At 38.8% G+C, this 118,953-nt stretch overlaps 3 protein-coding genes across 12 annotated transcripts; 2 read left to right on the top strand and 1 right to left on the bottom strand.

Moving 5' to 3' along the window:
• Positions 1-1,769: 1,769 nt before the first annotated feature.
• Positions 1,770-42,352, top strand: prss56 (serine protease 56). The gene is made up of 17 exons (XM_069899105.1): positions 1,770-1,860; positions 4,500-4,658; positions 7,515-7,715; positions 7,970-8,023; positions 8,719-8,905; positions 9,285-9,393; positions 16,450-16,609; positions 20,877-21,019; positions 23,613-23,772; positions 25,780-25,968; positions 28,839-28,994; positions 33,260-33,353; positions 34,820-34,997; positions 36,382-36,568; positions 37,449-37,538; positions 40,625-40,731; positions 42,088-42,352. The coding sequence occupies exons 1-17, from the start codon at positions 1,770-1,772 to the stop codon at positions 42,259-42,261; spliced, it is 2,439 nt and encodes an 812-aa protein (XP_069755206.1). The 3' UTR covers positions 42,262-42,352.
• An 8,632-nt stretch (positions 42,353-50,984) lies between these two features.
• On the top strand, positions 50,985-74,708 carry chrnd (cholinergic receptor, nicotinic, delta (muscle)). The gene is made up of 12 exons (XM_069897153.1): positions 50,985-51,196; positions 53,198-53,343; positions 55,360-55,404; positions 56,350-56,459; positions 58,389-58,544; positions 61,814-61,923; positions 64,058-64,258; positions 68,941-69,052; positions 69,703-69,817; positions 70,087-70,306; positions 71,341-71,462; positions 73,046-74,708. Exons 1-12 carry the CDS (start codon positions 51,145-51,147, stop codon positions 73,226-73,228), a joined length of 1,572 nt encoding a protein of 523 aa, XP_069753254.1. The 5' UTR covers positions 50,985-51,144; the 3' UTR covers positions 73,229-74,708.
• A 6,570-nt stretch (positions 74,709-81,278) lies between these two features.
• Positions 81,279-117,920, bottom strand: eif4e2 (eukaryotic translation initiation factor 4E family member 2). 10 transcript variants are annotated; one of them, XR_011344263.1, is made up of 10 exons: positions 117,699-117,910; positions 111,212-111,326; positions 105,243-105,377; positions 104,139-104,243; positions 99,524-99,676; positions 93,808-93,944; positions 91,088-91,127; positions 90,891-91,031; positions 84,576-84,770; positions 81,279-81,320 (listed from the first exon to the last, which is right to left on the bottom strand). XR_011344263.1 is itself a non-coding variant. In XM_069897154.1 (9 exons), the coding sequence occupies exons 1-8, from the start codon at positions 117,716-117,718 to the stop codon at positions 90,894-90,896; spliced, it is 843 nt and encodes a 280-aa protein (XP_069753255.1). In that variant the 5' UTR covers positions 117,719-117,910; the 3' UTR covers positions 81,279-81,320; positions 90,891-90,893. The 10 variants fall into 10 exon arrangements, 6 of the variants coding, with proteins under 6 accessions (XP_069753255.1, XP_069753258.1, XP_069753256.1 ...); XR_011344264.1 differs by having other exon boundaries at positions 84,576-84,703; XR_011344265.1 differs by lacking the exon at positions 91,088-91,127 and having other exon boundaries at positions 90,891-91,012; positions 117,699-117,906.
• Between the last annotated feature and the right edge of the window lie 1,033 nt (positions 117,921-118,953).

Here is a 118,953-nt window from a genome sequence, read left to right as displayed (position 1 = left end):
GGAGGTTCACCAGGTTGATTCCAGAGATGAGGGAATTCCAGCTTATGAGGAGAGGTTGAGGTATCTGTACCTGCTTGAATTCAGAAGAATGAGAGGGAATCTTTTCAAATTATGGAAGGGATAGACAAGATAGAGGCAGGAAAGTTGTTTCCACTGGCAGCTGATAATAGAACTAAGGGACAGAGCCTCAAGATTCAGGGGAGTAGATTTAGATGAGGAGGATGTGTCTTTCCCAGAGAGTGTGAATCTGTGGAATTCCCTACTCCAAGAAGCAGTAGAAGCTCCCACAGGAAATACAGTTAGATAGATTTTTGCATAGTCAGGGAATTAGGTTCATGGGGAAAAGGTGAGTAGGTGGAATTGAATGCAATACGCAAGCGTGCTGGAGAAACTCATCAGGTCATGCAGCATCCATAGAAAGTAATCATGTAGTTTAGTTCATGGCCAGATCAGCCACGATTTTATTGAATGGCAGAGCAGCTGGAGGGGAGTGATGGCCTACTCCTGCTGCTATTTCTTAGGCTCTTGTGTCTGCAGATTTTTACATTCACATAAGTGCAAATGTAGCAAATTGGCTTTGAGGAAATTTGGGACCAGTGCGAACATGTCTCATGACGATGGGAGAACAGCTGATCTACATAGACCTGTTTTTGTGATTGAAAATGACACAGAGCTTCACAAGGGATAGAGAGCATGTCAAGTCAGTGTAGAAATAATTATATTATCTCTTGACAGCAAACATACAAATCAGTGGACAACTGCTGTCAATAGTCTAATGCACTGTTTTTGTTGTGTACCTTTAGGGTTTAATCCACTCTCTAGTGAGCAATATAAAGCAACAGTGAGGCCCATAGAACTTGACACAACCAGTTTTCTTTGAAGATTTATTAACTTGCTTATGGAAACATTATTTACAATACTTAAAAATGTGAGCTTCTGTTTACATTCAATTAGCAAAAGAATTTTAAAGGGTTGAAATATTGCAAGGCAGTAAATCATTTTGTAGAATTTCATTCACTTTTAAAACACTAGCAAATATTTATGAATTGTATAAAGTTAAAAGCATGTTCCTTAAAGATGTTCTTTAAAGATGTTCAATGATTGAGATATATCTGTCATCCAAAAGTTAAAGTGGTAAAGAAATTAAACCACAACATTAATTCTTCAAATTATTTGATTACTTCCATGTAAATCATTCTATTTAATCTTGGTGGTTATGTATTTGTAAAATGTTTTTAGTGTTCATTTGAAATGCTTCTTTGAAGAAGTTGACCCCTTCTAGTAATTAATTATATATGTGTGTTTCGGATCAGGCTTGCATACTTAATGATTTTTTTTTCTGACACAATATTCCCTTGAACAAAAGTGATCCAAACTGACAATATTTTATTCTGAAAAACAAAAGCATGAAAATGATCAATGTGAGCGCCCAGGCTTTTGATCATTAGTTTAGCTTTGATGCTGCCGTTTGGGCCATGTTCAGAGTACAATGCAGCTATTCAGAGGCCGACAGACACCCCACAATCAGCCAGGTCGACAAACTGCAGTAATGAATTCAACTGTTTGTCTGTAATTCATGGGAAACTCCTGCTCCCCCTCAGCCTATATGTATAAAACTCTGCACTGCCCACTGTCATCTAAACCAGTCCAAAGGAAACATCAGCAACAAAAATAAGACTTTCTTCTGAGCAGAAAGGAGCCTGTTCCCCAAAAGCTTGCTATAAAAAGAAATCTAAAAGAGTTTTGAATCAAACTTGATACAGAGCAGGATGCTATTGTATTTCTTATTAGCTGTGGATATTAGCTTGGCTGTTCCACTGAGCAGAGATGTGTACCGATTGCCGTCCAGTGCTTTGGAAGGTGAGATCATCCTTCATTATTTAATGCTATGCCAGCACACTGACCTAAATTAACCCATGCATTTACAGTTTGTGTATATAAAATTGCACAATGATTATTTGTGCATGCAATGTTTTCCAGAAATTTATGAATATGTATATCATCAACTGCTTCCTGTCCTCATTTACAAATTGTGAGAGATTCAGTACATGTTAATTATTACTTTAAATGTCACAAAATAGCTAACATTTCAAAGCACTCACCCTTACTGTATGCAAATGCACATCCCACAGATATAAACATTGCATATCGATGTGTCAACTGCAGTATTTAGAAACACGTGTTTCCTCTCACAATAAATCACATCAGATATGCAGCCACCTGCAGCACATTGTAAAGACCCGCATTTCAAGTAGATACCCAAATGTAGAAGTTGACATGGGAGTTGAAAGGAAAAGTAAAACTCTTGACAGTTGAATAATCACCATCTAAAAGTATGTTATTTTTGACTATTTTGGGGTAAAGCTATTTAAAGTTCTGATTTAGTGCAGTGTATGTTAGCAATTTGACCATTAAGTTGATAAATATATTAGTAGTCCTTCGGTTCGAAGAAGACATGCTGTTGTGCAGTTCATTTGTGATCACGAATGAAACTCAGATGAAAATAAGGGAAGGAAAATAATAAACCTCTGGTTACCACTATCCAAGGTGAAAATAGTTTCTATTTGGTCCCAATTTGGTCACGAGCTTGAAATTCACCTCTTAGCCACTAGTGCTAAATGCCTTACCGTGATCACTCCACCTGATGTAGAACATTTTCAATGCAGTCAAATCTGTAGAAAGGCTAAAAGTACATGAGAAGGAGACCAAGAGTTAGCCATGAGATAAGTGATCCTGGAGGAAGAGTTGTGTTTCTTTCACCCCAGCAGAGGAAATCCTCTCAAGGTTTTCAAAATGATGAGGAAGTTATGGATTGTGTCGTCTAGAAATGAACGAAAAAATTCAGATGCTGGAAATCGGAAATAAAAATACAAAATGGTAGGGGTGGGCGCTCAACTGATCAGCAGAATTCATGGAAAAATAAACAAGGTAAATGTTTCAGGTTGATTTTTTTCTGTTTCACCCTCCATAGATGTGGCTTGACCTTATTGTTTTGTTTTTTTATTATGTCAGAGTTTAAAGCCAATTTCACCGAAGAGTTATAGGACGTGTGTTACCAAAAGAAGAAAGTGAGAATTGGGAGTCCTTCAGTAAAGGCAAATGCTTGGAAATGAATAGAGGTGGAAGCTGAATCCAGGGATAGATGTTTAAGATGGAAAGTGTGGGAAAGTCGACAGCACTCTCAGAATTTGTGCAAGACCCCTGATAACTGTTAACAAGGATTTTGTGTAGAGGATGCTTATCGGAGTAGAAATATTTCAGGACAGGGAATGGATCAACCTACTAAAATGGAAAGTTTTATGAAATACTGTACCCCCAAAAGTGGGGTCGTTGTTTATTAAACCTGGAGGATCTCAAGAATATGAAAGTTAAAACTCATGAAGATAAGGCTTATAATTTCTTTCATTGTTTATTAAACCTAGAGGATCTCAAGAATATGAAAGTTAAAACTCATGAAGATAAGGCTTATAATTTCTTTCATTGTTTATTAAACCTAGAGGATCTCAAGAACATGAAAGTTAAAACTCATGAAGATAAGGCTTATAATTGCTTACGTTTATTCTCTTTTATCATAGGAGGTCAGTAATGTTAGATACAATAAATCTTCCAGATTGTCCTAATGTTACAATTTATGTAATAAGGTAAATAGCAGCCATTTGTGCATGACAACAGCAAAGGTGGTACGATGACAAGTAGCATCTGCCTTGTCGTTCTTCGAATAAGGAAGGCAAAACTTTTGAAGCAGGTGAACATCCAGGTACTGTGTTAGAATAGATTATTGACCCCCTAAAAGAATGGAGATTTGATAAAGGGACTGAGAACCTATGGATCACAAATGAAGATGAATCAGTGCTACTTTATGCAGTTATTAGTGGACTGAAAATAAGAAGTGTCTTTCAAAATGCTGCACGTGGCCTTAATAAAATAACAAATAAAATTAAAGGGAATCATCCTACGTGGAATGGAAAATCAACCCAATTAAAATGTTGCACTTCTTTAAGCATTCTTTGAAATGATTAAAAACTTATTTTTTATGTTTCCATTATTTAAAAGAAGCACACCATGAAAACTAAACTCCAATCTCATGTGGAATAATACATATCTCCAATTCTCAAGTACTTTAGCAGGAAATACGAATGACAGGCCTTGAGGAATACAAATGAAAGGTCCAAGAATCTGGACCTTCAGGATCATATGGGCAATGATGGCTCTAATTACTGAAAATTAGAAGCTGTTTTGATTGATGGTGAAGAGGGATTTTCTAGGAGCATTAGGTTTCAGTTTTTTAAAAAATGTGGTGATTCTCCATAAAGAAAGACATGGACACTTATTTCTATTGTGTCCTTTACAACATCAGGATATCGCAAAACACTTTTTATTCTTGAAGTTGTCACATTATAACTAATTATGTCAATGTAGATTTGACATAGCCAGTCATAATTTTTTTTAAGTAATGGATGGAATTGATTGAGGTGAAATGTTTATTTTTCTACGTGCAGAGTTGTCAAAAAAGGGTACAATAATTTTGGAAGCAGCCTTGAAGAATGCATTATTCATGGTGGATGAAGTGCTCAAGAAACGTAATCTCCAATGGAAAGAATGCAATCACTGCCCAGTGTGTCTGTTCAAGAACTGTGACAACAAAACACCTGAGTGTGGTAGGTAATATCCCAGGCATTGTAAACTTGGCCTCTCTGGTAGGGCCAGGAGACACTATGATCCAGTCTCCTGGGAGTTTTATGAATGAAAGGAAATCAATTTTTATAAAGTCAGCTGAAGACATAAATTGCAAATGAGTACCCCAATCTTTACTGAACTGATCTCAACTGACTCCAGTAGCAACGCTCAGCAACTACAGTTTTATTTGTGCCCGATTTACACAGTCAAGTTGGATAGTGAAACTACTGATTGAAATATGTTGGAAATGATTGTACACTGACACTAGATAAAGGCACATTGGCTGTGATGCCTCCAAGGCTAAAGAAGCTTTCAAAGAGTCACTGAGCTCTCATGAACTGAAAATAGCTGAATCTCCAGCAGCAGTGTGGAATCAATTGCAAAGGATTCAGAGTGGTAGGGGAAGGAAGGTCACAATGTCAGAGGAGTTCTTGTCATGAGAGCAAGTTGCAGTTGTGAGTAAATGTGATGACAGTCTCAGGGAGATTCTTCCCAACTTACTATGTATGCTCTCAGGCACTCCATTAACATCTTGGGTAGCAGGCCTCACTTAAATAGAAAATGTGGTCTCAGTGTCACAGTTTAATTGATCACTCAGTCTCCTGATGCCAGCCACGCCTCACAACCTGTAGCTGACCCCTAAGCCTCCTGGATTACAGAGGACAGACCGCGGCTAGGTAGGTGTGAGATGCAATACGATACGTATACCTCACTCTTTGATGTGGCTGAGGCTTCCCAGACATTTGCAAACACTGAAGCATGCATGGATTTTGTTTCAGCCTAGGTATCCTGCCCACTACTCCACTCTCGCCTCCATCCCTGAACTGCACATGCATTCCAGTTGTAACCAGCTTAAAGACTCCAGTTCCCACAATCCCCAAGGTCAGATAGTACAGGTTTAAGACAACTATTTCCACAGCCTTAAATCATTCACATCTTTATGTAATGAATTTTCATTTACTGATTGACTCTGAAATCAACCCTGAGATACTAGACTCCTGGTAACTTGTCTACATTATTGGTGACTCCTATCACATATAACAATACAATGTCTGATGTAAACCAGGTTAGTACATGATTGACATAGCCAGTAAAAAAAATCATTCAGAGCAAGAGAGCTGACTATAGAATTGTCATCCAAAGTTTCCTTTCTGAGCAAAAATAGCCTTTAGCTTCACTCATTTTTAACTGAAAGTTTATGATGTGAGCAAATAATCTCTGGTGAGCAATTTCTCCATTGTGGACTCGCATCATATTTGAAAGTAGATATCTACATGATATTTATGATCAAATTATAATCTAGTGCACTGGAGATTTTTAGATTGTGTTCTAAATATTTGCCAACAGTGTTTTTATATCTGAACAAGTTCATCCAGTGAAAACACAATGCTGGAGAAAATCAGCAGGTCAAAGAGAATACCTTATATAGCCAAGATAAAGATCCATAACCAACATTTTGCGCTTGAGCCCTTCATCAAGGTATGAGCAAAATGTAGGCAGGCGCCTGAATCTAATGACAGGAAAGATATCAATTAGATTGAAAGATTGCAGAGAAGATTTACTAGGATGCTTCCAGGACTTCAGGAATTGAGTTACAGGGAGTGGTTAAACAGGTTAGGATTTTATTCCCTGGAGTGTGGAAGAATGAGGGGAGATTTGATATACAAAAAAAAATGAGGGATATAAATAGAGTGAATGCAAATAGGCTTTTTCCACTGAGGTTAGGTGAGATAAAAAACCAGAGGACATGGGTTAAGGGCGAAAGGATTAGGGAGACCATTTGGGGGGGGGGGGGAATTTTTACCAGAAAATAGTCGGAGTGTGGAATGAGCTGCCAGCTGAAGTAGTGAATGTGGGCTCAATTTTAACATTTAAGAGACAGATGGGAAGATTATGGAGGGCTATGGACTGGGTGCAGGTCAGTGGGTCTAGGCAGAATAGTACTTTAGCACAGACAAGAAGGGCCTTTTTTTTATGCAGTAATGTTCTATGGTTTTCATATAATACACTGTTTGACCTGCTGAGTTTCTCTAGCATTGTGTTTTTACTTCAACCATGGTGGCTGAAGACTTTCGTATTTTACTAAGTTTATATAGTGGATGGTTCAGCTTCATGATCGAGTAAAATCCAGGTAACAGCAGTTTAAACATTGTTAATTTCCTTGCCAGCTCATGTCACCATTACGATGGCTGTTACTATGCTTTCTTTTTTAAAAAAGTATTTTTATTGAGTTTAAGATATAAGCATAAATACAGAATTGACAATTACATGATAATTCATTTATATACAAGTAAGGATGCACAGTAAAACTCAATGAAAAAAAGTAGTAATGCCTCAAAAACAGTTAATTGAAATGATCCATGCAACCATGTTAAACTCATTTGTTGAAATAACTTTAACAAAATAAAGGAAAAAAAGAAAAAAACTAAAAACTAAAACGAAATCTAATCTACCTCTCCCTCTAATCAAGGTTACTTCATAAATTAATTTTTAAAAATCAATAATAGTGACCCCTGGAGAACAGGGCAATGAACCACCAGAACATATCATAATTGTTAATTCTTTCAATTATAAAATAAATTGTAAGAATGGGCCCCATAATTTCATAAATTGAAACTTTCTATCTCTAATATGGGCAAGGTTCCAAATTAATCTTAAGAATTGTTGATAAAGTTTGGAAACTATCTTTTAGAATCTCTCTAAATTTTGGCAATCCCAAAACATATGGATCAGAGAAGCGTCAAAAATTTTACATTTCTCACATAATGGATCAATATTTCAATATTGGCATAAAAATGATATTGTTTACTATGCTAATTGCTTTAGTTTTGTTTTAGCTTTGGGGGCTATGCCTACTTCTGAGCCAAGTTGTGATACCATTTTGAAAGCACAGCAGTTGGAACCAGAGTCCAAGCGATATTGGGAGCTAAGTAAGGCCTGTTGGTATTATCGAGCCTATTGTCTTGAAGAAAGGTCTCTGAAGGTGAACTGCCTAGAAAAGATGAAAGAGTACTGTCGAGCCAGAATACATCAGTGCAGTAAGTTTACCTGATCAATGTACTCTCACTAAGCGATTCTGGTCCAGGCACATGAAGGTGTTCATTGTATCTGTATATATGCAAGTCTCTGAATCAATACTTACCCTTGTGAATTAACTTAATAATGGATTGTTTGGACAACTACAAAGATGACAATACAAAATAGTTCAAATAAAATGTTCTTGAATTTGTGGTACAATATTGGAGTTCAATCTCAATAAGAGTTGTAATGGTGCTATTTTTCCTATTTACAGCTGAGCCAAACAACCTGAAAAATCAAAATACTCTGTTAATCCCAGAGATAAAATGTAAGTATGAAATTTAATCATTTCCAATAACATTACAGGAATTTGGCTCCAATACGGAAATGTTTGTTAAATGGAACCCTCATCATGTGATAAATTACAAACCTCCTTGTAACCTCCTCGAAATTGGGAAATCATTATCAGTCATGTACAGAACATAAATGATCATACAAAGCAATAAACAGCTAAATTAATCATAGATCTAAAATGAATTTAAGGTAGATGCCCTTTATAATAATTTGCTATGGTTTTTTTTTCACTTGCAAAGAATGCTGGATTACAGGAATAGGAGCAGATGATGGAACATTTTGCGCTTTCTGCAGCTTTCATTTAAATTATGGCTCACATCTTGGTTCGCTCCATCTTACTGCCTTGTTTGAGTAACTATTTACACCCAACTAAAAACATCCACCTCAGCTCCTAGCTTTTACCTCTGACATGATCGTGGTAAATCTACACTGTGAGATACAATACCTAAAATTCAAGGCCAATCTTGACATTGCGCAGTATTCCAAAGGGGGCTTAAGTAATCTTTATATTCATGCAATATGACTTCCAGCTGCTTTCAGATAAAGGTCAACATTCCATTAGTGTCTTTCAGCCACCTCTCTGTCCAATGTTTCATGGTTGTGGTTTCCTAATTTTGCTATGCAGGGCGACCAGTTGAATATATTTATGGAAGTGTCTTTCACTTTCAGCCTCTTGTGGTCAGAGAGGAGTAGTATCCAATCGCACTGCCGTCATGGGGAAGATTGTTGGTGGTAACATAGCAGCCCCTGGGAGCTGGCCTTGGCTGGTGCTGTTGATGTTGAATGGGAACGTGATGTGTGGTGGTGTCCTTGTGCAGGAATCGTGGGTTGTAACAGCAGCACATTGCTTCGCAGGGTAAGAATCTTACGGATACCGTTGACAACCATTGAAAGCAAAATCAACACAAATCAAAAGCTTAAATCAATCTAATTTATTTGCAGCCTTGTAAATATGTCAGGATTAATATTGTCAGCGAGTAAAATGATGAGGTTAAAAAGGCTAACTGAAGAGAGGCCTTACTGATAGAGGTGGAGGCTATTTTTAATCATGTCCAACCAAAGGAATGAGCCAGGTTACTGACATGGATCAGGCCATCCAAGTGGCCATCGATTCTACTCAGTATTGTGTTATCCAGGGCACATCACATCACCAGACTCAGCTGCAACTTCACTGGCTCTGGAAATCCTGACGTTTGAAAGAATCTGAAAAAGACTTTTTTTGCTCTTTGCCTTAGGAATCGAAATGAAAATTATTGGCAAGTGGCCATTGGCGAGTATGACTTGAGAAAACAAGACCCTGAAGAACAAATTTTCCAAATCAACCGGATAATAACCCACCCCAAGGTAAAAAGGATTAAATTAACTATTGTTTTCTCCACAAAATCTGCCTGGCCTGCTGAGTATTTCCAGCAGTAGTTGGTTTTACTTTACATTTCTGGTGGCTTGGAATTTTGTGTTTGTTCAAAAAAATGGCTGTGTTGCCTGAACTGCTGTAACAACAACAGTTCCTCAAATATAGACTCGAGAAAAGTGGAGAGAGGAGATACAGCCCCCACAGGGTCCAACCATCCAGTGATTCCCATCTGCTCCATACAGGCTTTAACAAGCCTGTTAAAGGTGGTTTCTTTTAAAATACTGAGACTGCGAGGTTTAGGCCCAAGATGGTGGTGCCAGTTCAGCAGTGGTCACGAAGGGTTGTAGACTCTGGGGAAGCAGATGACTGGGGCAGGGTACCAGAAAATGGGGAGAAGGAGAAGGAGAAGCAGAGGAGACAACCAGAAAATTAGGAGAAGCAGAGGAGACAACCTCTGCACAGCAGCAACAGACCAGTGACGAGCTCTAAGGCTGAAGAACACAAAGGCAATAGGCTGTTGGTGACTCAAGGAGAGGAATACACATGTAAGTTGTTAGCTACTGGCAATTGCAGTCAAGAGACTCACACCAGGCTACGGACGTCTAGAGATTGACTTGAGATTGGCTGAATGTGTACCAAATATCGGAATCGAGTTACAAGAGAGTGCTAAGGGTGCTGAGGGCTTCCTGATCATGTCAGAAGTATGGATCTAGACCTTGGGTTGCCAATGGTTTGACTGAAGGCTGTGTGACTGCAGGAGCACTGGAGGCAAATCCATGGACACTCAGTGACACTGGAGGGACTCTCTTTTGTTTCTCTTTCTCTGACTAAGGGGCGCCGGGCAATTTCTGCTGATGTCAAATCTTTGTCTACCTTGCGGTGGACTAAAGGATATTTCATGTAACATTACATTTTCTGTTATATTACATGACAATAAAATAATCTTGAATCTTAATCATAGAGAGTAAAAAATATGATGGCTCTGCTTTCTGTTTGAATTTGTCAAAAATATCTCTTCCAGGGACCTATCTAGAAGCACATATTATGTGCCAATAATGTAAAACATTATTAGGCTCAAGGCAATTCCCTGATTTAAAAAAAAGTGGTAGGGGTAAAGGTGGAAGTTATTACAGTGGGTTTGATCAGGGATGGTGGCAGATGAATGCTTAGCAGAAGGCTTAGAAAAGAATTTCAAAGTCTGGATCCCAGATCAATGAAGTAAATGCCATTGATAATAAAAAGAAGGGTGCAGGAGGAACAATTAAATTCCCAAATTAGAGAAACATGAAGCTCCAATCAAATTTTAGGGCTGGTGAGAGCTGAGACTTTGAGCAATTTTAAAGTGAATAATATCAAATCTGAAGAATTGGGAAGATGAGAAATCAAAGCAGATTAGTGAACAGGCATTACAGGACATGGGAGACAATAGGGTATTGGCAGAAGGATCAAAAATAATGAATTATTAATTGGCAAAACACATGCATGAATGTAAGAATATCATGTTTGAGTTTTAATAACTATGATACGGACTATCGAAAACTGTAACAGTCTATTGTGAGATTTAGTATCTAACTCTATTCTAATCAATTCAGCTAATGGTCCAATTACTAATACAAAAAAGGCAGGTGATAATGAACCACCCTGTCTTGTTGATCTTGTTTATTTAATATAATCGGGCATAAGATCATTTGTCACCACTCTTGCTCTTCGATCAATATATAATACCTTTATCCAATTTATAAACGTTTGTCCTAAGCCAAATTTAGCAAATGTCTTAAAAAGAAAGTCCCATTATCAAATGCCTTTTCTGCATCTAAAGCCACTGCTACAATTAAATTTTCTTTCTCTTGGGCTAAATGAATTAAACTAATCAATCTAGTTACATTATCTGCTGATTTTCTTTTTTTTAATAAATCCTATTTGGTCTTTGTTAATTGTTTTCGGTAAAAGATTTTCCAGTCTATTTGCCAATACTTTAGTCACTATCTTGTAATCCACATTCAATAATGATATTAGTCTGTAAGATGATGACATTAATGGATCTTTACCTTTTTTTTTTGGAATTACCATTGTAATTGCTGCCTTAAAAGGATCAGGTAAATTTCCAGTTTCTTCCAATTGTATTAAAACTTTCATAAATAGAGGAATCAGTACATCTTTAAATTCTTTATAAAATTCTGATGTAAATCCATCTTCACCAGGGGATTTATTATTTTGTAAAGAAGCTATAACTCTTGCAACCTCTCGAACTGTAAAAGAGTTCCTAATATTTTCAGTTCCATACTTTATTTAAACAAATTTACTTGAGTTAAAAATCAATCAATTTTGTCATCTTCCTGCATAGATCCTGATTTATATAATTTTGTATAAAATTGCTTAAAAACAATTATTTATATCCTGGGTTTATAAGATATGTGACCTGTCTCATCTTTAGTTGCAGTAATAACTTTTGATTCTTGTTCTCTTTTCAATTACCACCCTAACACTTTATGTGCTCGTTCCCCCAGTTCATATCTGTTTATTTCTCATAATTATTTTTTTCCATTCTATAAGATTGTAATGCGTTATATTGAAATTTTTTATTCAAAAGAATTCTTTTTTCTTCTGATGACTGTTTTTGTAATTCCTTTTCTAAGTCGATATTTCTGTCTCTAAATGATTAATTTGAGATATATAGTCCTTTCTAACATTAGAAGAAAAACTTATTATCTGTCCATGCCTTCATTGCATCCCAGAGAACAAATTTATTATCCACAGAATTAGCATTAATGTCCAAGAATTGCCTTATCTAATTTCTAATAAACTGACAAAAATCTTTTTCAACAACATACTATTAAACCTACATGTAAAACTTGTGTCCTGCTTATTCTAAATATAATGCGAAGAACAAAGGAGAATGATTTGATATAAGCCTTGACTCATATTGAACCTCTTGTACCCTACCTTGAAATCTTGCTGATAACAAAAACAGATCAATTCTAGAATATGAATCATGTCTGTTGGAATAAAATGAATCATCTCTTTCTCTAGGATATATCCTAGAGACCTGGGTATAGATATAAATTATAAAAATTGGACACAAATATGTTATGATAGTATAAAAATACAATAAATGTTAGATATAGAATAGTGCAATACCATTTCATATATCAGTTATATATTACACCACAAAAGCTTGATAGATTGAAGTCAGATATTTTCTACATGGACATGCCCCAAATTGAATTATTTTTGGTCTAATTTAATAGATTTTTTTCAACAGATAATAGGTGTTAAACTCCCAAGAAATCCTATGTTGTTTCTTTTGGGGGATATATCAAGGATTAGTCCAGATTTAAAATTGGATTTGTTTCAAAAATAATTTTTAAAGATCGCATTGGTGATTGCCAGGAAATGCATAGCCATTTCATAGAAATTGGATATGGATTTGGTATCAGATAGATGGCATGGTGAAATGGGACATTGTATACCTTTGGAACAGATTACATATAATTTAAAAAATATATATGATAATTTTTTGAAAATTTGGTTTCAATATATGCACAAGATTGGTGTTATAACTTTATAAGCAATTACATTACATCAATTGGTAGAATTTGGAACAAACCTTGTCATTTCCCGGCCTCACCTTAATGTATCTTATTTTATTATTTTATTAGATGTGTGTTTTTTTATATATACTTAGATTTTGATTAAGTATTATGTTTTATTTCACTTATATAGTTCATATTTAAAACATATAATAATAGTTGTAAGTGTTAGAATAATTAGATCATAATCTATCGATAAGGAAATATCCAGTATTGTTTTAGTCTATTTTTTGAAATTTATTTCTTCTTTTTCCTTTTCTTGCTTTCTTTGGGGTTTTTTCTGTGTGGGAGAGAGTGGATGGTGGGAGAGAGAGAGAGAAAATGATTTTTAAAAAGCATTTATTAATTTTGATATATAGAATTTTGGATCTGTATGCAATATTGTTACATGTTCCAATAAAATAAAATTTGAAAACAAAGAAAGTGAATATATTATCAGGATGTTTCATATCTGTTTTTAAAAATGTCATGACCAGAAACTTTGCACCATCTTTATCAGTGAAAAACAAATGGAAGAAAATTAAATCTTTGGTAATTAATCCAGTAAATTGTTATTCAGGGATGGGATCTCTTGATGGCAGTCAATTGACAGTGCCATATGAAATGTCTATGTATTATGCAAACTATTAGGTTCTTAACTCAGTTTCATTAGAGATTAAGAACACATGTTTAAGTATGGTGTATGCCAGAACTAGTTGGTTCAACTTCAGTCTGTGATTTATTAAAAGGCTCATTATTATGGTGTAATCACAACTGAACAGTAGTTATTAAGAAAATATTTCAGGCTCTGAGAAGATGAATAACTATGGTATTAGAGAACCCACTGATAAGTTAATGGTAGGTTAGAGTGGGGCAAGAATTACTCATTACATAGAAGGGCCCTGGACAGTGTTGTCAAACAGAGTGACTCAGGGAAACATATTTAGTTTCTTGAATGCAGTGACACATGAGGACATGCTAAAGGCAGTATTTGGCACACTTGCTTTCAACCGTCAGACACCGAGTACAGAAGTTGGGATGTCATGTTACAGCTGTACAAACAATGGTGTGACCACACTTGGAGTATTGTATGCAGTTCTGGTTACCCAGCTGTAGAAAGGATATCACTAAGATGGAAACTGTGCGGAGAAGAGTCATGGGAATGTTACTGGCAACGGTGACCTTGAGTTATGAGGAGAGGGCTGGATAAAAAGGGAATAATCTCTCTGAATACAAGCAAGAGGCTGAGAGATGAACTTACAGAGGTTTATAAATTCATGATTGGAATATACAAGATATATATTCATATTCTTTTTCCCCAGGAAGAGGGGGTCGAAAACTTGAAGCTTATATTTAAGGTGAGAGGGAAAAGATTTAAAAGGTACCGGAAGAGCAACTTTTTCACACAGAGGGTGAAAGGTGCCTGCAATGAGCTGCCAGGGGAAGTGAGTACAGTTACAAAATTTAAAAAAAAAATTAGATAGTGCAGTAAAATCCTCGTTATCTGGAATTCAAGCAACTGGTAGCCTCAAGCAACTGACAAAATAATTGTGGAAAATAAATAGGTAAAAAATACAAAAGTTTGAAATTGGCCTTCAGTTCACCCATCACATAACATACAACCTCAAGCAACTGGAAAATGCACTTATCCGGCATCTATCAATCCCCATAGGTATTGGATTCCAGGGGTTTTAGTGCACATTGATAGGAAAAGTTTAGAAGGATATGGGCCAAACACAAGCAGATGCATCCATCTTAGGTGTGCACCTTGGTCAGCATGGATACATTGGGATGAAGGGCCTGTTTCCGTACTATAGCATTTTATTTTAAAACACAGTAGAAGCACATTTCAGCAATTGAAACATGTGTGTCCAATTACACCCAATTTCCGCTCCAGCCTCCTTCAAGTTCTGAGGGAATCTCTTGTCAGACCTTGGGATTTATCCACCCTTATTTGCCTCAAGACCTCCTCCTCTGTAAACTATATTGGGTCCATGACTTTTTGCTGTTTTGTCTCACTGTTTCTGACTCCTGACTAAATATAGAAGCTAAGAAAATTTAATATCTCCCCTATCTATTTTGGCTCCATGTATAGATAACCATTCTGGTCTTCAATGTGATAATTTTTGTCTCTTCCTGTCCTTTTGCTCAATAAATCTATAGAAGCTCTTGGGACTATTCTTCACTTTGTCTACCAGAGCCACTTCATGCCTTCTTTTAGCTCTCCTAATTTCCTTCTTAAATGCTTTCTTGCATTTCTTATGCTCCTCAAGTAACTCATTTGTTCATTGTTGCTTGTTCCTGCTATGTGGACCCTTCTTCTGAACCAGGGCTAACCTTTACTTCTGACAGGAACATGCAAACTCTGTACTCTCAAAATTTCAACTTTGAAGGCACACCTTTGTCAGTAAAACAGCTTGTCCCAATTCACACTTGCTAGATTCTTTCCAATACCATCAAAATTGGCCATTCTCCAATTTAGAATCTCAAACCTATCCTTTTTCTGAATTATCTTGAAACTAATGGGATTATGATCAATTTCTTCCATGGCACTCACTTCCTTCATCTGCCCTCCCTCATTTCCTAATAGGAAATACAGCATTGCACTCTCTCCATTTGGGACCTTTATAACATTTTAGATATTAATAAAATCAAGGGATACACAGTTAATGCAGGAAAGTGGGGACTGAGATAGATTATGCGTATCCTTATTGAATGGCAGAGCAGCCATAAGGAGTTAAATGACAACATATCTTTCTGCCTCATATGTCCTTAGGTATTCATTTGATTCAAGCTATAGAGCAGTGAGACTGGGGGATACATACAGGAATTAAGACAGGGCATCTAGGCTAGTGTACCCACAATAACAATAACATTAATGAACCCACGGAGGTCTGTTGCCAAGATGGTGGCTCGCATGCTTGGCAGCCCCAGATTTTGAGGGTTGTGGGCTCTGGGGAGCAGAGGACCAGTGCAGAACACTAACTGACAAAGAAGTTTGAAAGAAGACCCTACAGAATAGGAGGCTACAGCAGTGGACCAGAGAGTGACTCAGTCCAAACCAAGGTGTGGGCTGTGGCGAGCTGCTGGAGACTGGCTCAGGACCAGGATTAGTGAGAGTGACAATGATGACGAGGGCTCCCGAAGGGCCTTGGGCTTTAACAGCTTTAATTTGGGACAGGGATTGAGGGGGTTGACTTGAATGTCTGGACCTTGGGTTCACTACTGGAACAGATGGGAAGCTGTATGGCTATGGAGATTAGGAACACAGTGAGGCAGTGGCATCAGAGGAGATGGTGGGATCCACAGACACTCTGAAGGAAATCTCTTTTGCTTCTTTTTCTCTTCTCAATAGGGGCACCAGACTAGTGGCATCTCTGTGTGCCTTTGTATTATGGACATGTCAAAAAAAATGTACCTTGAAATGTGTACATTTATATATATATATATACACGTATATATATCTGTTTGTTGCAGTTTAATCAAAGAACATTCAATAATGACATTGCCCTCCTGGAGCTGACAGCAACTATTGCTGTATCTGAGCATTTGAACTTTGCGTGTCTGCCAGAAAGTATTGAAGATCTTCCTGCTGGTACAATGTGTAACATTGCTGGTTGGGGTTCACTGTATCAAGGTGAGGGAGAAAATGACCATTATATTGCTCTTGAATTAATTGGAATGAAATCCAAATTCGAAATGTATTTCAATTTGGAAATTCACTTTTTTTTTAGCATAACATATTGTTCTGAGCACCAAGGACCTGTTCATCCTTTAACACTGAATCATGTGGGACATTATAAAACCACCACCTTTTGCTTTTGAACTAAAATATTCTGCTTTTGTGCACCCTTAATTTATCTTTCTGCTTCTGTGACAAGGCCTCAATGCACATCTGCTGAAACTCTCATTTATGCCTTTATAATAACAAAGGCATAACCACAACTAGTCAATGAACAGTGGTTCTTAGGAAAATTTTGTTTCAGACACTGAGAAGACAAGTGGCTATTACAGCATCCTAGTCTAGCTATTGAAAAAGGAGGTAGGCCTTATTAATTTTTTTTTGTGTGGTTATCTATTTTTACTTTTCCCATCTTTAATGAACTCATCCATACCCCTGTGTCTGACAGTGGCTCCATTTAAAGATCCTTATCCATGTTTCCAAATCTCCTTCCCTTGTCTTGGTCCTCCTTTTTATATCTTTCACCTCCTTCTGGCCCACATATCTGTCCAGGATATCTGTACATTGCGAATGTTGCTAATCCCAACTTTTAATCATTCTATTTCTGCTTTACTTACCCATGAAATTAGCATTGATACTACCTCTATAAAACTACTTATTTCCCCTCTTTACTTAAAACCTTAAAACCTTCTTCTTCGACCAATTTGTATTTCTCTAGCTTACTATTGTCTCGCAAGGCATAGAATTAAAATTAGTTCAGTAATTATTTAATTTGGATAATTTACAGATTTAAGATGTATTTATTGTCACATACAACCCTGAGATTTATTTTCTGCAGGTGAGAGAGAATTACCACTTCTTGGTAGTACAAGAAAAAACTGAACACAATGTACACCTGTAAACACAAAGAAATGTAAACAAATTGTGCAATACAGAGAGGAAAAAACAATAAAGTGCAAAAGTAAGAGTCCTTAAATAAGTTCCTGATTGAGTTTATTGTTAAGGAGTCTGATGGTGGAGGCACAGCAGCTGTTCCTGAACCTGATAGTGTGAGTCTTGTGGCACTGACACCTCTTTGCTCCATATCTTCATTGAAATGTAGAAAATATTCTTTCCTGGGCAGTTTTGGAAAATACCGCAGAATGTAATCCCAGTTCTTGTTCTAAGTGCAATTCTGGATCATAATGTCATTGCCTTTTGATTGAACAAGTTCCTATTGTTCCAAATTGTTTGGAATGAAATTGTCAATTGAAGGCAGAGTTGGCATTTTTTTGATGGCAGACAGTTTTGAGGGATTTTCTTTTTTAGGAAGTTTTAAGTTCATTCAAGGGTATTTATTGTAAATGAGTAGGCAATAATTGGAAAGCAAACTTAGACAACTGTTGAGATCACGTGGGGTAAAATCTTGGACATTACCATCCACTGGTTAAAACAAGTGCTGCAATGAAATTTACGAAGTGTCCAATTTAGCAATTAAATCACAAATAAAAGTACATTAAAAAAGCAGAAAAACTGAAACTTAAAATAAATTGGAATACAGAAGTAAAAGAAAATCAAAGTGAGATCAAGATAATCTGAAGTGGAAAATAAGGCATAAAAATGCTCATTTTTCAAAACTATCTGGGTCAATGGTTCTGGCGAGGTTAATACAAATATAATAATTAATGTGAAGTCAAAAAGTCTGGATGCCAGAAATCCAGACCACCTGAGAATCCAGACTTTTCAAAAACTCATACTTTTAAAAATGTGCAGGTTCTTGTGTAACTGCCACAGATGTACAGCAGCAAGAAGCCACCATGCCTGTTGACATTTTTTCTTTAAAACGGTTTGTTTTGATAAATGAAGCATGCTGTATTTGCTAATGAATAAACTATCAAAATTTATTTGTTCCACCTTAAATTTGAATTTTAAAAGTATTGCCCAAGAATCCGGAAAATCTGAAAATCTGGACCGACTCAATCCCTGAGCAGTCTGGGTTTTAGGACTGTGCATCGAACTTGACCAGTGCAGTAATTGTTTTCTAAATGGGATATAGAGCTAATTCCAGATAAATTAAAATGGGATATATGAAATCATTCCAGATAAATAAATTAATTTGACATTTATTGTGATGAGAAACATTTTGGAATCTTCATCTGAAGATGAAGGAATTAATTCTCCAGATGAAGAAAATATATCAGAAATGAAAACCTTGCTTGACAAATCTCAAATAATTCTTCAGCAAGCCTTTGACAAGGAACTACAAAGGTAAAGATGAAAATACAATTAGGGGAAAGATAGAAAATTAAACAAAGAATAAATGTTTTTTTTATTCAAAATTATTCACAACAATAAAACTAATTTTGGATTGTGATCACTTTTATAATGTAGGTATAAGGGCAGCCAATTTGGACTCAGTTTCCACAAACAACAGTGTGATAAAGTCAGATAATTAATAGAAATTACATTGGAGAAAAAAATATGTGATAGACCACTGAGTAAAGTCCTCTGTGCTTCTTCACAAAAAATGGATTGGATCTTATACATCTACTTGATGGGTGAGACACTATCAATAAGGGCTAAAGATGGGAGTTACTTTACAACAGGCTTTTATTACCATAAGACTGGACACATGCTCCTGTTCTTGGCCCAATTCCAGGAATCGTACTGAGGGAGGGACTCAGGCATAATTGCTTTTATTGGGGAATTCCAGGGGGAGGAGTTACAGGGAGGAGGCAGGCCAGCCATAAACAGGGATCTAGTACCAATGGCATACAGCATCACAGTGGTATCACCACAATGGGTAAACATGGTCTCAGTTCAACAGCTCATTGAAAAGACGATACTGCACAGACGACTGTGTGTTTTTTCCTCAGCACTGTGCTGGAGCATCAACCTAGATTTTTGTCCCTGTTTCTCTGGAGAGCAACGTAAATCTATTGAAGTGACAGATTAGAAGCTCAAAACGGAGAGGTGTTAGGAACAGTTTCTCAGGTTGCAGTTTTCTCCTTAAGTCAATGCAAAACATTTATGCCAAACTGTTAAGATTCCAGACCAAAATGAATGGCCTTAACAAAACAATTATTAAGTTAAAACTTAAAACTGATAATGTTAAAGATGATTTTGCCTTTAAATTATCTGGAAGCCAATTTCAATATGTGTAGAGAATTCTTAAAATGAGTTCTAACTTTGAAGATGTATTCACAGATTAGATTTTTTATGCATAAATTACTCAACAACAAATTATACATTTCAGGTGCCTCTTTTCAAGAAAAATAAAGTTTACATTTTCTGCAGTCTTTATATGTAACTTAGGCCTTTAAAGTTGGAGATCATGGATCAATTTTTGCCTCCAGAGTTTAAATATTTTCCTTGTATTAGGGTCACCAGAATGGAACACTCTGTTTAAGATGCACTCTGAACACAGTTTTCAATTCCTCCTATATGTGGTCTATTTGCTGTGCTCATTGCTGTTTCATGATAATTGAACATATTAAGCAATACTTCTAATAGTCAACATTGTTTTGAAAATCCTTCTAGGTTATTCCAATACCCTGGCATGTGTTTATAATTTTATTTTATTTTTTTTTAATTTAAGACATACTGCATGTTAGCAGGCCATTTCAGCCCATGAGTCTGAGCTGCCCAATTTACACATAATTAACCTACATCCCAGTATGTTTTGAACAGTGGAAGGAAACCAGAGCTCCAGGGGAAAACGCAGGCAGACATGGGGAGAATGTATAAACTCCTTACAGAGTTTGGGATTTGAACCCCAGTCCTGATCGCTGGTGCTGTAAAGGTGTTGCGCTATCGCTACGCCAAATGCGCTGTCTTGCTTATTTTTCATTCCTTGCACGGCCCTTCCCATTTTTCAGATTAAGCTTATCTATTGGTGCTTTACCCAGTGCCGCTTCTTACTGTGGAAGTGTGGGAAGTATTTATTCATTGTGCCGTGTTGCTTGACGAAGAGTATTAAACTAGACGCTGTTGATCTTTGTCACCTCTTGCATTTCCTTTACTCCTAGCTTGATGTAACTAGTCCAGCACTAAATTCACATTCTCCTCTTCATTCTCAGTGGCATTATTTTTAGTTTTTATGAGAAATCTTATGTAACGATGTCAAACTAGATAGCAACAGCTCTTGGAGACCATATGAAAAATGCCACGAACTGCAGGAAGAATGATGTATCTGTAATAGTTTAAATATTGACTGGTTATTATTTTTTATTCATATAAACAGATGGCCCATCTGCTGACGTACTGATAGAGGCAAATGTGCCTTTGATGGGACAGAGCATGTGTAAAACTGCACTCGGGAAGGAACTAGTCACCAATCAAATGTTCTGCGCTGGTTACCTAACTGGCAATGTTGATTCCTGTCAGGTAAAATTTCAGTTAGGCAAAGAATGATACAATTGCATTTGTAGCTATTCAGAAGTTTGGGAAAGAAAAGAACAAAATGTTAAAAGAAACGAAGCAAAATTAGGATATGTAACTTGCTTCTGAAAGTTCTAGCAATGGTTCAGGTATCTCATTTTGCAAGATTTCTCATAATCCACAAGGAAAGAGTTATCACTTTACTCCAGATTTAATGGTTCCTGTTTTCCTGTAACAGAGCATATCAAGTGAATGAAATTAGGCTAATACTGTGAAATAATATTCTTGGCTTTGATCACAGGGAGCACACATCAGTAAATCAAGGGTTTGGCATGGTTAGAGAATGAATGGAAAATAGTATTACAATTTAGAGCTACAAAACCCAAAAGAGATTCTTTTTCACTTTTAATGGCTTGGTCCCTCTACTTTCTTATCTGATTCAGATAAAACATACATTCCATGGGTACGCTCCACCAATTATTCCAATATCTTTTCCGCCAATAAGACTTTTCATTAGCTCACAAGTTTAGGCATAGTAAAAAAGGCCCACCTGGACTTGATACGCGAGCGCGTGTGCGTGCGTTTTCATCTGGATCAGGATCAAATATCAAAGATAGCCCATATGCTTATTTATATTTCTTGAGTTTCAGAGAAATCTATTCTTTGCCCTGGTTGAGTTGAAAAATATATTTCACATCCTGTCTCTGCCCATTTACTAGAACAGGAATAAGAAATCAGATATCTTCTCTGGTTGGTCAACTACAAACTACAACTCTACAGTTAAGGCTTGACAGCTGGCTGTTTAGTATCAGTTAATCTGTTTCATGTAATACTCAGGGCATTTTTCTATAATTAAAACTATAACTGTTAAAAGCTAAATATCTTTTTTTTATTTCATTGTGTTATTTTGTGAAATAAACTTGGCAGTTGGTATTCTAGAGCTCATTAAAAGATTTAGTTAAAATACCAATGTCATGGAGGACCATATAACTGATGTGAAATAAGCAATAAGCCAAGAGAGATAATGATGGTGGTTTTAAGGTTTGATCCTTGGTCTAACAGCATATTTCAGGATAACCCCCAAAATGTGGCCATCTAGCATTACATTTTATCCTGGTTCCATGTGTGGGTTTTATGAGAACATTTTATTAGAAGGTCAAGCAAGTTCACTCAGTTTATCTTAGGACTGGGTTGCTGGCACTTAGCAGGTAGTTTTGAAATGTGATAATGCTCAAAAGATCAGACAACATTATGTTTTAGGCTGGTGACCTATCAGAATTGGGGAAAGTTAGAAGTAAAACATGATAATTCACAGAGAAACTGGCAAGAGGCAGAGTGTCTGAAAGGGAAGGGCTGTGATAGGGAGAAGACTTGGAAAAATTGAATGATACAAGAGGTGGAGGTGCTAAATGAGGAAAATGTGAAGAGTGCAAGACTGAAATTCAACACATTAGAAGAGAAGAAAGCATGAAAGTATGAGACTCAAGGCTGATTATTTGACATTGTTAGATTTAATAGAACCCTGTAGGGTGTGAAGTGCCAATTAATTAGACGAGTTGCTTCGTTCAGAGCAGGAAGCCAGAGGGGTAAAAGCTCAGGGATATCCTTAAAGACAGACCAGTGTAGTTGTCACCCAAGCACCATTTGTTATCCCAATATAACAAGCAAAATCAACATTTCACATCCAATTACCTTTTTTTTCCTCTCTCTCTTTCTGGTATTTCAAATGTAATTCATCTCCTCCCATTTACAGTTTCTCCTATTCTGACAATTATTACCTTCTATTAACAATACCTTACCCTTGTTATTTCGTCTTTTCTGGTCTTTATCTTATTACAGACATTCCCTCTTGTTTCCTCCAGCTTTCCAAAATTTTCCCTTTTCTGATGGAAAATCATCGACCTGGAATGTTAATTCTCTTTCTCTCTCTTCAGATGCTACCTGACCTGCTTAGTATTTGCAGGGATCTCCAAGTTCAAATTTTCAGCTTTTCCTTTATTTTGCTTTTGCAATGGTAGTACCAAAATACTATCTTTAATTTTTTTAAACAGTGTTAAGTGGCCATAGTTTTGTTAAGTGGGCACTCTATATGCAGCTCAAAATTATTGTTTTTTTTAGTGTTCTTCTAAATTTCCCAGATGAATATTATTGTCACAATGAGAAATTGTAAAAAATTGTAAAAATTATGTTTGCTCTAGCATCTCAAGTAGCTGAGCTGATCAGAAAGTTCTTGTGTTTGATTCTCGTTCTCTGTTGAGTTAGCCCAATCACAGCCCATTGGTGATTGCACTGCCACAATCAACTTTAATACATCTGTTGCATGGCAGGAAGTAAATCCACCACGTTCCTTGTTGGTGCTCCACTCATTTAGCTGCAAGTGTGTAGGTGTGCAGGGATTAGTGAAAGCAAGATCCTCCTTCCAACAATACATTGAACATGCAAATAGCTTGTGCACTCTTGCTGTCAAGACAATATTATGTACACATCGTTGATGGAATTTGGAGATTTATACCTTCAAAGAGAGTGTAGATATTGGCAGAAGTAAGTATTTTACTTACCTCTAAGGTAATGATAGGTGTATTACTTTCTCCGGTTACAGGGAGATTCTGGAACACCACTGACCTGCATGGATCCTGTGTCGAAACAGTACTATCTGTACGGAATTACTTCCTGGGGGAATGGCTGTGGCCAGCGTGGCAAACCAGGGGTTTACACCAGGGTACCAAGTTTCATAAAATGGATTAACAATGAAATGAAAAGTAATTATTTTATAACCTTAATTCCCATTCCAAACTATAAATAAAATGTCTCTGGTAAACATTTTAGTGCAGAGACTTGGTCGGTTGATATGCAAAAGCCTATTTGTAATAAAAGGAAATATTTTCAGAACTATTGGTAAAAATGGAGGAATTACACTCATTGGATACACCTTTCATAGGTCAGCATAATAAATCAAATCATTTGGACAATTTTTTTTCACCCAGAAGTTAAGTAGACCAAAGGTCCTGTTTCTATATTATAATTCTCTGACATTGTGATTCTATGTCTACCTACAATGAAGTGTAAAGGGAATAAAGTGTAAGAGGGCATACAAACTTTGGGACAAATTAAAAGATGAAGGCACAACCGTATATTCCCAGAAAGATAAGTGAGCATATTCCTGAATTCTTGCACTAAATTAGCATATTCAATTTTAAATTACGTTTCTAAATAGATATTAGTTCACAATTAATTTATATTTAATCAAATAAGTTTTAGTTAAATTTATAACAGTCACTCCCCTCAACAATGTTATCTCAATAATCTGTTTCGCACTTCTAGACCTTCTGGCAGCAGTGTAGCCTGCTCCTGTCTCCAAGTAGTGCAACAGAAGGTTGCCGTTAGTCATAAAATTTATCTTTTAAATTTATGTTAAGAGCACACATATGCCATCCAAGAGAAGGAGACTGTGCTTATTAATCCCAGAGCAGGAACAGCAAGAAAGAATGCAACAGTGTCCTGTTTGCATCTCTCTGGTTGCTCCAGTGATCTCATTGAATCACTGTGGAATCTCCTATTTTTCCAAGACTGGTGGCATTCACAGAACTGTATGAGGCAACTCTGTAGGCTTCAACACACTAGCTATGTAAGCTGTTCTGTTGCCTTCTAAGTTCTTTTCACAATATCTTATCTAGAGGTGACCAAGCACTACTCTTTTATATGCTTTCTTTGCCTAGTCAGAGAAAATCATCAAATTTAAGTCAATTAAAGTAGAAGTTTGATTACACTGGACAACTATTTTTTTCAAAAGATTTGCTTCCTGAAAAAAATGGGAGATTATGATAGACAACTTCAAGCTGAACACAAATATAAGTTCAGGTTTGCTGTATCATGTAGGAATTTTGTGAAAAATTAAGATTTATTGAATTTAGCATTTTTAATTGCCTAATGATGCTGACACGTTGCGCATGTTCAGTTGACCTGTTTAACCACTGATTTTTGTATCTGCTCAGCATCTGATTCCTCTTGTGTCAGTGTCCAACAATAGTCGCCTGGCATTGATGGATTCCAGTTGCCCTGATACCGTTCTTCCATGGTCACAATGTCCTGGTGAAACCTTTCACTATGTTCATCACTAACTATACAGGGAAGACGTCCAAGTATGAGTGCAGAAAGTGAATTTTCAATGACATGTTGCATTTCATGATTTTGTATCCTTGATGCATCATAGAAACTATGAAAGGAAATCACAAAAATAAGTTATATCTAAAAAAAACGGTATGTGATAGTAAACTTTTAAGGTGATTTTCGTGATCAACAGCCCAAAATCCATAAAATACACCCAAATGTGTTCAGGAAGCAACATCTTCATTGCCCAATGTTAACAGAAAATCTTGAACCTTACATAGAAGCACAGTGGATAGAATTACTTCTATTCGTACTGTTGGCAGAGTTCTAGCTTGGACAATTTGCAGCTGGACTTAATGGAATTGTAGAAGTTGGGAAGAGGGGGTAATTTCTGCAGAGATTTATTGTAAGCTATAAAAATAACCATAACAGAATTTTGTTCTATGTTTTATTATGAAAAAAAACAGTTGAACTTTTCTAATTTAGCTTTTCAATTTTAGAGCAAAAATTATCTTGATATTGTTTAAAATACTGTCTAATATCAAATATTTTTCTTCTGAGGAACTAAGCATTGATATGAGGAAGATGTGATAGACTGAGTGTAATATACTTGGACATCACTGTTTCAGTAATCTTTGGTTTTAATGGTGTCTTTGCAGAATCACCTGGAAGTCGACAGCCAACTTGCTTTGACTTTCTTAAGCTCTCAGGGATGCAGGAAATACAGCGAAAGACTGAGGTTACTCGACTCTGTGCATACTATCGCAGGCTATGCCCACCGATGCTGGAAGCACCAGCCAGCAGTAAATGCATTGAGGAGAGATGCAAAATGCAAATGAAGAAATGTGGTAACCTTCCCTTTCTGACCTGTTATTTTCAAAATAGAATTAATTTGCAATAAAAGGAAGCTGAGAAAAATGAATTCAACAGATTATCAAAATGCTAATTAGGGCATAATTGGGTGGCGCAGGTCTAAATGGCCAGAATCTGTAAAATTTGCGATTCAAATGCTATGTGGTTAATGGTAGGCCTTGCTTAGACTTTGCAAAGAACATTGACCCAAGATGGGTGATTTTATTATCCAGCTGCAGTCAATGGATTCCACTCAACCAAAGACTGCAAAGAGTATTACAAATAAAAATCTGCCCTCAAAAGAATACAATGTGGAAGACAAAAAAATAGACATTTTTTTTTGTAAAACTCACTCTTTTGAGGCCTAATATGCTTTTTAAAAAAACAATCCATCCAAAACTTAAATTCTGCATCAGCAGTATCAAAGAGATTGCACCCTACATTTACGTTGTCGTATCCAACTTAATCACCTTAGAACCAAGGTTCTCTTTTCTTTTCTTTCTTTGGCTTGGCTTCGCAGATGAAGATTTATGGAGGGGTACGTCCACGTCTGCTGCGGGCTCGTTGGTGACTGACAAGTCCGATGCGGGACAGGCAGACACGGTTGCAGCGATTGCAAGGGAAAATTGGTTGGGTGGGGTTGGGTGTTGGGTTTTTCCTCCTTTGTCTTTTGTCAGTGAGGTGGACTCTGCGGTTTTCTTCAAAGGAGGGGAATCTTGCTTTATAATTCTTTTGAACCCAGAAGTTCAATCGATTTCCCCCCCCCCCCCAGCATTTATTGATCCCCTTTCCACCCCTTGGTATTTTTCAATCCCTTGAATAGTCCTGTCAATCCTTAGGGGGTCAATATTAACCACTTTGGAGACCCCTATTCTTATCTAATGCAAATCGCAGTGAGAGTGCAGGCTCAGGCCTTCCCGCCGAACTGTGAGGCACCAAGATGCACGGTTGGAGGCGATATCAGCCCACTGGCGGTGGTCAATGTGGCAGGCACCAAGAGATTTCTTTAAGCAGTCCTTGTACCTCTTCTTTGGTGCACCTCTGTCTCGGTGGCCAGTGGAGAGCTCGCCATATAACACGATCTTGGGAAGGCGCTGATGGAAGCGTTCTAGGAGGTGATGCCGGTAGAGGACCCATGATTCGGAACCGAACAGGAGCGTGGGTATGACAACGGCTCTGTACACGCTGATCTTTGTGTGTTTCTTCAGGTGGTTGTTTTTCCAGACTCTTTTGTGTAGTCTTCCAAAGGTGCTATTTGCCTTGGCGAGTCTGTTGTCTATCTCTTTGTCGATCCTTACATCAGATGAAATGGTGCAGCCGAGGTAGGTAAACTGGTCGACCATTTTGAGTTCAGTGTGCCCGATGGAGATGGTGGGGAGCTGGCTGATGGAAGACCTCAGTTTTCTTCAGGCTGACCTCCAGGCCAAACATTTTGGCAGTTTCCGCAAAACAGGACGTCATGCGCTAGAGAGCTGGCTCTGAATGGGCAACTAAAGCGGCATCGTCTGCAAAGAGTAGTTCTAATGCACAATGATAAGACCATAGCAAAAAGGACAAAAAAATCTGCTGAAAACCTAGACCATGTTCCTCCATCTGCCAATTCATTTCCTGCCTGTGGAAAGCAAGGAACTCAATGTTCCTTGTTTCCCATTTCCAAAGAAGTCTTCTGATCCATCCTTGAAAGTACTTAAAGACTGTAATACCTAGTTGAGATTATAATAGCACATACTGCATTATACAATACTGCAATCGAGATATTGATAAGATCTAAGATTTTGCACAGACTGTAAACCTGTAACCTAACAAATTTGCAAGATAGTCACTAGGGGCACAGGCAGGGTTTCTGGACAGGCCTATGCCTGCACTCTCACTGCCATTTGCATTAGATAAGAATAGGGGTCTCCAAAGTGGTTAATATTGACCCCCTAAGGATTGACAGGACTATCCAAGGGATTGAAAAATACCAAGGGGTGGAAAGGGGATCAATAAATGCTGGGGGGGGGGGGGGGGAAAATCGATTGAACTTCTGGGTTCAAAAGAATTATAAAGCAAGATTCCCCGCTTCTGCCGGGAGCCTGAGGTCCATGCTCCTGCCGGCACCCCGAGGACTACACTCCTGCCCAGCAGCCCAAGATTCCTGCACCTGTTATGAGCCCAAGTTCCCACTCCTGCCGTGAGCACGAGATTCCTGCTCCTGCCCGGGAGCCAGAGACAACTTCTTCCATGCAAACAGCTCCATACCAGATGTTGAGAATGGAGTTGCCATTGCCGATGCTGAAGACTTGGACCCAGTAACAAAGTTTGGGTTGTTCCTGGGAGCCCAGACAGCATGCTTATGCATGCAGTTTCCCTCACTAATGCATATGGAACCTGCACGTCTACTTAATTATTAATGTAGCTGCATTTATTTATTTATTTTTGTGCATGCCTGGGTGGTCTATAAGGGGTCAATGGTCTAAAAGGTTTGGAGACTGCTGGGTAAGAGACTGTATGGTGACTATGGCCATAATCAAATGAGGTGATATCCTAATGGCTTCTGGTAGTATTGGGATATATTGTAACTACCTGATGGGCATAATCCAAATCTCTGCTCCGATTACAATCCTTTCTGGTTTTGGTCACCTTACAAAAGAGCATCAGTTACCTTTGCCAGCATGTAAAAATAATAAATGACACATTGAATTAGAATACTGGTCTAAGAGTAGTAGCTTATATATATTTCAAGTAATATTAATTCCACTTGTCCAATACTAGTGGCTTCCAAGCACAGTGACAAATTTTGTGTTAGCATTTGAAATCATCAAATGTAAGTTAAGATCAATTTTAATCCTCTGTTCACTCAGTTTTTTTCCTTATTTTATTGCAGAAACCAGGACATTTATACAGAAGCTGCTGGATTTACTTCAGCGAATGGAAGAATTTATCCGCAGTAAAGTTGACTTTTCATTTTTCACACGGACTATCCCAAAATTCATGGAAGAAATGTTTCCTTCAAAACAGTATCTGTCAAAGCATGAGAAAGGTATACAATCAAATTATAGTATTTGATTTTTTTCGTTTTTAAAGTTAGCTTTAGGTGATAAAAACTTTGCATATTAAATTTGCATTTGAGCCATACTCTGTGTGATATTAATACTTTAATGAAATAATCATTGTCCATTGTTACATACCAGACCACAGTATTAGACACGCAAAATACCTGTTTTTCAGAGTTTTTGACCTAAATATTCTCCTTGAATTCACAGTCACTCCCTGTTCTTAACCATTTCCTATGTTCTCTATGAACCTAACTGCCCATAAATGCTTCATATCTAGGAAAAACATCAGAAAATCCAGGGATGACATGACAAAATCTGACTACTCTAATTCTGGTACAATCTATTGAATTACCCCTCAACAGCTAGAGGATTAAAGACTTGTTAGTCTCTGTCTTAAAGTAAATTATTTCATGCGAACTCATAGAGGTTCTTAGAGTTGCACAGTCGAGAAAACAGGCCCTTCGGCCCACGTCATACAAGTTGATCAAGATGCCTGTCTATGATAATCTCATTTGCTTGCTTTTGGCCAAAATCCCTCTGAACATTTGCTGTTCATCTGCCTGTCAAAATTTCTTTTAAATATATAATTGTACCTGCCTTTACCACCTCCGCTGGCAGCTCATTCAACACATCTGCCTGCTTCTGTGTTTGTTCCTCAGATGCCCTTTAATTTTTTTTCCCTCTCATCTAAAACCTATAATTATATTGCCCTTGTAAAGAGACTGTGACTGTCTGCTCATTTAACTCAATCCCCCCTGTCCCCCTACCAATCCAGGAAACCAGTTCTGTGAACCTTTTCTGCACCCTCAGTAGCCTAACCACATCCTTCCTGTCACACGACAATCAATATTCCAGTTGCAGCCTGCAGTGAACTGGAATTCACTGTCTGTGTATTGTTCAGATGACTGGCTCCTCCCTTGGTCCACCCTCCCTTACCCCAATATAAACCTTGGTTTTTCCTGCATTACCTCAGATTCACCTGAGATCTATTGTGCCTTCTGACCATTGATTGTAAGCGATTAAAAGAGAGTTTGTACTCCTCACTGGTCTCTGAGTGCAATCAGTCTCGTTACACAACCTAACCAGTGATTTGTACAACTGTGACATGAATTCCAACTTCTATACAGACATTTCATACAGATTTTTCACCGCTCTGTCAATCTGTGTTGTAACTTTCAGTGAATTATTTACTTGTATTATTCAATGACACTCCCGAGGGCCCTGCCATTCACTATGTATGTCTTGACCTGCTTTAACTTCCTATCACTGCCATGTTTGTCTACCAATGTTGTATGTTAATTTAAAATGTTCTTTTGTTCTCTGTATTCCAAATTGTTTACAGTCATTATCTGTTTACTGTTCTTTTATTTGTTTACACATTAATGCTGCGTACAGTTTATTTTTTGCACTACCAATTAGTGGAAATTCTGCCAATCCCATCAGGGTTGTATGTGATGTCATGTATGTACTCTGACAATAAACCTGAAATTTGAAATCTGAGAAAAGCTTTAACTAATCAGGAAAAGAGAGCACGTCCTCAGCATGCAAGTTGAATGTCGAAGGTGAACCGGTGCGGACTCGAAAGGCCAAGATGGCCTGTTTCCGCTCCGTAAATGGTTATATGGTTATATTGTAATGAGCTCAATCAAAGTAAGTCAGTCTTCAGCGAAGAGAGGATTTCTCAGAAGGGATGGCAAAAAGAAAAATGAAGATTCATACTTAGATTACATTTGTTTTTAACGGCAAAAACAATGAAAAACAGAATACCTTGAAAAGAAGGAGAATTAAGCCGTCAGTGCAAAAACATGAGCATTTTCCATGCAGTGGGTTGCTCTTCTCATGGACACCACTCAAAATACACAGACACTTTTTTGTTTATTTGCCTTATGGTCCACAGTTTTAAATTTATAATCGAACAATTCACATGTGATTAAAGTGTACATTCCAGATTTTATCAAGGTTATTTAAATATATTTTGGTTTGACCATGTAGAAATTACAGCAATTTTTATACATAGTCCCTTCATTTCAGGGCACCATAATGTTTGGGACATTTGGCTTTACAAGTGTTTATGAGCACTCAGGTATGTTTAATTGCTTCATTGGTGCAGGAATAAGAGAGCTAGGCTTGCTTCTAAGCTTTTGATCACCTTTGGAGTCTGTAGTTGCCATTTTTCAACATGAAGGTCAGAGTTATGCCAGTGAAAGTCAAATAAGCCATTATGAGGCTAAAGAAACAAGAATAAAACAGTAAGAGACATTGTCCAAACTTTAAGATTACTAAAATCGACAGCTTGGAACATCATTATGAAGAAAGAATGCAAAGGAACTTGTAGGTCAAGGAAGATCTCCACTACTGATGACAGAAGAATTCTCATCATAATGAAGAATAATCTCCAAATGTATGACCAACAGATCAGAAATACTCTTCAGGAGCAGGTGTGGATACGTCAATGACTACTATCTGTAGAAGACTTCATGAATAGAAATATAGAGGCTATACTGCAAGATGCAAACCACTAATTAGCCACAGAAACAGTTTGCCAAGAAGTATTTAAAAGAGCCTGAAAAATTCTGATAAAAGGTCCAATGGACAGATGAGACTAAGATTAACCTGTATCAAAGTGACGGCAAGAGCAAAGTGTAGAGGCGTAAAGGAACTGCCCAAGATCGGAAGCAAACCCCCTCATTTGTGAAACATGGTGGAGGGAGCGTTATTGACTGGGCATGTTTTGAATTGTTTAATTACAAATTTAAAACTGCAGAGCATGGGCATATAAAGGAAAAAAAGGGTCTGTAACATACTTTATGGAGGGCAGCGTAAATTGATGTAAACATGTCTAGTAGTATTGAAATCAATTTTCCATTGATGTGGTTTACCAGAAGTTAATTTCAGAAAATGTTCCTCATTTTCAGTCATTACTATTGAGCTTTTCATGGAACATTAACCACACACTTATTTCACCAGGCCATTCAGCATCAAGTGGTGTTGAGGGATCAGTGAGAATGAGTAAACATTATAAGGGAGCTCAAGTTTACTATTGCTAATAATAATACACACGTTGGCAATCATTTTTGTGAAATACAGATCAAAGCTACATTCCACAATAGATGATGCACCTACTGAGTTCCCAATGTGCTAAAAAAAACTCTGAATAGGAGTGAGCTTTTTAGTGTTGTGTCAACTTTTCATATGAGAACAGAATGGAAGTAACATTGAAACAAAACCATGATGCCTGCCATGTCTGAGTGATATTTTAAGTGACATGATGACAGGTCTTGTGGTTACACCACCCAATAAATCTGGCATTCAGTTATGAAATGTGGAGTTATAATGGAAATATGAGAAGCAACAAATTATGTTGTGAAAATAGCAGACAGAATTAGACATACCAGTACTCCAAGGAGCAATATACAGGAGAATATTGAAAGGTTATGCGATTGAGTAGGTTGCAGAAAAAAAAAACAAATTTACACCATATACAGTCAAGAAGTGGAATCTTTTTCAAAACAAGAATGGACACAACACCAATTTCAAAGATTTTTTGAGAACATGGAAGATTGCCGAGAGGTTAAATCTGAAAAAATTGGAAATAAGTGACATGCTCTATCCAGAAAAGGAAAAAGGAATGCAAATGTGTGATATTTGTCTAGCATACATTCTGTAGTGTAATACTGTTGGAGCAAAGGAAATAAATAAGATGCTCATGACTTAGCAGTGCTCTGTATTCCTGGTGTCAGCAAACATCAATAATTTAACCTAGATTATTTTAACTGGAAATAAATGATGCAAAATTTCTAACAACATCTTACCCACCATCTTAACCTTGGCTGCATTGGATGTAGAGATGGGGGATATGAATTTTACATTTCCAAAATGTGGTTGAAGATATCACAGAAAAGCAATTACAACAGATTCTGTAAATCTAAAAAAAAGCTGAATATGTTATAGATATTCAGGTGTTGGGAAATTTATCTGAGGATGGAGAAACAGATGTGTATAATCAGCCCATGATCTTTAATCCTTAATGATAACCCTCCAATGAAAGACCATCATTCTGACAATCAGCACCTGTTAACTGATCTGTTGAGTTTTTCCATTTGGAGAAGAAAAGGGTCCCAGTTTTCTCTTTGATTCAGTAAACTGTGGACAATCATTTTTATGGTGGTTATGAAGATTGCTTTAAAAGCACAATAAGGGCTTCCAATTTAATTGATTAATTAATTTATCCATATTATACAATTAAAAGAACAGATACAATCAGCTGCTCTGAAAGAAGGGAGACATGGACGGTCTCTGGACTCAGATTTAGGATTAAAAGCTCCACAGGATATCATCAACAGGTGAGCCAATCATGTTTCTCATACTCCCAAGTCACATTAGATTTACCTTTGTCAAGTGTGCTTATTGTTTATTGATTTACATTGATGTATGGAGGGATATGTGCTGTCTGTTTCCCAGTGCCTCTTTTCGTTGTGAACTTGTACTGTTCAAATCTATTCAACATGAAGTATCATTGTAGAGTCTGATGCTAAACATTAAAGGATTCAATTGATATGGGGATAGAGTGTGAAAATCTACCATAATATTTTGAATTTTACAACAGATTAAAGGGTTGTTTGCCCTCAACTACTCTTATTTTTCTATCTTATCTGTTGTCTGTACACATTCCCCATGTTGCAGGGTTTTGGGGAGCACAGAGCAAACCGTTGGATTTTTCCCCTTCCTTTCATGAGTCGCTATCAATTCCCTGTTGTATCCAGTGGAGATCAACTATGTTAATATTTTACTCAACCTGACCTTGTGGTTTGTTTCTCCCACATTCATCCAGATGAATCACCTTAAACACGGGTTGAAAGCATTCATTAGCCATTCAGACTCAGGAGAAGGTGAAGGGCAAACATCAATAGATGCTGGATTGTATGTCTGAGAACAAGTTAATTCAGTTGATTGGGGTGACACAGTGATTAGCGCAATGCCTTTACAGCAGCAGGGATTGGGACTGGGTTCGAATCTCACTCTGTCTCTGCATGGCTGCGTGAGTTTTCCCTGGGGGCTCTAGTTTCTTCCCATGTTCAAAATGTACCAGGGATGTAGGTTAATTGGGTGGCACGGACACGTGGGCCGAAATAGCCTGTTACCGTGCTGCATGTCTACATTTAAAATTTAAACCTGAGATCCGTACTTGGATGTCTGGTTTTTCTGGAACCTTGACACTTGGCTTTGACTTGTACCTTCATGACAGAAGAAAATATTTAAGCTTATTAATTGACTTAAAAGAAATATAAAGGTTGTTTTCTCAGTATAATAATGAGACTTTGCTTGTAACCACCTGATAACATAATGGTTGTTCTTGGATTTGTCTCATGAGGCAAGTCTAAAGCTCCAGATGGTACATTCAAGCCACATCAGGAAAACTTGGAAACTTAAATTAACACTGGAATAAAAAGGGTGACTATGAAATTTCCAATTATATTTAAAATAATCTGCTTCTCTACGATCTTTTGGGGAAAGAAATTTGCTATGTTCATCTAGTCTGCCAATTGGTTCTGACCAGTTTTCTAAAATGCTAGTGGTTAGGAATGAGTAAAAATGTTTTGTACTTTGGATGTTAAAAGTAATTTTTTTTTAAACTATTTTTAAAAAAAAAAACAAAACTTTGTAGCACACATCTTTTGTAAAACAGGTTTAGACACAATAATGTTTCCTATGCACAATTATTTCCCTGTGTCGCCTTTGTTTAGCAGTGATAATATTGAAAAATAACTATTACATATAACTCATTTGCATGAATTTCTCTCTTTTCAAGAGGTGTAGAAATGAGACCAATTGAGGCTGAAACCTTGTTCAAAGATATTGGTCCAGATTTGGACAGTTGGATCAATTATTTAAATGAGATCACTGTAAACACTCAACCTATAAATTTCAGTGCTGAAGAAAATGAAGAGAAAACCATGGTCCAAAAAGAAAGACAATTTTTGTTTCAGGTATAGTATGCAGGCATTTCACAATTGCAAGCTAGGGTGTCCTAAGGAGGACATGGTCATGGGTTACCATATATTACTGTCTATCAAAAATGTATCTAATATGTGGTAACCTATGACCATGTCCTTCTTGGGAATAGCCACCCTTAAAAAAAAAACAAGTAATGACTACAGAGTGCAGATACGGGCCTGGCAACAGCATTCAAACCAGGAATTATTGTACAGAACAAGGCCAAACAATCCAATGTGCAAATGTCAGACCAGACTTTTAACTGGAACTGTCCATTCTAACCCCTCTCCCTTTACCTTTCCCTGCATCATATTGCCTTATTTCAAAATATTTATTGAGCCCCCTTTCAAGTGATGTGTCATAGTTCTATGTATAATGTATAAGGCAATAAACTCATTGTTATATGGCTTATCAGCTATGATGTTGTAACAATGCACTTTTGAAATCACACTAATCAAGTCTATGAAATATTTCTCCAATGTAAACAATCTGATAAATTATAATTTGCATCCAGAGGTCTGGTCAAATCAAATCCTAATTTAGGAGTTGGAAAATTAAATCCAAGCCATCAAAATTACTTTGGAAAAAGATAGCATTAGTAATGGTGACCCTGATACTACTAGATTGTTGTAAAAACCCATTAAATTCAAGAAACCCATAAATGAAATGCTTACTATAAAGTTGACTCCAGACCCACCCATGAGCAAGCCAAAAGGTTCAAGAGCCAATTAAAAATGCGCAGTTAATGCCTTTACAGATGACTTCCACATCCTAACAACCTATAAGAAAAGGAATTAGCCAGTAACTCTTTATCCAGGACTGCAAACTATCCTCTTTCAAATTCCCTTTTAAAGGCATTGATTGATTCTGTTTGCACCAACTCCACAGGCAATGAATTTCAGCTCCTGACTACTCTATCTAAAAACTCTTCACAACATTTCTTGCATATTTTGCCCAAAATTTAAATCTTTGCCCTTTATCCTTTGACTATTAGCTAGTGAGAACATCCTGCTTTGGAATCACTTCAATTCGCTGTCATTTCTCTTCAAAACTGTTTGTAAATGCTCCATTTCAGCTCCATTTCAGCTAACTAATTGTTACTTATCAATTAGTATTCTTAATTAGTGTCACAAAAGTGCTTATTATTCTTAACCTTTTCATAGTGACCTTTATAATCTTGCAAAATTACATTTACAATTTTTAATTTCTATGTTAGAATATGAAAAAAGATGTTTCAGTCAGAATAAGGAATATCATATGCTCTTCAATATGAATTTACTATTTTGGGATAATTCAAGCAGGCATATTCATTAAGCACAGCAGTTGTTCATGTAAGTCAGAAACAATGTTAAGCATGTTCCAATGTTTTATTTTTAGAGTTCCAAAGATGAACTGGAATCACTGAAAACACAACTTCATGCTCTGGTAAGAGGCTTGAGGTCTGAGCCTGAAGTTGATCAGCTTCTTGACCATCTGCTGAAGATATCACATGAAGCAGAAAGATTGTCCTTGGCATCTTCAGAACACAATGGTACATTTAAAAATCTTTCACAAGTGTTTGCAAGTCAGTTTCTTATTTTCTATTCCATTCTATGAATACTGATGAATTGTAACATTTCCTCTATTTAGCAAACACAAAAAATTGGAAATATTTTGATCTGCTTTACTATTAGGCAAGAGAAAATATGTTTTAGGAGTAAGAAATGAATGACCAATGCCTTCCATTCCAGGTTAAACAGATTGTTATTGCAGAACAGTGATCCTGTATCCTGGTGGTAGACTGAATGGAATGCAATAAAATCAACATATCTGCTTAACTTAAATTGATTCTCATTTGACTGAGAATAAAAACTGCTTTCTCATTCTGCAGAAGATTTAGTTCAATGTCCTCATCCTCTCTAGCAACAGCACTGTGGGATGGTTTTCTTGGAAGTGAAACTTCTATCCACATTTTAAACAACTGCGCAACATACATCAAGTAGAATAATCATCACCTCTTTTGCCTCCAGATTGGAGAAGGAGAAAGAGTAGAGGAAAGTCTTTTTTTTAAATTAAACCTTTGGATTCCGTGTCCATGTTTTCAGGGGCTACCAACAAGCGCATTACTCCATATCTCTGTTTTCAGGGACTACCAACAAGCATATTTACTCTGTGTTCCTGTTTTCTGGGACTGACTTTATACCCAACCATAATACTGCTGTTCATACTGTAGTTTACCCATGGACCCAGTCCAGAGTAGATTATGAAAGGTTAAAAATGGCCAGAGTCCAAAGGGTTAAAATGGATTTGTTTGCTGAAATTATGGCTTGTGGGCTGGAAGGAGCTATTAACATGCTGTAACTCTCAATTAAATTTAAAAATTAAATCAAAATATTATTGCTTCTGAGTTGATATTGGAGAATGCTTATAAAATAATTCTCTTTTAAAACAATTATTTTTAATAGGATTAAACTCATCAAAGATTAATTTGAGAATGAAGAAAAGGGATGTTTCCAGTATTCTGCAAGAGTCTGGAAACTTTCTGAAAACAAATGGTGAGTTGTTAAGTCATATACAATTAAATAAATCTTAGTATATTTTGAAAGAGATTGTTGCTGAAGGAGGATTGGCATTCAAGATGAAAACAAAGCAGATGGATGCACCTCAAAGAAAGGGAATATATATAACTTGAGTAAGCCTCTACATTGAGGAATGATAATGTGATCAACATTTAAAATGTAGAAAGACTGAAATATTTTTGAAACTTGGTATTCTTGAAAATAATTCCCAAGCCAGTGCAGTTCTGCTGAACTATACTTGGGCCGCACCAACACTAGAAAGCGCAAAAAGCTGCACTCTCGTTCAGGTTGAATATCGTAATCTGTCCTCCTGGGTGGCTCTTTGTTCTGGTTAATAAAAGGAATACGATCACGACATTTAGCATCCTGAAATCAACACAGAAGCAAGCTCCAACTGCACCAGCCATATCAATGCCACACAACCTGAAGTAGATCAATGGTTTGGCTGAAGACCCGAGAACGCTGTTTCATTGGGTTGTATTTGTGCAATCAGATGACAATAAACTTGACTTGACCTGAAGTACTATTTTGTTCCTTTCCCATCATGTATCATTTTGTTAAGAATGACACCAGGTCATTTGAAAAACACTTTATCTTGTTTAGCGTTGAGATAATTACACATTTAGATGGTACTTGGGTAAACACAAAAGGAAAAAGAAGTTTTTAAAAAAAAAAACAAAACTTTAGACGAATCAGGATCAGAGAGTCTCATGAAGCATGGGTTGGGTAGAATAGGCAGTTGGGCCAGCTGGTAGGATGATCAGGCTGAGCTTAGAACCAAGGTAGGAGATGCACCAAGTGCTGTTCTTTGCTGAAGTTCTACCTTTCCCAGGTTTGGCAAAGGATGGGCCTAGTCTCATTGCCACACAAGGTCCCAGTCAATTGGACGTCGCCACATTGCCTATCCTTTGTGGAAAAGCTTTCCCAGACAAACACTTTTGTCGTGAATCAGGCAGTGGTCAGCACAGAGCATCCTGCAGATATTGAAGGACGAGGACTCGATGGTACCATGAATGGCTCCCTGATCAGACTGTCCAGGTCATCAGGTAGAATGCTTAATTGCTAGTGCTCTCTAACAAGCACCAAAACCTGGCCTGGCTGGTGGTAAGGGAAGCTTCTTCCTGTACAATCAGCATATAACCCCCAGTGCACATTGCCCTCAAGACAACTGCGAAGGGGAGGGGATAGTTGCTTACCTCGTTGCAGACTGTGGATTTGCTAAGTGTGTGGAGAAGGATGCATGGATCCTTGTTGCAGTTCATCCCCAGCAGGAATGTTACGGAGGACTCTATGATTATGGGCTGGTCCTGGGGACACGTGCAGAGGCAGGTATCAACTCCGTGAAAGACGCTCTTTGGTCTACCCAAATCTTGTAGGTCTTCCAGCAAAATGAGATGTGAGTGAGGGATTGCTGCTAATTAGCACATTCCAGGATTACGTGCCAAGCGAGGCCCTGAAACTTGGTGGAGCCAAGCAAGGGGTTTGTGGGGAAGAACCACAATCTAAGGTCCTTCTGTTACCAGGCTCTGAGGGGCTGTGACCAATGGAAAAACCCCCTCAAAGCAGGGAGTTATCCCAGGGAATCACTTTAGTGGCTCTGGTGCTATGTAGTAAAGCAAATGGGTAACACTACAATATTCCATAACAAAGGTATCTAATGTTATATATTGCACTGTTTTCCTTTGTACGGTAAAACCTCGTTACCTGCCACCTATGGGGATTAGTAGATGCTGAATAAGTGAATTTGCTGGTTATTTGAGATTGTGTGTTGCATGGTTTGTGAATTAACCACTTTTTAAATCCATGATATTTTTGCCAGTTGCTTGAGCCTGCTGATGGCTTGAATTCTGGATAATGAAGGTTTTACTGTATATAATTTTATTGGGAATAAAGTACATTTTTGGAATAAAAATACTGGTGTGTTTGAATACTTATTTACTGTAGTCCTTTGCAACCAGCTTGCTGACCACCAATACCTATCCTTTTATTAAAATAGTTCTCCGAGACTGGTATTAATATTCTCTATCCATCTTTTAAATCGATCATTTGTTTGGGAATTAATATTCAAGTCTGTAGCATCACAAATGCCAAATTCAAAGTAACAACGTGTAGGTGGATTGAGCAGCACCAGTGGGAGATAAAGAATTGCTTACATTTAGGTTAAGAGCCCTTCATCAAGACTGAGAGTGCAAAGGGGATTTAAATTTTAATTAAAAAAAAATATATATATATATATTTACAACACAGTAAAAGCCAATTCTGGCCATTTAAATCTAGGCTTCCCAATTAACCAACAACCCTGTATGTCTTTGAAGAGCAAAAGGAAACCAGAGCATCAGGAGGAAACCTATAATGACACAGAGAGAACGTACAAACTCCTTACAGACAGTGCCGAATTCAAACCCGGGTCACTGGTGGTATAATAGTTTTGCACTAATTGTTACGCTAACCAGGCCGCTAACCAGAATAGAGCAAATATAATGTGGACAGGATGGAAGGCATTGGACAGGGTAGGGGCGTAGACACAGAGGCAGATTGGCAGGTACCTGTCAGGGGGAAGAAGGGGCGAGAAAAAGGGGTAAGGGGCAAAATGAGTCAAACAGGGCCAGCAAATTGATAATTTAATTTAGAGATACAGGCCCTTTGTGTCCATGAACCCATGCTGCCCAAATGCATCCGCAAGACCAAGAAAGACCAAGGCTGCCAGAGCTAGAATCTGCTGAGAGGTGATGATAGTGGTATAATGAGGGGTGTTGAGGAAGAACTGCTTGAGAAGGACAAATGGGACCAGAACGACCTGGAGGGGAGGGAGTATGGGGAAAAATCTGGGGGAACTATGGATGGAAGCAGATGGAACCAGATAGGCAGGGAAGTGAGAATGATTGTGGGTATAGAAAGAGATAAAAATAGGGTGGAGGGAAAGGGGAAAGAATAGAAGTAGCTGGGAGAAGAGAGAAGAGAAACTGGAAAATCCAACATTCATTACTCTAGATTCCAGCATCTGCAGTCTCCTGGTGACTCCAGAAATAATCTCTTGCTGAAAACATTGTTTCTCTGTTTAGGTTGTCAGAATGTAAATGAATCATTGCTGAACATTACCTTGTTGATTAACGAATGTAAATGGATTCTGGATATACCAAAGGAGGAATTGTCCATGAACTTTAAAGAGGTATGTACCATTAAAATATCTTAATACAGGTAAATTTTAAAAAAACTCAGAAAATGTTTTCAAGACATCCATCTTTTGAAAATTAGAAACTGATAAATTTGTGATCTGTTCCTGTCAACCCTGATCAAGGCTTGCCACAGTTCTTTGGAATGGAGTATACTAATATTGGGGACAAGAAATGCAAATCCATTTGTAGTGGATCAAATGAATGCCGTACACATTTGGTCCAGAATTACTGGTGATCCAGTCAGAAGAAATTCCAGTGCTAGTTTTATTATTCTTGGGAAACAGAATTGGACAATCTGGGGCTAATAAAGAAATCTGCAGATGCTGGGGTCTTGTACAGAACAGAAAACTGCTGGAGTATCTCAGTAGGTCATGCAGCTTCCATGGAAAGCAAAAGGCAGTTGACATTTCAGACCTAAGTCCTTCTCAGGTGTGCAGACACTGAATAAGATGGTGGGGGTAAGGGGGAGGAGCACAGGCTAACCATCTGGTTGGACAAATTGGGCTTTGGTCAAATCAAGACCCTTTCTGAGAATGGGCATCCCTGGTGTGGAAACAGTGATCATCTCTCTTTCTGTTCTACACTGCAATCTGTAAAACATGTCCTGTATAGTGCCTTAGTTAATGTGCCCAGCAGAATAGTGTTGGATGGGAATGTTTGGCTTTGCTGTCTATTCATCCACAATGCCACCGAGGCACAGTTCATAAAATTCTTTGAATCAAAGGATTTGGGGTTTGGACTTGTTCCAGAGATATGATCACAAAAATCTACCCTGACATGCTTGTGAAGGGTAGAACAATGTGTGGCCCTGCTATTACCTTATAATCTGATGTCCAGTTAGTCTTTTCTCTGATGCAATACAGAGGTACATGATGTTATTTTTCAGAGGAGCATATATCATATGGTGTTTAAAGAAACTTTTGCTCTATTCCAATTCATAGCTACCTTTCCTTTAGTAAATTTATGACCACACTTCCAAAATATGTCATTGACTGTGAAGAATTTTGGGAAGTTAAAGAATATGAAGGCTGAAAAATAGATGCTTTTGTTTTTGTAACAATCATACAGTCTTTCCTCTGCTTTCTCAAGGAAATCCAATATTCTTAATATCTCCATCAGTGGTTTCCATCTTTTCTTTCTCTGCCAGTTTATGACTGAATGTTTATTGTGCAAATTGTTCTGCGCTTTTTGTGTTCAAAGAGCATTAACTTTGTGTATCATTTCTCCAATTCAAGCATAGATTTCAAATTACTATAGAGAAAATTATAGTTGTCCCGTATACTCTACTAGCTACTATGTGCATTTCTGTTGAATGGTACTTGATTTAATATGATTTTGCTTGTGTTCAGGTATTGGTGGACATGGCTTCCAAGAATGAGAAAGGACTATTTCAAGCACGTGTAAAAACTACAGTTGGAGGTCGGCCTGCAACCTTTAACAGTCTGGTTGGATTGGAGAATGACTCCTTTTATAGGAGTATGCCACAGATTATTGCTCTAGCTCTCGATACTTTAAAAACATAGGGTGGTACCCTGAGAGCGGTATTTGAAACATTTGTTCCTTTAGCTTTGGATGTCTTGCTAACAGACCAATCCTGTAAAAATGTAGGGAAAATCAATTGTAGGAACATCTATATAATTATTTCCACTTAGACTGAAAAAAATAAATCATCTGGCAAAACATTTTATATAACGAGTTAGCTATTGAAATGAGGTGAATCAAAGATCAGAAAACAACCTGAGAAATACTTTAGAAGTTGCTGGAGGTACTGACTAACTCCAGGAGGAAAATCAGTTATGTTCATGGTCAAATATGAAGATTGAAATGGGTCACTTCAAAAGCCAACCATCCCTGGCATAGAGTTGAGTGACCAGATGCTCTTCATGTCCAGCCCCCTCTCTTCCGTGCTCCATTGCTGGAATCGTGCTGTTACCTGACCTTGCTTATCCCTGACTTCCACTGTTCAATCCACAAGAGATGAAATCAGAAAAGAGCTGATCAGGAAACAGAAGAGAGCCAGCAGCTCTCAATGGAACCAAGAGCTAAACTAAATATTCTGACACCTATGGAGATTGGCAGTTGCCGAGTAAATGAATTTCCCGGTTGCTTGAGAGTGCATGTTGCATGAATGGGAAACTAATGGCAAAGTGTGCCAATTTTAAACTTCTGTATTTTCTACCCATTTATTTTCCGTGATTTTTTTTTTATTTTGCAGGTTGCTTGAGGCTGCCAGTTGCTTAAATTTCACATAACAGAGATTTTACTCTACAATGTGGTCCTTTATCTTCCAAATCTCATGTTAGTATAAATGTTGGAAATGATATCAGATCTCATTAAAAAGAGGCTAAGGTAAAATTGTCATCTCAAGATGCTTGGAATAAATTGTATTTGTCAGACACACCGGAAAGAATTGTTGAAAATGAACCAATTAATAAGCCACAAAACATGAATAGTATTTTTTTTTGCCTGAACTAGTCTTTATGTTTTCAGTTGTAGTTAAAGATTCCATCTCCTGGAGTTAAGAAACTCCCTGCCAGCATGCCAAGCAAATGTGTCCATGGGAAGATTTCCAGCATCTGTCTGTGAATTAAAGAAATATTTGAGAAAAAAAATATTTCTAAGAAGAACCTTGGTTTCCAGGGAAATAAGTTGTTGTGGTACATTTCCAAAATGATGACTCATTTCTACTCAGTAGAAAAACTTTAATTCCTGAGTAGAAATTCCAGCTGTTGACTCAAACTGGTGAAGAAATTCAAACATCATAAAATTGTAATATTTACTTTGGGTATGCATTCTAACATTATCGATCAGTCCACAAATATGTTGTAAATATCATGTAAAATATAGTAAAATTTTATTTTTTTAATGCATATAATATTTCCACTGCATAATGTTGCATTGATGAGGTTTAATGTTAATACCCAAAACATATTTTAGGACAGAATTTGTGTTGTATCACACATCTGTCTCAGGCAGAGTTCAGATAGAATAATACAAAATTCATTCAATGTAAAGGACGCTAATTGTCCTCTCTGTGATGGAAAGTGAAAGGTGATTTACTGACCATTAATACCTCGATAACAAGCATAAGATTCCTGTAACCATACACAGTCAGTCTCCTGGAGTAAGTCACAAAAATCTGTTGACACTGTGGATGAGGTAAAAACACAAAATGCTGGAGAAGCTCAGCAGGTCAAACAGGGTCCTTTATGTTGCAAATGCAAAGATACAGAACCGATGTTTTGGGCTTGAGCCCTTCATCAAGGTAGGAGAAAATGCCGGCAATCATCTGAACGAAAGAGTAAGGGGAGAACCCTCTCCCCATCAATTCTGTTGTCTCCTCTACCTATTATCTCCTGCCTTTGCCACTCCCTCCCCTTACTCCAGATGGCATTAATGTTGATTAAACCTCCCCCTCTATCCCTCTGTCACTTTCCCTCTAGCTCCCCAGCTATCAGAAAACTGCCCTCTTGCCCTATCACCTCAGCTTTTTTTCTCCTCTACCTGTATCTACCTCTTACCTGTTAGCTTATGCTCCCCCCACCCTTTCTCCTTTGTCTCCTCTCCTCCTACCTTTCCTACCTTTTCATTCAGGCACCTGCATTTTTTTTTTGCTTATACTGTAATTTGATGAAGGGCCCAGGCCCAAACGTTGGTTACCCTTTACTTTCTATGGATGCTGCACGACCTGCTAAGTTTCTCCAGCACATGCGCGTATTTCACTTGACTCCAGTATCTCCAGACTTTCTCGTAAAACTTCTGATGATGGAATCTGAAAAAAATACAGAAATGTTGTGCACTCGCTTCCAATGAAGGGTCTAAACCCCTAAGGTAAAATGACTTCTTGTTCCAGAGAAGATGCTTGACTGATTGGTTTCTTCCAGCATTTCTGTTTTTGCTTGGGTATCCATTATATTTCTTGTAAACTACAGGTTCTGATTTGGTTTGATCTAACCATGATTACTTCTAGTATCATACATCTATGATTCGCTCACTCATCAATGTCTGAGAGAGAGCTTGTAGAAGTACTTAAAAAAGATTTATGGAATTTTTAAGAGCAATTTTTTTAATGATATGTGTGTGAAAAAGTGTACGTGTGTATATATCGATATATATCGATATATATATCGATATATATCGATAGATATAGATATTATATATATTGTACATATTTGATATTTTAGTGAATTGAGTGCAAGGTGACATAATGCACTGCTGCTATGACTTAACACAGAAATGTTAACTTATTTATTATTTGTTCATTGTGTAACATGCAGTATCTTTTCATTTGTTGCTTAAAGATATAACTACTGAAAATAAAGCTGTTAGTTAACCACATTTATTTTTATTTGATAACTGCTGACATTATTATTCACCAAGATCAAATATCATTTTTCGTTAAAAATGGCACTAGTTCTTTCTCTGTGACGCAGCTGTCAACAAATTAGTTTTAAGATGCTACTGGAGGACTTGGTGAGTGTGCGCTGATTAAGAATTGGGGTTGAAAAAGACTTGCGAAAAAGTCATACAGCGCAGATACAGGTTCTTTGGTCCATCGAGTTCCTGCCAACCCTGTCAACTGTCCACACTAATAAAGGAAGTCAGGCTTTTGTGAAGAAAAGACACTGGATCATTCTGCACATAATCTTAGAAGAATTGGAGGATTTGTCTTGGGGGGGGGGAAGAATATTAATAGGTAGAGGTGAAGATGGAACTGGTATTAGACGAGACTAATTGTGGAATAAAATTTAAGATCAGAATGAATGCCAGAAGTGAGAGGCTGTGAGATGATGTGAAGAAGTCGGACAGAAATTAACTCTGACAGTGAAAAACAATATTGTGTATTTTATTTAAACAGAAAATCATGAATCCCTACTCATGTACATATTGCATGAAATATTTAAGATGTGGCCACACAGATTTGGAAGGGTTTATATTTTGGTGATAAGTGTCTTTAAGTGCTGGGTAAATATAGAGTGTGAGCCAAAAATAACTCGTGTATCAACTACTTTATATTTTTAAACACAAACATTCATAGACACAGGAGTGAGATACGAAGTTGAACTGCAGTTGCAGTAACACCTGATCAGTCATTATTTTTTCAAAATGGTGAAAGTTCAATCTGACAAAAATCAGAAACGACAAAAAAGGTTTAACTTGATGTACCCTTTATTTTACCTTTGATAGTCTTGCTGTAAAAGAACATTTTAAATAAGATCTGTCAATCCAGTATCTGCAATTCATTGCCATTGCATTCATGTTGCTAATCGTCTAGTTCTCGATTCCATAACAGAATGCACAAATATTGAAAAGGACTTGTCTTTTATAAGCATAGAACAATACAGCACAGTATAGGTCCTTCAGCCCCCGATGTTGTGCCGACTCATCTATTCCTTTCATTTAAAAAAAACCCCTCCCTACCCCATAACCCTCTGTTTTTCTTTCATCCATGTGTCTGTCTAAGAGTCTCTTAAATGCCTCCAATGTTTCTGCTTCCACCGTCATCCCCGGCAAGAAATTCCAGCCACCCACAACACTCTGTATTTTTAAAAAAATATCCTTGATGTCTCCCCTAAACTTCCCTCCCTTAACATTAAATTGCATCTTGTTTTTGTTTGTTTTAATATGCAATGCTCTGTTGCAACTTGCTGGCTATTCCTAGCTTTTTCAGATGCGAAATCACTAGCGTGCAGTGATTACAGTACTGTCTGGATCTCCTGTCTTCACACTGTCAAACACTGAAGGCCTAGACCTGTTGACACAAGTTCACGCTTGAAAACATTTAAGGACTGGATTCTTGCCCCGATCAGATGATTTAAAAAAAATTAATCCTTATATGTCTTAAATGTGTGATCTTTTATTCTCAAACCCACCTCTTTATTTTAAGTTAACCAAACTGGGAAAATTATCTTCTCAGCATTCATATTGACATTCCTCTCAATCATATATAATTCAAATAGGATTATCTTTTGTTGCTCTAAACTCCAATAGGTACAGGCCCCATGATCATTACCTCTTCACCTCAGGAGTGAACCTTCTCTGCTCTGTCTTAAACATGGAGATCAAAAATGCTTCAGTGGTCAACACTTCACAACTTTTATACTCTATGCCTCTTGCAATAAAGACCATTGAGGACTTTGCTTCCACAAACTACAGCAATGGAGCTTTGAGCACTGATTCTGGATGAGGTAAAAGTAGTGTAAGGAGGTGCAGGCAGTGTTTCCTCATGTGGGGACCAGGCCAGCAAGATCCAGCCTGGAATAAACTAGATATAGTTTCAATAAAGCTTAAAAGTGTCAAGACTGAAGAATTATGCTACTATTAATTTCAACATTTCATCCTGTGCAGCTGTTCCCACTTGAATTTTGGGTCAAATTACGTAGCCTGAGCAAAACTCCCTTTACATAAACCAGAGTCAGACATTAGTTAAATGTTATTCAAAAAAGAACCTTAACAATATTTTTGCTTTATCTAATTATGTTTAATATTTTTCATTGAAATTCAAATTTTTAAAATTATTTTCAATGGGTTTCAAAGTGATCATCTAACTCAATTGCTTAAATGATGTCATATAATGTACCAGTTATTGTAAGTCTCTTGAATATAAGCATCTAGTTGAACATCAGAAGGTGTGAGACTCCAACATATTGAAGTAATTAAGTGGATTCCTGATGTAGCAGCTAATTATAATTCACCTCTATGTGAGAAAAAAATCTTGATGAATACCTGAAGAAAATTGGAGTAAGTGGTCCATCAACAGGTTGAATGAATGGTTGGGAACCTCTTAATTCAAAGAATGACTGTTGATACAGCATTGTACAAAACTTTTTTTGACAGAGCTGAGCCTGATTTTCGTCATTAAAAAGTAGGATATTATTTTACATTTGGATGTTCACCAATATAAAACATTACTTTCATGGACAGAGCAATTGTTAACTTGTGTAAAATGACAGTGGCAAATATGTTGGATATCTAAACAGATTCAGTAGAAATATAGTTTAAAAAATCATTTAGCACTGAGCTGTGTGAGCATCACATTTTTAAATTGATATATGGAGATGGTTCCCTTATTAAATTTCACTTACGATTGCAGAAATACAATCCATCTTAGTGCCCAATGATAGGATCTTTTAATTCCAGGACAAAGGTAAAATAGAACATCATTCAGCCACAGAATTAATATAAATATTATGTTAAATAAGATAGCAGGCTAAATGTTCACAAAGCAGGTCATTTCCCCATTTAATTTATCCATTTAAAAATAATATCCTGACTCAATCACAATTGTCTCTTAAATTTCAGTCTTTCATCTGTTTGACATTGCAGAGTGCATACTATAAAATGATATTATTCACTACATAGGCTTGCCATGCAGTCTGTAATCCTGTAAAGGCTTTTTGAAATGGGAAACCATTCCAGTTCCTCTGCTATTTCCCTATTTTCCAACTTAAGATACCATACAATTTATTTTTGGAAGTTACAACTGGACCTGCTTTCAGGTAGTGAATCATAACTATTTGCTGTGTAAAAAGTAAAACAAAATCTTAGCCATATAACAGGTATGACCAATAGGTGACTAATAGCTTGGTCAAAGAGCTAGGATTTAAGAAAGGTAATCAGGAAAGCAGTTTCTGATCTTACAGCATAGGAAACTAATGATGTGATTGAAGAGAACTAAAAGTGCTTTGATCGTATCAAGGTGGATAAATCTCCAGGTCCAGATCAGGTGCATCCCAGGCATTGTGGGAAAGCAAGAAGAAAATTGTTGGGGCCTTGACAAGACGCTTTTAAGTTATTGTTGAGGATAGGAGTAGTTCCAGGGGATGGGAGCATGGCAAATGTGATGAGATCTCTGTGGTGGTACACCACTGGCCTACTGCAGGGAGCAACCTCTGTACCTTCAGGAGTGTAAGGGGACAGGACAACACCTAGCCGGCTGTCAATCAGTCGGCCTGAATGGATCAAGCCCCACCTGGTCGGGTGTCAATCACCCTCCGGGATATAAGCCTGCGCTGGCCTCCCGAGGCCTCACTCAGAGTTGCTGCAGCCACAGCCAGCCTGGCTCTGTGGAGGTCTTTGTGGATTAAAGCCTGTTGTACAGTCTTTATCTATGTGTATGTCTGATTCAGGCTAACAGTGCACTACAATCTCCCAGTTTGTGCCCTGTATCTCTGACATAGAGTAGACTACAAAGGGAGCACCAGAAGCAATAAATGTCTCCTGCAGATTAACGTGGTGTTGTTTCACTTGGAAGGACTGTTTGGGGAGCCTAAATTGTGGTGAGGAAGGAGGATTGTTTGGGGCCCCTGAATGGAGAAAACCTCTACATCAAATAGGCTGGACACAGACTGGGAGATCTCTTCATTGAGCACCTCAGTTCTGTCTGCTGCAAAAGTGGGGATCTCCCACTGGCCATCCATTTCAATTCCCACCCCATTCTCTTGCCAACATGTCTATCCATGGTCTCATGTGCTGCCAGACTAAGACCACCTGCACATTGGAGGTACAACAACTTGTATTCCATCTAGGCACCCTCCAATCAGTTGGCATGATCATCAACTTCTCCAGTTTCCATTAGCCCCCTTACCCCCATCTATCCCCATGTCTCCTCTCCTCTGATTTATCTCTCTCACTTTCCCATTCCCCTCTGTCTCCTTTCCCTCACTGCACTCACAGAGCCAATCTCCCCCTCCCCTCATCAATTCTCACCTCTCATCTCTACTCTCATCTCCATATCCAATTAATATCTTTTGTCTGTTTGTCTGGGCTCCTCTCCCTGCTCTTTCTTTATTTCTCCCCAGCCTTTTAATTCAGGCCTGAAATATCAGCTACCTCCTATGGATGCTGCGAGACCTGCTGAGTTCCTACAGCATTTCTGTGTTTTTAATACATTTGCAGACTTTCGTGTTTCACTTGCAATGGAATAAAGATCAGACTAGGAACTGAGCTGAGGAATGGCAGATGCAGTTTGAATTGGAGAAGTGTGACGTGCTACAATTGGGTAAATCTGTTAACAGTAGTGTCTATAAAAAAAGTGATATGGAATAGCGGGACCTTGGGGACAGGTCCATAGTAGTGAAGAGAGCTTTTGCGATGTTTGCCTTCATTGGTCAGGGTATTGAATACATGTGTTTGGACATTGTGCTGAAGTTATACAATATATTAGTGAGACCACACTTGGAACATTGTGGATAGTTTTGGTTGCCTAGCTACAGAAAGGATTTTTTTTAAGTTGGAAAGGGTGCAGAAGAGACTTACGTAGTTGTTGCTAGGATTAAGAAAGTTGAGTTATCATGAAAGACTGTAAAAACTAGTCCTGTTTTCCTGGGGAGAGGAGGGATCGGGGAGTGGGAGTGGGGATCTGGGGAGGGGAGAGTGAGGAAGCTGGGGAGCTGTAGAGGGCAGTTGGAAGCTGGAGTTGGGAGAGGGGAGAGGGAATTTTATTGAGCTTTATAAAGTCATGAGGGCATAGATAAAGTGAATAGTGAATGTCTGCTTCCTCGCCTCGGTGAATCTGAGACAAGGGAACATTAATATAAAGTGAGGTGGTGGGATTTGGGATATGAGGGGACAGTTCTTCATTCAGAGGGTTGGTGGGGGGTGGGGCATTTGGAAAGAGCTACCAGACAAAGTAGTGGAGGCAGTTACATTAGCTTCCTTTAGGATAAGGGTAGCACAGTTACCGTAGCAGTTAATCCAATGCTATTACAGCGCCAGTGATCCGTACTGGGGTTCAAATCCTGTGCTGTCTGTAAGAAGCAGTTTATGTGTTCTCACCATATCTGCATGGGTTTCCTTCCACCCTTTGAAACGCACCGGGGGGATTGTAGGTCAATTGGGTGTAATTGGGTGGCACGGGCTCATGGGCCGAAAGGGCCTTTACCAAGCAGTAGGTCTGATTTATTTTTAATTAAAAACAGAGAGTGTACATTTGAGGTGAAAGGGGGCTCTTTCTCACACCTTGGGGATATGGAACAAAGGGCCAGAGAAATTGATAGAGGCAGGGATAATTATGGTGTTTATAAGATATTGGGACTGGTTCATGGATAGGAAAGGTTTAAGATAAGTGGCCTATGCAATCAAATGTTATTAGCTGAGGAACACACCTTGGTTAGCATGGATGAGTTGGGATGAAGGGCCTGTTTCAGTGTTGTCTAACTCTGGCTTTATGACTCAGATTTGACTTTCAGGTGGAATGTGAATCACAGATTCCCCAACCGTGGGTTCTAGGTTCCAGAATCTTCACGTCGGAGACAGTTTATTTTATATCCATCTGCCTCAGCAGCTGTTTTTGTCAGTTTCCTCTCTGGATCAGGTTTCAGATTCTCACTGCCCTTCAAAGAATACCCAATAAGACATCAAATGCTATACTGCAACCAGTAAATTCGGACCTGAGCTCTTTCAAAATGGGGAACATTCATGTTGTTTATCTTCTCATTTCCTGCCTATATTATTCAGGTAAGTTGTATCTTATTATTACTGAAGGTTGTTTCTTTGTGATGAAAGATAACTGTTTAGATTTGAGCTACTAGTTTTCTGTGGTCCACTCTTGCCTGGAATTATTATGTTAAATATTTTGAAATGTAACATTTCCTTTCATCCTGCAGACAACTGAATTTCTATAGCTATTAAAAATATGTTTCCTTCTAAAATGATAGCCACAGAAGCTTGGGTACAAGTAACTTTGATGGGTTTATATTAACAATTAAAACTATGCAGAACTAAGGATATAAAAAGCTTAAGTTCTGTTGTTCACTTATAAATATAAAGACTTTCAACAGCTTTACATTTTAGGCTGTTGGAGGGTTAACCCTGCACTCCTTTGTGTGCTGACTGTCCTTGACAATATTTACATTCATATTTACTCATCACTGTTCATGGGTTAACAAAAACCAACATTGAATCAACACTTGCTCCTTGACTTTTCGTATCAATATTCTGCAATAGGGATCTCTGAGGAAAATTCAGGCAGGAAACTGAATGAAGCAGTTGGCTATCTACCCATTTTATGCATTAGTTCAGAGTTACATGGAACCAGCTTTCTGACAACAGAAAAATACCAACGACATACCAAAGATTGATGACTGAAGGACAGGTGGGAAAGTAAGTTGTGACATGGAAAAAAAAGGAATCTCAAAGTTAACTGAATGGCAGAAATATGATAGACATGCAACTCAGTGACTCAGCTGGTAAAGTTTAATCCTGACACCTGGTGCTGTCTGTGTGGAGTTTGCATATTCTTTCTGTGGCTGTATGGGTTTCTTTCAGTTGCTTTGGTTCCCTCTCACATCCCAAAAATGTGCAGGTTGGTGGGTTAATTGTAAGTTTCCCTGAATGCATTGAAAGTGTTTTGGGCAGCATTAAGCTGCTATGATATCTATTCAATGGGCACTTAAGTGAAGATAATGTTAGCAGCACTCCATTTGGAAATACATTGTTGGCCACTCAGGTAGGGTTGGAAACCTCAAGGCTGGAAACAAAGAGGAAGATCCCAGAGTCTTTAGAAATACTACATCACATATTGCCTCATGTATGATCAATGTATTCAAAGGGTCAGGCTTTCAAATTCTGTAAACCGAGATTTGTGTTAAATTCTACAAGATCGCGATTGAGTACTGCCTGCAGTTCTGATCACCAAACTATAGAAAAAATGTCATTAAGCTGGAAAGGATGCAGAGAAGGTGTTATCAGGAGTGGAGGACTTGAGTTATAAGGAGAGGTTGGCTTGGGGCGGCACAGTTGATGTAGTAGTTAGCATAACATCTTTACAGTGCCAGCAATTGGAACTGGGATTCAAATCCTGTGCTGTCTGTAATTCTCCCCGTGCCTGCATAGGTTTTCCCTGGGAGGTCTCTGGTTTCCTCCCACTTTTCGAAATGTACCGTGGGTGTGGGCTAATTGGGTGTAAATTGGGCGGCTTGGACTCGTGGGACGAAATGGTCTGTCACTGTGCTGTATGTCTAAAATAAAATAAGCAGGGAATTTTTTTTCTCTAGAACATAGGAGAGAGACGGGTGACAATAGAAGTTTATAAAATCATGGGGAACATATTTAAGATAAAAAGTCATAGTCTTTTTCCCCAGGGTAAGGAAGTACAAAATAGGGGACATAGATTTAAGGTCAGAGGGTGAGATTTAAAGCAAGACTCGAGGGACATTTTTTACACAGAGAGGATCATAAGTATGAGAAATGAACTGCCAGAGGAAGTTGTAGAAACATATACAACGACAACATTTAAAAGGCACTGCAATCACAGTGTCTGTAGATTTTGTGTAATCAACCTTTTGGGTTTTCATTAGCCCCAACCCTCTGCCCCCACCCCTTCCTTGGCTAACTTCTTTTTAAGCATAATTATCAATTTTTAAGTCAAAACTGGAGTCGACTAGTATTGATTTGAATTGATGAGGTAATTCTCTACACGTTTCCAATGACTGCATTCTTTTTCCTAATGTTCTATAGGATGTTCTGGTGAGAATGAAGAGGAGAGGCTGATTAATGACCTGTTTATAGTCAACAAATACAACAAACATGTACGCCCAGTCAAGCATAACAATGAAGTGGTGAATATTGCTCTGAGTTTAACACTCTCCAATCTTATCTCATTGGTGAGTCAATTAATTATTAATCGGTCAATAGAGCAAATGCAAATTGTCAACTGATCTGCATTAAATTATTAGTAATTTCTGCATGATGAAAGTATTAATTTCAAAGACAAATGGAATTAGATAACACTATCTCTCATCTAATATTTCTGTATATTATCCCCAGAATGCACAAAAAAGTACTCAAATGAAAGTACTAGCTAATAAGTCAGTACACTATAGGATCTGTGCATAAATAAATTTTAAGTGCTCTGAAGCACATGAAGGGGAATTTCATTTCTTTTCTTGCTGTTTTAGTGGGCTTGATATGTTGTGCTGCTATGATAGACATTGACCACCAAGCCACTAAGGTTTGAATCCCGCACTGTCTGTAAGGAGTTTGTACATTCTCCCTGTATCTGCATGTGTTTTCACCAGAGGCTCCAGTTTCCTCCCATCCTTCAAAACATACGCAGATTGTAGGTTTATTGGGTATAAATGGCTCATTACTGCGCTGTATGTCTAAATTTTTTTAAATAAAATTATTGCTTTGACAAGGTCATTCTCCTGCATTCATTATAAAGACCAGGAAATGCATTTTAAACAAATAATTAACTATCTAGCAATAAGATACAAGCAAAGTTTCTGATGATCAGAAACACTCTGTGAGCTAGCATTTATTAAATGGAATGTTTCTCATTGTTGCAGTCAGGGTGTAAATTGGATGAATAGTATGCAGACATTTTAACCAAAAACACCTTGCCCACCTACAAACTACAAATTGCTTGTAAATTAAAACCTGTAAGACCCCAAGCTGAAAGGTAAGCACGTAGGAAGGAGTGAGAAGCCATTGTAACTAATTAGCTACCTATACCAGAAATACATAGGGGCGTGAATACATCTGAGTGGAAACCCCTGCCAAAGGTGGTGGGCACAGCCCAGTACATCACAGGCAAAACTCACCCCACCATTGAGAAAATCTATATGCTGCCATTGGGGAACAAGTATTCACACCACCCAGGACAAGATGTGTTCTTGGCGCTGCCATCAGGAAAGAATTATAGGTGTCACAAGACTCGTAGCACCAGGTTCAGGACTATTTGCTACCCTCCACCATGAGACGACTAAACCACACTCAATCAGAGACTCATCTAAGGGCTCTTACTTTGCACATTACTTATTATTGAATATTTATTTTCTATATTGAACAATCAGTTTGTTTACATTTCTCTCTTTTGTTTACGTTTCTTGTCTTGAGTACAGTTTTTTGCACTTCCGATAAGTAGATAGGCTAACTGGCCCACAGGAAAAAGAATCCTAGGGTTGTGTGTACTCTGACAATCAATCTGAAACTTGAACCTTGTTTTTAAAAATTTTATGTAAAAAATTTTCCATAACCAAATGTAAAATACAATAGTAAAGAATTAATATCAAGTCCATTATACATGATGGTGTAAAACTCCATCTCCTCCCCCTTAACAAAACCCCAGGAAGGGAAAAAGAAAGAAAGAAGAAAAAGCATTAGGAAAAAGAGAGATAAGGAAAAGTATGAAAAACAAGAATAGAAACCTGGTTGCCAGAGGACGCCCCTCACCACACGGTTCTGACCATTTGTATCCTTTAATACTTCCAAGGAGGTTAACGAGGTTTCTGAACTTTGAACAGAGAAATTACATTTCCATTCAGCTGGATTGTGGAGGAAAATAGTGTGAGAGACCAATATTTTTTAAAAAATCTGCAGACAAATCTAAAAAAAGTGCGACAATCACATTTTACATTTGTTTATTCATTCATCTGGGTACTGTGACATTCATTGTCATTGTCAATTCATCATTCTAACCATGAATGAACACAAAATATGGATGCGAACTGGCAAAAATACCTTGCACCGACGAGATCTTCAAAGAAATGGTTGTCTATGATTCACTGAAGTGCATCAGATGTATAGCCCCTGGTGAGTAAGTGTAGGATCTTTGTACTTGTGCAATTGATTTGCAACTAAGTAATTTTACTGTACTTCTGTGCTTTCAATACTTCTAGAAAGAAAGTGATGAGACTCTTACTTCGAATGTATGGATTGATCATGTAAGTAAATGAAGCTGCCTTGTTTCATATCACTTTTGTAAACTCAGGCACCAATAAGCATAACTTTAACAAATTTAGTATCTCCTCCACAAAGCCTGACAATCGATTTTCTTTTGAAAGATACCAGTGGCATGGTGTTTCCAAAATTCTGTTTTACTCGAGTGAAATTTTCTAATACATCAGGATTATGATCACAGAACTGTCAGTTTAATTGGTTGATGGCAAATTGGAGAACAAAAAATAAATCAAATAAAGGGTTAAGTTAAATCTGTGAAATGGTGGTTGAAACCACTGCTGAAATAAAGGATTCTGGAAATAGCCGCAAAATCAGTTGTGTCTGCAGAGAGAATTAATATCAATGGAAGCACAGCTGGCCTGCTCTGAACACAAACAGAAAAGGCAATGACATAAAATAGTTGAATTTGACTTTCAATCCCAAAGGCTGAAACATGCCTGTTGGAAGATGAGGTACTGTTGCTCAAGCTTGTTCATTGGAACAGAGCAGGAGACCACAGATGGGTAGGTCAAAGTGAGGGTGGAAGGGAGAAATAAAGCGATGGCCATCTAGAAGTTTTTGGTGATTTTTGCGGTCTGAACATAAATTTTCTGCCAAATCGTCACTCAATTTGTGTTGGATTTATTTAGTGTAGAGGAGGCAATGCCCATGTCAGTTTGCTAGACTCATGAATATTTCCAGCATTTTCCTGCTTTATTTCTGATATTTACACAATGTAAATTATACACGAGCTTAGACGATGCTTGAAGAAATCAGTCGGGAAAAGAAACTGATTCAATAATGTAAAAAGTCAAACCCATCAAACATCATTGCATCAATGCAAAGAATGCAATGAATATTAATGTTTGCTCAAATGCTAGTTTAATAAACTGATCCTCTTTATCTGGTTCCTAATTCCACTGACGATATACTGTCTCTTTTTGTTGTAGGCATGGTATGATTATCGGCTGACCTGGAATGCATCAGAATACAGTGACATTTCCATCCTTCGACTTCCTCCTGACTTAGTGTGGATTCCAGACATTGTCCTAGAAAACAAGTAGGAAAGCTTATTTCTTCAAAGCTGCTTTATTGAACAGAGAAGGTTTTGTTCACCGCACTTTTATTCGCTTGGCAACATTTTTGACCTTCAAAGTAATGGTCATATTATTAAAAAACCAATTGAACATATTGAGAAAATGCTTCCTTGGACACAGAAATATGGAATGTTGAATGTTGTGGTATCACATATCACTTAGTTTCCCCATAGCTCCTTTTAGTGCTCCAGGTGAGAGCTCCTATTTCAAGGCAATGACATAACAATGAACCACTGACACTAACCTCACTTTGTCTTTTAATTTTACTTCCACTATTTTTTTCTAATTTGTAATGTGGTTTATAGAAATGTTTGAACTTCCCACTTATTCCTCAGATTTCTGGTACAAGAGATCTAGGAGAATGTTTGTAGAAGAAGAGCTGACCTATTTTCCCAATGTAGGGACAAAGGGGCAGCTTCTTTCCCATTGCCATCAAATTTCTGAATGATCAATGAACCAAAGACACTGCCTTACTTTTTGTGCACTATTAATTTTATTATATATTAGTGCTGTAAGATGGTTTATAATATGAACGTTTGCATTGTGATGCTGCCACAAAACACCAAATTTCATGACTTGTTCATGACAACAAATTCTGATTCTGATTCTGTCCCAACAACATCTAAAAACAAATGATCTTGTAATTTCTTCCATTGCTTTTTGTACAACTTCTGGGCTGCTTTTCAAACAGGTGAAATCTTAGAATGTCGCAATTGGTAAAAGTATGAAATATTATTAATCTACTGGACTGAAACTGGAAAAGCACAAAAGCAGTGTGAAGTTGTTTTTACGTGTTGAATGCAAACCATTTCAAGTCTTTTCTCATATACTGTGGCACCCGGATACACAGAGGATGGTTTTTTTTTTCCATTTGACCTTAGTTAGTTGCTCACAGATTAAATGGCTTCAAACAACAACCAATCCAGAGGTCAAAGCTCATCTGTTCAGACTGTTTTAGAATACAAATCCACAAAATAGAAGAACTTTTCTACATACAGTAAAATTCCCAGTATCCGGAATTCAAGTTACTGGCAACTTAAGCAACCAGCCAAAAGAAAATGGAGGAAATAAATAAATAATCATTAAAATAAATAAGAATAAAATAAAAAAATTAAATAAAAGTTCAAACGCAGGTTTTAAATTATACAAAATATTCTTTGATGTGACGCACAACTCCTTGGGAGCAAACCTTCAGCCAGTGGAGTGCCCTGGTCGTGCCCCACTTGCAGCGGCTGTTTGAATAAAGTTGTGTTTGAATAAAATGGCATCCCTTAGGATGAAGAGCCAGCCGATGCCTCTCACATCCCACCTGCAGCAACTAGTTGGATACCACATAAATGATTGATTATTTTTTTAATACTCTCATGGAGAAAATTTAATATCTTGTTTTAGATCTGAGAAATGTGAATATCATGCAAATCTAAGCTTTGAGTGATTTGAATTTTTTTAAATTAATCCTGACTTCTGAGAAAAAAATTGTCTTGTCCAAGATGTCTGAAATGTGTATGGACATTTCTAACTTTAGTGAGTACTCTCATAGCATAAACTTGATCATTTCACTCTGAAGCCAGAAGTCTGGGATGACAAATTGAATCTGTCATTCACTATTGCAGTAGGAGAGGTTTTTTTTTTCCTTTGGTTCGGTTTAAGAGGACTTTTTAGCCAAGGAAGATTGAGTTTTATTCAGTGTCTGATTACCTGACTCACAGCTTGGCACCAATAGCCTGATTTCAATTGCCCATCAGTAAAATCCATTGTATTGTGAGTAAAGGCAAGAAGGAAATAATGATAAGAGGCTGCAATATCATTAGTTGACTAGTTATGAAAGTTGTATTAAAGCAGTATAATTACTTGAACTGCATATCTCACCTCTCCTGTGCCTTATCCACCAGTAACGATGGGCAGTACTATGTGGCCTATTTTTGCAATGTGCTGGTCCGACCAAATGGATACGTTACATGGCTTCCTCCTGCAATATTTAGGAGTTCCTGTCCCATCAATGTCCTCTATTTTCCATTTGACTGGCAGAACTGTTCCTTGAAATTCACGTAAGTACAAACTCATTTCATGGAAATCCTGCTTCTTCTAAATTGGCATGTGGTGAAGGTGGAGATGTTGCCAGGATTATATGTTATACACCTGATAATTCTGAAAAGGAAATGCAATTAATTTTGATAGACATGCCTCGTGTGCATGCAGAAACTACCAGGGATAATTGCCATGCTAATCGTAAAAGTTAGTAGAACAGGAAGAAGATCCAAAGACGTCGATACAACAATGGTGACCACCTCTCCTCTCTCAGTGAAATTGCCTGAAATAATAAAAGTTCTGCACCTGCTCCCAGACTAAATATGTCTAGGACTGCATTTGTCTTGGTTGCACATGACTATAACTTAACTACGTTCATGTCCAGGCTAACTAGATCATCAGGTTAAAGGAATGCAACCCAGAACAGTATGTGCAGTAGTGGCTAATTAGATCTTGTGTCAGTTATTGACTCTGTCATGGTTCTCTGACACTTGCTTCAATTAAACATCAGGAATGAGAAGCTCCTGTAAGTTAAATGGGGATAACTGAGTGGGGGAGAATTCACGCAGGTTGTCCTTACTGGTAGGATCACCAGTAGGATCAACTGAGGCATTCAGCCCTGTGCTGATGACCAATCTCGTCATGATCCCCTATCTTTATATCTTTTGATTCTCCATTACGTCAAACTGAGCATAGGATCTGAATCACCAGCAATTTTAATGGGGATTGTAAAGGAGGCAAAGCGACGGGTAAGACACTTTTTGTCTTATTTCATTTAATCGTTTTATAATATTTATTTTTTCTCACATTTACTTCAATTTTAATAGTTTTTAAATCTCTGAATGGCAGAGATGTTGAACTTAATTGTAGGATTCCAATGATTTCAATAGGTGAAGCTTTGTCCAGGTTTATAACTTTTAAAAGCTGTCGTTGGGAGGTGAGGGTGACACCAGAGGGTGACCTGATAAGGAGAAACAATCCCTACATGGCTTTTACACCCAGTCAAAGTAATTGTAGGCACTGATTCCCATTGGGAGGTTGGGGGGGGGGGGGGCGAAGGGGTGGAATAGCTCTGACACATCAGATTAGAACACACTTGTGTGCTGCACCATGTTGAGATTAAGAAAGAGGAAGTGCTAGATCCTCTTAAAAACAATAGGATTGATAAGTCCCCTGGACCACACGTGATATACCCCAAGTTGCTCTAGGAAGGGAGTAGGAAGGGAGAGAAAAGATTAAGTCCCCTGGACCTAGTTGCTCTAGGAAGGGAGTAGGAAGGGAGAGAAAAGATTAAGTCCCCTGGACCTAGTTGCTCTAGGAAGGGAGTAGGAAGGGAGAGAAAAGATTAAGTCCCCTGGACCTAGTTGCTCTAGGAAGGGAGTAGGAAGGGAGAGAAAAGATTAAGTCCCCTGGACCTAGTTGCTCTAGGAAGGGAGTAGGAAGGGAGAGAAAAGATTAAGTCCCCTGGACCTAGTTGCTCTAGGAAGGGAGTAGGAAGGGAGAGAAAAGATTAAGTCCCCTGGACCTAGTTGCTCTAGGAAGGGAGTAGGAAGGGAGAGAAAAGATTAAGTCCCCTGGACCTAGTTGCTCTAGGAAGGGAGTAGGAAGGGAGAGAAAAGATTAAGACCCCTGGACCTAGTTGCTCTAGGAAGGGAGTAGGAAGGGAGAGAAAAGATTAAGTCCCCTGGACCTAGTTGCTCTAGGAAGGGAGTAGGAAGGGAGAGAAAAGATTAAGTCCCCTGGACCTAGTTGCTCTAGGAAGGGAGTAGGAAGGGAGAGAAAAGATTAAGTCCCCTGGACCTAGTTGCTCTAGGAAGGGAGAGAAAAGATTGCTGGGGCTCTGGCAATGATCTTTGCATCCTCCTTGGCCACAAGGGAGGTGCCAGAGGATTAGAGAATGCCAAACCAGAGTCTTACAACAGTAGTGGGAAAACTATTGGAGAGGATTCTTAAGGACAGGATTTATGAGCATTTAGAGAAGTCCAGTCTTCTCAGGGAGAGTCAGCACAGTTTTGTGAGAGCAAGGTTGTGCCTCATGAGCCTAATTGAGTGTTTTGAGGAGGACACAAAAGAAATTAAGGAAGGTGGGATATATACAGTATGTAGTGTACATGGATTTTAGTGGCAAGAGACTTGTTCAGAAAGTTAAGAGGCATGGGATCCATGGAACCTTGGCTGTGTGGACTCAGAATTGGCTTGCTTGTAGAAAGCAGAGAGTAGTAGTGGACGGAATGTATTCTGCCTGGAGGTCAGTGGCTAGTGGAGTTCCGCAGGGCCCCTACTCTTTATAAAAGACCTGGATGAAGATGTAGAGGGATGGGTCAGTAAGTTTGAGGATGATACAAAGGTTGGAGAAGTTGTGGATAGCGTTGAAGATTGCCTTCGATTATATCAGGATACAGACTAGCAGCAGAGTTGGACAGAAAAGAAGCAGATAGAATCCAATCTAGATAAGTGTGAGATGATGCATTTTGGAAGGTCAAAGTTGAAGGCAAAATACATGGTTAATGTTAGTGGAAGAACAGAGGGAACTTGGGGTCCAAATCCAGAGATCTTTCAATGTTGCTGTGCAGGTTGATAGGATAGTTAAGAAGGCCTATAATATACTGGGCTTCATCATTAGGGGATTGAATTCAGCAGTCATGAGGTGGTGTTGCAGCTCTATAAATGTCTGGTGAGAACACACTGAGAATATGGTGTTCAATTCTGGTCTCCTCATTACAGGAAGGATGTGAAAGCTATGAAGAGGGTGCAGAGGACATTTACCAGGATGTTACCTGAACTGATACATATATTTTATGAGGGAAGGATACCAGAGCTGGAGTTTTTCTCTTTGGAGCAAAGATGATAGGTGACTCAATAATATTATGGGAGGCACAGATAAGGGAGACAGCTAGTTCCTTCTTTCCAGGACAGAAGTAGCAAACACTGGAGGTCATTTGTACAAAGTGAAGGGAGGAAGATTTAGGGGAGACATCGGGAGTGTTTTTTTTTTGCACAGAGAGTTGTGGGTGCCTAGAATGCATTTCCACAGGTGGTGGTGGAGGCTGGAACAACTGAGGCATTCAAGAGACTTTTAGACAGGCACATTGATGAAGAAAAATAGAGAGTTATGAGGTAGGGAGGATTTCTTTGGTAGATACCTGTATAGGGCGACACAACATCGTGGGCCAAAGGGCCTGTACTTTGCTGTAATGTTCTATATTCTTGCCTGTCACTGGTGTTAGTCATTGCATTAACAGAAATTCAGCATTTTAAATTTAGTGTCTTCTTTCTTTTTCTATCAAAGTGCTTTGAATTACAATGCAAATGAGATAAATATGGAGCTAATGACAGACACTATAGATGGCAAGGATTATCCCATTGAATGGATTATTATTGATCCTGAGGCTTTCACAGGTAAATTTTATTAATATCTTCAGTAGTTATCAGATCATTATTATGCAAAAATTCATTTATACAGTTATAAAATGTATTATATTTTATTGTGGTTGCAAATAATATGCTAAAATGATCTAAAAAAGATTAATTTATCCAAAGGATAAGTCAATGGAATTGTTTAAATGAAACAAAGTACATATTAGTCATAAAAATATTACAGCTCCAACACAAGTGGTTTCTTTTTTCAAGAACTGGTATTGTCCAACAAAATTGTTCCCAAGGCTCCATTTTAGCCACATGTATCAATTTAATGGAAAAGCTTTCAATGTGGTCAAATTCATGATGTGTGGTCAATGCTCCAGTGAAGAGTGATTCTTTACTTTCAATGCACCTGAGATCCATAAAGTTGGAAATATAGCTCTAACTCTGGGTTGAACTCCTGATTTAAAAATGGGAAATTTTATACATTGCATGTCCCTATACAAAATGAAATAGCCTGTCCCACAGTTTCATTCTTTTTGATATATCAATAAATAGTTGGAGGCCTTTCTGCTGTGCATTGCAGAACATCAAATTTAAACCAAAATTGTCAGATTTTCTTTGTGATTTTTAACTTCATGAATTCCTGTCTCTGGTTTCAATTTTATTAACTAAATTTAAATATTTTTAAATTTAGAAATACAGCCTTTTCCACCCACAAGCTAGTGCCACCCAATTGGCCTACACAGATGATACATTTTGAACGGTAGGAGGAAACTTGAGCCCCCGGGGAAAACCTACGTAGACACGGGGGAGAACGTACAAACTCCTCGTAGACAGTGTGGGATTCAAACACCTGTCCCAATCGCTAGCACTTTAACTGCTACGCTAACCATGCCGCACTATTATAACCTAAAATTAACTTTTCAATGAGCAACTGCAGCAACTTTTCCCCTGAGCACCGACGGTAGACTGGCATTTTTGTTTTGAAGTTTCCTTATCCCATTTGTAGCATAATCCACTTACCCTGGATCTTGTGGACAGCAGGGGATGTTATTTTTGTCCCAAAACCATGCAAGTAAACATGTTTACTTCAGTCACTCGGTTGCCTCATGTGTTTCCAAATAAATGACAAAAGATCTTCCTGACTGAAATCTTCACCTTGAAGATGATTCTGCACTGGTGTTGATGGCTTTGGTCATTTGGAAAAATAAAAGGATAGGAAAATTATGTTTACAGTTAGATTTTAGAATTACAGAAATCTGAGTGGTTCTTTCACGCAAGATCAGTTCTGAAAGAAGAAAAGTGTAAAACAGAAATGGACATGCAGTGTCGATTTGTAGACATTAATAAATTTAAGCCCTTGAACAAATGAGTCCAGATCCAAACCAATGTGTTTGACTCTTAACTGTGCTGTGAAATGGCAAATAGCTCAGTTCAAGAACAATTAGGGACAGGTATTAAATCCTGATAATGCCCACATCATATGAAAAAAAGTATCCTCAATTATAATCAGCCCGCTGCTGAGATATTTAAAATTGAAATTCTGGTTGTTGTTTATTTCAGGAATGAGAGAGAATGAATATGTAATTTAATCTGAGCTCAATGATTGTTGCTGACAAAGGTTTCTTTGACTTTTGACATAATGCATAAACTGTACGCAGTTTTAAGACTTCTTTTATCCCAATTCCATGAGATTTTTGTGAAGATAAATAGTGAGCAGAGCGTTTTGACCTTTCCATTCACCAAGATAATGATCAGAGGTGCAGTGCTGCCAGAGCTGACTGGAGCGCCCCTCCAGCACCTCATCACTCCAAGGCAGGGTGGGGGGCGGGGGAGGAGTGGTGATGACCCCTCCCCCCCCTCTCCCGATGAGCATTATACTGGACATAAAAAGTACCCTTCATCCTACTGTTTGCTCTCAATTATACAATGCCTACATGGTGACCACTAAGGCCAGGTCTCTCAAGACCTCCTTGTCACCACTTTTGATGAGCTCTGGCACCTAAAAAGTTTGCATTGCACCCCTGGTATTGATCACATGCACATAATAAAGGAACTTCTTTAAAGACAATTGCCTCAGGGATGATTCCCAACAGGAATATTTGCTCATTCTATTTCTTAGACCAATGTTTATGTTTTTTCTAACATCTTTATTTTCCATTTTGCACAGAGAATGGTGAATGGGAAATAGTTCACAAACCTGCAAAAAAAAACATCTATCACAATAAATTCCCTAATAGCACCAACTACCAAGATGTGACTTTCTACCTCATAATCAAACGCAAACCATTGTTTTATGTGATCAACTTCATAACTCCCTGCGTCCTCATTTCCTTCCTGGCGGCATTGGCTTTTTATCTTCCTGCAGAGAGTGAGTCTTCTACTTCAATGTATAATTCTCTACAAACTGGATTTGTGTTTTAAAGAAAATACATTACCCTGGCAACTAAACTTAATGCAAAGGAATGATAGATGAAGTATAAAGAAAAATGTTTTTGCAGTATTTTAAGTGTCTGTAGATTTACTGTAAGTTGCATGATTGGTAACTTCAGACCTACATTTTTCTATCGCTTATTTTCCTTGTGATTACAGTATTAGATGAATATTAATTGGTTGAAAGGTTGAACAATGTATTTAAGATTTCAACCTACTCTATGCAAATACACAATGCTGGAGAAACTCAGCAGGTCCATCAGTGTACTTTATATAGCAAATATAAAGATACAAAACCCAACGTTTCAGGCTTGAGCCCTTCATCAAGATATGTTCATCTTACCTTGATGAAGGGCTCAAGTCTAAAACATTGGTTATATATTGTAGAGTGCGTCGAAAGAACCAAAGACTTGTTGATCCAAACCAAGGCTTTTATTAACTAAAAGACTGGAGCATATCACATGTAGATCGACCAGTCTAGAATGACCTGGTCTGGCTAGGAGCAATCCTTTAAGACCTGCCAGTAGGTGTGGCTATGCTCTCAGCCAATCACAGTCATCCTACACTACAATCTGTATATATACACATGTGTGGCGACCCTGATTCTATCACCAATACCCCTTTACCCCAGTCGAGTGCGATCTGGTCGCCAATGAAATCCTCTGGGCAGTGGGGAGAATAGTCAGTCTGCAACAGTGGGCCAGGACTGGGCGGATAAAACTGTCAGTTGATCCCGAGTCAAATAAGCAATTGGTATAGTGTCCATGCACTTTTATCAGTTCCATTGCTTTTGTGAGGGGATGGGGGAAGTCCTGGTCTAAGGTTACTGATGCAGAGACTTGTAATGGGGACAGTGGAGTCCTGCGTGATGACGTCACACAAACAGTTGGGCCTGAAGAGACAGTGTCGAGTAGTTGGTGTTGCTGCCTGCAGCCTGCTGAAGGTGTTGGCCAGCCAATGTTAAGTGTTGGGGGTCGCTGATTGCTGTCGGCGGTGGGGCGGTCAGTAGAGTCAGGTCCCTGGTCGGCAGCGTCGGTGGGGACCAGGTCGGTCGCGGCGGCGTGTTCCCGGTCAGCAGCGTCGATGGGTACCGGGTTAGTAGTGTCGGTCGCAGCTGCAGGTACCTGGTCAGCTGTCTCGGTGGCGGCGGGTCCCCAGTTGGTAGTAGCGGCGGTGGCCATTGAGGTTGGGGCTGGGGCCTGGTTGGATGTTGCTTCGTGAGTGAGGGTGGGTTGTACCTTCCGCGCTCAGTGTCTGCCCCGTGACATCAGGCACTGTTGCGCGGTGGAGCCCTCGCTCTCATTGGACAAGAGCTGAGGAAGAAGTGTTTGAATGGGAGAGTGGCGACTGGGCTTCACACAAGGCACTGTGTTTGATGGTGGCCATTTTGGAGCGACAGACTACAGCAAAGTGGCCATTTTTAAGGCACTTCTGGCTCCTGGCTTTTCTCGCCGGGCACTGGAATCTGCTGTGCTTGTTCCTCCTGCAGAAATAACACTTTGGGGTTGCATTGGGCAGTGTAGCGGCAGCCGACTGGCCGTCGATGTGCCGGGGGGTTAGTAGGGTAGAGGGAGGGCATCCTACTCACATCAGAGTGTGGGGTCCAGCCCCGAGAGTACACATCCATACTTAAGACCGCAGCCTCCATTGTCTCTGCGATCTGGATCACGTCCTCTAGGTTTTCTCTGCCGTGCTCTAGCAGGTGCTGCCTCACCTCATTAGATCGGACCCCGGCCACATAGGCATCCCGAATGAGATCGTCTGTGGTCTCCGCAGCAGTTCTGTCTGTGCAGGCACAGTCCCTGCCCATTGCCCTTAGTGCCTGAATATAAGCTCTACAGGACTCACCGGGCTGTTGGCTCCTTGTTGCAAGCTTGTACCGAGCATAGACCCTGTTCACCGGTCGCTCGTAGAGCCTTTCCAGCACCTTCATGGCTGCGGCGCAAGTGGATACTTTGGTAGACTCTCGGAGACACCATTGTAGAGCTCGTCGAAAGAATCAAAGACTTGTTGATCCAAACCATGGCTTTTATTAGCAAAAGACAGGAGCTCTTCACAGGTGGCCGACCAGTCCGGAATGATCCGACCTGGCTAGGGACAGAACCCTTTAAGGCCCAGACAGTAGGTGTGGCTAAGCTCTCAGCCAATGGCTGTAAGCACAGCCATTACATACTCTAGATACTGTAACTATATACATTGGTGATAGGTCTGTAGTATCACAACCATAGTCATCAATATTACTAATCGATGGCTGTCCTCTCTCACGGCAGGGTCAGAGAGAGCTGTAAGTATTTTTCGAAGTATCTCACCCAGTGCTTAAAGTCATTTGAGGCTGTAGCTGACTATGGGTCGATGTTGAGGCATTCCAGCTGTAGCATACGCTCCATCCCTTCAAAACTTTATAGTTAATAAAATTGTAGAGTGCGTCGAAAGAACCAAAGACTTGTTGATCCAAACCAAGGCTTTTATTAACTAAAAGACTGGAGCATATCACATGTAGGTCGACCAGTCCAGAATGATCTGGTCTGGCTAGGAGCAATCCTTTAAGACCTGCCAGTAGGTGTGGCTATGCTCTCAGCCAATCACAGTCATCCTACACTACAATCTGTACATATAGACATTGGTGATAGAATCTGTACCATCACATGTATCTTTATCTTTGCTATATAAAGTACACTGTTTGACCAGATGGGTTTATCCAGCATTGGGTTTATACAGCATTGTGTCGGCAGACTTTCATGTTTTACTGTTAATTTAATGCCCTTTGTGTTGGAGTTCTTGCGGATGACCCTTCTATTTGTTGGGTTTATCCCCACATTGAGGCATACAATGAGTTGAGCGGGGTCAATTTACAAGATTAGAATCTGGGCATGGGAGTTCAAATCCCCACGGTGGCCATTGAAAAATTCAAATATAATTAACTGGATAAACTCAGTAACACATTTCCATTAACAACCATGGAATCTCCTACCACTAATAATCGACACTAATTAATCTGACCTGTCTTTGAGATGTGGGAGAAAACCAAAGAAACAAACAGGAAACATACAAAGAGAATGTGCAAATTCCACAGTTAGCAGAAATCTACACCAGAGGTTAGAATGAAACTAAGGTTTCCAGAGCTATGCATTTTCTATAGCATTACGATGTGGTCTGGATTCAGGAAACACACTGAAATGCTGGAGGAACTCAGCTGGTCTTTTCAGCATCTAAAGGAGCACAGATATATTGCCGATGTTTCGGGCCTGGGCCCTTCTTCGATAATCAGAAAAGGCAGGATTCAGCAATCTATTGAAAATATTTAAGGTCTCCCTCTAAGACATTTGCCTCTCTCAATGTTTCCTTGTGGACAATGAACTCCCTGGAGATTAATGTGCTCTTCCTGAATCTCGCTTTAATTGTTCTAATTATTTAACTCCATTTTGCTTCAGTTTGATTATTCAAGTATATATTGAAGGAATTTTTCAGTAAAGAATATGCAATGAAATACCTTCCACTTTCTTGGATGGGTGCAGTTCCAACAATATACAAGTTGCTCAACATTTTCTGGACAAAGCACCCTAGTTGGTTGACATCCAACCACCAACCTAGTTGTTCAGCTCCTTCAACACTCTCTAGACCTTGCTGTGTGCCATTTGCCACATGAACTCCAGCGTCTTGAAAAAAAATTTTGAATGCCATTTCCTACCTTAATGATGGAAAGATCAGTCACACACGGAAACACTACCACCTGCGGCATCCTCTCCAAGTAACATAGAACATTCTATCTTGCAAATCCTTCAGTTCTGCTGGGTCTAAATCCTGGAATTTCCTATAAACTGCACCCAAGGAATACCCTCATGTAACTGCAGTAGTCCAACGAAGGTGGCTTCCCATCTCCTTTTCAAGAACGTTTACTGTCCCATGATCAATGCTCAATTAACCATATAACTATATAACAATTACAGCATGGAAACAGGCCATTTTGGCCCTTCTAGTCTACACTGAACTAAGTACTCTCCTCTAGTCCCACCTACCTGCACCCTGCCCATAACCCTTCATTTCCCTCCCATCCATATACCTATCAAATTTTTCCTTAAATGACAAAATTGACCCTGTGCCACTACTTCTCCCAGAAGTTTATTCCACACAGCCACTACTCTCTGAGTAAAGAAGTTCCCCCTCATTTTACTTCTAAATTTTTGCCCCTTAACTCTTGATCTTTTGTTTCAATCTCTCCTACTTTCAATGGAAAAAGCTTATCCACATCAAATCGATCCATCCCTCTCCTAATTTTAAATATCTCTATCAAATCCCCTCTCAACTTTCTACACTCCAAAGAATAAAACCATAATTTCTCAATCTTTCTTTGTAATCTGGATGCTGAAACCCAGGTAACATTTTCGTAAGTGCTTAAATTATGACAGGTTGTGGGAAACTGAGTATAAATTGGGCAGATTGGAAAATAGATTCATGCACATTATCTTAAATTCTATTCATAACAGGTTAAGAGTAACATGTAAACTAATCTTAAATATTATCTCCAATAGACATTTCATTGTATTTTACATTCAGAAAAGCCAAATAAAAATCCAACAAACCAAGTTATGAACTTGTTCTGTTATCAATATTTTTCCTCAGGTGGTGAGAAAATGAGCACGGCTATTTCTGTCTTGCTTGCTCAGGCTGTTTTCCTGCTGCTAATTTCACAAAGATTACCAGAAACGGCTCTAGCTGTCCCATTAATTGGAAAGTAAGTGATCATAAACTTCTACAATGGACTGTGAAACATTTCTGAACTGATACCTTGTACAAACTGAGTTTCCATGACAGGTATTCCCCATGTGCAAACCTATACATATTATTGATTTGCTTTGCCTCTTCCAAAAGCTGGGACCATGTTAACACAGACAGCACTTAACAAGGATACAGATACTGTCAGATTACCTTAATTGGTTATCTTCATTGCAGCAAAGAGTTTTTCAAGGAGTTGTATGTATTGTATATTGGCACAATATCCCTGCCTGTAAAAGGACAAATTTGCCACATATACATGAGGGTTGCAACTGCACCCAACCTTCAAAAGGGTTTTCTGCAGCTCTAAGATGATATACCCCTGCTTTGAAATGGTGAAGGTTATCAACTCTTTCCTATGGGTTACATTTTGCAAAGTATTGTCCACAGAGCACAAGTGCACTACAATCAGATACTTCTTTTAATTATAGTCAAAAATTATAGTTTAAGAAAAAATAAACAATTAAGATTTGAATGGGCACTGATATCTCAATAAAACTGTGCATTTATCGCACATCGTCCTCAACATTTCATAGTTTTAAAAACTAGATTAGAGTATTTTGATTTTGATGAAAAGCATTGGGTAATTATGTCTATTTTGACTTCCAGGTACTTAATGTTCATCATGAGTTTGGTCACTGGTGTGGTCGTGAATTGCGGCATAGTGTTAAACTTTCACTTCCGAACTCCAAGCACGCACGTTCTCTCAACAAGGGTTAAACAGGTGCAGTAATTCTAGTCAAACCTTTGAGAAGAATGTAGAATGGCAATTCAATGTACTCCTTCTTAAAGGAGTAAAAACCAAATGATGTTCAATCCTTTGCACTATTTGGTCATTTGTATTATTTGGAAAAGTAAATATGGAAACTAAAAACATTGAAATGGTGTCTAAACAATACTATAATTCTCCAGAATGCCCTGGCTAAAATTAGAAATGTGGCAAAAGAATTAACTGCATCCATCCATAGAATTAATTATACTTTGATATTTCAGATCTTCTTGGAAAAGCTTCCACGGATCCTCCACATGGCCCGTGCTGATGACGAGAACGAGCAGCCAGATTGGCAGAACGATTTGAAGCTGCGACGTAGCAGTTCTGTTGGGTACATTTCCAAAGCACAAGAATATTTTAACATAAAATCCAGAAGTGAACTCATGTTTGAAAAACAATCTGAACGCCATGGATTGGTGCCACGAGTCACACCAAGAATTGGTGAGCATCCACTAGTTTCTCGCTGAACTTTTACATTTTGCTTCCAATATTCAACACAAGCCACTGCTGCCAAAACTTGATGCACCTCTTGGATGAACTGTGGGCTTGCCTTTCCTACTATACACATCAAAAATCTGTACTGCTGGAAATGCTGGTCTTTGCCACCTGATACCTCCCTTGAACTGCCAGGGGAAGAAAATATTAAAGCTATAGCGGCAGTGCAATGGAACAGCTAGTAGAGTCTCACAGCTCCAGCAGTCTGGGTTCAATTCTAATGTCATCTGTTTGGAGTTTACGCATTCTCATAGTGACCAGATGGGTTTCTCTTGGGGGTTCCAATTTCCTCTCATGTCCCAAGCACTTGCAGATTGGTGAGAAAAATGACCATTACAAATGGCTCCTAGTGTATAGGTGAGAGATGGAATCTGGGGGGTAGTTGATGGGAATGTGAGGAGAAGAATTTACAGGGAAAATGTGTTGAGAAGCTGGGATTTCTTTGTGTGCCATCCTAGACATAGTGGGTTGATATGGCCTCCACCTTTGTCATTAGGAAATAAAAATAATGTTATTGGATTGAATCACTGTTTGAAAAGAAGTGGCCAAACTTTGCATTGAACTAACCAGTGTAACCATAAAAATACATACTTTAATTTACTTTTATACTTCAAAAGCCCATTTTCAGAATACGAGTCTCTCTTCTGCATTAAATTATTTATAATTTTAGGGAATGAAAACAGATATCATGTCTGTGGAATTAGAGTGGATGAAGACATGCTAATAAGAATGATGTGGAGAATTATAGTAGATTAATATATGCTAATAAGAACAATACAGTTTTCTTCATTTCACCATCCATTCAGATTTAATAAAAGGTAAAGCTGAAATTTGCTCTGAGTTCTCCCAAATCTAAATATCAGGGCTGGAGAAACTGAATCGAATGTAAATTTTGTGCGAATTGGTCTGACTTAAAAACATGCATTTTGTTTAGAAACATCTTACAGCTCAAAAAAAATCTGCTTTTTTAAAAAAATCAGGTTTTGGAAACAACAACGAGAACATAGATACTTCAGATCAACTACATGAAGAGATAAAGTCAGGAATCGACAGCACAAATTACATTGTGAAACAAATCAAAGAAAAGAATGCCTATGATGAGGTAGGTCTGATCAACAAACAGGCATTGTAGTAATTGTAGTAGTACCCCTGATTTAATCTTCTAACAGCTAATTTTAACAGATAATATATTTATTTGCTCAGATACGTGTTTACCAGCAGGTGGGAAACTGTTGGCATTAAATGGAGCATTATAGGTACACAAAATTCAAATTTATAGTGGTTTGAGTATTTTTTTGGTTGAAGAAAGGGAAATAACATACAGGGTTATGCTTTATAGGTCAAATTCTCTTCCATGCTGTAATAATGCAATGAGTTTTTTTAAACTCAGCTCTGGGACCAATAAGGAAGTCACCAACACAGAACTGATATCTAGGCAATGTAATGGAATTCAAGAAAGCAAGTTGTTTTGCTTTATTATTTTTCACAGTAGCACTCATTGAAATAAATCACACACCAGGATTAGCAAAGTACAGCACAAATTACAGAGGTGAAGTGGATTGTTATTTTTCTGGACAGTCCATTTGTTTCCTTATCAGCATTCATTCAACATTCTGCAATCTAAATCCTAATTCAAACCAATTCAACTTCACCATCCATCATACATGTGCTTCTTAATCTGGCCACTGGTCCCCGATAGCTTTGATTTTTTTTAAATCATTTTCACCCATATTTGGAAATTCCTCTAAACTTTCTTTCAATCCTACATGACAAAGACTTTGTGCACCCAGAGATTCTATTACTCTGTGCTTAATGTGTATTAAAGGTACTGGGCCAAAGGTTTAGCATGTCCCTCTCCAAATATCTTCAGCTCACCATCTCACTCTGTATTTGTCTTCCTCATTTGTCTTCCTCAACATCCACCTCTTTGTCCTAGCCTTCACTCACTTGTACTAATATCTGCATCTTTATCTCATTGCTATTTCGTTAGACATTGCTTCTGAGAAGCATTTTGGAATGTTAGCAGGTTCTTGTTAAAAATGTTGTTCATGAAATTTGATCAATTTAGAAGTTAAAGATCATTACATGCACGTAGGGAAACTACATTTGAAATTTATTTTTATGAGAAAGGTTGCAACAAATACAGACCATTAGTTTAAAATAAATGTTCCCTTCTTACTGTAAAGCTGCCTCAGGATGTCACAATATCAAGATACACTGAACAAATATTTCAAAAGGTTTGCTTCCATCACATCCATGCTAATCTTTAAACTGTCACATTTGCCTGCATTAGGACTGTACATACTAAGGGACACAATAGACTGTAGAGATCCAAGGCTGGAGGAATTCAGCAGGTGAATCAGTGGGGAGAGAGGTTATTGCCAATGTTTCAGGTCAAATTCCTTCATCAAGACTGATATATCAAATAATTCCCATAACAAAGTACATGTTGGACAACAATGTTTTCTAACATTTCTTGACATTAATGTTCTATAAAATTAATCTGGTTTTGTGCTTCTATTATGTTACATATTAGCCTGAAAAGTTTTTTTTTGCTTATTTACTTTTAACTTTGCATTCTAAAAGCAAACTTTAAATAAACATTATTTGATTCACTACCAGTACAAGGAGAATTCTGTGTATTTTTTTTTAAAACATGCCCTGCTTTTTTCATTTTCATTTCAGGAAGTTGGGAACTGGAATCTAGTGAGCCAGACTATTGACAGACTGTCCATGTTCATCATAACTCCAGTGATGGTCTTCGGAACTATCTTCATATTTGTGATGGGAAATTTCAATCACCCTCCAGCAAAGCCATTTGAAGGTGATCCTTTTGACTATTCATCAGATCATCCACGATGTGCATAACTGAAGAACATTACAGTACTGTACAAGGCCTTCAGCTCATGATGTAGTGCTGACCTATGTAAATCCACTCCACAACAACCTAATTCTTCCCTATCTTATACTCATAATCCACTGGCTTCCGTGCATTCATGTGCCTATCTAAGAGTCTTTTGAATGTCCTATTGTACCAATCTCCACCACCCCACAATGCACTCCAGGCACCCTCTGTAAAAAAAAAAAACCTCTGATATCAAAGAAATTGCAAAAGACTGGTAGGAGGGGGGGAATCTATTGTAGAGTCTCTGTCTTTCTCACACATGCACACATGCAATATATCGATACATACAAAAATGACACATAGATATCACGATGAAATAAAAGTATGGAATGCATACATAAGCAAATTTAACAAGGAAAGGGGCCGTTTCCATCAATGGATACTATCTAACCTGCAAATCCCTCCAGCTTCTCATTGTTTGTTCAAGATTCCAGCAATTGCACTTTCTTGTCTCTCATCTGAAATTTAACAAAACCATTGGTCAAAAGTACAAACTACTAAGAATACATTGTAATTAAAAAGAACGTTAGAAGATACTGGCGAAACCCAACCTTAAAATTAGTTATGTCGTTTTAAATCAGCTGCACCATTTTGAACCGAACTCTACATAATGATGTACAGCTTGCAACAAAATTATGGCTCAAGTTGTAAAATACGGAAGAGAGATCAACATTTACCAAGCTCCACATTCAATTTGATGTCCTTTGCCTGCTCCACCAAGATTCCTGATCCACTCCAAGTAACTAATCATTGCCTTAATTACACATACAGTTATGGAGAGCTGTCACTAATGAGTACATCAGCAGGCAAATTATGGAAATAAAGTCACTGTTAATTAGAAATGGATTAGAAATTGTCACCATGACTTATGCTGTGAAGCATAACAAATAAGAAAATGTGCACCTATAAATCTTTACCCATTCCTTCAAGATAATCCATCAGAGAGAAACAAACTGCAAAATTACCTTCACAGCAACTTATAGACTGTGTATGCATCTACATTTGGAACCCTGTATTGTTATGAATGTGGGCACATAAACAGATGCAACATCCAAAAATACTGTTGTCCTATCCACTGCAGTCAAGGAACGAGTGAATGCTGCAAACCTTAGGTCCCGCTGGTCAACCCATATAACTCATATTGCCCTAAATTAATGTGCATTACATTTTAAATCTTTACACTGGCAATCATTATGAAAAGTATTCATTTATTTGTGCATTCAACTTTATATTGTATATGTTTGATTCTCTGCAAAATTTCATGCGGTACTTTGTCCGTGGAAGTAACTCATCAGGATAAAATAATAATCTTTAATTAATTAACTTTTATTTAAAGTATGCTTTAAGAACTTGAATTTTCCTCATTTTTATACACGGGTCGTTTTGGTGTTTTAAAAGCATTTTGTGTGGTTAAGTCTATAATAGATATGCTTGTAGATAATCTAATAAATATTTTTGCAAGTTTGATCGTATCAATATTAAACTAATTAAAGTTTTGATGTATACAAATCCTTTGGTGTATTTGAAATTTGTTTTTATGAGAAAGGTTGCAACAAATACAGACCATTAGTTTAAAATAAATGTTCCCTTCTTACTGTAAAGCTGCCTCAGGAAGTCACAATATCAAGATACACTGAACAAGTATTTCAAAAGGTTTGCTTCCATCCCATCCATGCTGATCTTTGTACCTGTCACATTTGCCTGTACATATTAAGGGACACAATAGATTGTAGGGATCCAAGGCAAAAAAAACAATCTGCTGGAGGAACTCAGCAGGTGAATCAGTGGGGAGAGAGGTTATTGCCAATGTTTCAGGTCAAATTCTTTCAAGACTGATATATATTCCATAACAAAAAATGTTGGACAACACGTATTGTTGTGTTTTGTTAGTTTTCATCAGACAAAACTTACGAGGTTTTTCTTGAATTATAGCAAATTTAACTCAGATTCCTCTAACCCTTGCATTCACATCACTGGTGAGTCAAGTCAAACCAGTGTGCAGGGAATCAGAATCAGAATTTATTGTCATAAACATGTCCCGAAATTTGTTAGTTTGTGGCAGCATCACATTGCAAACATTTATATAAACCACCTGACAAAATAAATAAAAATAGTGCAAGAAAAGTCAAGGTAAAGTCAGTATCTGTGATTTATTGTTCATTCAGGAATCTGATGGCAGAGGGGCTTCCTTTGCATTATAAAAGAAAATGTAAAAAGGACCATTCAAAATTACAAAATCTTTTTAGTAGATTCAAGAGAAGAAGTTTCCAGCTGCAAATAACACATATCTAGGATAATTAACAAATCCAGGGTAAGAGAATTAAATAAACACAACAGAATTCTTTCTGGACAATATTGCCTAAAATACTTACAAAAAACAGTTTTAATAATGACTTTGAAGAGGGAATTGGTTATATAATTGAAAATTAATTTGGAGCTTGGGGGATTTGGGCTGGAAAGGAAAGAACAGGAAGTAAAACTGATTAATTTTTCCTTCCAAGAGTTAGTGCACACACCCTGGATTTAAGACTATGGCTCAAATCCCTGATTTAAAGCAAACTGTTGTGTCAAATCCCACCACCTCCTCCATTTTCCTGGGTTTTTTTTTGCAATATAGACCAGTCTGCCCATCAATTCCAAGCAAGATATCCCTATTTGTCTATAATCTATTCCCCTTTAACTTGCCAATCAACTCCATCCTAATTCAGCTTCCACTTCTCCACACCAGGGATAATTTACAGTAATCATTTATCCTTCTAGCACATGTTTTGGATGTAGGCAGAAACTGGAGCACCTGGAAAAACCCCACATGGTCAAAGGAATGTGTGCAAAATCTACAGACTGCACCAAAGATTGGGAATGAATCCACGTCAACTCCAACAACAGAACCATTATGCTCCCTGGCCCAGTTGTCATTATATTTTAAAAGGACATTGAAACACCGGAGAGAGTGCAAAAAAGGTTTACGAAAATGACATAATTACTTCAAGTTTGTACCCGCAAGACAAAGAATCGTGAAGAGGCAGAGATTTTGTCTGAAAAGCTTTAAAGATACAGTTGCTAAACACATTTTCATTCATGAGGAAAAGAAAAACAAGATCCTCAGTATAAGAGGATCACAATGAAATCACAAAGGGAAGTCAAAAGGAAGCTCTTTTTTAAATCAAGGAAAATGCGGAATTTGCCTTAGATTGGTTGAAATAAATTGCATACAGGGCAGAGGTGACAAAAAGGAATAGCAATTATCCGAATGGGAATGTTTGAGAGTGGCTAGAGTGGAGTGGATGACAGAATGGGGTGCTTCTACGTTAGACATTCTATGCTATTCTTTATACACATTGAGGATCTTCCTACATTTGATTTGTATATACAGTACCAATCAATATGAATCCAAATTCAAAGGTGATTTTCCTTCCTTGAAATTTATAAATCTGATTCAATTTTAATTGTTAAAGACATTTAATTAATTAGAAGCAAATCCTTCCCACATATTAAATTATTGGGCGGCACAATTAGCGTAACACTGTTACAGGACCAATGATAAGGACCGGGATTCGAATCCCGTGCTGTCTATAAGAAGTTTATATGTTCTTCCCATGTCTGCGTGGGTTTTCCCTGAGGCTCCAGTTTCCTCCCACCATTCAAAAGTGTACAGGTGTTGTTGGTCAATTGAGTGTAATTGGGTGGCATGGGCTTGTGGGCCGAAAGGGTCTGTTATCTTAGTTTGTGTCTAAAATTTTTTTTAAATATCAGCATGACATGCTATTTACAAGGATCTGAACTTCAAAATCTCTCCTATTCCTCTAGAACATTCTCTGCCACAAACGGTAATGCTACTGTTAATATACTTTGTTTTTTAAAAAAAAACTGGATTACTGACCAGACATTGGAAACTAAAAATTTCTTCAAAAATTGTAATAGTTAATGAAAATGAGAGAATCCTTTCAGTCAGATGCAAAAATCAACCATAAAGGATTTTATTTTGATTTGAAATAAACAAATAAAATATACAGCAAAACCACTGGTAACTGGAATTCAAGCAACTGGCAAAAAATTGAGGAAAAAACATTTTAAAATTAAAATAAATATGAATAAAATAATAGGGAAAATATGCAACTTTAAAATTGTAAATATTTTCTAATGATGGAAGCAAATATTCAGTCAGCTGAGTTCCATGGTCGCACTTTGCTCATAGCAGCTGTTTGAATAAAATTGTGTGAAATACCAATGGCAGCACCCAGGATGATGAGCTTGCAGTTTCGATGACTCTCTCAAAGTGTCTCCTTATCCCTGCTTAGTAAGAGTCACCCCGGTCAGAGGCTCTATCTGTAAACTTGGAGGAGGAGGGGATTAACTATCTATAATATTATTGTACGTCTTTTGAGCAGCTCTGTGGAGGCTGTGGATGCAGCGACTGTTAAATGATTTCAAAGAATGTGATTGAAAATAAAGTAAAATGCTTTAAGGTTTATATATTCAAGAAAGTTCGACAGTAACACCATCTACAAATTTGCCAATGGTACCACAGTCGCGGGTTGTATAAAGGGAGATGAGTCAGCACACAGGAGGGAGATTGAAAACTTGGGTAATGATGTGCCAACAACAACCTGGCATTCAATGTCACCAAAACTAAGGAGCTAATTATTGACTTCAGGAAGGAAAAGCCAGAGGTGTACAATCCGGTGATCATTGGAGAATCAGAGGTGGAGAGGGTGAGGAAATTTAGGTTCTTGGGAATCACTATCTCAGAGGATTTTTCCTGGACCCAACACACCAATGGCATCGTGAAGAAAGCACATTAGCACCTCTACTTCCTCAGGAGTTTGCGGAGGCTTGGCATGACGTTTAGTATTTTTTGTCTTTTAAACTGTTTATTCTCAATGTAGGCATATTAGTTAGGCATTGTAAGAATAAGTCTCAAGCAACTAGAAAATACAATTATCCAACATCGACCAATCCCCAAAGGTACTGAATTCTGGAGCTTTTATAGTATTAGCATTATTGATTTAATGAATAATTTAGAAAAGAAATCTGAGAGAGAAGCCAGGTTCATTTTTTATAGTATGCATATTAGTACTAAGTAGTAGAGATAAAGCTTCTATAGATTTAGATAATGTGTCCAGAGAATTGGAAAAACTCAGTCATTTGGAAACAGAACAAAACTGTCTGGGAAATGTAAGCTGTAGTGATCGACATGATGGGTTTGTCAATTTGAAAAGGCTGTCAAAAAAACATAATAAAGAAATTAACAAATACTTTGCAATTCTCTTCTGTATGGACCAATGCAGAAAGGATGCGAACAACTGCGAGGCTGCAACATGATGAATAAAAGAAACAGTTTATATACATTAACTAAGAGAGAAAAAAACACGTCTATCACAGAATACATTCAAGCTTCATTAACATAAGAAATAGAAGCAACAGGAGGATTTTTATTCTTCATGCCTGCTCCACCATGCATCAAAATGACCAATGATCTTTTACCTCAGAGCCACTTTCCAATGTCCTTTGAATTCCTTAATATCTAAAAATCATGTGATAAATATGTATATTCAGTAACTGAGCCTCCATTGTCCTCGGGGTCAGACATTCAAGTGTGAGATAGATTTGTCACCAATGACTCTCAAAATCATCTACAGCTGTTCTTGGAGAGGATGCTGGCTGGTTACATCATTGCCTGGTCTGGAGGTGCCAATGCTCAAGACAAGGAAAAACTCCAGAGGGTTGTTAACTCGGCCTGCGACATCACGGACACCACACTTCATTGGGGATATTTACAAGAGGTGATCTCTTAAGAAAGCAGCCTCTATCCTCAAGGACCCCCACCGCCCAGACTTTGCTCTCTTCACTCTGCCATCATCTGGAAAAAGGTACAGGAGCCTGAAGATGAGCACTCGGCGGCACAAGGACAGCTTCTTCCCTGCTGCCATCAGATGAGTGAACCAAAGACATTGCCTTGACTTTTTATTCACTATTGTCATTTAAAGCAGTTTATTTGAATGTTTGCACTGCAATTCTGCCTCAAAATGACCTGTTTTGTGACTTGTTCATGACAATAAATTCTGATTCTGACAATCACTATCCAAAGTTCAAAAAGTCAGGTACATTTCTTACAGAATAAAGGATGGCAAGAATGATCCTAGGAAAGAAGGAAACAGAACTGTTAGCCAAACACTGAAGAAGGGAAAATGATGAAAAATGCAGTAACAGAATGCCTAGAAAGGAAAATCAAGTTGACTAATCTGCTGAAGCTCTTTGAGAATATGACAAATAAATGAGGAAGAACCAGTATGCGTTCTGTGGGTAGGTTTTAAGGATTCCACAAGGATGTAGAATAATAGTTTTCAAACTAACCCCCTAAACTCACATTCCACTTTAAGTAATCCCTCGGCCATAAGTGATTAGTAAGGGATTGCTTAAGGTGGGATATGAGTGGAAAGGGAAGGCTGAGAACCACTGCTCTAGACCCAATTCTTACTGAAATATTTTGCTTGAGAAAAATTGCCATTGGCCCGCCTCAACTGCAGCTTATATTTAATATGCTATTGCCAGTCTTGGTTCCTATATTTTGTTTGTGGATTGGGCCACACTATTCTCCGTTGGTTGCTCGCATTATTGCTTGTTTTTGTGATTATTGTAGTTTTAGTTTCTCTTTTACGCTCTTTTTGTACTCTTATGCTTGTTTAGTCTCGTGTCTGACAGCCTGTGACCAAGGGGTGGAATGTAATGGAAGATTCTAACTGTGTTTTTCACTTTTGCAGCCTTTGGTTTTGCAAGGCTGAGAACCTGCTTGTGTTTTAGAATCAGCAGACATAAGCTAAATTCCACCGAGGGGCCAGAGATGCAGTTATCTGACGAAAGGACACCTGTGTACCAAGAACATTTAATCTTCCTGCTTGTTTTGGTCACAGACTGTCAGAGGCCTAGACTTGATGCAAAATAAACCATTGTATTCAAAGTGATAAGCTGAAAATTATGTTATTCGATTGAAGCTGAGCATGCTAGCTTGCTCGCTTATCTTTCTTGCTGTGCTGGGAATAGGTGCTTGGGTAAGCAGTTTTTGGGTAATATAAGCCATGGTCCCGCTGCTGAAGTTTGAGACTCTCCGAGAGGTGGCAAAATCTCTCAGCAAGAAGAACTTCTAGAGTCCAGCCAACGTCCCGGTCGGGGGAGGTGGAGAAGCTGCTACTGGCGCCCTGACAACCTACTAAAAAGTGTGCAGTTGTTGCCTCACTTCGGCAGTTGGGACCAGTCCAGGCGTTGATAAGTATAGTTGGGAAGGGTTTGTATATTGTAGTTTGAAATCAGCTTTTAAATTTGTAATAAACATTTGTATAAACTGAACTGCTCTCGGTGTGTGTGTCTATTTTCTTTTGGTAGCTCAAACACTGTGACCAATCTAAAACGAACAAAATGAGAGGTATAAGTTTACCCAAGACAATTTGTTAATTCAAAACAAAGAGAAGGGTCAGATTTAATACACAACACAGATTTCAGTCATAAAGTGTTCTTTATTGGAAAATAGCACAAGACAGATAAATAATGCAATATTCTTTCTGATCTAAACATAAACTCCATGAAAAAAAAGTTGTAGTATTTTTTTCATTAAAATTAAAGTAAAAAGTGAAAATAAATGATAAAGATCAATGACAATGGAATGTCAGAAATTGGGCAAAACCATTTATTTATAGCCAACAGACTAAATGATTTTAAGTCTACCACAATATATTCACAAAACAACATTTACAATATTCACAATTATTAAAACTAAGGTAGCAGAAATGCATTGAAGCAGTATACATTACATAACAGTCCCATTCTGACTTTAAAAATATGCTATTTTTTTCTGAGAAAATAACCAAAAATAGAGTAATTCTTCCCTGAAATAACAATATCCCATTGTCAGGGATTAACACGAAACACTGTCCTATTTGTATTTTTTCAAAATTGTGTTAATTTCTTTAGAATAAAGCATGCCATACCTTCCAAATAAACAAATGAGTGCAATGCAGATCTCATAAAGTGATTTTTGTATTTCGAAAGCTTGAATTGTCTCTGCGAAGGAAGAATAAAGAACACATTATGCTACACTTTGCAATTATATCTCTGTATGAGATTTTTATTACACATATAAACTACTAAATTACAAATATTCAGGCATTAGTAAGGCATGGAATTAAATCTGTGAGATTTTAATTACAAGTATTAACAAGTATTTGAAATGCATGGAGTTTTTAAATGGTTAAAATATGAAATTTTCAAATATTTGACATCTATTATTTAGGTTGTTTAGAAATTACAGAACATTAATTAAATGTAATTGCTACTTGAAGATTTTCTTGATAACATAATTTCTTCCATTCGCAGTATTACAAGTTGACAAAATGATAATTTAACTATACTGTAAATTTTGAACAATAGTCATCTACAAATCAAAATCACACCTTATTCTAGAGTGTTACTATTAGAAGTTAGTAACATGCCATGCCAGACTATAAAACTGAATGAATCCTTCAGAATCAAGCTGATTATAAATAAAGTTTCAAATTTCCATGTAGAATTATCTAACCAATATTATATACAAAACTATTGCATGAAGATGTTAAAACTACCTATGTAGCAATAATAGAGCAAGACACTTGCATAATGGAATCCAGCTGCTGAGGTGCAATTTCATCATGACTTCAGGCTTTTGGATTACTGGTCTACCGCTGTCCCCTAACATTACTAATCTAGTGGTATTGGTCCTACTACCTTTTATCGGTTTAAGATTAAATTGCACATTAATTTTTAAATGTTCAGAGGACTGCTGTCGTCTTAGCTCTTTCATTTCATTTTTAAACCTAAGAAAATTTATTTTATGGAAACACAATTAGAGTTTATGTTGTGCATTTAATCTAACGTTTAATGACAGATTTAACAGTACAATTATGTTTTTAATTTGGCTTATTTAAATGTTGGATAATACAACTATTGAATAATAGCTTTTTCAACTTTCTGATGGTTTACTAAAATTGTGACAAATTTACCTCTTAATGTAGCTGGGCCAAAGTAATGATAAGTCTGCAAGGAACAATTGCCAATAAGTTGCAGAAATTAAAAAAAAATTCAACTTGAATTCTTAAGTATATTCATCAGTACTGCACGATATTGTTGCAAAGTACCTGTAGATTTCCTGAACTGTGATTATTGCTGTTCAAAAGTTTGATAAGTGTCAGCCTGGCAGAATTCTTGAAATGATGGCCTTCAGAAATCATTCCAGTTTATTGGCGTTAAGATGTGGAAAGGTTTCATTATTGTGATTTTTATGAAATCCTTTTTTTTAAATTTGTTTTCCAGAGCATGTTATTGCTATTTCTCTCCATTTTGGATTACTCTACAGGGAAATGTTCTGAAGTTCTTGAATGTGCAGATTTCGATCTTTGTTTATAGTTCACAATCATGTTTATGGTACTGATTTTAAATTGTATTTCCATGCACTTTCGCATTTCTTTCATTATAATCTTCAAATAATTATTGTTTAAGTGTAAATCCATAGTATGAATGTAATTAAGATCATTCTATTCTTGGGTACCTGGAAATATGTTTAAAAAATAATTTCAGATTTCATTTTATTCCTTAAATATCCATCCTTTTTCAAAGTCAAATAAGAATTGAATTGGGCAAAGAATGAGAAGCTGGAAATTGCTGTGAATTTGCAGCGTTGGCTTTGCGAATGATGCTCATATACCATGAATATACTATGAATGAAGTTTGAAAATTGTAGGAACCAAAACATAGAAGGTGAGTAGAAGTTTACAAGTAACAAGTTACCTTGCAATCTGCTGCCATGGAAACATGAGTCACTAAAAAGAAATGGGTAACACAAGGCTAACCCTTAAAGAACTCAGAATCAAATGTAATATTATTGACCCACAGTTCGCTCATACAAAATCTATTGCAAGCCAAATATTAAACTTAATTGTTTATTGTCAGCGTTCCAAGATATGGTGAAAAACACAGATAAAATTGCCACAAGCCAACAAAAGACTGCAATAATCATGTCATCTGATTGATTTGCAAATCAAATCACGAAGTCCAGTTTCATTTTTTTGGTCACCAATCAATCACAGCTGCCAGAAAACAGGAGAGAACAAATGGAAGATTAAGCCTCAATACTTTAGAAAGTGGAAGATTGCAATACTTAACAAAAGCATTGCAAAAATCTTCAGTGATTATGAATTTCTGCCCATAGAAGACAATAGAAGTGTTTACAGTAGATTAACAACATCTGCTCCATCTAAGATTTGATAAATTATGAAACTCTCAACATCAACAGCCACAGAAGTAAATATATTATACTTTTTGTGTTTGCCTTACTTTCACATTAACTAGACCACCTTGTCGCTTTGCCATATTTTCAAGGAAGCCAGAACTATGACACAATTCCTGTCCTCTATCAGCTACCCAATAGAAAATTCATTCCAATAAATGTACAGAAAATACAGTGAGGTTAGGCTGATGTTTCAGATCCATGACTACTTATTTCCAGTGATCTGTTCTTACTTCAGATTTTCAGCATTTCCAGTTTTATGTTCTGATTTCTTATTTTGAATTCATTGAGAACTTTGCTTTAAAAACAGGATACGGATTTACAGGAAAATCTTAATTATTCATATTTCAAATATCAACAAGTTAAATGATTTACACAAATTCAATTCATTATTGTAATGATTTTAAGTGAAATGCTACTGGCTGCTCTGAATTTACTTTCACTTGCAGTCACCAGAGTACTAAGTACATTAAAAAAAATCAAACTTGCTTTCTATGTCAACATCATCTTTGTAAATAGTGGCTAATGTTTCATTGCTAAATAGAAGAATTTATTTCAACTTTTGTTTTGCTTTGACCAATGAACCAATACCCTACAAATATACCAATTAACCTACAATACCCATATATTTTTGAAGGGTGGGAGGAATCCAGAGAACCTGGAGAAAACCCACACAGACACGAGAAGAACACACAGACTTCTTACAGGCAATGGCAGATTCAAATCCGGGTCGCTGGCGCTGTAATAGTTTTGCACTAACTGCTACACTAACCGTGCCACCTGCTTAAATAAATAGGAGCTCACCTGATGATCACTTATAATGATTAAGATGATTTAAATACCCATCATCCTGAATATTTTTGAAAAACTTTCAGAGCTAAATAAAGATATAAAAGTTGATGGTCACAAAAGACATTGGAAAACAAAACAAATCGCAATATTATAAAAAATCTGATGGATTTGCCATTATATTTCCTGACATATTTCATTCCACATACTTATCAGTTCATTACTTGTCCCACTTGAAAATATTTGACGAATGTTCCGTTCAGATGAAATTATATGATCCTGTACTTCATGAATTACAGTAGACCCAAGACACCATCTTCAGCTCAATTTTCTATTGCTGTTGGTATGAGTTCCATTGCTTTTTGCTTTGTTGTGAGTATCCCATCAAGTATCATACATAATCTCTACATTGCCAGAACAAACATCAAGTGGTAACAGCACAATGAAATCTTAGAGAGTGAAATGGAAAATTGCCTAATTTGTTTGGTAGATTTATTAAATATTTCACAACATATTACTTCAAATTATAACCTAGACTAGTGGCTCTCAACTTTTTTCTTTCCACTCACATACCACTTTAAGTAATCCCTATGCCATAAGTGCTCTGTGATTAGTAAGGGATTGCTTAAGGTGGTATAGGAGTGAGAAGGGAAGGTTGAGAATCACTGCTCTAGCCCCAATTGTTACTGAAATATTTTGCTTGAGAAAAATGGCTATTGGCCCATTTCCTTTGGAGTTATGAAACCATGCACATAATGAGTCCATTAGGTTAAAACAGTGGTTTTCAACCTTTTTCTTTTCACTCACATGCCACTTTAAGCAACCCCTTACTAATCAGAGTACTATGGCACAGGGAATACTTAAAGTGGTATGTGAGTGGAAAGAAAAAGGTTGAGAACCACAGATCTAGATTTAATAGGTTTAATATGAAGAAAAATCTGCAGAATAACAAAGGAAATATCAATTGTGAGATGAACTGTTCCGATGAATAGCATATTACCTCAAATTTGCTACTCATGGCTCTGGAGTTACCTGCTGCCTTTCGGTCTGACAAAAGGACAGCAATACCTCCTATAAGCTTTGAGAACCACTTCATCTGAAAAAAGAACATAAGAAATAGGAGCAGGAGTAGGCCATCTGGCCCATCAAACTTGCTCCACCATTCAATGAGATCATGGCTGATCTGATGACAGGCTCATCTCCTCCTACCTGCCTTTTCCCTATTTCCCTACTATGTAAAAATCTATCCAATCTTGTCTTAAATATATTCTAAGGTCACCACCACTGCTTCAAAGGGCAGAGAATTCCATAGATTCAGCACTCTCTGGGAAATGTAGAATCTCCTCATCTCCATCCTAAATTTACTACCCTGAATATTGAGGCTATGTCCTCCTAGTTCTAGTCTCACCTACCAGTGGAAACCCTAACCTTAATCTCTATTTTACCTATACTTTTCATAACATTATATGTTTCTACAAGATCCCCTCTCATTCTTCTGAATTCCAACGAGTAAAGTCCCAGATGATTCAATCTCTCCTCAAAGGCTAACACCCTCAACTCTAGAATCAAACTGGTGAACTTCCTCTGCACTGCCTCCAAAACAAGTATATCGTTCCTCAAGCAAGGAGACCAGATGCTGCCTCACCAGTACCCTGTACAATTGCAGCATAATCTCCCTGCTTTTAAGTTCAATCCCTCCACCAATGAAGGACAACATTCCATGTGTCTTCTTGATAGTCTGCTGCACGTGCAAACCAACCTTTTGCGATTCATGTTCAAGCACTCCCAAGTCCTTACGAACAGCAGCATGTGGCAATTGCTACCATTTAAATAATGATCTGATCTTCTACTTTCCTATCCAAAGTGAAAACCTTACATTTATCAACACTGTACTCCATCTGCCAGAACCTTGCCACTCACTTAACTATCTCTATCTCCCTGAAGACTCTCCATACCCTCTGCAAAATTTGCTTTTCCTCTCAATGTAGTATCAGCGGCAAATTTACACTCTGTCCCCTCTTCCCCAGATCGTTAAACGCCAAATGTATGGGGTTGATAGGAGTAAAATACAAAACTTCTTGTACACCATTCCAGTTTCTTGAGTAAATATTGATGCAAAAAAAACTGTTTAAGATCTTCCCCATCTAGTTAAGCTCCACACATAGATGACCACTCTGATCTTCTAAGCGACCAAGTTTGTCCCTTGCTATCCTTTTACTCTTAACATACTTGTAGAAACCCTTCGGGTTTTCCTTCATTTTTTCTGCCAAAGTAGCCTCATGTCTTCTTTTTGCCTTCCTGATTTCCTTTTAAGTATTTTCTTACATTTTCTACACACTTCTAGAACCTCATTTGCTCCTTGTTGCCTATACCTGCTATACACCTCCCTCTTCCTCTTTACCAGATTGCTAATATCCCTTGAAAACCAAGGTTCCCTATGCCTGTTAACTTTGCCTTAAATCCTGACAGAAACAATGCAAACTCTGCACTTACAAAATTTTGCTTTTGAAGGCCTTCCACTTACTGAACACATACTTGCCAGAAAAACAACATCCCAATCCACGCTTCCTAGATCTGTTCTCATTTCCACAAAATTGGCCTTTCTCCAATTTAGAATCTCAACTCAATGACCGACTGTTCCATATCTATAATTAACTTGAAACTAATGACATTATGGTTACTGAACCCAAAATGTTCACCTACACATATTTCTGTCACCTGACCTTGTCTGGTTCCCTAATAGGAGATTAAGCATTGCATCCTTTCTCATTGGTACCTCTATATATTGATGACACTAAATTGAGTGGAAAAGCAAATTGTGCAGAGGATATGGAAAATCTGCAGAGAGATATACACAGGTTAAGTAAGTGGCAAGGTTCTGGCAGATGGAGTAGAACGTTGACAAATGTAAGGTTATCCACTTTGAAAGGAAGAATGGAAGATCACAATATTATTTAAATAGCATTCAATGGCAGCATACTGAGGGTCTTGGGAGTGTTTGTGCATGAATCGCAATAGGTTGGTTCATAGGGGCAGTAGGCTATCAAGAAGGCAAATGGAATGTTGGCCTTCATTGCTAGAGGTAGTGAATTTAGGAGCTGCAATTGTACAAGGTACTGGTGACACTGAATCTGGAGTACTGTGTGCAGTTCTGATCTCCATAATTGAAGAAGGATGTACTGGCTTTGGAGGCATTGTAGAGAAGGTTCACCAGGTTGATTCCAGGGATGAAGAGGTTGGCCTATGAGGAGAGATTGAGTGGTCTGGAACCGTACTCACTGGAATTTAGAAGAACGAGAGGCAATTTTATAGAAACATAAAATTATGAAAAGCATAGACAAGATTGAGTATGTTGTTTCCATTGGTAGGAGAGACCAGAACTAGGGGACAAAGCCTCAAGATAATAAATTTGGGATAGAGATGAGGTGAAACTGCTTTTCTCAGAGGGTGGTGAATCTGTGGAATTCGCTTCCCATTGACGCAGTGGAGAAAACTTCAGGAAATATATTGAAGATAAGGTTGGATAGATTTCTACATAGTAAGGGAATTAAAGGATATGGGGAAAGGCAGGTGGGTGGAGATGAGCCATTCAACAAATCAGCCATGATCACATTGAATGGTGGAGCAGGCTTGAGAGACTGGATGGCCTATCCTGGTCCTATTTCTTATGTTCTTAAGTCTGGGCTACTCAGTTCAGTAAAAAATAAAATCAAAGCTGTGTGTTCTCTTTACTCACTCAAGCACATACACCTCTGGTGAGGTGCTGGCTAAGCACTGGTAACACCAGTTGAATCTTTAAAACCATCCTATTCAGAAGAGAAGAAAAATATTTGAGTCCATGGCTTCCATCTTATAAAATGTCTCCATCAATACTCGTTGCTATCAAAGAATTTAAATTTAGACAGTCTTTCTGGCCCACAAGCCATACTCCCCAAATACACTAATTTACCTACAATCCCCATACATTTTAAAGGTGGGAGAAACACGTGAAGTAAACACATAGACACAGGGAGAATGTATCGACTCTTTACAGGTAGTGCTGGTTTCAAACCCTGGTCATTGGCACTGCAATAGCATTGCACTAACTGCTATACATCCAAATAAACCAAACTTTGTAATTGCAGCTGTAAATAGCTTTAATTTTTCATTGATAAAAGTAAACATTTTCATAGCTTCGCACTTCATAAAAATGATAAAGATACTCAAATATAAACAAATTAAAATGATAATAAATGATTAATAAATGAATAATAATAATGAATTCAAAGAAAGTTTATCTCCTTCCATGGTTATTCGAAGAATGATAACCATCTCCTCGTACACTTGGATATTACGACATATGACATCATAGTAACTCTACAAAACAACCATCTTTCTTAAAGGGGAAGTCATAAAATAACCACAAATCACAAAGACAAAGTTTTAACCTTTACAAATATTTCAACCTCAGTTGAAATATCTAGCTGAGCTACTGAGAAAGCCTTGGGTTAAAAATGAGGTTTAAAAAAAGCACTAATGAGATTAATTGGCCTTGCAAACTAAAATAACACTGCAAAGCTAGATTTCATTACAACAGTTTCAAGAACATAATGTGTATGGGGAAGATGCCGAAAGTGGAAGAATTAAGTTTATAAAGCAGTTGTAATAACGTCAGGCTATCCAAAGAAACTTTCTATCCAATAAAGTACCTTTGAAGTTTAGTCATTTTTGCAACTAAGGAAGTGTGAATTAAACCCCTTGTATCTGTTCCTCACAAGCAGATAATGGTTTAAGAGGCAGTGTTTTGCTATTTATGATGTGGCTGATTCCTTTCCTTATGTCAGGTGCCAGTTGTCATGGATCTCCAGCAGAACAAAGTGATGAAACAGGCTGAGCAGCCAGTCAGTCTGAAGATTTCTTACAGACAGCAAATAAGTTTAAAAAATGCCTTTAAACTATGACTTTATAAACCAGAAAATAAAGACTGGAACATGTATGAGAAAGTTAAAACTTTAAAAACAAGCATACATGGATTTTGAATCATTACTGATAGAATAGTAATCTGCCCACACACCAATTTACTTCTGAAAAGAAGCACAATTTTTAACCAGAAAAAATAATTTTATACCATTAAAAATATCTAAACCTATGGTAAAGTGTAATATTTCTAGTTTAAAAAGTCTGCAGACGTTGTGGTCAAGTGCAATGCATAAATGTGCTGGAGAAACTCAGCAGGTCAAGCAGGAAGCAAAGGGTAACCAACTTTTCGGGTCTGGCCCTTCATCAGGTAAAATCAAAACCAGGCAGGAACCTGAATAAAAAGATGTTTGGGGGTGGAGGAGGAGAGAAAGGGGTATGAGAAAGAGCATAGGGTAACAGACTAAATCCAACTAGGATCCAATTGTTCTTTTATTACAAAACCACTATGAAGGTGCGTGATCTATTGAGGCTATTTTTTCTTGGCAGATTAATATTTGTAACATAATGAAGTAGAATCATTCAGTTTCTGAAAGTACGCAGCCACAAAGCCTTTAAAAAGTTAGAATTTATCTGCATCTTCTCTCATCTCAGAAATTTGATTTGGATTACTTTCCATGGCAGAAAACATTTATCTTGATTGAAATGAACCCATCATCATTGAAAAGAGGCCAATGCTTTTTCTCAGAATCATCCTGATACTTGTGGGGTATTGATCTTGAAATGTAACAGCAAATTGAAGGTATTATTTACAGCTGCAATGCTTTTAGATGGAAAGTTTCAGAATTTTGGTTGACTGGCACACCTAAGGAATGTATTTTTTTTATAAAGTGCGGGTCATTGCAATGCCAGCTATTTGAATATTGGTGTGCAAATTCAGGAGCTGAAGAAAACTGCTGAAGAAAACCCTTGTAGATTAAAGTGTGGAGATTGAAGTGATGGGAGTTTATTACATATGAGGTATCAATGAACAAAACTGCTCAGAACCTGATACCACCTCAGCAACGAAGTTGTTCATCTCATGAATCACGAGGTAAATAACCAAAAGATACATGGTGACCATTTCTGTAGTAGGACAAGAAATAATTTCTATGGAGATGAGATCTAAAACTTGAAACTGTATGAGGCTTCTGAGGTAGTAGCACTCAGATGCTTTAAGGTAGCTACAAATATCTGCACAAAGGATGGGAAATGTTTGTAGGACATAGGTAAGAGATTGAATTTTTGCAGAGATTATAGTTGAAATTCTAATCAAGAGGAAAGCCTTCAAGATATCAATTTCTGAACGATTCCAGGGTCATGTCCTACTTCAAGACATGATAATAGGTTTGAGCTGAAGCTCAGCTATTAATGGCAAAATGGACTCAAATGGTTAAACCTATCAAATAACCAGCTACAAGGGATAAAAGCTTTACATTATTGTTAAAATCTTTGGTGAATGGCCCTTTTCAAAATGGGTTAGGGCTTCTATCCCAAATGTAAATAATACCATACAATACTCTATATGTAATGGTTACATGTAAAAAGAATGCGTTGATAATGCTTTTAAGAAAATACGTATTACTTACAGATCAGTGAAATGGATGTACCTGCTCCTCATTGGAGAGTCTGTTGTCAACTGGCAGCTGTGGTGAGGTATTTGTTGTATTCAATATGGAGACAAAGTTTTTCAGGCTTTCCAATTTTTCTCCTAGTTTCAAGTAACACACCTGTGTCAAGGCCAGTGTTAATGAAATGACTTGAGGCCTATGATTCGCATACTCACTTTGTTTCTCTTCCTTCCATCACGAAATCTGGGTTTGATCCTGGCACGAAGGGAGATTAAATGGTGGACATAAGGAAAGTGGTGGAGAGTTTTAAATCGGTCAGCTGCTCATTCTTGAAACAGAGCAAATAGGCCATATATTCTTTGACTTCCCTCCTGTGCATTCTACTCACATTAACCAATGTTCCTACTTGTACACCTGCCTTATATAAATACACACACACACACACACACACACACACACACACATATATTAGAAGGAAACAGGTACAGCCAGAAAAGTGCAGACACTCTAGCATCATATACAAAGTAGAGAGCAATCAAATATTTTAGCGGAATAAGTTGTGTATTAGATTTGCTAAAAAGGGTAGCATTTAACCAAGATAGCCCTGAAAAATTTGTCTTGACCCAGTTATCTAGTTTTAAAAACCACTGTTTCACTAATTCTGCCCATGTTACTTTACTGTATGTAAAATCAACAGAGAATCTGATGTGAAATCTTACAAGTAAATGTAAATAGCGAGGGACCAGGAAGCAATCAAGTACATGTATGATTCCCAAAACATCAAGTTTAAAAAATTGGCACAATAACAATTTGAAAAATTAATAAAACTTCACAATGTTTTTTGATTATCAATTGAAGTGTTTCTGACCAGCATTTGAAGGTTCCAAAATAATTAAAAATTGATTTATTCTGAGCATCTCAATAGCATTAGAACCTCAAAGAAAAGCAATCTTGAATCGGTATTCTCTAATTCCATGAAATGTTTAAAAAGTGGATGAAGTTCAGATATTCTTATTTTCGAACAATTATCTAGATGATACAATTGACAAAAAAATTTCTATACAAATGCCATTTTAAGCCAATTGTTTAAATAAACAAATTATTCAATATCATTTCACAACTGTGTGAAAGGGAAGTTATCAAAGATGCTTTCATGGCTCACCAAAAACACGGTAACAATGTTAAAAATCAGTCATCCTCAGGATCATCAAGGGTGATAGAATGGGAAAGCCATAAAAGCTTGTGGCTTAAAATTTGCATTGAAGCAATGGTGTTTCATGCTGACTTGAAACATTTCCCAACACAGATCTCGTGAACTCTGTGCTAAGAATTACTTCTTTTTATAAGGCGGCTGCCATTAGCGGCTGCATTGATATCGTTGGGTGAGCAGCTAAGCACAATGAAGAATCTTAGACAGGAAACATTTTTTTTAAACATTGAGAAGAGTGCAAGAAAGATTTGAATAAAATATCAAAAATAATAAACTAATTATTTAAGTCTCCTTCATTTTTAAAGATTGAAATAAAGAAAATACAATACACAAAGACAAAATTAGCTTCGTATAAGACCAGATTTTATGGCAAGCAACAATGATAGCTTATGGCCCTGCTCATAGCCCTCATGTAATTAAATACAAGATTTTCATGCTACATTCTAGTGAGAGAACTTTGCCAAGATCAAAAATTGACATTTGAACACTATTAAACTACATTCATCGCACATGGTATGGTGTACAGAATCATCGATACCAAATTTGGGATTTTCTTGTTAAATCACATGTGAATATCTTATTATTGTTATCAGTTTCATGAAGTAATGAAGACAAATAATGATAGGCTTGTTCTCATTATTTTTATCAATTTTGGCATAAATCCAATTCAAACATTTCATATATTATTAATCTTTGCCTATTATAGGAGCTAATTGGGTTGAACCAAGTACAGCCAGTGTTTTTGGGTGATATAGAGGGAAACTCTCAGAAAGGAAATAATAAAATATTACTTTCAAACTTAGGAGTGGGTATATGTATTTGTACTGTCCACGATCAACCAAGCTTTTTATCTCTTTCAGTTTTGGTTTCTTCTAACATTTAATATAAAGTACATGATTATTGGGTGATACAATGTCCATTTTGGGCTGTGAGCACCAGCAACATATTTGCTAATCATGCAAAAGCCACAATGTACAATCATTTTAGCTATGAAACAATAATATGCTTTAGCCCAGTTATAGGACATGGTTATCCTTTACTGACAACATTTTTCCATTTCCCCATAAATGGTTCCATGATTTCTAGAGTAAGAGAGCATTCGTACCAAGTTAGTTGCAGTTTTTTTTTAAATTGAGGCTGTTTTCCATCATGAAGCCAATTAGGATCATGAAATTCTCCTTCCAAATACTGCTTGTCCTTTCAGCTTTACTCAAGTTTTTTTCTGACATCATTTCACCGAATTTGTACCATCCAGAACTACATTCAAAACATCCTAACTACTATGTTCATAATATATTTAAGCTTCTATTCAATGATTCAAAATATATTTTTCGCTGGTAGTTTACTTACAAGAAGACCAGAAGACAGATTAAAAATGACATTCAAAGCAACACACGTGGTTATTTTTGCACCTCATATTCTTCAGGTTGGCAATTAGAAATGGATGACACACAAGAAAATGAAACCACTCCATCGGTTTGATTGAAGAAATGTGGAGTGAACAGAAGAATGAAAACATCAATGCGTGTCTGTTAAATCTGTTCATTTTACCATCTCAGTTTCAGACCCCACTGATATGAATGTGCAATACTGAGTTCCTTTTTGTTATTTGCTTTTTTCTTTCAGCAAATGATCCAATTTGAGTATTTTTGTGCAATTACATTTAAAATTTTGAAGTCAACATCCAATTAGCATCAAGCAATTTTGTTAACAGAGAATACTCACTTGATACTGTCAGTGTGAGTCTTGTATTCCATTATGGTATTAGGTGGTAAATTTAGAACACGTCGCAATGTGTCTCGTATGCGTGCTGTTGTAGCTTGGTCACTAGCAGTTTTATTCCATATTGAAATAATATCTTCCTAAACATAAAAGAGAATTCTGAGTGAGTTCTGGCAATCTCTCATTGGCAACAGTGTCAAGCTGCATATAACCATCTGAATCCAAACAAGCAGAAATTTACCTTTATAAAGCACCATTAATAAAATAAAGGATCGAAATTTTCATTGCAGGAGTGAACATCGAACCACAGCTGGGGTAGTCAGCGTGGCTTTGTGAACAGTAGGCCGTGCCTCACAAGCCTAATTGAGTTTTTTGAGGAGGTAATAAAAGAAAATGATGAAGGTAGAGTGGTAGATGTGGTCTATATGGATTTTAATAATGCATTGACAAGGTCCACCATGGTAGGCTCATCTAGAAAGTCGTGAGGTATGGGATCCATGGAACCTTGGCTACGTGTATTCAGAATTGGTTTGACAATTGGTCTGCAGAAAGCAGAGGGTAGTAGTGGTTGGAACATATTCCCCTGGAGGCCAGTGACAAGTGGAATTTTGTAGGGATTTGTTCTGCTCTTTGTGATTTTTATAAATGACCTGGATACATATGTAGAAGGATTCAGTAGTAAGTTTGGAGGTGTTGGGGATAATGTAGAAGTTGATCAAAGGTTACGTCAACTTTATCCACTTTGCTCCCAACTTCCACCCAGACTTCAAATTTGCTTGGTCCATCTCGAGCAATATTCTCCCTTTTCTTGATCTCTCTGCCTCCATCTTGAGGGACAAACTCTCGACAGACATCTTCTACAAACCCATCAACTCCCACAGCTACCTCAACTACACCTCTTCACACAGTGTCCCCAGTAAGGATTTCATTCCTTTCTCTAAATTCCTCCATCTTCATCACATCTGCTCCCAGGAAGAGGTCTTCCATGCCAGATCATTAGAGACATCCACCTCCTTCAAAGAAAATGGCTTCTCCTCTTCCACCATCAACTCGGGCCTCATTTGCATATCCTCCACTACCCATGCATCTGCCTTGGCTCCCTCTGTCCCCACATGAAATAAGAACAGGATTCCCCTTGCCCCTTCTATAGTCCAACATATCATCCTCCACCATTTCTTCCACCTACAATGTGACCCCACCACATTCTCCTCTCCTTCCCTCTCTGCCTTCCACAGGGATTGCTCCCTCTGCAACTCCCTCATCCACTCCTCCCTCCCTACTAATCACTCCCTTGGCACCTGCCTGCAGATGATGCTCCATTTGCATCCACACCTCCCTTCTAACCATCATTTGGGGTCCCAAACAGTCCTTCTAAGTGTGGCAACACTTTACTTGTGAATCTGCAGGCTCCTGTTGTGGTCTCCTCTGCATTGGAAAGACTGGATGCAGACTGGGAGATTGCTTCATTAAGCATCTCAACTCTGAATTCCACAGTAGCATGGATCTCCCAGTGGCCAGTGACTTCAATTACCTACTCCATTCCCTTGCTGACATGTCTGTCCATTGTCTCATGCACTATGAGATTGAGACCATTTGCAAATTGGAGAAACAACACCTCATATTCTGCCTAGGTACCCTCCAAATGGATGACATTGACGCTGACCTCTCCTGCTTAGGCCTCCCCTTCTTATTTTTATCTATGTCTCCTGTTCTCTAATTCTGTCACTCTCTTTCCTTTTCCTTTCACAGAGCCAAAAATCAATTCTCAACTTTCCACTCTCCTGTCCTCTTATCTATTTAACATCTTTAGTCGGTTGGTCTTCATTCCTTCCCCTCCCATTGTTCCCTTTTTCCTTAGCTTTTGAATTCAGATGCCTATCTCTCTTTTTTCACTCCTACCTTGAGGATGGACTCAGGCCCAAAACGTCAATAATATATCTTTAACTCCTATGGACTCTGTGAGACTGGCTGAGTTCTTCCAGGATTTCTGTATTTTTACTACAAAATCACAGCATTTGCAGACTTTATTGTTTCACAAGATATAGACAGGATGCAGAGTTGAGGGGAAAAGTGGCAGATGGAGTGTGAAGTGATGCATATTGGAAGGTTAAACTTGAAGGCAGAGTGCATGGCTAATGGCAGGATTCTTAACAGTGTGAAAGATTCTTAACCATGGGGTCCAAATCCATAGATCCCTCAAGGTTACTATGCAGATTGATAGGGTAGTTAAAAAGGCTTAAGTATGCTGGCCTTAATTAGTCAGGGGATGGAGTTCAAGAGTCAATAAAACACTGGTTAGTTCATACATGGAATATTGTGTTCAGTTCTGGTCACCTGATTACAGGAAGGATGTGGAAGCTATGGAGAGGGAACAGAGGAGAATTATGAGGACATTGCCTGATTTGGAGAATGTGTTCTATGCGGAAGGTTGGGGTAGGGATTTTCTCTGGACCAAAGATGGATGAGAAGTGACTTAATAAAGATTAAAACACATAATTGCTGGATGAACTCAATAGGTCTCACAGTGTCCGTAGGAACTAAAGATATATTACCAACATTTTGGGCTTGAGCCCTTCCTCAAGGTATGGGTGAAAAAAGACAGGCGTCTGAATTAAAGGCTGGGGAAAGAAAGGGAGAAGAAAGAAGAATGAGAGGGGGAGGAGTACAGACCAATAGACAAAAAGTGTTAATTGAATATGATAAGAGGAAAGATGAGAATTGATATTGGCTCTGTGAAAGGAGATAGAGGGAAAAGGGAAGAGAGATAGAGCATGTTACAGCAAAGAAGATGGGAAAAAGATGTCACATTGTTTGAAGAAGGACATGTCTAATGATCTGGCATGGAAGACCTCGTCCTGGGAGTGATGGAGGGCATATGAAGTATCCTGGGTATAAGTAGGGAGGGACTGGACCAGAGGGGACAAAACAGAGTTGAGGGAGTGGATATTAGTTCAGTGGGGCAGGAGCACACAGAAACGATTGGTCTGCTGTGACAATTAGTTTTGTACATCTTGGGTAGGAGGTTGAAATGGGAAATATAGGAACAATGAGGTATTGCAAGTGATGAATAATAGAGGTCTACAAGATTATGAGAGGCATAGATAGGTTGGACAGCCAGCACCTTTAGCCTGGGCCGAGAGTAGCAAAGTGAGGAGAGGAAAATTTAGGGGAGATGTTAGGGATAAATTTTTTTTTAAAAACACAGAGATTAGTGGGTGCCTGGAATGCATGGCAAGGGGTAGCCATGGAGGCTTTTACAATGGAGGCATTTAAAAGACTTAAGCAGGCACAAGGATGAAAGAAAAATAGAGGGTTATGAGATAGGGAAGGTTTCGGTTTTTTTTAAGTACAGATGCTCCTATACTTACGATGGTCCGTCTTATAATTTTTTTGAAGTTAGATTGGTTGTTATCATTATATTTTATGATTAAAAATAGTTTTTCAGTGTGGAATAAAAGATATTCAACAATTGATGATAAAATAGGCTTTGTTTTAGATCAATTTTCCAAGCTGTAAGGCTATGGCAAGTGATCTGAGCATGTTTAAGGTTCACTAGGCTAAGGTGTGGTACTGTATCTTTTTTGACATGATTTTTCTACTTACAATGGGCTTATCAGAACACAACCCCATCGTAAGTCAAGGAGCACCTGTATGTTTATATAGGTTGGCACAACATCATGGGCTGAAGGGCTGGTACTGTATTGTAATGTTCTATGTTCGAAAAGTATGAACAGGTAACATGCATTTAATGTAGCTTGCTGATCAAATCTGATCAGTCTGGAGATGATGACCTGAAATGGCCTCTGATGTTGGTATGTATAGACTACATAGAAGTTTTACAGAATTTAAGATTTATCCAGGGCTCTCTTGGTTGTCAACATCAGTGTTCCCCATGATCATTGGACTATGAACGGAGTGCTCAGTTGGAAGAATTGACCTTTAAATGTTTTCATTTCCTTGATTGGCTAAAAGCATCGGTGGTGTATTAGAGGCAGAGATTAAGTTTTGCTGTAGGTATGAGGTGGCTCCCTTTTAGAGAAAGTAAAAAGGGTGTGATTGGGAGGTTGGAGGAGTGCTGTGGAGAGATAGCAGTGGCGTGCAGGGAGGTAGAGTACCTTTGTTTTTCAGATGTCAATTTTCAAGCCCCACCCTTTTGCCAAAGAATCATTGGTGATTTTGAGTTCTGTTTCAAAACAAAAGTGCTGTCTGCATACCATAATTTGATGCCTGAAAATGTTTATTCACCATTACCTTGATGAAGGGCTCAGGTCTTAAACATTTGCTATGTGACTTGCTGAGTTTCTCCAGCACTTTTGCGTATGAGCCTGAAAACATTTTATTAGAACAAAAATCGTTTCCATAATGTTAAACTTTCCCACTTGCTTTGTTCATCCATCAACTTCAATACTGAAGAGAGGTTGTTGGAAGTGAAGTAATGCAACAAGGAAGATTCGTATTGTTTTCCTACTATTTCCTAAGCTTTTAGTCATGTCAGGCGAGGATAGATCAGTGTATTTCTCCTCCTGCGCAATGGGGGAACTCAGGGAGGCTGCCATCATATTAATTTTCTTGGAGCTCAACCCCCTCCAGTGCAATCACATCTTCCCTATAAGGTGGTGACAAAAATTGCACACAACATTCCAGCTTAAGATAGTTGTGCCATCAATTTATCGCCATATCTACTTGTACTATTGTCTTTATAAATTCTAGAACATATACATCAAGGCCCCTCTGTTTCTCAGAAATTCCTAGTGGTATTCACTGCTTGAATTCTGGACTTATTAATCCTTCCAAATTGCATAATATCATTTTTTTTTGTATTAAATTCCATCTGTCATTGCTCTGATCACTTTAGCAACTTATCACTGCCTTCCTCACTATATCCAACACTTCCTGCAAATTTACAAGTACCCCTGCTGCATTGACATCCAGATTATTAACAGCAAACAGCAAAGGTCCTACCTCCAATCCCTACAGAGCACCTTTGGTCACAGGCTTCCAATATCAAAAACAATCCTGGACCATTGCTCTCTGCTTATGACCATCCTGATTTTGGAGGCAATTTTCTAAATTGCCCTGGGTCCTATGGGCTTTTACCTTTTGGATCAATCTTCCATATAGGACCTTGCCAAAAACTTAAATGAAGTTTATATAGATTACAACAACAATTCTCACTGACAGACTTTATGTTGTTTCTGGAAAATTCACCCACATTATTTTGACTAGATTCCCCTGAGTAAAGCTACGCTGAGCATCCTAGTGCCAGATTAATCTTGTTCCCTGGAGTTTTATTCCAATCAGTTCCCTACCATTTACATTACATTCACAGTTTGTAAGTGCTTACTTATTCCTAGCAACCTTCTTGAATAATGGCTGCATACTTGCTACAGCTTGGTACCATACTTAACAACACCTTTCCAACATTTTGCCGATAATGCAGTTGATCATTCAAACAGTAATTAGGAAGATCAAATTTGTCTTACTTTATATTACTTGCAATTTCCTATTCTGATTGATAGATAGTTGTTAACACCAGGAAACAGTTTAGTATTGTTAAATATTAATCAATCTCAATATGGGTTCATCAATTTAAAAACCTTACAAGGCATGCAAACATTTACAATATACATCACTATTTTGGTTTATAAAGCATAATTACTGTTGAGAAATAGTAATTAGGCTTAAAATAAAATCAAACAATTTTCCTGCAGAGAAATACCTGAAATCGAACCGAAACAACTGCTCCACATATCTCCTCACCAACCATGAACTGCTCCCCCAACATTGCCAAAATTAAATTTTCCCAGCAGCGTGATGCTAGTCCTTTTCGCAAACGGATAATCCATTTTCCACCATTTTTATTGGCTTCATCCTGGAAAGATAAACAAAGCATCTAAAGCATTAACATACCATCCATTTATTTTTGCCACTCACCCATGAACTCTGCTGTGACTGGTGTTATGGGTTATATTATATATGTCTTTAAAAGAGATAGATTGTGGGGGGTTTAGTGAAGGTCACTTCACAAACAGAGTTACACTTCAAAAAAGACATCTCATTGAAAATGCAGGAGCTTTGCTGAAGCCAGACATTCAGGCTCCGGTTGGCTTTGGAAAAGATAATGGAACTGCTTTGGAAAGAATTTTCAAAGCAGGTGCAAATGGAAATGTCTAGGCTCAAGTGCTGATAAGATCTTTCAAGGATTGGAGCCTTGGGAGAGGTTTCGGCTTTTACAACCATGAGAGGAAAGAATAAACAGGATTCTTCTGAGAGAGAGAGAGAGAGAGAGAGAAGTCAGTTCTACAGTAGAAGTTAAGGCTGCAGAATGGAAGTTGGCAGGCTTTTTGAAAGTCCCCATTTTGAAGATGGGTTGTGAGATCTGAGTTCAGTCTGTTCAAAACCCTTGTAGTCCTTACAAGAGGAAATGGCTGGCTAGAGTATTTCTCCTGAAATAAGGGAAACAAGAGGAACTCTGTGGTGACCTGGAAGAAGAGGTTATCATTTGGAAACCCATGATGGGGCAAGTTTCTTCAGCAAGACATTGAAGTGATTGATTGAAGGAAATCAGTTTGTGTGTGTCCAATGAGCAACAAATATCTCTCTCAAACAAGAACCTTCCTGAGCAGTAACCATTTAACTTCAAGCACCAGAGCCTGGTGGAGATTCATAAATGTCAAACTCTGTGCACAGTATAAGAATTGCCTGATACCAGTGAACTTGGAGAAGTGAGAAGTGAATGATTGAATTGTGAAACAAAATACTTTCCTAAACATTTACACATTACATACATACACACTTTGAATTAGAAGGTGATTAAGTTAGGTTAAGTTAAAGATTGATCTTGTTATAATGTTTAAAGAAAATTAAAAGTAATTTTTGTTTAAGTAACCATTTGTCTTGGTGATTCCTATCACTGCTGGGTTTTGGAGCCCTCTGGGCTCATAACACTGGGAAAAATGTTACTTTAAGGTTTGCTACTTTAAGGTTTAAACAGTCAAGCAGCAATAGCTTCAACATGACTTCTTGAGCACATATTTAGGATTAGATTTCCAGAGTCTACACATCTGGCAAAAACAACAAAATACAGGTACTCCCCAACTTATGACCACAATTGGGACCAAAGAATCAGTCATATCTTGAAATGGACGCAAGTTGGAATTTTGCATGCATGAAGTACCAAAGTCTTAAAGCAAACTTCTTAATCAAATCTTTTTTTCATCATAGATTTGACAATAACAACTTAAATTCCTAAATTTGTCAATCAATCTTGGTGAATCTTTCCACATTCTGGTCCATATTTACCTTGTTAGTCAGTGTCCTGGAGCCTGTAGGCTGGGCGCAGCCATCTTCATTCCTGTGCACATGCATGAATCTTCAGTTGGCGCATGTGCAGTGGGTTTGCATATTGGAGTTCAGTTGGCACATGCATGAGAGTTAAGCGTCCTAAAGATATTGAATTTGTGTCTTTAACTCTCATGCATGCACCAACCAAAGACTTGTGCATGAGCACAGGAATCAAGATGGCGTCGCCCAACCTAAGGACCCCGGGACACCAACTAACAAGGTAAATCTACACATATTGGCTCTTATCTGCCATGTATCCTTTATATTTTTACAAAATATTTTGGTTGTATGAGCGGATGGATGCAAGTCACATAGGTTGCAAGTCGGGGAGTATCCATACCCTTGCAACTAAAATTACAGCTTACCTCACTTTTTGTAGCACAGATGCACAAATATCGCATTCTTCATTACACCGTAATATTTTTGAGACTAAACTCCTGCCTGAAACTAGTAATGTCTACTCTTTGACACAACATCTTGAGGATGGGTGCCAACATGAATTTAATACATTTAATGTTGTATAATATTTAATTGCCATTACAAACACTTCCCTCATTATCGATCCCTACCTTTTAGCTCATTTCTACTATTCATTGAGAACTTACTCATAATAATTTATGCCCATGCTTTGACACGCCAACAAATTCATTGGCATCTCAAGTTTTATCTTTTTCTCCTCTTGTTCTAATCATCTCTCTGTACTAAATAATATCTTGTTTTCTCTTTCTGACAAAGGGTCCTTTACCTAAATGTTAACCCCGTTTTGTTTTTCACAAAAGCTGCCTGATCTGCTGAGCATTTCCAAAACATACCACACCAAAATCATTCGTTATTTTTACCAGATTGTTAAAACTACTTCCATCCATAGAGTTTTCCTTCACCCACAATGTTCTTAATCCCATTATGCCAGTCATTTTAGAAATTAAATTTATCCAAACCATTCTTGCTTCTGCACTCTCCTGTATCACTTCAGCTACACATCACCCATGCTTACGCTGCTGACTCCGAATCCAATGACAACATTTTTATTGGATTCTTCAATCTTCAAAATAACCCTGTTATCATCGCTCTGGCTCAGGCTTTTATTAATTTGCCTTTTGTTCAGCTGTAAGTTGCTCACTCCTTCGCTTTCAATTACCTCTGTAAATCCTATCTTCCTTCCGCCTCAAGCTCCATCACCAAAACTTTGAAAATAAGCAGTTTTATAAAGACGTCAGCAAAGCAAAATTTTCTTTCTCTCACTAAAAATGCTTTGAAACTTTCCATTATGCTTGACTTGTGCAAATTTTTACAGAATCATACACATAAGCTGGAACTCTTCGTGACCACCTGGACAGAGCATACATTTGGGTCACAATCTGTTGGGAAATTCCTTGATGTAGCTGCTTAGTAAATTGGAGTAATTTTCTTTAACTTTTGTTTTCACTATTATGCCCAAAGGGTCGTAAGAAATATCGTACGATCAGGCTAGAGAGAAATCTTGATTGAGCGATATGATGTGAAATCAGACAAACATTAACATGTCCTGAATTTAGAATGTAGCCCCATTCACTGTTAACAAAATAATGCAGGACAAAGAATGAACAACTTGCGAAAGACTTGGTACCAATAAAATCTGGATTTAGTGATATAGAAAAAAAATATTGACTCTGCTACATAATGCTTAGAGTTATGATAATTCAGAAGGCAGCTAAAAGTCCTGGTGTGAACATTAAAGTTAAGAAATGTAAAACAGGAAATAGTGAATCATGGGGGGGATCGGTTGGTTTAGGGCTCGTATGAATTTGCATATTGTCAAAGTGACTGATGAGACGGATAATGCTAATGTGGAAACAGCTAAGAAATTTCCAAAAGTATTGGTTGAAATCATTCATCATGGGGGTGTGGGAGGGAAGTTGGGGGGTGGGGGGGGGGGTATCTGACTGAGCAAATGCTAATTGTGACAAAATTGACTGACTTTGGAAGAAAATGTCACATCACACACATTACAAATGGGGAGAAATTAATGCCTGAATTCAAATTTAAATTCAGACATAAAGCACAGTTATGGGCCCTTCCGGCCCACAAGCCCTTGCCCTCCAAATTCACCAATCAACCTAAAATCCCCATATGTTTTTCAATAGTGGGAGAAAACCCACACAAGCACAGTGAGAATGTACAAACTCCTTACAGACAGCACCGGATTCAAACCTGGGTCATTGGCGTTGTGCTTAACTACTATGCTAACCGTACCATTCAATGTGCATCTCCATCTTTTGCTGGGGGGTAGATGGCTCTTGATTTTTGTTACCCAATGCATGACCTCACACTTTCCTTCACTAATATTTAGACAATTCATTTAAAAAGTCATGCGGCTGCTTCCAAACATCTTCACTTCGTTTCATCAAACCAATCTGTCATCAATAACCTTACACTCTGAAATTAACGTTTCAGTTTACAACAGCCTTGATCAGTTGTGATGAAGGGTCTTTGAATGGAAACATTAAATCTGTTTTTTCCCCTTGCTAGTAGCCTGACTTGTTGAAAATGTGCAGCATTTCCTGCTTTTTAAAAAAATCTTACACTATTCCCTCTCCGTCAAGTTGTTAATATTAATAGTAAATAACTGAGAGCCAAGGGCTGATATTTGGGACACTCCATCTGTTATATCCTTTGGTTATAAAAGAACCACTACTTCTGATACCATCTCCTTTGTGATAACCTATGTCCCCCATACCCTGAACTCTTAGCTTATGCACTATACTGTTATGTAGAACATTACTAAATGCCTTTAGAAATCTAAATACACTGCATGAACAAGTTTCTATTTATTACCTCGCTTGTTATTTCCTTAAATTCCACCAAATTTATCAAATGTCACTAGCACTTATCATATCATGCTTGTTTAAAGTAAAATTAAACAGTTTAACCTACTAGTTTAAGAAGCTGAAAAATGCATTTGTGAATGAAAATGCATTTAGTCTATTTGCTTAAAAGGACCCAGAGCTCACCTCCCACATTGGTTTAATGCCATCTTTGAAGAGGTGAAAGTCGCTGTGGCCTGTGAGATCACCGGGTCGAACTAAATGACTGTAAAACCTCCAGAACTGTTCAACCTAAAGAACGGAAGAAAAATATCTGATGAAATTCGACTACATTTGTTCATATATGATATAGTACTCTAAACAAGTCTAACTATATATAGAGTATAAAAACCAAGAACTTTGAACTTTTTTTAAGAAGGGCCATGAAAGAAGAACCAAATGAATTATTTCTGGAGTTATCAGAGACAAATAGAGACATGCTTTCATTCTGAACAAACTGATAATGATGAACACACATGCTGAAATGACAGTGGATTTGCTATTGCTGCTGGGCTGTTTTGTACTGTATTTATTGATCCAAGACCACTTGGGTTATTCAAAGCAGCAATTCAGCTGAAAATGTAACTGTTCTGCATTATGAACCACTTAGTGCTAAAGAAATAATATCCAATTATCAAATAAGACTTAGTCAGCAAGACAGAAGAATAAATGAATATGTAGCAGTGAGTTGTTGTGATGGTAAAATGTTAACTTGTTTGATAGTATAGACCACAAAGCAAACATCTTAGTTATGGAATTCCAGTATCTCCACTCCTGTCCGGCACTTCATTTAAAATTAATACAAAAACAGTGCCCAATTAAAATTCAGATAGTTAACCTACAACAATGGCATTCAATTACAGTTCACGGCAATCAAGTATGAAAATTAATCCCCATATTATAGTGACAGATATGCCAAAAATAATCATGATTTTATACTGCCTTAGAAATTCATTCTACTGAAGTTAATGAGGCAGAATACAACATGCAAATGTTATTGTAATAGTGACCAGAGATGAATTTCAACACTTTAATGTTGTACCAGAGATTAATAAATATTAAAGCATTTTCCACCATCCAGCAATCCCACACACATACTATCTCTTTCTTGTGCTAAAAATTGTCCAAAAGTCATATGCAATGCAAAGCTACAAAGACAAGCATGCAGAAAATCCAATGCATATAAACTCCCACCCAATAACTTGGCCTTTATACAATCAATAATGGCATATGCAAAAGTGTGCTGCTTACAGATGCAAATGTTCCAATCTGTTTAACATTTTGCTCATAGCTCTGAGAGCTAGTGGGTCGACCTGGTGTACGTCTGGAATACCAAAACGTGTAATTATACTGTAGTGGGTGTTCCCCTGGGCCAGGGACAACCGTCTGCAAAGAACAAAATACTCAAATAAAAATTCAGGAATTTGTTACATGGTTATTTTCCTGATTCCTAAATAGTTTTGTAAATATTTGTCAATAGCAGTCAGCTTTAAAAGACTATTTTAATTCCATATGAAATTATTTTATATTTTTTTTTGGTATCTGGTTCATTTAAATTTGCTCTTACTTGAGAAGTCCAGGAATATTAGCCAAAATGCAATTTGTAGTCAGTATCTACCATAATATATTTTTAATTTGAAGTCCCAGAACTAGTCTCTCTCCAGTAAAATGCTTCTATTATAGACCAAGCTTTACAAAACAAACTCAATATTATAAAACGTCCACGAGTCACATTATTTCACCACTTTAACAATTTGCATTTTCTACAAGTTATCCCTTTACAAAGTATCATCCTTACTAGTTGATAATGTTGCACCTCAAATGATATTGTCATGCTATTATAAACTAAGAAGTGATAGGACAGACACACTGAACAAATTTCATGTGATGTTTCATTCATAGAATAAAAAATATTTGGAAAATGTACCAGGCTACTACTGTATATTTATTTACATTTTAATTTATTTTCTAAATTATATTGATGTTAGTATTTGCACTCTGCTTGTGTGGCTGTACAATCGAGGCAGGGTTGTGGCCCACAATACCAGAAATTGACCCAACTTTAATATCTCAGGAGTAGAACCCATTCCAGTTTGCTTGCCTTCTAAACCTATCCATGGATGATGTTGTAGCTTTGACCCTCCACTCTGTCCTGAACCACATAGAGAATGATGCCTCATATGCCAAATTCATCGACTTCCAACTTGGTATTCAACACAATCATACCTCAGAGGTTGCTGGATAAACTGTCCAAGCAGGGACTCAAAGCCCCACTCTGAAACTGATTTTTGGACTTCTTGACCGAAAGAGCACAGTTAATCCCGGTTGGCAGTGAAACCTTGAGCCTCATCACACTAAGCACTGACACACCTCAGGGCTGGATGCTCAGCATCACAAATGCACCTACCATCAGTTCTAACAGAATTATCAAGTTTGTAAACAATACAATAGTAGTTGGCTTCACTGGCAACAATGAAGTGTCATCTTTCAGAGAGGAGGTTGGATGGCTCATAAAATGATGTGAGAATAATAACCTGAGTTTCAATGTGGACAAGACAAAGGAGAGGACTGTGAACTTTAGGAGGATGAAGGTTCACCATTCTCCATCAATGGCTCCATTGTGGAGAGAGCTGGGAGCACAACATTCCTTGGTGTACATAGAACAGATGATCTATCCCGAACCCACAGAACCTCCTCATTTGTCTGGAAGGTGCAGCAGTTCTTACACTTCCTAAAGAGGTTGAGGAAGGCAAGGCTATCAGCCACCATCTTCATAACTTTTTCACAGGATCACAATTGAGAATGTCCTGACAAGCTGCATCTTCATGTGGTATGGTAGCTGCAAAGCATCAGACCTGGTCAAGACAGAGGATCATCTAAACAATTACTGGGGTCTCCCTTTCCTCTATTGTCAATATTTACTGGGAGTATTTCTTTCCACCCAGCACTCAGTATCTTTGACCCACTGCCATCAAGGAAGTACAGGATCATCAAAATCAGGATTGCCAGGCTGGGAAATAGTTTCAGATTGAAGAACAGTATCATGCAATTGATAAATCATCCCAGAACATTTTTATATATCTATTTTAAATTATATCTCCATGTATATATGCAATTATTCTCTACTTTGTATTGTGTATGTATGTGTGTGCACCATATTATAATTACAGCATAGAAACAGACCATTTGGCCCTTCTAGTCTGCTCCGAACGAAGTACTCTCCTCTAGCCCCACCTGCCTGCACCCTGCCCATAAAACTCCATTCCCCTCCTACCTATATACCTATCCAATTTTTCCTTAAATGACAAAATTGACCCTCCTGCCACTACTTCTCCCGGAAGCTCATTCCACAAAGCCACCACTCTCTGAGGAAAGAAGTTCCCCCTCATGTTACTTCTAAAGTTTTGCCCCTTAACTTTTAACTCATGACTTTTTGTTTCAATTTCTTCTACTCTCAATGGAAAAAGCCTATCTACATCAACTCTATCTATCCTTCTCATAATCTTAAATACCTCTATCAAATCCCCTCTCAACTTTCTATGCTCCAAAGAAAAAGACCTAATCTAATCTTTTTTTGTAATCTAGATGCTGAAACCCAGGTAACATTTTCATAAATCTTCTCTGCACTCTCTCTACCTTGTTGATATCCTTCCTATAATTCGGTGACTAGAATTGCACACGGTACTCTAAATTTAGCCTCATCAATACCTTGGACAGTCTCAACATCACTTCCCAACACCTGTATTCTATACATTGATTGATAAAGTCCAGCATACTAAAAGCCTTCTTCACCACCTTACACACATGAGATTGTACCTTCAGGGATTGATGCACCATTATTACTAGATCTTTCTGCTCCACTGCATTCTGCAATACCCTCCAATATACTACTTGTGTCCTGCTTTAATTATTCCTACCAAAATGAAGCATTTCATAGTCATCAGTATTAAACTCCATTTGCCATCTTTCGGCCCACTCTTCTAAGCAGTCCAAATCCCTCTGCAATCTTTGAAAATCTTCTTCATTATCCACAATTCCCCCTATTTTAGTATCATCTGCATATTTACTAATCCAATTTACCACCCCATCATCCAGATCATTAATGTATATGAAAAACAACAATAGTCCCAATACAGATCCCCGAGGCACACCACTTGTCACCAGCCGCTTGCTCCTCGAACCCTTTTTAAACCACATGTGCAATACGCCAGTCCTCAGCACTATACCCATTTCTAATGACATTTGAATGTCAGAGCCTCTTATTTCCTCACTAACTTCTCTCAAGGTCATGGGGAAAATTCTGTCGTGACTCAGAGACTTAGCCACCTTTATATGCTTCAAAAGCTCCGGCACTTCCTCTTTCTTAATCACTATAGTCTCCATAATTACCCTCTTTGCTTCCTTTACCCTGCACCCCAATATCCTTCTCGTCAGTGAATACCAAAGAAAAGAAATTGGCTTCACACACAGTTGTCCGCTCTGATTCTCTAAGAGATTAATTTTATCCCTCACTCTTCTTTTACTATTAACATATTTGTAGAAACCCTTTGGATTTATTTTCACCCTGCTTGCTATAGCCATTTTGTACATAGAAACATAGAAGATAGGAGCAGGAGTAGGTCATTCAACCCTTCGAGCCTGCTCCGCCATTCAACGAGATCATGGCTGATCTTAAAGTTCAGTACCCCGTCCCCGCCTTCTCTCCGTAACCTTTAATACCCTTATACTGAAGAAATAGATCTAATTCCCTCTTAAATATATTTAATGAACCTGCCTCTACTGCCCTCTGTGGCAATGAATTCCACAGATTCACCACCCTCTGGGTAAAGAAATTCCTCCTCATCTCGGTCCTAAATGGTTTGCCTATTATCCTCAAACCATGGCCCCGGGTTCTGGATTTTCCCATCATTGGAAACATCCCATCTGCATCCATTCTGTCCAGTCCTGCCAGAATTTTTTATGTCTCTATGAGATCCCCTCTCAATCTTCTAAACTCCAGTGAGTACAATCCCAATTTGCGCAATCTTTCTTCTTGTACCTTCTATTAGCTTTTCTAATTTCTTTCTTAAGATTCTTTTTGCATTCAATGTATCATTCAAACATCTCATTTATTCCTTGTTTTTTATATTTATTGTAGATCTGCCTCTTTTTTCGAACTAAATATCCATTATCCCTTGAAAAACATGGCTCTCTCAAACTTTCAACTTAACATAAAGATTTTGTACCCTCAAAATCTCACTTTTAAAAGACCTCCATTTCTCTACTACACACTGCCCATAAAACAAATGGTCCCAATCCACTCCTTGTAAATCCTTTTGCATCTCCTCAAATCTAGCTTTTCCCTAATTGAAAACCTCAACCCTAGGCCCTGACATCCCTTTCCATAATCACACTGAAGCTAATGGCACTATGATCTCTGGACCCAAAGTGCTCCCAAATGCATACCTCTGACACCTGTCCTATCTCATTCCCCAACAGTAGATCCAATACTGCCCCTTCTCTAGTTGGTACCTCTATGTATTGCTATAAAAAAAAACTATCCTGCACACATTTTACAAACTCCAACCCATCTAACCCTTTCACAGGATGGGTTTCCTAATCTATATGTGGAAAATTAAAATCTCCCATAATCACAACCCTGGGCTTATTACAAATATCTGCTATCTCCCTAGAGATTTGCTCCTCTCAGTCCCCATTAGGTGGTCTAAAATACACCCCTATCAGTGTAACCCCTTTCCCATTCCTCAATTCCACCCAAATAGCCTCCCTGCACGAGCCCTCTCATCTATCCTGCCTAAGCACCACTTTCTCTGACAAGCAATGCAACACCACCACCACATGATCTGGAGATGTGATGTTTTGAAGGGTTGTATATGTACATTCAGATGATCATTAATGTGAACCTGAACTTGAGCAATAAGCCTGTTCTGGTAATCATCAAGATCATGCCTTGTTTTCCTACACTTATCTATATAACTCTCAATTCCCTTTTGAATGAACTTAATGCATGAGAATTCAGAGTCTTCCAGTGTGGAGAATTCTAAAGATTTATGTCTTTGCAAATGAAGATTTTTTTTCTATACTAGCAATAAATGGGCCACCCCATATTTCGACATTATGCCCTAGTGTTAGATGAAATGTTGGTAAAATGCGATCTGAACTCTGCTCCCGAGATTATTAATTTGGTAATTTACCCACTGAACCATCTCTTCTTATCTTCTCTAAACCAGTGTGTGTTTTTTAAAAACTAACTACAAAGGCTGGATGCAGTCAATCAGGAAAGGATAATCTGGTCATCAGGAGTAAACAAATTATCTGCAGAATGACCCTCTTAAATGTGGGATTCAGCAATATGGCAAAGAGAGTAGAAAGGAAGTTAAGAGCAGCATTGTATCAAGTTAATATTATTTCCCAATCTAAAAGAAGTTTTAAATTTCAATTTCACCTCTTGTAATTTATTAAGATCCTTAGTGAGGATCTGCACAACTGATTGCTATTCCTATAGTGAAACCATTCTCTCCTATGAAGTTAAGACCATTTTCCCCTCTTTCCCAGTGCACATTATATGACAGCTTACTTAGCAGGTCAGAGGATACCAACTACTAACTATATTCAGCATAAATGTTAGGTATTGACTATGCTATAGGCCAGTGGTTCCCAATCTTTTACTTTCCACTCACATACCACTTTAAGTAATCCCTATGCTATCGATGCTCTATGATTAGTAAGGGATTGCTTAAGGTGGTATGTGAATAGGAAGGGAAGATTGAGAATCACTGCTCGAGACCCAATTATTTCTGAAATATTTTGCTTGAGAAAAATTGCCCATTTCCTTTGGAGTTATGAAACTGTGCACCTAACGAATCAATTTGGAATGATTAAAACAGTGGTTTTCAAACTTTTTCTTTCCACCCACATACCACCTTAAGCAATCCCTTATTAATCACAGAACACTTATGGCATAGGGAATATTTAAAGTGGTATGTGAGTGGAAAATATAAGGTTGGGTATATAGGCCAATGGTCTTCAAACTTTTTCTTTCCACTCACATACCACCTTAAGTAATCCCTATGCCATAGGTGTTCTGTGATTAGTAAGGGATTACTTAAGGTGGTATGTGAGTTTGAAAACCACTGCTTAGGCCATGCAAGTGAGACAGCTGGCTGGTATTTGATCTTTTTTCCTAATGCAATGTGCAGGGTGTACTTTTATGCTCTCACCTTCCTTTTGGTAATATTTTGAGTCTTCTCTTTATCTGTTTTTTCTTTCTCCATTTCTTTCTGTGTGTGGTTATCCCCATGTTGATCTTGGTCTCCACTGTCATCATCTTTTAAGCTGCAAATGAGAAATGCTTAATATTTAGCCATTACACCTGAAATTTCTTTTCAAAACAAGTTTACATCATCTTCTATTATATGAAAAAAGTAGTGGCTTTACCATAGGTTCAATGGTCTTTGTTTCTGACATCACGCGGCAAATAATGCCACAAGCCGGGATCACACAACACCAGCTAGTCTGACAAATGATCCACATTATCTTCAAAAAGCACATGGAGCATAAACTACTGGAACATTAAATTCAATAATTAAGATATCCATATATCACGGATACAATGGTGACATGGATGCGTTCCAGTTCACCTATATATGATGGAAGTCATCTCACTGGATCTACACAAAACCCAGGAATACCTGGACAGTAAAGATGTATTCATTAGGATGCTCTTTATCAAATACAGTTCTGCATTTAACACCAATATTCCCTGAAAACTCATCAGCAAACTCCAAGACCTAGGACTCAACACTCCACTGTGTATTTGGATCATGGATTTCCTCACCTCCAAAACACAGTCAGTGAGGATTGGTAAGAACATCTCCTCCACAATCTCCATCAGGAATGGAGCACCACAGGTCTGTATTCTTAGCCCCTGTTCTACTCACTTTATACCTACAACTTGGTGGCTCGGTATGACAATAACACCATCTGCATTTGCCGACAATAGCATGGTATTGGGTTGTATAAAGGAAGGGGATGAGTCAGTGTACAGGATGGAGATTGAAAACTTGGCTGAATGTGGCACCAACAACAACCTTGATCTCATTGTCACCAAAACTAAGGAGCTAACTGTTGACTTCAGGAAAGGAAAGCCAGAGGTATACAATCCAGTGATTATTGGGGGATCAGAGATGAAGAGGGTATGCAAATTTTTCTTTGGAGTCCCCAACTTTGGAGTCTTTCCTGGACCCAACACACCAATGGCATTTTGAAGAAAGCACATCAGCACCTCTATTTCCTCAGACGTTTGTGGAGATTTGATATGACACCAGAAACCCTGGCAAATTTCTACAGATGTGTGGTGGAAAGTGCATTGATCGGCTGCATCATGGCCTGGTATGGAGGGACCAATACCCCTGAATGTAAATCTCTCCAAAAGGTAGTGGACATAGCCCAGAATGTCACAGGCAAAACCCTCCCCACTATCAAGAACATCGACAGTGAGCATTGCCATCGGAGAGCAGCAGCAATCATCAAGGATCCACACCACCCAGCACACGCTCTGTTCTCACTGATGCCATCAGTAAAGAGGTCTAGGTGCACGAGACTCACACCACCAGGTTCGGGAATAGCTGCTACCCCTCCACCATCAGACTCCTCAACAACAAACTCAATCAGGGACTCATTTAAGGACTCTTACTTGTGCACTTGATTGATTTTTTTAATATTGTCTGTATTGCACAGTTTTTTTTACATTCATTATCTGCTTACATTTCTTTATTTGTTTACACATATACACTGTATACAGGTTTTTGTTGCACTATCAATAAGTGGTAAATCTACCACACCTGCAGAAAAAAGAATTCAGAGTTGTAGGTAATGTCATGTTTGTACTCTGACAATAAATCTGAAATCATCTAAATGAAATGAAGGCCTTCACAGGGTCCTCGTCACTCTGTCACCAACTTACAGATGCACTATTAAAAACTGTTTGTTATATTTTTTATATATATAAAACTAGATATTATAATGGAGTTCACCCACTGATTCTTAACCTCATCCCATGTTTACCCACCAACATCATATTTAACTCAGGGCAGTCAGTATTGTTCAGCCAAAAATAAATTGTCCGTTCAAACTACAGTACAGCAGTATATTGGGGGATACTGGGCCAAAAGTGCCAGTTACTGGGCTTCAATTCTAAATTAAAAATCAAAATAAATGTTAGCACCTGTAAAAAGCACGCCAGAACATAGAACAGTACAACATGGTATGAGCCCTTCAGTCCACCATGTTGTGCCAGCCTATATAAACCTATTCCACTATAAATCTAAATCATTCCCAACCTCACAACTCGCAACCCTTTTTTTCATCCATGTGACTATCTAAGAGTTTTTCAAATGTTCCTATTGTACCAACCTCCACCACTAGCCCCTGCAATTGGATTCTTAGCACCCATCACTCTCTCTCTCTCTCTCTATATATATATATAGAAAAAAAAAATCACCTCTTAACATCTCCCCTAAACTTTCCTCCAATCATCTGAGACAGATGTCTACCAGTATTGGCCATTTTGCTTCCCTTGGAAAAAGTGGCCGGCTGTCCATTTTATCTATGCTTTTCATAATTTTACATGTCTATTAAGAACAGGAAGAGATTCAAGTACGAGCTAAAAGCTTCCTTGAAAAAGATGCAGCATCTTAAATGACTCTGGGGATCTTTTTGCTCACAACTACTCAAGGTAAAGGATTAATATTCAGGATAAGGCTGGTGTGCAACTGAAAGCAGGCCACCAGAAAAATTATCCATCCATTAGTTAAACAACTTTGACAGACACGGACGTCGAGTACAATTCTCAGACATGCTGAAGAAACGCAGCAGATTCTGAGTTTGAGAACAATTCACAAATGTGCTGAGGAAGAGAGAAGAGAGGAATAAAACACAGAAGTTTGCAGACATCATGGTTGAAGTAAAACACGATGCTGGAGAAACTCAGCAGATCACTGTACTTTATATAGCAAAGATAAACATGCATAAGCAACACTTCTGGCTTGAGCACTTCATCAAAGTGTGAGCAAAATGTAAACAGGACCCTGAACAAAATGGTGGTAGGAAGAATGTGCTGGAGAAACTTAGCAGGTCACGCATTATTTGCAGATGCTGGAGTTGAGTGCAGTACACAAATGTGCTGGAGAAATTAAGCAGGTCAGTCCACACCACCCTCATCATCTTTGATTCCAGTGATTTTTTTGCCATCCATAATCATATTCTGGAATTTTCCACATGCAGAACTAACAAACGGAATGCCATGACAAAAAGCAAACGATTCCTTCAGAACACATGTATGGGTTACATGTAAATAAAGCAAGAAGCACTGCAACAAAACTACCCCTTAAAATGTGCATTTTAAAGTTAGCATTTCATAGTTTACAAAATAAAAAAAATAAAATCAACATTTCATCTACAGGTTGTAACAATTTTCACAAATGAAGATGTTAAAGCACTGACTTCTTGGAGAACAAATTGTTTATAAATTAAACCCTATAGTCGATGCTCCTCATTTTTTGTGAGCAAAGGGTTGAAAGAATGGAGGGATGGGTGAGAGAGCGGGGGAATGGGTGAGAGAGCGGGGGAATGGGTGAGAGAGCGGGGGAATGGGTGAGAGAGCGGGGGAATGGGTGAGAGAGCGGGGGAATGGGTGAGAGAGCGGGGGAATGGGTGAGAGAGCGGGGGAATGGGTGAGAGAGCGGGGGAATGGGCGAGAGAGCGGGGGAATGGGCGACAGAGCGGGGGGGATGGGCGACAGAGCGGGGGGAATGGGCGACAGAGGGGGGGATGGGCGAGAGCGGGGGGGTGGGCGAGAGCGGGGGGGATGGGGGACAGAGCGGGGGGAATGGGCGACAGAGCGGGGGGAATGGGCGAAAGAGCGGGGGGAATGGGCGACAGAGCGGGGGGAATGGGCGACAGAGCGGGGGGAATGGGCGACAGAGCGGGGGGAATGGGCGACAGAGCGGGGGGAATGGGCGACAGAGCGGGGGGAATGGGCGACAGAGCGGGGGGAATGGGCGACAGAGCGGGGGGAATGGGCGACAGAGCGGGGGGAATGGGCGACAGAGCGGGGGGAATGGGCGACAGAGCGGGGGGAATGGGCGACAGAGCGGGGGGAATGGGCGACAGAGCGGGGGGAATGGGCGACAGAGCGGGGGGAATGGGCGACAGAGCGGGGGGAATGGGCGACAGAGCGGGGGGAATGGGCGACAGAGCGGGGGGAATGGGCGACAGAGCGGGGGGAATGGGCGACAGAGCGGGGGGAATGGGCGACAGAGCGGGGGGAATGGGCGACAGAGCGGGGGGAATGGGCGACAGAGCGGGGGGAATGGGCGACAGAGCGGGGGGAATGGGCGACAGAGCGGAGGGATGGGCGACAGAGCGGAGGGATGGGCGACAGAGCGGAGGGATGGGCGACAGAGCGGAGGGATGGGCGACAGAGCGGAGGGATGGGCGACAGAGCGGAGGGATGGGCGACAGAGCGGAGGGATGGGCGACAGAGCGGAGGGATGGGCGACAGAGCGGAGGGATGGGCGACAGAGCGGAGGGATGGGCGACAGAGCGGAGGGATGGGCGACAGAGCGGAGGGATGGGCGACAGAGCGGAGGGATGGGCGACAGAGCGGAGGGATGGGCGACAGAGCGGAGGGATGGGCGACAGAGCGGAGGGATGGGCGACAGAGCGGGGGGATGGGCGACAGAGCGGAGGGATGGGCGACAGAGCGGAGGGATGGGCGACAGAGCGGGGGGATGGGCGACAGAGCGGGGGGATGGGCGACAGAGCGGGGGGGATGGGCGACAGAGCGGGGGGATGGGCGACAGAGCGGAGGGATGGGCGACAGAGCGGAGGGATGGGCGACAGAGCGGAGGGATGGGCGACAGAGCGGAGGGATGGGCGACAGAGCGGAGGGATGGGCGACAGAGCGGAGGGATGGGCGACAGAGCGGAGGGATGGGCGACAGAGCGGAGGGATGGGCGACAGAGCGGAGGGATGGGCGACAGAGCGGAGGGATGGGCGACAGAGCGGAGGGATGGGCGACAGAGCGGAGGGATGGGCGACAGAGCGGAGGGATGGGCGACAGAGCGGAGGGATGGGCGACAGAGCGGAGGGATGGGCGACAGAGCGGAGGGATGGGCGACAGAGCGGAGGGATGGGCGACAGAGCGGAGGGATGGGCGACAGAGCGGAGGGATGGGCGACAGAGCGGAGGGATGGGCGACAGAGCGGAGGGATGGGCGACAGAGCTGAGGGATGGGCGACAGAGCGGAGGGATGGGCGACAGAGCGGAGGGATGGGCGACAGAGCGGAGGGATGGGCGACAGAGCGGAGGGATGGGCGACAGAGCGGAGGGATGGGCGACAGAGCGGAGGGATGGGCGACAGAGCGGAGGGATGGGCGACAGAGCGGGGGGATGGGCGACAGAGCGGGGGGGATGGGCGACAGAGCGGGGGGGATGGGCGAGAGCGGGGGGGTGGGCGAGAGCAGGGGGGTGGGCGAGAGCGGGGGGGTGGGCGAGAGCGGGGGGATGGGGGACAGAGCGGGGGGAATGGGCGACAGAGCGGGGGGAATGGGCGACAGAGCGGGGGGAATGGGCGACAGAGCGGGGGGAATGGGCGACAGAGCGGAGGGATGGGCGACAGAGCGGAGGGATGGGCGACAGAGCGGAGGGATGGGCGACAGAGCGGAGGGATGGGCGACAGAGCGGAGGGATGGGCGACAGAGCGGAGGGATGGGCGACAGAGCGGAGGGATGGGCGACAGAGCGGAGGGATGGGCGACAGAGCGGAGGGATGGGCGACAGAGCGGAGGGATGGGCGACAGAGCGGAGGGATGGGCGACAGAGCGGAGGGATGGGCGACAGAGCGGAGGGATGGGCGACAGAGCGGAGGGATGGGCGACAGAGCGGAGGGATGGGCGACAGAGCGGAGGGATGGGCGACAGAGCGGAGGGATGGGCGACAGAGCGGAGGGATGGGCGACAGAGCGGAGGGATGGGCGACAGAGCGGAGGGATGGGCGACAGAGCGGAGGGATGGGCGACAGAGCGGAGGGATGGGCGACAGAGCGGAGGGATGGGCGACAGAGCGGAGGGATGGGCGACAGAGCGGAGGGAATGGGCGACAGAGCGGAGGGAATGGGCGACAGAGAGGAGGGAATGGGCGACAGAGAGGAGGGAATGGGCGACAGAGAGGAGGGAATGGGCGACAGAGAGGAGGGAATGGGCGACAGAGAGGAGGGAATGGGCGACAGAGCGGAGGGATGGGTGAGAGAGCAGAGGGATGGATGAGAGAGCGGAGGGAATGGGTGATAGAGCGAAGGGATGGGTGATAGAGCAGAGGGATGGGCGATAGAGTGGAGGGATGGGTGATAGAGCGGATGATGGAAGAAACAATGAATGGATGGATGAATGAAAGAATGAACGGATGGATGAGAGGATGAACGGATGGATGAAAGGATGAATGGATGGATGAAAGGATGAATGGATCGATGAAAGGATGAATGGATGGAAACAACCGCAGTCCAGGTGCAGCCGGGCTGACATGCCGCCAGCATTTCTCAATAGCCCCGAAGAGGGTCGGGGAGGGGGACAAGGCCGCCAGCCCTGCGCGCAGCTTCGCTCAGCGGCAAAAGGATGAAGAAGGGGCGGGATGAGAGGATAATGACTCACGCATCAAACTTGTTGTTCATGATGCCGGCACCCAGAGCGAATCTTCAAGCAAGCGATCCTCCACCTGCGAGGATGGAGCCGAGACATCCGGGAACCCCCGCCCTGCAGCGCCTCCCATCTCTGACGTCATCATCCGCGGCGCCTCCCGTCCACGTGACGTCATCGTCTGCGACGCCTCGTCCACGTGATGTCATCTGCAGCGCCTCCCATCCACGTGACGTCATCGTCTGTCGCCGCAGTGGTGGCGGCGACGGTGGCTGGTTGAAGGGAGAGGGGACGATGATACGCGTCGTCCCGAAGAAGCTTCGTCGTTAATGCAGTAACCAGGTTGCTAAAAGAAACTAGTTCTCAGGATGAGCAATATAGTGGAAACATGTGGGAAACGATGTTTACAACTCGTTAATTCGCTATCCAATCGTTTTCAAGGTTATTGACATGGAATCAAACAGAAATTTCCTGTAGTCTCCCACAGGACAGACAAAGATTCGCCATCAGCACAAATTGCCCTGCACCCCGAACAGTCAGAGAAAGAGAAGCAAGAGAGAGGCCCCTCAGAGGCCCTTTCAAACTGCCATGTAAAACGGGGTTAACAGGGCAAGTCCGACCTGGTCCCTGACCTGACCACAGAAAAGGGGAAATGGCCGACCCTGTTACTCCAGTAACCATGGCCCTTGTGTCGCAGGGAAACTCCTGGCTGAGGTGCTGCTGCTGTGATCAGGGGAGAGAGGCCGCTGCCACGGAGTGGGGGGGGAGGTGGCCGGGATCAGGGGAGGGGGGGTCAGCCATGCGCTGCTGCTGCGAGAGCGGTTCCGGCAGTGTGGGGGATTATGGGTAAGGAAGACGGTCATTGCTTCCACACTCCCACATTGAACCATCACTGCGAACCAGAGCGACAACCACCCCCGCCTTCCTCTGCTCAAGGGAATAAAGACCCACCATATCCAACTTTTCCCAAGAACTCAACTCCTCCAGTCCTGGCAACATCCTGGTTAGTCTCCTCATGACATCTAATTTATTGATGTACTTCCTATGGTTGAGCAACCATAACTATACACGCTACTCCAGTGTAGTGTCCCAATGCCTAGTACACCCTGCTCAATGAAGTCCTGTGTGCCAAATGCCACCTTCACCATTTTATCCACCAGAGTTGCCACTTTCAAGGATCTGTGCACCCTTTAGTCTCTTTGTTCTACAGAACTATCCAGGGACCTACCATTCATCACGCAAGTCCAGTCGTGGTTTGACTTACCAAAGT

Source organism: Narcine bancroftii, chromosome 9 (assembly GCF_036971445.1).
Source record: "Narcine bancroftii isolate sNarBan1 chromosome 9, sNarBan1.hap1, whole genome shotgun sequence".
NCBI classification, from domain to species: Eukaryota; Metazoa; Chordata; class Chondrichthyes; order Torpediniformes; family Narcinidae; genus Narcine; species Narcine bancroftii.
The sequence above is the reverse complement of the archived record's forward strand: the minus strand, read 5'-3'. Positions and strand labels throughout refer to the sequence as shown.

What these genes read in the sequence shown, in the direction of transcription:
- prss56 (XM_069899105.1), top strand. Translation starts at nt 1,770, where the DNA reads ATGCTATTGTATTTCTTATTAGCTGTGGATATTAGCTTGGCTGTTCCA. An exon ending in AAAGACAATTTTTGTTTCAG is followed by an intron (nt 34,998 to 36,381) that starts GTATAGTATGCA and finishes TTTTATTTTTAG; the next exon opens with AGTTCCAAAGATGAACTGGA. An exon ending in TCTTTCACAAGTGTTTGCAA is followed by an intron (nt 36,569 to 37,448) that starts GTCAGTTTCTTA and finishes TATTTTTAATAG; the next exon opens with GATTAAACTCATCAAAGATT.
- chrnd (XM_069897153.1), top strand. Translation starts at nt 51,145, where the DNA reads ATGGGGAACATTCATGTTGTTTATCTTCTCATTTCCTGCCTATATTAT. An exon ending in GACATTGTCCTAGAAAACAA is followed by an intron (nt 56,460 to 58,388) that starts GTAGGAAAGCTT and finishes CTTATCCACCAG; the next exon opens with TAACGATGGGCAGTACTATG. An exon ending in TGATCCTGAGGCTTTCACAG is followed by an intron (nt 61,924 to 64,057) that starts GTAAATTTTATT and finishes CATTTTGCACAG; the next exon opens with AGAATGGTGAATGGGAAATA.
- eif4e2 (XM_069897154.1), bottom strand. Translation starts at nt 117,718, where the DNA reads ATGAACAACAAGTTTGATGC. An exon ending in ATGAACAACAAGTTTGATGC is followed by an intron (nt 111,327 to 117,698) that starts GTGAGTCATTAT and finishes TCTCATTTGCAG; the next exon opens with CTTAAAAGATGATGACAGTG. An exon ending in TTGTTTCGGTTCGATTTCAG is followed by an intron (nt 93,945 to 99,523) that starts GTATTTCTCTGC and finishes TTTTATGTTTAG; the next exon opens with GAAGATATTATTTCAATATG.